Below are 144,179 nucleotides of genomic sequence, written 5' to 3'. Positions count from 1 at the left end.
GGATAAGAAGAATTTAGGAGAAATGGCCTTGTTGGAAGAAGTGTGTCATGAGGGGAGGGCTCTGAGGTTTCAAAAGGGCATACTGAGCCCACAGTCTCTCTCAGTCTGCAGATCAGGACGCAGCTCCCAGCTACTGATCTAGTCCTGCCTGCATGCCACCATGCTCTCTGCCATGACGACAATGGACTAAGCTCTGAAACTGTAAGCAAGCGCCAATTAAATTCTTTCTGTTATAGTATTTGTCTTGGTCATGGTGTCTCTTCACAGCAATAGGACAGTGACTGATTAAGACAGAGCCCTAACAGAATGGTACTGGCGTTTGAAACCTCAAAGCCCACCACCAGTGACACACCTCCTTATACAAAGTCACACCTTCTAATCCTCCCCAAATAATTCCATCACGCAGAAGAGTGGGGAGGCATTCTTATTCAAACCACCGTGCACACTCCCAAAATCCTAGGATATACGCATGAACCAGTATGCCCAAGTCTCCAGAAGTTTTGGTGCTGATTTAGCCTGCATATGATTTACACATGGTTTTAAAAGATAAATATAATTAAAGAAAACATATTGTTCTGTACCTTGCTTTTCTCCAATTCACAATATATCCTGACAGCTTTTTGTTGCAGAAAGCAGAGGAATTGCCTCTTTCTTTGCCAAGGTTTCTTATTTTATTTAGCCAGTTCATAAGGAATGTTTACACAGATTTCAATTTACTGCTATGGCAATCAGTACCAAAATTAATATCCTTACATTTGTGTGTCTAAGCACTTATTTGAATGTATGTATAGGATAAAAATTTCTAGAACTATCATGACACATTTAAAAAATAATTCTATTTACTTCTCTTATTTTATGTAATAGGTGTTTTTGCTTGCCTGTATGTCTGTGTGGGGTATCAGATCTCCTGGAACTAGACTTGAAGAACAGTTTGAGCTGTCATGTGTCTGTCTGGAACTGAACCCAGGTCCTCTGGAAGAGCAGGTAAGCAGGTAGTATCCTTTAACCTCTGAGCTATCTCTCCAGCCCTAAAAATGTTTAAATTCCCTTGTATATTCTTCATGAACTAACAAGAATGTTGGTATGTAGCCAATAAGGAGGCAACTGTAATTGTATTCTGACAATACAGTTGTTTTGCTTCAAAAAAGTTATTATAAGTCCAGGCATTGTGGGGCACGCCTTTAATCCCAGCACTCAGGAGGCAGAGGCAGACGGAGCTCTGTGAGTTCGAAGACAACCTTATCTACATAAGGAGTTCCAGGTCAACAAGGGGCTACATAGTGAAACCCTTTGGTGAGGCCCTATCTATCTATCTATCTATCTATCTATCTATCTATCTATCTATCTATCTATCTAAAGATATATTAAGACACACACACACACACACACTCAGTTTCCTCAGCCTCAAACGGATACAGCATAGCTTGTCTCTGAGTTATCCACAGAACAAGCAGCACATGCATTTTGAAAGACTAGCAGTTCACATACCCCCGCCCCTTTCTTTCTCATTCATTTCCAGTCCCCTAACGTCCATTTTAGTTTTGCAAAGATTTGACAAAAATGCCATTCCGTATCAACCAATACTTGTGGAGCTCTAATCTGCCATTCCGTGTCACCAATACTTGTGGAGCTCTAATCTGCCATTCCGTGTCACCAATACTTGTGGAGCTCTAATCTGCCATTCCGTGTCACCAATACTTGTGGAGCTCTAATCTGTAGGCTTTACTGACAGCTGGAGGAACTCTCTTGCTTTGCTTTTTTTACTGCAGGTGGCAGGTCCGGCATGGTGGTGCACACCATTTTTTTAATGGTTTATTTATTTTATGTGCATTGATATTTTGTCTGCATGGACGTCTGTGTGAAGATGTCACGTCCCCTGGAACTGGAATTACAGACAGTTGTGAGCTGCCATGTGGACACTGAGAATTGAACTCAGGTCCTCTTGGAGGAGCAACCAGTGCTCTTAACTGCTGAGCCGTCTCTTCAGCCAGGATGCTTTGTTTTCCAAAACTGTCTGTTTTGGAGTTTTCTGTACTGAACAGGAGAGGATTCTCCAGATTCCGATCGAAGGTCATCCCAAGGCAGTGAGGTTGAAAGAGTAACCGCCTACGGGCTAGAAAAGATCTACGTGGTGGTGCAGCAACTTTGGAGTCAGGGAAAGGGAATTCATTACATGGCACCTCCACCTTGGACCTTCTGGAAGGGAGAGACTATAGCAGAAAGACAAAGCATTTGTCTGGAGATGAGCTTGAAGTCTTGTGCATGCTCTTGAATCTTCCATACAGCTGGCATGCTCCTCCAGGACACATTGATTGCTTCCAGATAAATGGCATCTTTCTCCCTGCTCCCGGGGGCCGGGGATATGCCAACAAGGTGTGACACTTCATCACCGTGGCTCTCCTTTCCTTTGGAACACTTTCAGCGATGCTGCTGTCTGCATCTGAAAAATGAGAATAAACTTGAGATTAAAAAAAATGAGAATGAAATCTCGCTTCTGCTTTTGTCTGGGTGTGCTATGTATTCATCTTACTTCCTCTTTCTTCCCAACTTTCTGCTAAAATTATTCGTCTTTCCCATCCTAGCTTTGTCTTACTTTTAGCTACTCTAAATCTTATATTGAAACTCTACTACTCAAGAAAGGCTTAGGAAAAATAACTGCAAAACCTTTCTACTGACATTTAAGGCCACAAAGGTCCTGGCTTCTTGGCCTGTTTTCTCCTCACTGCCTGTGACAATAGACTCTTCGAGCTTTGTGGTTCGCTTCCTTTTCTTCTTGAAAAGGCCTCAAACTAACGCTGTGGTCAGCTAGTGCGGCTCAGAGTCCGTGTGTCCACAGAGCCTTTGGGGTCTGGATGCAGCTGAAGGCGGGACATGTTTGGAATCGCTTCTCCAGAGCTCTGATTTGTCCACGTCCTGTCTATCAGCCCCTCTGTGCTGTGGGACAATGGTCTTGTACCCTGGTAAGGTTTGTCAGCTGTGCTGGTTTAATTAAGTGCTGATTGGCCAGTGACCAGGCAGGAAGTATAGGCAGGGCAACAAGAATAAGCGAATTCTGGGAAGAGGAAAGACTAAGTCTGTAATGGTTCAGATAAAACAGCTCAGTTCCCCCGAAGGGTGGCAGCAGGCCATGAGGGGCAGCCCCGTCCTACCACCCAAGTCCTCTGTGGGACCCAGGAAGGTGGGAGGCAGAGGGTGAGAGACCTTGGTAGGTCCTACGAGGAGCTGAGGAGGGTGAGAGACAGAGATGGATAGGCCTGCCATGCAGAGTGAGTTTGGATATTTTTATTGGGTAAAAAAGAAAGGAGAGAGAGAGAGAGAGAGAGAGAGAGAGAGAGAGAGAGAGAGAACAGAGAAAGAGAGACAGGGAGAGAGAGGGGAGGGGAGGAGAGGCCTCAGCACCTCTTCTGAAGAAGAGAGAGGTTAGAGAGAGAGCATGCAGGCTGAAAGAGGGAGGAAGATCCACTTGCCTCAGCAGAAGGGAGGGAGTGGGTGGGGCTTGTCTCTTAAAGGGACAGGACAGATCATTACAGAGTCTGCAGTCATCATCCAGACACAGAGGAAGTAAGATGAGAATATCTTGCTGATAAAAGGTACCAAGCCACGTGGCTGACACAGACAAGAATTATGGGTTAATGTAAGTTGTGAGAGTTAATCAGAAGCCTGAGCTAATAGGCCAACCAGTTTATGATTAATGTAGTCCTCTGTGTGTTTCTTTGGACCTGAACAGCTGCAGGACCCGGTGGGACAGAAAACTCTGTTAACACCTCTGCTAGGACTCAGGGTTAAGGTCTTATGTTCTTTCATATAGGTGATTTCTCTATCTACTCCCATGAGTCTCTTTCCCTCCTCAGACTTAGATGGCCACAGTTCCCAACTGCATTCAGCAAATCATGCTGTTTGCCTAGACACATGAGAGAAGACAGCTACCAAAAATAAGTAAGTTAATTTAAAAAGGAGAGCACACATTGAATAAAACTCAAAGCCCAGTAAAACCAATGTATGGAGTAGCACACTGGCTGCTCTTGCTGAAAACATGGGTTGGGTTCCCCGTACCCACATGTCAGCTTACAGCTCGCTATAATTCCAGTTCTAGGGGATCCGAAACCCTCTTATGACCACTACAGACACTAGGCACACACGGGGCACACTTTTATATATACAGGCAAAGCAAACATTTTAAAAATAAATAATAAATAAGTAAATGAATAAATAAATAAATCTTTTCTTGGACAGTAAACCATCTTGATTTCTAAACTCAGAAACGATTTTTAAAGGTCTCTTTTTAAACATGTTATCAGTTGGATTATGGAGTGTGTTCCCTGTTGTGTCTAGTTTCTTTGTTCAACCTTAAGACTGAGATTCCCCCATGTTTCTGAATGTAGCAATTGTCTATTCATTCCCATCTCTGGGTGACATTTCATTGTATCATCCCAGCACTGTTGGTCTCTTCATTCTTTCATGATGAAGATTTAGCTCGCTTTCATTTTCTGGTCTCATGAATAGGGCTGTTATGAGCATCCACACACATGTAGCACACATAGGAACTTATTCCAGAAGACCTTGTGGATGTCTAAAATCATAGACACTGTGGCACAAAAATCTTGACTTAGAGCTTTCAAAATAAAAGGCAAGATTGGAGATATAGCTGCATTTGAACTTCTGTGCTAATCCAAGTACAGCAGGGGGTCTAACAATAAATATGTATTTCAAAATGGTAACGTGCACAAGGGAAACCTCAATCAAGCTATAACTTGCTGTAAAAGGTGAAAGCGTTTTTGATTTCTATTAATTATGAAGTCATATACACTAGAATGCTTTTATGATGCATTGAATACAATTATAATTGATGGAAATGTTACACTTTAATTATAGGGTTTTATTTTGTTGCTTTGTTTGTTTGCTTCCTTGTGGTTTTGGGTTTGTTTGTTTTAGTTTTTGAGGCAGGATGTCAGTATGTAGCCAAGGTTGGCCTCAAATGCAGGACAATCCTCCTTTAGTCTCCAGACAGAATATTAGATATCTTTTTTAGTTTTTTGAGACAGGGTCTTGCAATCTAACACAGGTTGGCCTCAACTCATCATTCGCCTGCCTTAGTCTCCAAAGTGCTGGTATAGGCACAGAGGTTACTGAAAAATAATTGATTTTCCCTTCCTTCACCCAAGTTCATGAAGCCCCTTAATTCTATTATATTGAGAAACTCTGATCTACATCCACGTTTTAAGGAGAAATCCCTCCTTAAATCAGGGAACACAATCTAAACAATTTGTCTTAGTCTTTTTTCTGTGGCTGTGGTAAAACATCATGACCAGGGTAACTCATAAAAGAAAATCTGTTTAATTTAGCTGTGGGTTCAGAGGGTTGGAGTCCGTGAACAGCTGACAGTTCACATGAGGTGTGTGTGTGTGTGTGTGTGTGTGTGTGGCGAGGGGGCAGTTACAGGAATCAATGCCTTAATGCCTTCCCTCAGTGACATACCTCCTCCTACAAGACCATAACTCCTAATATTTTCCAAATGGTTCCACCAAGAAGGGACCAAGTATTCAAATCTATGAGCCTATGGGGCCATTCTTAATTCAAACCACCACAGTAATCAAATTCAGAATATGGCATAAAATTTGACATACAATCCTAAACTCTGTGCAATAATTCATATTCTCACCAACTCGTGTGTGTGTGTGTGTGTGTGTGTGTGTGTGTGCCTATTCCTGTTTATGCAGGTGTACATACTTGTGTACATGCACACACATGGAGAGGCCAGAACACAGCCTACAGTGCTGATCCTCAGGTACCACTCAGAGTTTCCTCACTGGTCTCAAACTTGCCAAGTAGGCGGGGCCTGCTGGCCCTGAACCCCAGGGGTCCTCTTGTCTGGACCTCTCTAGCACTGAGATTGCAAGCATGCTCTTTACAGTACTTGGTTTCTTTGCTTAGGTGCTGGAACTTGAACTCAGGCCCTCATGCTTGAGAAGTAAAGTACTTTAGCAACTGAACCTTAGTCACTAAATAAATATTTTTGAATGATAAACTTGTGACAATAGTCAGCCTTTATTGAACTTGTCATATGTGCCAAGTGCTGTGCTGACACATTTTAAATATTTTGCTTTTGTATTTATTGTATCCTTTGTTTCTTGCTTGCTTGCTTGTTTATCTGTTTGTTTGTTTGGTTTTTTTTTGTGACAGGACCTTTCTTTGTAGTTCTGGCTGTTCTGCAACTCTCAGATTTCTCTTGTCTCTGCCTCCCAAGTGCTTGGATTAAAGGCAAGCCACTCTTTTGTTTATTTGTTCGTTTCTTTTGAAGAGGATCTCCCCACATAACTCTGGCTGGCCTTGAACTCACAGATATCAGCTTGCTTCTACCTCACCAGTGCAAGGATTAAAGGAATTTGCTACCACACCTAACTACTCCAAACAGCTAATAATAATGTCTTAAATATTCTTTACAAGTTATTGGTTACTGTCAGCAGTTTACTGATGAGGAATCAGAGACTTGGGTAGGTTATATAACTTGTCAAGACCTTGTAGGCGATGAATGTTTGCCTAGGAGTTCAAACTCACACATTTTAATCCCTAAACCTTTAGTTGACTGCTGATTTCTATGCCCTATTGCTGACAATCAAATGAAGGCACAAATGAGTTTAACAAACTGTACTCAGCAACTAACAAAGCAAATTTCAAGAAACAATCGTCTGGAGTCAATGACACAGTAGCAGTCATTAAAGGATATTTCTTTGCGTAAGGCAGCTTCCCCTTTAAAAAGGAAGTTGCGCCCAGGTGCTCATTATCACTGCTTTTTAATCGACTGAACAAGCACATGTTTGAAGACGTGTGTCCACAGTGTCAGACTGAAATGGGTAAATTCCTGGGCCCAGAGTAACCAGTGCTTGGCCTTTAGTCTATACAGGCTGCTCGGGGGAAATTATCTGATGCCCAGATCTTCCCTTCTTCAAGAACAGCACTCATCAGAGTCACACTCCAGTCAGGACATTTTGTTTTATTCAAGATACAGAGGAAGAGGTGAAAAGGTAAAAAGAAGCCCCCGGGGACTCAGGAATTCCAGATAAATCCCTTTTCCCGAGGGCTTGGATAGTGAGTTGTTTTTATAGAGGGCTAAACCAGACTGTTTTTCAGTTCTGAGATTCTTCTTATTCAGAGGAAATAGATTAAGTCTGTTCTCTTTAAAATAGGTTTTCTCAGGCCAGCAAGATGGCTCAGCAGGTAGGGGTGCTCAGGCGGTAGGGGTCGTCAAGGAGTATGGGTGCTCAGAGGGTAGGGGTGCCCAGAGGGTAGGGGTGCTCAGAGGGTAGGGGTGCCCAGAGGGTAGGGGTGCTCAGAGGGTAGGGGTGCCCAGAGGGTAGGGGTGCTCAGGGCGTTTGGGTGCTCAGGGGGTAGAGGTGCTCAGGGGGTAGGGGTGCTCAGGGCGTTTGGGTGCTCAGGGGGTAGGGGTGCTCAGGATGTTTGGGTGCTCAGGGGGTAGGGTTGCTCAGGGTGTAGGGGTTCTCTGGAGGGAGGGGTGCTCAGGGGGTAGGGGTGGTCAGGAGCTAGGGGGTGGTCGAGGGGCAGGGGTGCTTGCCTTTGACAAGCACAGTGATTCCTGGACCCCACGTGGTAGAAAGCAAGAACCAACTCCCACAAGTTCTTCTCTGATCTCCACTCAATTGCATTTCAGTCATGACCCTCAATTAACTAATTAAATGTAAGGAAAATTAAAGATAACTTTAATTTTTGTGCAAGGAAAGTCTCCTCATATTTAGGAAAAGATAGCCAAATGTTTAATCATATTTCTGAATTTAGTTATTCTCATCTATTCACTTAAAAAATTACACAAAGAGTACTCACATGTGTAAGTATATAAAACACTAAAGTTGGGATGAAGCCGGGCTTGGTGGTGTTCGCTGTCAATCTCAGCACGTGGAGGCAGTGGCAGGTGGATCTCTGTGAGTTCAAGGCAGCCTGGTTTATGGAGTGAGTTCCAGGATTGCCTGGGCTAGGTAAAGAGAGACCCTGTCTCAAAAACCCCTTAAGACATGAAAATTGGAAGAAAATGACAACCACTCCCCAGATTCCATCTGTGGAATTAGCTAATGCTAACGTTAACAGTTTTCGATGATTTTTCTAAAAATACACATGCTACATTGTATCTATTTGTGCACATAAGTGCACACAAGCAAATGCAGTTAGATATGCAGATGCAGCATCTTTCTGTAGCATTTCTTTTTTCCTTAGCCACATGTCCTGGACATTGCACAGGCCGACACCATGTACTAGTATATAGAATTCCACTTGGGGGTCACTAGTCTCTGAAAGCTCCATATTATGTCTTTAGTTTGCTCTTGGAAACCACAAAACAACCAACAACCTTGTGGCTGTCTTTACAAACAAATGCTCGTGCTTGGATTTCTGCAGCCGAGCTCCTTTCCACAGATTTACTAGGTCAAAAAGCCCCACGTTTTGATGGTCAATAGTTACGGACAAATTCCAGAGCAGTCACTTTGCAGCTTTTGTCCTGAGGACATTTTCCATGAAGTTTCAACTGACAGAGGCCCAGACTTCTGGGTTAGCTCACTCCCAACCTCACAAATTTCCTGCCCAGAAAATCAGATGTCTTTGTCCTTCAAGGGATGTTTTATCTTCTACCCAGCCTTCCTTTATTTCAGGAGAATATTATCTATTTGCAGCAAAATTTTAAAAACCTCTTACGCCCAAAGTAAGAGATGAAATGTCACCTGCACTATACATGTTTTGTCCTTGAGCATATACCTGAATATAACCTCACTGAGTTCAAGCCCACGTTTCCATCAGACCGTTTTCAACTGTGCAAGCAGAAATAACATTGGACTGAAAAGGACGGGAAGCACTAGGAAATATATAGGAAGTAGTTATTTGTATAAGACTGGGGCAAGGGAAAGGTTGAAAAAAAAATTCCTGGACAAGAGCCTGAAACCACCTCTTGTGGTGGCACACACCTTTAATTCCAGCAGTCTGGAGGCAGAGGCAGGAGGATCTCTGTTCTAGAGTGTGAGTTCCAGGACAGTCAGAGCTACACATTGAGACCACATCTCAAAGAACAAAACAAAACAAAACAAAACAAAACAAAAGAATTTGAAACCACGCCATAAACTTCAAGCTTTATAAACACTGATTTTGTGGTATGCTACAAAAAAGAGTCTTCATAATTTTATGAAGCATCCTTTATGTCAAGACATTTTTATAGAAATTACTTCTAATCTTCCCACTGAACTTTCTACATGGCTTGCAATTTCTCCACAGGTTATAATGTTTCCACCGAACAGACAGGAAACCGAGGCTTAGAACTCTCATGCAATTTACTCAAGGTTTTGCAACGAGTGAAGTGTTCGAGTTGACGCAAGTTCAAGTTGATTTTCTTTCTTACAAGTACACTGTCTTTCTTGACACCCAAGTAAGTGACTCCAACTTTCATGCAAAGGGCTATGCTGAGAGGCCAAGCTTGACACAGTCAGAGGGACAGGCTGAGGCAAGTGAGTTTTTTCCATGGGAAAGTGGTTAATAGGCCACCTGTCAAAGAAGATTGTAAATGAGGTGCTAAGGATGTAGCTCAGTTGGAAGAGCACTTGCCTAGCACGCACCCAGGCCTGGGTTCTATTCCCAGCACGTCATAAAACTAGATTAGATATGGTAGTGCAAGTAATCTCAAGCTTAGAAGGTGGCAGGAGGGTCAGAAGTTCAAGGTCATTCTCAGCCAACAGGGAGTTCAAGATCAATCTGGTTTTTATAAGAGTATCTCAAAAAAAAAAAAAAAGGAGCCAGATAAACTGTCAAAAAAAAACAGAGGAAGAAAAGAATATTATAGATGAAATTCTGCAATTGATCAGATACTGGATCAATAAATTTCCAAACCCTCTTCCTCCAACATCCGTTTTCTACAGAAAGAGACTTGCAGAACCATGAGGGATTTGCTCAAGCCCACAGCTGACTGCACAGGACGTGGTGACTCTTCTACCTCTTCTACCCCCTAGCCACCAGCAGACCCAAGCTTCCAAATCTGCAGACACACTTTTAACATCTGTGTAACCATGCATACATGCTTACATGACGATAAAAAGCTGACTCCCTCCATTAATTTGAGTGTGACTTTGTAACCTGGACTCCACACTTTCTTCTGCTCCGGTCTCTCACAGCAACAAAGGTACAAGGAAGGGTCAGAGGCAAGACCATTTGGAGTCATCTTACTTTTTCAGTGTTCTGAATTCCCAATCCATTACAATAATGAAAGTCCTGATATACTTAAAGCTGCAGCATAGGAAAAAGGAGAGCTGAAATAGTCCCAGAAAACAGAAAAGCTGAGACCAACCGCAGGTGTATCCTGTCAGAATTCTGTGGCCCTCAGACAAGCTCTCGGGGCTGTGTCAATCCCACAGCACCTCAGAAAAGCAGGGAAAGAAACCCTGATCCCTGGAAGGTGCCAGAGGGGTGTGGGGCTGTGCATGCCCTTAATCCCAGCACTCGGAAGGCAGAGGTGGGTCTAGGGTTTTAGGCTAGCCTGGTCTACATAGTAAGTTCAGTTCCAGAACAGCCAGGGCTACATAAAGAATCTGTCTCAAAAAAAAAGGAGAGAGCGGGGGGGGGGGGGGGGGGGGGGGAGGCAGGGAGGGAGGGAGGGAGCCAGCGCTAGACTGCAGTGAGTTGAGACTTGAGTCGACTTCAAGGGGACCGGCTGAGAAGCCCCGCCATGTTGCTGAAGTAGCCCTGTGTGTTGGAGAGTAGGCTGCTCACTATGTGCACCACACTTATCCCATCCCAGGGACACACCAGATGACAGAGGCCCAGCTGTTCTCTACATTACCTCCCTGACAGAGAAATGAAACCACCTCTCAGAAAAAAGGAACCTGCCTTTTGAAGGAAAAAAAAAACTGCACCTATCCCCCATCCCAAAATCTTTGTAAACAAGAGATAAACCAAATTCAAAAGCTGAGGGCCTTGCTCTTGCATCTGGAGCCTGACATAGGTTAGACACTTAAGTTCTTACTGATCAATTTAATGTAAAACCCGGTGAGCACACTGCTTCAAGGCTGTTGTTAAAGCTTTACCGTTGAGTTAACCATTAACATCCAAGCAACCTGAATCTCAGAAAGTCTATTTATTTTGATTACCTAGTTCAGGGAGTGTTTTTATTTATTTTTTTTTAATGTAGCTTTAAATAGAAAGAACCCTGAGTAAAGGTAGATGGAAGGGTCAGGCAGGTTCTGACTCACTCAGTGGTCAAGCCTTGTTAGATGGTGGAATGAAAGGGGTTGAAATGCGGCATTCTGGAGCCACTGTGTTTCAGGAATTCAGAATCCAACATCTGCTATTCCGTGACTCTTTGATCTCAGGCAAATCACTCCAGGCCTCCATTGCTTTGTGTCTAAGTGGGTATAGCAGGGTAATTCCTGATGGAGGGCTCAGGGTTCAATGAGTAATAAAATAAAGAGCTTGCAATAGCTCCCGTCCAGGGCAGGTCCTCAGCAAAGGTTAGCAACAGTACTTCGTTTCAGTGGCAAGAATGACGACCTTCAATTGCTCACGTTCTCAATGAGGCAACTGGCCATACAGAACCCACCTAGCTTTGTATCTGGATATTATTGTCATGTTTAGTTTTCACAGCTAGCAACCGCTGCTAAAAATATAAAGTAAAAAGTTCATTAGACCGGCTTTACCAGTTGATCTCTGTCAATGCTGTGCGCAATCTGCAAGTGATTAGCATTCATTTTTATTACTCCTGTTAAATTGTAACAGGCTTGTTATCTCACCCTGGGTGTGGCTTCCACTCAGAATGCTGTCAGCTCTGTTCAGCATCCTATTTCAGTTATGCTGAGAAGTGAGATGGTAAGAAACTCGCCTTGCTCTCTCGCTCGTAAGACAGGAGTTACTAATTTCTTAGAGTCTTACGGGTCTTTAAAAATATGGGGGGAGAAGGTCAGCAAAGAAGTAGGCTTTAACCCAAGTGACTAAAAGGACAGGATGTTCTTTGTTCCCTTGGGGGGCACAGAAGGAAACGAGACTAAATTTGATGTTATGAGTTCTCATGTTCACAAATTGATGTCTTAGGTTTATGTGTCCTAGTAATCATGCCCTGCTTTGGATAAGTTCGCTCTGAACGTTCAGTCTAAAGGTAGAGATTCAGTAGTTGAGACAGCGACATAGAAACTGTACGGGTTGAGAGAGTTTCCAGGGAGGTACCTATCTTAGGCATAAACACAGGGCGGTTGTGAAATGGGATCCAAGGGTCACACCCGGCACTTCTCTCCCTTCCCTTTTAGGGGTGTGACTGATGGCAGGTCCCTAGAGCTGTCACTGTGCCTGATAGCAGACAGTTGCACTTCAGGGAAACTTTAGGTGTTACTGCTCCCAGGAAGGACTTGTTATGAAGTCTCTGCCTCTAATTGTAGAGATTTGTGTCACCAGGTCTTAGTGTATAGGACAAGGAACTGAGGCCACTTTAAGGAAGACAAGAATTCCCTGCAGGAGTAAGACTCACAGCTTATTCTGAAGGAGAAACTGAATAGTCTGGCCTGGGAAAGGACAGGGTGCCGAGCCAGGACAGATGATCTTTGAAGTCTTATCTGTTCAGATTCTCTACAGGGACCTCCCCTGAGCAGGACTCTGATCTCCGAAGTCTTTGTGTCGTTCTGCCTCACACTCCCATGCCAGGGAGGGAACATCTGGTTGGTCAAGCTTGGGACCCACCCCTGTCACAGGAAAGGGCAGGAATGGTGTGGAAAGGGGGTTCCTTGAAAGATATTGGGGCGCCCTTCCCAAGAAAGGAATGAATGTTGTGCAAGCAAAAATACATTTGCTGCCACCATCAAGAGAATTTCACAGACCTATACACACAAGGACATCTAGAATAGTCCAGCACTTGGGCAGCCAGTTTTCTTCATACGCCAGAACCTTCTAAAAGACTCTATTCTGCTCTCCAAGGATCATTTATAAGTCAAATGAAATAGGAGAGACTTCAGGATTCCTTCCCTAGTTTTCTCTCTAAAGCTGTTAAACAATATGCTATAACTTCACAGCATTGAAGAATATCATATGTGTGTATATGTGTATGTATGCATGTATGCATGCACATATGTAATCCAGGGCAGCCTTTAATTCATGATCTTTCCACCCACTGAACTGTGATTTCTAAAGTGAACATTTGTGTGAACACAGATAGAGCTAAACTACTGTACTGGCCTGCAGTCCCCAGCTATCTGCAGCGCTGGTCCTACGGTTTCCTAAGTGCAGCCCAGGCCACAAAGAGCAGAGCTTGGTAGGGATGGCTTAAGGTAAATGAGCTGGCCAGATTTTGATGTCACTTAACTTTGAGACCTACTGAACCAGATCAAAAGGAATTTCCAAGTGTTTACTGAGCTCCTTCCGTGCTCTAGACTCTAAGAATACAGCAGCGAGCAAGATAAACCAGGCGCCCACTCTTCCTAGACTTAAGGAGAGGAAATGACTTGTGAATAAGTGTTACAAAACAACAGCAATAACTTTAGGGTGGAGCAGAAGAGAAGATGGAAATCTCAAGTCTAACAGAATGTTCACTTTGCTTGATAAACTTCAAACTTCAAACTTGTTACTTCTCAAGTCTTCTTCATCTCAGGTCTTAGTGCGTAAATTCTCCCAGGTCCTTGGACCAAAGGCCTGGAGCCTGAAACTCCTCTTCCTCTCCCTTCCCTCACTTACGCTGTACACAGCATCAGCAAGTCCTGTGGGCTCTGCCTCCAACAACAACGCTGAAGCATCTGCCTCCTGCTTCTTGCCAAAGCTACTCCATGCAAGACCCCAGTTACTCCTCCTAATGTGATGTCAATGGTTTCCTACCTGGCTTTCCAGCTTCTAACCATATGTATGTAGCCTTTATTCTCTGTACAGCATCAAGACAGAGATTTCAAACAGACATGAGACTCCTTCCTTGGCCTGAAGCCTTCTGAAAGGCAAACACATCCCTCCTGGGATCTACCAAGTTTACATGATCCAGCCCTTGCTTAGCTCTCCAGCCTCATGGCCAGCCTCCCTCCCCTCCATCACGGTGTTCAACTGCCCTGCCTTTCAAGCACGCCAAGCTGATCCAGTTTTACGAACTATAAACCTACCTGTCCATTCGGCTGCCTGACTCCAGACCATTTGGGTCTCATCTCATCCTAACAGCAGCCACGCCCACCCCTCCCTCACCCCTCCCCCGCCCTGTCCAGAGTGTTTCATTTCCATCATCTCTTTATCTGTGACATTTCTCCCCACTTACTTCCACTCGAACGTCTGTGCTTTCTCAATGCAAGAAAGTGTTTTGAGCGAAGAGATCTTTGTTTTGTTCATTGCTCTGTCCCTAGCACCAGAAAAGCTCATAGCAGGAGGTCAACCTCTGTTGCTGCCTTGGGAAGTGAAGGTAGATTAATAGAAAGTATTGGAGGCGGGCCACCTAGGCTGTCAGGGAAGGAAGCTCTTTCAGGGTTATGTGTCTCATGCTTCTGGGCCTCTTGGCTAGATAAGGGCAGGGTTGTGGGTTTGTAGACCACAGAAATTCTAACTTCGTTTTCACTAACTCTACACTCCAGACAAACAGGTTTATTGCTGTCCGACTGACATACTCCCTTCCCCCTCTTCTTCTGTCCCTCTTGAGTGAAGAGACTGAGCCATGAATTCACCCTGCCTACATTCCTGAGCATAGTTCTGGGTGACCTGACCTTCAAAACGTACAGGCACCCCTGTGCCCTACTTACCCCACCATCAAAAGACCATTCTTGAGACAGACATTTACATTTTGGTGAAATTTAGGTCAAGGCTTTACTGCCCCCACGAAAGTCCTGCTTCAGAGACTTTATCTCTAGCTGTAGATTGCTGGGTTTGTAGCACCCAGTGGACTCTTCCCACTCAGAGACCCCTTTTTGTTTTCTCCAGCAGAATTGATTCCCCTTCCTCCCCCTCCACACACTGGGGGTTGATCTCAGGGCCTTCCACATGCGGACCAAGTATTCCACCACTGAACTCTTTACCCCTTTTAAGAAATTTTATTTTAGCTGGGCGGTGGTGGCACACGCCTTTAATCTCAGCACAGGCAGAGGCAAGTGGATCTCTGTGAGTTCGAGGCCAGACTGCCCTACAAGAGCTAGTTCCAGGCCAGGCTCCAAAGCTACAGAGAAACCCTGTCTTGAAAAACAAAAACAAAACAAAAACAAAAAAAAAAAGAAGAAAAAAGGAAAAAAATTTTATTTTGAGACAGAATATCAGCAAGCTGCCCCAGATGGCCTTGGAGTCACTCTGTACTTCAGGCTGGCCTTGAACTTGCCATCTTCTTGTCTCAGCCTCTAGAGTAGCTGAGGAGACAGTCCAGTGCCACCATGGCCTGCTCCTCACTCCTTGACTCCATTTGTACATTCCACAGTTGAGCGTGTGTTGGGGGGAGTTCTTTATCTTCTCTGGGCCTCAGTTTCTTCATGTGAACAAGAGGATTCATGATACTGACTTAGCAGAACTGCTATCATGTCTGCATATACAGAACTCCCAGCACAGTGCTTAGCACAGAATCATTCATTACATGGTGGCTATAGCAGCTATTATTTCTTCTTCTCGTTAATAAAACTACAGCTGGACCATAATAATTATTAGCATAGAAAATACTATCCTTAATGTGACGGCACTTTATTACATGTTTATCACTTGCTAGGAGCTTCACATTTGTTATCTCATAGGAGGTGATTTTGCAATCTAGTTACTTCATACATTTGTGTTTTATTTTCAAACCAGACAGGCTGGATATTTAAAAAAAATAATAATCCTCTTGGTGCCAGAGAAGTATATTACTCAAATTAAGGATGCAAGAACTATTTGTAATTATGGGTAGGTCTGAGATTGAGAGGCTTGAATTATGTCAGAGCATAAGCTGCTTTGGAAAACCAGTTTCCTTCCAGAGCATGGGTTTGGTTATGCGAGATGCTGGTCAAGACCTGCCTTTCACTCCTTCCACACATGCATCTGAGCACCTACTATGTGTTTAGCTGTGTGCCAGGTAATTAGTATAATCTCCTAAAGCTAGGAAACCCAGGGGTCTGGAGGCACAGCCCTGTGGTGAACATGTGCTCAGCATGTGAGAGGCCCTGGATTCAATCCTCTGCACTCCCCTCTCAAATACAAAAACGAATGAAGAAGGAAATTATGGCCTTAGCTTGTCAGCATTTCTGGCTTGTTTATAAACGATACCTTCGCAGTTGCATTCTCCCAAGAGATGGGTGTATTTGTTAGAATCTAAATGCTCAGAGGACTCATAGAACACACAGTATAAAGAACAGTGAGGTTCCGGAGTCAGAAAACCTAGGTCTGAATCCCGGCTCTGCCAATTATTTATTTTGAGGCCCTAGGCAGGTTGCAAAAGTAACTATAAAGCTCTGGTCTCAGTTTCTTCACCTAGAAATAAAAACACTAGTATCTACCTTTAATGCTTATTTGGAGCATGAAATTAAGCATATGAAACATTTAGTATTGGCATGCTTTATTTTGGTAGAGACAGAGATCAAGCCTCAGGGCCTGGTGCATGCTAACTAGTTTGCCCTATCAACATCTTCAGCCCAGGAGTGACATGTTTTAAAAACTCAAAATATGGTCGGGTGGTGGTGGCACATGCCTTTCATCTCAGCACTCAGGAGGCAGAAGAGGGTGGATCTCTGTGAGTTTGAGACCAGCCTGGGCTACAGAGTGAGTTCCAGGACAGGCTCCAAAGCTACACAGAGAAACCCTGTCTCAAAAAACCCTAACAACAACAAAAACCCCACAGCCTAACCCTAACGATGACAACAACAAAAACCCACAACCTAATCCTAACCCTAACAACAACAACAAAAAAAAAAAAACCACACACAAAACCAAAAAAACCCTCAAAATATGAAGTAGGGATACGGTTCAGCCACCAAGATCACTGGCTGCTCTTTCAGAGAACCCAGGTTCAGTTCCCAGCTTCCACATGGCTGTTAACAACTGTCTTTAACTCCAGTTCCAAGAGGATCTGATACCTTCTTCTGGATTTTGCAAGCACCAGGTATACATGTGGTTCACAGACATATGTGCAGTCCAGAAACCCATACACATAAACTAAATCTTAAGAAGAAACTCAGAATATCAGCTCTATTTCCATTGCTGGCTTGTATTTACCTTACAGATAACAACAAGAACAGAGAACAGAGAGAACGCAAACCAAAGCCTATTTCTGGACATGGGAGAAGGGAATGGACAGTTAGTCAGACACTGGAACAGAAGTGCTACATAAACTGAGTCATTGAGTCTCACTGGTCAAGCAGGTATTATTTTAAGAGTATCAGGAAGTATCTTGGACAAGTTTACAGAGTAGAGAAGGTGTGGCCAGATTAGTTTCTGTCTGAATCTCTTTCACCTAATGGAGAAAGAGCTGAGCTGCCTTGTGAGTGTTTTACTTAATCACGTCTCTGAGACAGCATACACATTGCATAGATTATATAAGGCCGACCGCAGTGCTCAAACTGGGCTCCTATATATTCGAAACTCACCTGGGGTGATTCAGGTGATTCAGGGCTACCGTCCTGAATTCAGGGCTAAAATTCCTCATTCAGTTTATTCGAGGTAGAGCCTAGGAATCAGTACGTTAGGAAACACCAGACGAGTGATTCCACAGCAGGTGGGGTCTGGTCACATCCTGTAAATACAGCCAGGGTTGGTAAGATGAAAGTTCAGCAGGTGAACACCATCCGACAAGCCCGAAGAGCCGAGTTCAATCCCTGGGATCCACATAGCAGAAGGAGAGAGTGAACTCCTGAATTTTCCTCTGACCTCCATGTGCAAACCATGAGGTGTACACACTCACACCCATACACACACAAAAACCCAAACAAATAAAAACGTAATAGAAGGGGCTGTCAAGATGTCTCATTTCACATATGTATTTGAGATTAACAAGTTATGACCTTATGATGAAAAGATATCTGCATGACTGATATATTTTAGATTTTTATGCCACATAATTACATCCTTTTGCATCCACTTGCTGGCTTCTCTGTACATAAACTGATGACTTCTCAATTTTATTTTTTCTTTTTCTTAAAGGGAAGTCAGATCTTTCCACGTTTCCCGAGTGAAGCTGGCAGAGTGGGTTGTTCTGAGGACTCGGGTAGCCATCAAATCCAGATTCCTAAATCCTCATCTGACTTCTCTGACTCTTCCTTGGGGCCTCAGCAGCAGTGGTGGCGGCAGCAGAGTCAGCAGCAGTGACAGTGGCTACAGTGGCAGCAGCCACAGAAGTTGATGGACAACTCGGAACTTTCCAGCAAGTGGGAAGGTGGACTCAGTCTCCACAGACAAAGACAGGACCCACCTGTACTCACTGATGACAGGCTATAGATGGCAGCATTTAGACAAAGGTCTGAGACAAATGGGCAACACTGTGGTGGGCACCTGTCTTAGCGTTTCTATTGCCGGAAGACACGCCATGATCACGACAGCTCTTATTTAGGAAAATGTTTAACTGGGTCTGGTTTACAGTTTCAGAGGTTTAGTCCGTTGTCTTCGTGGCAGCATACAGGCAGACATGGTACTGAAGAAGAAGCTGAGAGTTCTACATCTTGGTCCACCCTTAGCAGAAGCAACTATGTGCGGTTTGAGCGTGTATGAGACCTCAAAGTCCACCTCCACCCACAGTGACACACGACCTCCAACAAGGCCACACCTGCTCCAACAAGGACACACCTCCTAATAGTGCTGTTCCCTATGGGCCAAGCACTCAAAGGCATGAGTTTTGGGGGGCAGCATATTTACTCAAACCACCACAGCACCCCCCAATGAAGGAAATGAGAATGCAGTTTCCTCTATGACATCTAGTGTTCAGTTGTCAAACGCCTGCTGGATGATCAACCCATAGAAGAAGAGGGAAGCGGTCTGCATCTGCAAAGATACGCTTTGCTAACTCCCATTCCATCTGCAATCATAACCATCAGCACACCATTGGAGTTTCAAATGTGCCTCTGGAGAGGTCAGTGGTGAGGTCTGAAGTCTGGAAGAAGGCTCCGGACCACTGTTCTGGGATGGCAGAGTGACTTCACAAGAAACAATAGCCTTAGCCCCAGAAGCGGCAGGTACCTCATTGGCCAGCAGCATGCCCTTGATCTCAGTGAGGTCGTCCGTGGTGAACACAAAGCCCCCATGCCCTGCATATGAGGCAATAGTTTCTTCAGAGTCAGCTTGCATTCCAGGTGCCCTGGAATGGCCTTGCACACCCCAGTGTCCCTGTCCATCAACACCACAGCCTTCCCTCCAAGGGCCATGCAGATATGCTGCATTTGATCAGAGCCTATGTTCTCTGTTTCCACAAAGAAACATTTTGGGTAAACCTCAGATTTTGGATGATCTCTTTTCCAAAGCCACCCCTATCTTCTTGGGGCATCATAGTGGTGGGGGTACCAGGGATTGCTACACAAGATTTAAAGACCATGTCTCTCCAATGGGAATGCCTGATGAGAGGGCTGATGACTCCTTTCTTTCTCTTTTTTTAAATCGGTGTTTTTCAATCTTCCTAATGCTGCAACCCTTTAATACAATTCCTCATGTTGTGGTAACTATCCAGTCATAAAATTTTATCTATTGCTATTTCGTAACTGTTTTAAACAATGATGTCATTTATTTAAAGTGTTTACTCAAAGAAACATATATAAACTCTCTCTCTCTCTCTCTCTCTCTCTCTCTCTCTCTCTATATATATATATATATATATATATATTCTATCTATCTATCTATCTGTCTATCTATCTATATACACCCAGGGAGTCCCACCTTTCTCCTGTTCTATAGGTATTTTCCTGTGAGAAAATTTTCACCGAAGCAGGCACAGGGTCCAGACCTGATGACTCTTAAATCAATTTCATAGGAGTTTGTATTGTTCTCTATGGATGGACTGATTTTTTGTTTTGTTTTGTTTTGTTTTTTTGTTTTTCAAGACAAGTTTTCTCTGTATAACAGTTCTGGCTGCCCTGTAGACCAGGCTGGCCTTGAACTCACTGAGATCTGCCTGCCTCTGCCTCTCAAGTTCTAGGAGTAAAGGCCTGCTCCACCACTGCCCAGCTCATTAGCTAATTCTTATTTGTAGCAGCTGTTTATTTACTTACTTGGTGATGATGATTTTTAAGCCACCACATATAAAATAAATACTTTTAAAAGAGAGAGAGAGAGAGAGAACGCTGAGGGTGGTGGTTCTCTAAACCCACAGAGATTTATCAAGCCTGATTTAAACAGTTGTCTGTCAGATGTTAGCTAAGGTAATTCCTTTAAAACAAACCATATAGGTCACATAGTGCTAATAAAATATGCTGATGAACCCTTGAGTATTTGCCCTGATTATGTCTCCTTGGAGAATAGAAAACTCATTAGCATGAGCTCCTTGTCAGTCCTCTCTGCCTTGTTCCTCAATTGCTCCCAGACAGGTCTGGCACAGAGGGGTGATCAGGATGTGCGCAGTGTGGGTCAAGTTGCAAGCGACGGCTTTTCCACCTCACCAATGGCATGTGACATTACATAGTTCACGAAGGTTGTTAGGCTTCGGTATGTCTAACTGTCTATCTAAGCACTTAAAAAAGCAAATTTGGATGACTGGGCTATGGAGAGAGCTCTCTGTACGTGTTTAATACTACGAATTCAACAATAGATTCCACACAGGGGAAAATCCTCGAAGCCGAGAAAGTTATAAATTGGAAACAGCAGGAGTGTGTATGTATCTGTGCGTGTGTGTGTGTGTGTGTGTCTCTGTCTCTGTGTGTGGTGTGTGTTTGTGTTTGAGAGAGAGCTATTTTCTTTCTGAAGCCGTAGGCAACAGAACAGGTTGTTTAGGGAAAGTCTCTTGAACTAGATAATTGATTTAAAAAGCATCTTCTTATAATAACACCTTATATTTTTATAGTGCTTTGAGAAGTTCAAAGCATTTTCACATTTGCGTATTTCATTTAAACTTCACATGCCTATAAAGCAGTCAGTGCAAGCATTTCAAGCCTCCTCCAGCACTTGGCTCACCTGAAGCCCAGGATATCGAGAAACTTGTTTGAGGTCATATAACCAGCTGTTGTCACGAAACCAGAACACCAAGATTTGGAAACATAGGCCTATGTTTTCTTGGCAGAAAGCGTCTCTGTCACAGCTTGATCTTACCAGAGCTCACGTGGAGGTTTGTGGCTACAATTTAATTGGGGAATACAAATCAGGCATGGTGAAAGCACTCTGTAGAAAGAAGGCTGTGTGTCCCTTAGATCATGACTGTGTCAGAAAAGGGCGGGGGGGGGGGGGGAGAGAGAGAATAGACTCGGTTCTTTCAGACAATGCAAACTAAAACAGAAACAAAACCACTCTGTCATTAGCTCCAGGGCATTTGAGAGGCAATTCATTCACTAAATTGTGCATTCATTTTTTTAAAAAGTAGCTATTAAGTACCTTTCTAGAAGATCCTGTGCTCAGCATTTTGGAAAGATACAAAGGCAAGTGTTTAATTTGGGGGCTGTGGATGCTTTGAATCATACAGATAATCACTGTTTTATCCGTTGTTCACTGTCAGCTCCTGGATGAAAAGACTTCCAGGCAGAAAAGAAGTATCAACAAAAATAGATGAAAGAAACTGGGAAACTAATTTCTTCAATTCCCTTCTGGTAAGGGACTTTTATTTTCCCATTTTCTTTTTGGTGTCAGTGTGATGAGAAGTCTCTTGCTAGGTGCACCAGCAAGAGCTGGTATGTCATCTAACATGCGATATATGATAACACTAACACTTCCTCGGAGCACAGGGACTGCTCTTAGAGTGATGGCAGGTTCTTCACCAGGAACACTGGGGCACCATTGGAATACACCAGTCTTCTGCCCAAGACCTTCGGTGTTCCAAAAGCTTTTCCGAAGACCAAAAATACGTTTATATAATGCTTTACTTTATGAACAAAAACCGCCTTTCCTTATGGCAGGCATGTTTGAGAATGCAGACAAAAGCAAAGGCACCAATATGTGCTTAGAAACAGCCTGATGGCTAGGGAAAGGCTCTACAAGATAAACAAGAGTGGGGGGGGGCTGGAGAGATGGCTAAGAGGTTAACAGCACTGCCTGCTCTTCCAGAGGACCCAGGTTCAATTCCCAGCAACCACATGACAGTTCACAACTGTCTGTAACTCCGACTTCAGGGAATCTGACACCTTCACATAGACATAAACACAGGCCAAAAAAAAAATCCACATAAAGTAAAAATAAATATGCTCTTTTTTTTTTTCTGAGACAAGGTTTCTTTGTGTAACAGTCCTATCTATCCTGAAACTAGCTCTTGTAGCCCAGGCTGGCCTCAAACTCACAGAGATCCACCTGCCTCTGCCTCCTGAGTTCTGGGATTAAAAGCATGCATTGCCACTGCCCAGCTAAATAAGTTCATTTTTGAAGAGATAAAAAAGAGTTTGTTAATGGGAGATTGTGAGTTTCCCCCTTGCTGACTCTATACACACACATTCTTCTTGACAATTGTCTTGACTTTCTGGCACAAACGTGTCCAAACCTGAAGGTGAAATTTGTGTTGATACTATAAATACTAGCTAATACATGCCGTTAGGGTGTCCTAGGTATGCACAGATAGTGTCCTTGAGTGTAACTACTTTGTTTTTGTTGACAAGTCTTGGTAAGCCCCCAAAGTGAAGGAATGGAACTGCATTTTCATGGGTATCATCTGCTCACCTTGCTTGTGTGTGAAGGAGGGGCACTCGGCCTTAATCCCAGCTCTGCCCCTAACTCTGTCCCAATTTAGCTTCTCTGGATTTCCATATTTCCCACGTCTGAAAATGTCAAGTGAGCCTAACATCGGTTCTGACTCACCAGACGATGCTCCATCTTTTACATAAACGTCAGGTACGTTTTGCAGATGTCAGCAGGGTGAGGTGGTGTTCACCTGTATGCCCAGCTCCTCCGTCCACAGAGGCAGGAGGACCATCTAGCAGACTCTGAGTATTGCTTTCTGTGGGAGAATGCTCACCAAGCACACAGAAGGTCCTGGATTCAGTGCCCAGCATGGGAAAGACACTATTGATAATGATCCAGATCACAGAGAAATGCAAAGAACAAGGAGACATTAACATGTGTGATAGTGCCCGCCAACCGAGATCTGTAAAATAAGGGGTCTGCTACGGGAAGATTGGTCATACGCGGGCCTACGATCCTAATTCAGGCAAACTGGTTATTCACTTTACAAAATGGTTATTTGACTTGAAAAATAATTTGGGGATAGTGAATAAACCTGGGTTACATTGAAAACAAAAATTTACTACCCACCCTTCCAGCCCTGGAGATCAAACCCAGGATGTGTGCATAGTAGGCCAGCACTCTACCCCGAATCATATTCCCAGATCCTAAGCTTTATTTCAATGCATACTTTAAGGAAAAATAATTTCAATGGGACTCAGTTGCATTAAACAACAAAAATACTGGAATGACATAAAGTTCCTGTATTTGGAGTAGGGAATGGCTCTTTAGAATTTTTGTTTGTTTGGTTGGTTTTTGCTTTTTCAAGACTTGAGTTCTCTGTGTAACCACCCTAGCAGTGCTGAAACTCTACCTGTAGATCAGACTGGCCTTGAACTCACAGAGGCCTGCCTGCCTCTGCCTCCTGAGTGCTGGGATAAAGGCGTGTGCCGCCACCACCACCACCATCCTGCTGAGAATTCTTTCAGTAGAAAATTCAACCCCCCCAAATTTTCATATTTTACAAAATGGACACCTAACAGCCAAATGATATTTTTTAGTTTTGTACTTGTTCAGCACCATATATGCTATTACCAAAAACTGTGGAAAGAAAAATCAATGGCAGGATATTTTCTGGAATTTTTTATCTGTTCTTATTTGGAGACCACACCTCCATATTCAATATGATGAAAAGGTTAATAAATGTTCAGTGCTTAAATGAAGAAATATTAAAAACAAAATTTGAGGCTATAATACAGACTCCTGACAGTCAGGGCACATTTTAATTATATAAATAGTAGATTTACAAGCACTTAAACAAAACTACTTGAGTTTCTTAATGCTGCTAACTTGTGAATTTTCACTCAATAACATAGTATACCCTGAGATCATTTTCTAAAACTATTTTAGATATATTTTATTTTGTATATAATATTGTGATTTTATAACATGGAAGTATACATTGAAACCTGGCAATAATATATTTTCTGGTACCAAATGCCAGGATCAAAAAGTATATTAGGACTGGGTGGAGTGGTGCATACATGTTATCACAGCAGTTGATAGGCAGAAGCAGGCAGATATCTGTGAGTCTGAGCTAGCCTGGTAGCCTGGACTACATAGGAAGTTCCAGGCCAGTCAAGGCTGCCTGGTAAGACCCTGTCTCCAAAAACAACAGAGTACCCCCTCAAGGTGTGTGTGTGTGCATGCATGTGTGCGTGTGTGCGTGCGTGCGTGCGTGTGTGTGTGTGTGTGTGTGTGTGTGTTAGACGTTTCAGGTATATTTATAGGTGTCAGCAGTCACATGAAATTTACATTATTCTTTCCATGCTTGTTATAAATACTACATAGCCTCTCTCTGGTTGTTTAGTACAGTGGTCGGAAATTAAATATTAGCACAAGAAGTTGACCCATTTCAAGGCACACAACTTTATTTTGGCAATTAACCTCAATATTGAAGATGAGAGGACTCTTTAAAATTTGTGCTTCTAGCAGTTCCCATTGCTCACTCTTGTCGCTCCCTTCTCTTGGTTAATTTTAACCTTGACCTCCCACGGCTGTATTGCTTTGCTCAGTCTAAAAAAAAAAAAAAGAAAAGAAAAGGAAAAAAAAAAAAACTCCGATTCCACCTTTTTTTTTTTTTCATCTGATGAAGCAACAGTGGAGAGGAAAACCAAACCCATTCCTTTAAGAAAGATTCCGCCTCCTCTCTTCTAAGCAAGCGCCTCACGGCAACCGTGGAGTCTCTAAGTCACACACTTTACTACTCAGCATTGGGAGAAGCAGCCGCCGCCGCCGCTGCTCCGCGGCTGCAGTGGGATCCCGTGTAGCACTGCAGAATCCACACCTAGCCAGGGAAGACAGACACACGTCGGCTTGCCTGCACCGAAAAGGGCTGTGGATCGTCTGCAGGTAAGCACATCTCTTAGCCATTTTGTTCAGGAGCCGTGGGAAAAGGGAATGGTCGTGGAATGCGCTCTTCACCAGCCATGCTTAAAACGTTGTGTGGATCTGTCGTCCTTTGGAGGTGGGCTGGGGTCTACAGTTCTGTCTGGCACACGTCCTGTGTGGTGGAGATTATTACATGATATATGCTCCTACACAGTACTTTTGGGGGGACTATGTATAGAAAGGCTAACCTTGATTCAGGCAAAGCATTTTTTTTCTTTTTAAATGAAGAAAACACAGCCACTCCCAATCTCTCTCAAACACTGCAGATATTTTTAAACGGCAAATAAAATGACAGGCTGAGCGTTTCCTAAATATCGTTTTCTCCTTGAGCCTTAGCAAGACTTCCCCCACGATGGTTGAGGAGCACTTAAAATTAATAAGGCATGGTAAGGGATCTTTCTTTCTTTCTTTCTTTTTTGGAAAGAAAATGGGTGATTCTGGCAGACTAAAATTTCTATAGCTTTAGTCCAGTGGAGAGAGAAAAGGAGGATAAATGAATTGCAGTGTATGCCAAGAATGGGATTCGTTTGCCACACTTCATATGTGGGCAGAGGAAACTACATTTTAATTAGCACATTTTTAGAGGAAGAGGGGATGAAGATGAGGGGGCTGACGTGAAGTATTTGAGGGGGAAGAGAGTCTGCAGATGAGGAAGGAAATGAAGTGGCCTGTCGCCAGTGCCTTGAAAAGGACAGGAGATAAGGGTGGAGAATGAAGTTTGCTGTGTGTTGGGGCGGGGTTAACCCTAGGGACCAGGAATCACTCGAATGGCGCTGGGAGGAGTGTGCTTGAGGCTGAATTCGTGCAGTGGAGGGCATGTGTGCAGGAGGAGTGTGCAAGTCGTGGGTGGCGGAGGAGAGTGTGTGCCTGGAGGGCTATTTCGAGAATTGGTTGGAGTGAGAAAGACGTCTGGGAGGCGGGGGTGGCAGCCCAGTGTCACCTGTGGAGGGATCCCCAGCTCTGCAAATGAGTGTTTCAAAGTTTGCCTGGCCTCATGGCCGAGCCTAGACTTCTCATCTCCCAAGAGGTCAGCTCTCAGAAGGTTTAAGAGGCAAGAGGCCAAAGGAGGAGTGCAGACTTTGGGCTGCTCCAAATGAATTAAGAGCCCTTGCCCTGTCCCTCTGTGGAACTGAGTGGGGGCAGGAGACTCCCCCAGACGCCAGTGTGCTGAGGAGAAAATCAAGGCCCTTCCTGCGGGGGACATGCGGAGGTCCAACCGTGTAGTGCCGCCCCGGCCAAGCCCAGCAGCCTCTGTGGGCGTCAAAGGCTCAATCTGAAAGCCGAGGCTCAGCCTCATTGGGTGGGGGAAGCATGTTCGGACTGGGGGAGGCAGATGTTTCCGAGGCGTAACCCTCCCGCTTTCAGTCGGGTTTCTGTCGGGGTCGTTTCCCTCTCCAGCAGCGGATCGGAGATGCACCGAGGCAGGAAGACCTTGCAGAGGCGCCAGGCAGCCGCCCCGCAGTAGGCCCTTGGCCTGCGGAGCGCGCAGTCTCCCCCACTGCACGACCCTGAGCTCGCAGCCCTAAGGGGGCCTCGAGGGGCGGGGCCAGGGATCGCAAGGGGCACCGGGGGCGTGGCCTGGGAGCGCGAGAGCTTGTTGTGGGCGTGGCCTCCTGGAAGCGGCGCCCGAACGCTCGGGGGCGGAGCGGAAGAAAGAAGGGCGGAGCCAAGGGCACGCTCGTAAGGTTCGAGGGCCGAGCCCGCACGGGGCGGAGTGAAGGGCTCTGGGGGCGTGGCCTATAAGAGGCGGGGCTAGGGCTTTCGGATCCCCCTGTGGGGCGGGGCGTGGAAGTGGCGTGCTATTAGGGTCAAAACTGTAGGGGGCGGAGTGTGAAAAACTGTGGCGCTTGGGCGTGGCCTACAGCAGGCGGGGCCAAGGCGCTCGGACCTGTGGGACCGGGCCTTTGGGGCGCTAAAGGGCTAAGAGAACCGAGTCTCTAGGGGGCGGAGTCACAGGCCCTGTGGAGGCGGGGCCCGAGGGGGCGGGACCGAGGACGTTCGGGGGTAGTTCGGCTAGTCCCGCCAGAGCGTGAGGCGCCCGCCGGTAACGGTCGCCCGGGTGAGGGGCGGGAGGGAGAGGAAAGGGTTTAAATGATCTGTTTTGAAACACTGAGAAGTAGACGCGCCGGCGACCAGGTGTCGCCGCTTCCTGCGTCCGGGGGAACGGCGTCCAGGTCCCTCTCCACGCCCCCTCCCTTCCCGGCCCTCTCCTCGGGAGCTGAGCGACGCTTAGGAGGAGGCTGCGGTTGACCCGGCGGCCGCTGCAGACCGGTGGGGGCACAAAGCCGGCTGCGCTGCGAGGTAATACTGCTGGAGCTGGGGTTCGGAGGTCCCGCCGCGCTTGCCACGCGAGGGGACTTCTTGCTACCGTGTCTGGGGCGGGAAGGCGAGCCCCGCGCGAGCCCAGGGGCGCAGACGTGGGGGCGAGGGGTCCGAGTGCTGCGGTGCAAGCGAGGTCGGGTCTCGGGGTCCGCAGCGTGGGCCGCGATTCTCCCCGGTGACCCTCAGCTTCCCCCACGCGAGGGCGTGGGGTTGTAAAAGCCTGTTCTGCCTTCCGAAGCCTTGCTGACCCCGAAGGTACGCGCGAGGACGGTGGGAGGTTCACGCGCTTGATGAAGGTGGAAAGAGACGGTGTTGGTTTGTTGGTTTTTTTTTTTTCCTCCTGGTTCAAGAAACTTCCGTCACAAGTTGAAATTGTTCAAACACTTTAATCAGAGCGACCCTCCCCAGCACACATAGTAGGCACACGCACGCACACACACACACACACACGCTCGCTCATACACACGCTCGCGCACACACACATGCTCGCATACACTCACGCTTTACCCCTTCAAGCATACATGTTACGTATTCTTTGTGGTGTGACAGCCGAGCTGGCAGCAGGTTTGGTTTCCTGCTGTTTGGGGCACTTCCAACCTCTTTGGAAGTATGTAATAGTTGAGGCAAGGCCACGACAGGTAGTATAAACCAGGCCTCTATTAAAATGGTAAGAATGGCCTCAGGTGAACTTTTTTGTTGCAGAGATTTAATTGCAAGTAGGTGCCCGTTTAAACTGGGAGTGTAAGCAAAACCACTAAAGATCCTTGGCACATGTGCTCTTGGAATTGACTTTGCTGGAGTGGTGTGGGATTTAACTCAGCCAAGAGGCTTTGGGCTAGGATTAGGAGCAAGGCTCGTGAAGGAATCGATAAGACTCAGGCTTGGGATGAACTACCTTAACATGTGTGAGCTCTTTATGATGAATGATGAAAATTTATAGTGAGCAATGAGGTTGCCTTTTCTTGGAATGGACTCGCATCTGTAGCGTGCTGAAAATGTACTGATGTGGGTCTTAGGAGATTCTAGGGAGAGGACAGGGTAATGTCTCTTTTTGAAATGACATTACCTGACCTGTGTATTTAAGGTACAGGGCTGACGCTTTGGTAGAATTGTTTCTTTTCGAACACTTCTGGAAAGATTTTATAGCTAAATCTCATTTGCGTTGTCCTTACTTGCATGATAACTCAGTTTTTCCTAAAGTTGATCAGATTAACTGTACTGAGGAGTAATGTGCCACTTTTCTACAGTTCTTCCACCTCCTTAAAGATAGAGTTCAACTTCTGCTAACTTAAAATTGGCCAGGACTGTTGGCGTGTTGGCAATAGTTGCTAAGAAAAAAAACCCAGCAATTTATTATCTACTTAGAATGTTAAACATAATTTAAGGAGTTCTTTGGGTACTTGGTTATGAGACTTTAATACAGTGCAGCTTTTTGCATGTATGATACCAGGAAATGTTTGGTAAAGTTTTGGCATATGATATAGATGATCACATGACCTCTGAAAATATTTATTTTGCATGATAAGAGGGTATATACAGAATGTAAAATTTAGTCAGTGATTAAAGATGAATGAGAAATTAAATTGTACTTTACTCCTTACCTTTTTATCAATAATATTTTTCTGGAATGAATGTGAGTTTTGCTCAAGGATGTGCAACAGTTTTTATAGTTTGCTTCACCATTGTGATTGATATATCAAACAGATTAATTGTAAATTAGGAGATACCCAAGCTGTGCTTGGAATTATTAAAGAGAGCTGATATGCCTGCCCCTTGCTGATAACTTCATGCAGCATAAAGTTAGGGGAAAATGCTAAAAGAAATCCTTAGGTAGAGTAAGTGTAGACTGTTCAAAAGACATGCACAAGTTACTGATCTGTTTCTCACCTTGAACACTTTTTGCTATAATTAATAGTTAGCACTACTTTACATTCCTTTGGGGAAATTAGCCATGTAGAATAGGAAATCTTAACATGTCTAACCAACAGTGCTGTCTTTCCTTTTAATGTAAGCTTAAGTGAAACTAGTCAAATCCAATTTGACAGTTGCTGAATCACAGACTGAATCCTGCAACTGAGATTCTAAATGAGCAAGCACTTTGATACTTTATTTCATGTTTCTTACATTAATGTGCTATGGTCTGAACTCAGGGTCCATACCAAGTATTTATAGTTGGGATTGTTAGAGGTCTTTGGGTTTTGTCATTGGTTTAATTCCCTTGGCTGAAAGCCAAGACAGTTTGAGATTTACTGTAATGTTTGCCTGTACTAAATCTTCTCTGAAGTACACACGTTAGAATACTCACCCTGACTGTGATTTGGAAGAAGGTTTGTTATCTGCTAGATGCATATAGAAGAGTTCTCAGTTATCTGCAGTTTTGCTTTCCAGAATTTCAGTGACTGTTAGTCAAATATAGTTTTAAAATATTAAATGGAAAATTTCAGAAATGAACAATCATTCATAAACAAAAGTTTTAATTACTATAACAGTACAGTATATTAGTTATTGTTATTCCTGTTGTATCTAATTTATATATAAAACTTTATCTAAAAATAACCATAGAATACATATACCTGTGATTTCAGATTTTTACTAGGGTCTTGGAATGTATTCCTCTAAATTAAGTAAGATATGCTGTAATTATTTCATTTAGAGATGGTAAATTATATGGGTTCTCTCTCTCTCTCTCTCTCTCTCTCTCTCTCTCTCTCTCTCTCTCTGTGTGTGTGTGTGTGTACTTGGGACTCTATTATTTTCAAGTAAAATTAATGTATTTGCTTCGTTTTTATTCAGTAAATGTTTACTGAGTACCAACAATTAAAAAAATATTAAGCAATAGAGGTTTGCAGTTTATGTGGTTTTTTTGTTGGTTGGTTGGTTTTTTGATTCTTTTGTTGTTGTTTTTGTTTGTTTTGTTTTTGTTTTTTGTTTTTGTTCTTTTAGAGGCAGGGTTTTTCTGTGTAGCCTGTCCTGGAACTAGCTCTTATAGACCAGTCTGACCTCTAACTTACAGAGATCCACCTGCCTCTGCCTCCTGAGTGCTGGGATTAAAGGTGTGCATGACCATTGTCTAGCACCATTTTTTTGGTTTTTTTTTTGTTTGTTTGTTTTTTGTTTTGTTTTGTTTTGTTTTGGTTTGGTTTGGTTTTCCGAGACAGGGTTTCTCTGTAGCTTTGGACCCTGTCCTGGAACTAGCTCTTGTAGACCAAGCTGGCCTCGAACTCACAGAGATCTGCCTGCCTCTGCCTCCCGAGTGCTGGTTTAAAGGCGTAGCACCATGTGTTTTAAAAGAATGTTGGTCTTCATCCTGTCCTGAAAAATCAAAAATAGAAAAGAATGTTGGTCTTCATACCTAGACAAGTCTCAAAGTTCAAGATTTATTTAATTGCGTCGCTGAAGCACATTTGAATATTAAAAAAATACTATTTAGCCTACTCTAAAGCCTTGGTGTAAGCACAGATAATGAAACTTAGAGTCTCTTTTTCCGTCAACTCTTTTGGTTGAATGTCTCAGCAAGAAGAACCACCTTTGCTCCTTCTAGGACACTGCCTTACACTTAGTGAAGAGCATCCTAGATGAAGAATTCTTCATCCGTGAAGAATGATTCTGGCTTTCAGAATTGCCTGATGGTCCCTAATGATCATGATCAACAGAGAGTATAAAGTGTACATACTTAGTCTTTTTGAGACACAGTCTCATGTAGCACTGACTGGCCTCGAATCCACTGTGTAGCTGAGGATGATATTCCTGCCTCTGTCTCTGCAGTGCTGGGGTTAGAGGTACAGGCCACCACACACACTTTTACTTGATGCTGAGATTCATACCCAAGGGCTTGTACCTATTAGGCACGCACTCCACCAGCTGAGTCCTGTCTCTAGCCCTAATCTTTGATTTTAAAGGGCAGTTCTTGAAAGTTTGCGTCTTGAAAGGGTAGCCTAATAGTTGAATCTTAACCGTGCTAAAATAAACGGAATAGGCTCAGCATACAGCTTTATACAGAGGCTGGGTCTAAATTGAGCCTCTTTAAAGGACCCACATCATTTCCTTATACTTTCACACCTTTTCCAAAGTCGGCTTTAGTTAAAGCCTAGCTGGAAGTGTGAAGACTTACTGATAGAAAATGAGCTTTGAAATCTGCGTTTCAGATTCCCCGAAACTGGTTATGAAGATACTGGTGTGTAAGAAGCACACTGGCTAACATTTAGGAATGTTACTTCCTCAAGCAAGACTGTAACTTGAATATCAGGTAAAAAACTTATTGTTTTGAGGGGCAATGGACATACCTGATATTTCCTGTAACCAACTGAAGGTTAAAAAATATATTTGAGAAACGTAGGGAGGTAACATAATATCCTTAAAACCAGTGTCTCAAGTGTGTACATATATGTTTATGTGTTGATAAAATTTATTTTGCCTGTTTTGTGTGTGTGTGTGTGTGTGTGTGCATGTATGCACACATGCTCTGAGGATTTGGGTGCACTGCACATGTGTGCATGTGGAGATTAGAGATCAACTTTGGCATTTCTCAGAAGCTACCACCTTGTTTTATTTGTTTTTGCTCTGTTTTGTTTGTTTTGAGACAAATCTCACTGTGTATCCCTGGCTAGAACTCCCTCTGTAGACCAAGTTTGCCTTAAAATCAAAGATTGCCTGCCTTTGTCTCTTAATTGCTGCCATTGAAGGTATGCACTAGCTTACCTGGCCTCCTCATGTGTAGGACTTGAGGCTTGTGCATTAGGTTAAGCTGGCTAGCACGCCCCAGGCAGCAATCTTGCACTACCTTGCCAGCACAGGAATTATAGGCACATACCAATTCTTGGCTTTTTCTTTTTTCTTTTTTAGTGTTTTTAAATTGTACATATTTTTTATTTGTATGTACTTGTGTGGTCATGTTTGTTCCATGGAGTACAATGTGGAGGTTGGAAGACAACTGGGTTGTTAATTTTCTCCTTCACCATGTGGGTTCCAGGAATCAGTCTCAGGTTGTCAGGCTTGAAGGCAGGTACCTTTACCCACTGAATCATCTGGCTGGGTCTAACACCTGGCTTTTTACATGCGTGCAAAGGATCAAGCACAGGTTCTTGTACTTGATGGCAAACACTTCACTGAGTGATCTCCTTAGCCTCTAAAGTAATTTTAATGCCTACATGATACATTAAAGGCAAATATCAGGCAAGCACTGAATTACAAACAGAACTTACTCTGAGTAATATGCTTGAGCTCATTATTGCTTCAGCCATCTCCTTTAAATTCATTTTGTGATATTTTACTCCCCATACACCAAGAAATGCTGTCCTTATATAAAAATGCAGAGGGCTTCACAGTTGCGAGTAGGCGTATTCAGCTCAACTCTTGAGGCTAGTGGCTGATTACCTGCTATTAGAATGGAATTCCAACAGTATAGAAATCAGTCAGCTTGGAGCAGTTAGTTCCCTTGACCTTGGGGATTTGGTTTACATCTGTAATTGGTCATCAGAGTTAGTGTGGAGTCTTCCACAGTGGCTCCACTCACTCTGTGCAAGGATGGTGTTTTTTTTTTTCCATACAGTATTCTCAACTTCTGCTCTAATGGGATGACTGAGTGCCACAGCTGAAAGATGATGGAGAAGACAGCTTTACTTGGTATGTCTAAAGAAATATACATGGGGTTCCTTACCCCATGGAACTTTGAAAAACACTACTTTTAATCCTTTAGAAATGAGATCCACGACTGTTAGCTGTATGATTCTTCTATTTTCACTGTCTAATTACTCATGGAAAAAAGATTCTACAGGGCCAGTCTTGTAATAGCCAAGGAGTGGTTGGGAAAAGGCAATAGTGGGACCTTAAGTGGAGTTGTGATTGGGCACTAGAGCTTGATGGATGGGACATCATTGCTGCTCATTGGTCTGGGGCAGGTTGATGATGGAGAGGGAAAGGGATTGGCCATGACACTGTCAGTCCATTGCTAGTCTGCCATACACTTGGCTCTTTTCTTAAGCGTTAGAGCAGTGTCTTGCCCCTAGCTTGCCTTTTGCTTATGACTGTCGTTGTCAGGGCAGTATTCTTTCTCCTAGGGAAAGGAAACTTTTCCTATCAGGTTGGTTCCTACATAACTGCTGAGATGACACGAGTTTCTTCCATGTCCACAGTTGATTTGATTTTTAGATCTCCCAGAAGGATCTCTGAAACCAAAAGTGTGAAAGCCTCTCTCTTCATCTAATAGTTGGGGGCAGTTTTTTGGGTGTATTCACATACCTGCATGTTTGCACACATGTTCATATGCACATATGTGTGTATGCATATGGAAGCCAGAAGTCAACTTTGGGTGTCATTCCTCAAGAACTGTCTACCTTGCTTGCTTGTTTGTTTGCAGGCAAGGTCTCACACTAGGAACTAAATGGGCTTTGCCAAATAAGTTAGCCTGTGAGCCCCCAAGGATCTTTCTGTTTCCATCTTCAGGACTGGGACTACACACACACACACACACACACACACACACTTTTCCTGTGGGCACTAGGAATTGAACTCAGATTCTCATGCTTGTATGCGAGCCTTGCCTACTGAGCCATCTTCCTGGCCCCCTGAGCCATTTGTTACCAAATGGATGACCTCTCAAAGTTATTAATTTAAAGGATTGTTTCTTCACTATACCTTTACAAGAAAAAGAGAGAAAAAATTGCTTTCACGGTGCCTACTTATAATAATTCTCAGCCTACTGGGAGATATCAGTGGGCCATTCAGCGCTGCTATAAGACTGGTTTTGGGGGTACCAGCTGCTAAAATGGTGCACCTTCTCATCACATTCTGGCCAATCAGCATTTTATTAAAAATAATACAAGTGGCAGGATAAAAGACCATTGTCCCACAGCAGCCATTCTTTATTAAAGTAAAATATCACCAGTGAATGAGAAATTCGCATTGCTTTAAACATTTTTACAAAACTAGATCTGTAACAATTTTGTATCAAAATGTTTGGTCTATTTAGTTGGATACCAGGCTTATTTTGTTTTTTGTTTTGTTTTTTTTTAATGGTTTATTTTTATTTTATGTGCATTGATGTTTTGCCTACATATTTGTCTGTGTGAAGTATTGGATCCCTTGGAACTGGAGTTAGAGACAATTATGAGTTGCCATGTGGGCACTGGGAATTGAACCTGGGTCCTTTGGAAGAGCAGTGAGTGCTCTTAACCGCTGTGCTATCTCTTTAGCCCCTAAAGCTGATTTTCAATCAGTGTTTCTTTGTCCTAATAAATATTGATAGTGATAAAATCATAGTTCCCTAAGTACTCTGCAATCATTAGTTACCCTAATGAAAAATGCATCATAGACAAGGACCTAGTCACCAGCCATGTATATACATACTATCGCCACTATCCCTAAATGCAATAGGGATGGGGCATTTTATGCCCAAATAAGAAAATCGTACTTGCTTGCCATAGTAAAGGCTCTGAGAAACTGATTACTTAGTAGTCACTTAAGTTAGTGATTGTATATTGCATTTGATGTACATAATAATCTCAATTTCCTGGGCTCTTTATAGGGCAGGGACTCAAACCCCAGGCTTTACACATGCGAGGAAAGCATGCTTAGGCTATTTTAAAGTTTCTGGCTTGGGCCCCTTGCTTTGATGAACACATTACATCAGTGAAGTGCTTTGAAGAAGGAGCCCCTGTTTTGTATCTGTCATACCTGAATGTCACAGCACATGCCTCCCGGAGCTTGTTTAATTTGACCCCGAAGAGAAGAGTGCCATCTACTGCATGACCAGCACTAAGCTGAGCAGCTCCTGAGCTTTCCTGCAGAACTCAGGCCGTTTCTGGAGAAACCAGGCCTTGCCTCATTTGGAGAGTGTGGAAAGCTCTGAGTACTAAGAGGAATTGTTGCCTGCTTCAATTTAATTATGTTCCCCAGCAGGAGGTCTGAACACACAATGAAGAACTAACTCAGCACTTGTCGGAATGCATGGGAAAGAAGAAACCCTAAGAAGTTGTTGGATCGATATTAAAAACAGTCTAGCCATGAAATTAATAAACTAGGTGGTAAACAAAATTATTTTTTGAGGTATTTTTATTAGTAGGTCTGGTTATTGACGGCCCCAGCAAATAGTAACGAAGTTTGTTCTTTATGTCAACTCACCGATTCCAAGAGGATTTTTGTTGTTGTTGTTGTTTAGTTTTTTGTTTTTAAGGTATCCTAGCTGTCTTCTGGGTTTGGTTTGGTTTTCCTGTCTTCCTGAAACTAGTAGCAGGAGTGGAGACAGCTAGAGTTAGAAAAAGCTGCCATAGGTCAGCGGGGCCACCTGGAGCAAACCTGTCCTGGCCAGATGAGAAGGGCTCTGACAGCCACTGTGAAATTGTCACACTGAGAATACCCTTGATTGTTCTGTATTCATTATGTAACCAGTTGTTACTGTAAGAATACCCTCGATTGTTCTATATTCGTTATGTAACTAATTAGGGAGCCATTTTTATCAGCCCTTAACAACCACCAGAATCATGTTAAAAGTATTACATTTATCTGAAGTCTAGTAAGGCTTTCATACAAGATTACAGCCAGGAGTTGTTCAGGGACTCAAAGCTGTCCCTAAATGCCATGCTGTGGTGTTCCTAGGTTTACACATGTCCTTGTAGCGACTGCACAGAAGGTTTGAACCAGGATTAGAATATTTCTGTCTTCACTGGAAAAGATTTTCTTTTAAAAGGGTGAACAGATGGGTAAACAGTTGAATTTTCACTAGAATCAGGAAGTATTCATGAAGTAGGTTTAGAAGTATTCTCTGTTTGTTTTTTTCTGTACTGTTTGTTTGTTTGTTCCTTTTGCTCTTTTACTCTAAGCCAACATGAAGAGTTTATTTAGCCATGAAGTAAGTTGTTTCACATGCCTTAGCCACTGTGCCTAAAACATATGACTTCCTGGCGAAGGGAAGCTGAGTTACTTTACAGGTTTCTGCTGGGCTTATTTTATGGCAAGGAAGAGAAAATTAGGGGTTTATTAGTTGTCTTTATTTTATGTATCATTTATTTTAATCTCTAGTTGTATGAATCTATGTAAATCCAGATGTCTGAGACCAGAGGCATCAGATCCCCTCTCCCCCCAGAACTGGAGTTAAAGGCAGATACAGATAGTTGCCTGATGCAGCTACTGGGAATTGAACCTGGGGTCTTCAAGAAGAATATACTCTCTTAAATGCTGAGCCATCTCTCCAGCCCCACATTTTTCTTCCTCCTAAATATTTTTAGGTGTTTGTACTTGCAGTAGGACCAAGATAGCTCATGTCTACAGCACAGTAACAATTCAACTATGTGCAAATCTGAGATTCTGAGGGAAACCTCAACATCTCATGCATACGAAGTACACTTTGCCCACCATTAAGTATGATACACTGCATGTCATCTATAAAGTAATATTTTATTAAATTCATGGAGTCATTCAATTAGGAGATTCATATTGTGTGTAAGTGGTGGCTCAAGCCTGTAAAACCAGGATGTGGAAAGTTGAGATTCAGAAACAGAATTGTGACAGGTTGGACCCTGGTCTACATCTAGAGTTCTGGCTAGACAGGACTATACTGCATAGGACTGGTCTCAAAAACAAGCAAATGACTTGCTTACTCTTTTGTGCTATTTTTGTTTATTTTCTATAATTTACCCTTAGAAGACATTCTTATTAGTTTAGAAAGTTGGAGATCATTGTTTTGATAGAACTAAAAGCTTCTTTTTTTAAAAAAAAATGTGTGTGTGTGTGTGTGTATTTGTACATGCCCATGTGGTGTCTACAGGTGCCAGAAGAGGGTGTCAGATCCTCAGGAGCTGGAGTTACAGGCGGTTATGAGCTATCCTATGTGGCAACTGAACCTGGGTCCTCTGCAAGATCAGTTTTCTTGACCACTGAGCCATTTCTCCAGCCCTAACTAAAACTTCTGACATTGTAATTCAGCAACAGTCATGCTGTATGTAACTCAGTCACCATTTTAGAGCTGCTGACTTCCCTTTCGTATATAAGGGCTGACACTGTACCATATAAGCAGCTGGAAAACTGTAGATTGTGAAAAGCATAACTCCTTGAGATTCTGATTTCTGCTGTTAAAAATAGGAAAAGCAGCTACGGAAACAGTACAAAAGATGTTACTTACTAGTATGTATTAGATGCTGGGTGGCAGGCACAGAAAACAAACTTCATAGGAAAGAAAACTTCATAGAGTATTTAGAAAGGGGGTAAGAGTGGGCCTAAAAGGAAGTTAGAATTTTACTAGTTAGAAACACCAGAAGGATTCTGGGGAGAGATTCCTGTCCATGACTTTTTCCTGTAGCATGATGGAAATTATTTTTAACTGTACCTTACAATCTCTGTATAAAGGTTAGGAGGTCACAACACACAGTGGTGCTGGGGACTTTTCTTTCTAGGTGGTGGTTGAATATGGTCATGTGGTGCTGGTGTAATGAAGATCGCGTAGACATTAGCAGTGCTTTCACAGACCCTACATGAAAATAGCAGCTCAGAGGAGCATTCTTACAAAACAGCTGAGAGTCATATTACTTAGCAAAGTTGGCATTGGCAGAAGACTTTAGGAATCCTTATTATTCCCAACACTGAATAAGCAGTGTTTCTTTGGGGAAGAGGCATGTATTTTTTTTAAAAAAGAATTTCTATTCATTAACTCTTACTTGTTGAACACTAGAGAACTGTTCTGTCCGTGTCTACTGTTCTTAGGGAGGGTGGATACATGGATGGAATGAGTTGGTGATATCATGAGATACAGCTATTTAAAAATGTTTGTAGAATAACATCTGGTTTTAGAGTTTAAGTTATCTGTTCTAGAATGTCTCAGTTGTGTCACTTGGACTTGGTCATACTTAAAATTTACTACTTGAAAAAGAGTCTTAACTTTTGGAGGCATATTTGGTGTTCTATGTGTTAAAATATGTGAAGGGTTGTGGTACATCCTCTAAGGTTCTTGAAAGTGATATGCTTGTCAACGCAAAGAACACAGATCTCACTAGTTAGTAGTTTTGGTTGCAAGGTAGTGGAGACACCTCTCTGTGGGGTGAAGATCATGGAAGTGGGTCAAATAGAAGGCAGATACCATGCAAATCCTTGGCTTCATGTCTTTGTGTCAACTGAGGATATCATCATTTTAGGAGCTTGTCTACTCTGAGAGCCTGAATTTCTCAGGAGCTGAGGGTCTTTAGCAGCAGCAGATCCTTTCCAATAACAATGAGACAGCCAAGAGAGCAACTTTTCCCAAAACACATTGCACAAACACTGGTGTGTTTTTACAGAAATGCTGCTTTCAGCTCCCATCCTGATTGTATTATGCTTACTTGTGTTTTTCCTTTAACGTGTTGCTGTGGCCCCTGTTTAGGTTTTCATTTTTTTTACCAGCTTGATGCTTCCTTCCAGTCATTCCTTTATTCATTCAGCAAGTATTTATTATGCAGTTAGTAATGTGCTGGCTTTCTTCTAAGTGCTGAAGATTTAGTCAATAGCAAACCCTTCTGGTCTAATGGGGTTTGTGTTTGTGGGAACAAATAGAAATGAATGGATGAATACATTATATGTCATGTTGTAGAGAAATGTTGAACAGGGAAGAGAAGCAGAACTTTGTGGGGTAAACGTCAGTTTAAATAGAATGACCAGGTCAAGCCCTCACTCAGAAGGTGACACATGAACAGAGATGTGAAGGCAGAGGATAGTGTGTGTGTGTGTGTGTGTGTGTGTGTGTGTGTGTGTGTGTGTAAGAACATTGCAGAGGGAGCAAGCCCAGTGCCCTCCAGATCCACATAGCAGGCCTGGACAAAACAGAATGAGAGAAGGGGGAAACAGGAAGCCTTGGGATGGTTTTGAGCAGAGATATGACAGTCTAACATGTTTTTTGTTTTATTTGTTTTTTCGAGACAGGGTTTTTGTTTTTTTTTTGTGTAACCTTGGCTGCCCTGGAACTTGCTTTGTAGACCAGGCTGGCCTCAAATTCAAAGATGCCTGCCTCTGCCTCCCAAGTGTTGGGATTAAAGGTGTGCACCACCACCACCCGGCTGACATTTTTTTCTATTTATTTTTGTTGCGCTCTACATCTTTCTCTGCTCCCCCTCTTGCTCCCCTCTCCTCTTCTCCCTTCTCCTGTGACCCCCACGCTCCCAGTTTACTCAGGAGACCTTGTCTTTTTCTCTTTCCTATGTAGATTTATGTATGTCTCTCTAAGAATCCCTTTGTTGTCTGAGTTCTTTGGGCTGACTTGTATTTTTTAAAGATAATTTGGCTATGTTTTGAGAGTAGCCCACAGCAAGCAAGTGTGGCTGCAGGGAGACTGCTTAAGAGGCCGATTCAGTGAACTAGGCGAGGAATTATCAGGTAGAAGGGGTGAGATTGGGTTTTTTGTTCATTTTACATACCAACTATAGTTCCCTCTTCCTTCTCTCCTCCCATCTTCCCTCCCCCACAACAATTCTGGGTATATTTTAAAGATAGCACGAACAAAAATTTAAAACTAGCTTGTGGGGTGTAAATAAGAGAGAAGAATCAAGCTTGATCCTGAAGTTTGAAGGAGGAAGGGTGACAACAGGACCCTGATCTGAGAGCATTCTGGCAGACAGACAGGACTCATTAGCAGTTTGGAAGCTGCTGTGAGTGGAGGTCCCTGCCTAGCTATAGACTGAGTGTAAGTTTGGTTCCCACGTCCTTTTTTTTTTTTTTTTTTTTTTTTTTTTTTTTTTTTTTTTTTTTTTTTAGAATACATACTCACTGGGTGGTAGTAGCATACACCTTTAATCCCAGCACTTGAGAGGCAGAGGCAGGTGAATCTCAGTGAGTTCGAGGCCAGCCTGGTCTACAGACAGCTGTAGTCCTGAGTTCCAGGACAGCCGGGACTATTCCAACCAAGAAACCCTGTCTCAGAAAAAAACAAAAACAAAACAAAACAAAAAACCAGAATGCATACTCAATCCCTTTAATGACCAGAAGAAAAATTTTGCTGTAGTAAGGCTTGAAATACTATTATACATCTTTATGCTATTATGCTTTCCTGTTTTCAAGGCCTTTAATTTATCTTTACCCGAACTTTACATTTATCTTAACTTCTAATGACACTTAGTACCCAAGGGTATCTTTTTGTCTATAAGTAAAATACTTTACTTTTAATTAAAATTAAAAACAAAGAAATCATTGTTATTCTCAATTGTGATTGCAAGTGGAGTAGCCTGGCTATTTCTCAGTTAACGTGGTTAAAAATAGGAACAGTTATCATTATGACCCAATAGTTCTGATAGCTATACACTCAAAAGAACACAAACGTGTTTCCACAAAAAGCAAATGTACAGTAGCGTTCATAGAAGCATGACTCATCATAGCCAAAAAGTGGTAGCGGAGCATACATCTAACAATTGAGAAGCAGATAAGTAAGGGCAGTATATCCCCACAGTAGAACGCTAATTGGTCATAAAATAGAGTGGTGTATGTGTAAAATGGAACACTGTTCATCGTAAGATAAAATGAAGTAGCGAGACAGACAAACCTATGCAAGAGAAGCAGCAGGCAATGAAAGACACGTGCTCTATGGGTCCACTTACAAGACGAATTTGGTGCAGAGGAAGGTGAAGGAATGAGTGTGGTACATGCCAGACTTCCTTTAGAGTGATGAGGTTTGGAACTATATAGTGGTGAGAGCTGCAATGTCGTGACTGTATTCAGAAGTCACTGAAATAGACAGTTTGAAAGAACAAACTCAATGCTACCTGGGTTATACCTCAGTATATAAGAAAGTATCAGGAGAATGTATTGCATGTCTTCATATGCCCATAAAGAACAACTAACAATTGTTGTGACCCGGATTTCTGAAAAAGCACTGCTCTCCCAGAAAAATGCTGGATGAAACAAAAATTGTCACATCCAACCTGGTTTTGCTCCTTTTGCTTAAAGAAGTTAAGTTCATTCAAATAGAAATCAAGAGGTGTTCTTGGGAAGTCATGAGTGAATCTCTTTAATGCCTCTTTTCTAGGGATGAGCTAGCTGAGCAATAGCAGACTCTATGGTTATTAGTTCTGTGGGTTTTGGGGAGCAGAGCCAGCTTATAAGTAAGTTTGTGAGGTCTTAAATCAATAAAGATGATCTATGTTTTTCATGCCTGTAATTAAAGAATATGGAGCACTCAATTTACAATATTTCTGGCCCAGGATGATATTTAGCTACTGAAAAATGTCACCATTGAAGATTTTCCTGTTTAGAAAGTACATGAAATAATTCTTTTAATTTGTTGTATACCATCTATCTTAATATTTTAATTTTTATTATTATATTACCACCACCACTACTACAACTACAACCACTACTACAGTTTTGGGGTCTTTTCAGGTGTCATGTAGTCCAAGATGGCCTCCCAACTTATTATTGAGTTGAGAATGACCTTGAATCTAGATTACAGAGGTGTGCAACCAAACACAGTTCTGTGTGTTGTCATCCTCAGCAAGTACTCTACTGCTGAGCTACATCTCAGAACTACCACCCCTTTTTGAGACAGGATCTCACTGTGTAGCCTGGGCTGGCCTCATTCTCAGTCCCCGTGTCCTAATCTCCCAAATATTGGAATTAGATTTGTATGCCACCATGCCATTTAGTGATTTTTTTCTTTTCTTTTTTTTGTGGCCAAAATGTAATTCATATAACATAAAATTAACTCCTTAAATTTTAGAAAAAAATATCTTGATTAGAATTAAATTTTTTAGAAAAAGGATATGTTATTTGATGACTGTGACTCCACTGCAGACTTGAGAATTATGCCGTGCCAAGACTATAAAGGAAGTGCACCCAGGCATGATGGCTCACTACTGTCATCCTCGTACTTGGGATGCTGAGGCAGGGGACTGCCACAAGTTGCAGGCTGTGTGACTGCATTGTGAGTTCCAGGCAAGCCTATGCTACAACGTCATATCCAAATAAAGGAAAGAGAGAAAGGAATGGCAGATGGGGAAGGGCTGTTTATCCTGCTGACGAGAAACTGTTGAGGGAGGACGTGGCATTCGATTTTAATCTTATAGGTCCCTTAGGATTCACGCTCTAGGGAGGAAGGTGAATTATCAGCCAAGGCAGTGGGATCCCAAAGCCACATGAAACTCTGGGTGGGTGTGTGGGGGAGAAGGACAGTGAGGTTGAGAGCACTCTGGTATAGAGGGCTTTGGGTGATATTTTAGGAAATTTAGATTTTACTCTAATAAAGCCTGTTTTTGTTGGTGAAAACCATCATTGGATGTGTCAGATTGGTGTGATGATGTCGTGGCAGTGAAGGGAATGGGTGCTGGTAGAGTCGAGTTTAGAAGCATTTAGAGGTGAGCAGTGAACTGGAGCCGTGACTTTGGTAATAGAAAGGAGTGCTGAACTGTTTGTTTTCACCCCAACTTGTATTGAAACTAATCTTTAATGGGGTACTGTTTTCAGGTGGAGTTTTTGGATGAGTCCACAAGAATGGGACTAATGCCGTACAAAAGGGACTGCAGGGAGCTTGGCCTTCTTGCACGGGGTGTAGCTGTTAAAGCTGTGAGCACAAAGTTGGCCCTCACCAAACACCAGATCGTTCAACTTCTGGGTCTTGATTTATCCAGCCTGTAGAACTCCAAGAAATAAAAATCTACAAACATCTTTTCTGTGGTGTTGCAAAGATTTTGAAGAAAGAAATTCATGCAACTTGCTGAAGATCCCTATAGATAGAAAATTAATGATTTTACCCCATTTTCACTTCTCTTAACTTGTGATAGATAGCAGTACTTGGAATTAGGTAGATTGAGCAAGTTTTGATGATATCTTCCTTCTGGTACATAGTTTAGAAACGGACTATTAATCTGTGTGACTACCTTTCAGCTCTTCCTCCCCAACCGTCTTTGAACTTGTTCTCATTTGTGCATTTAGAAATAGATGAACAGTCATTTTGCCAAGGAGTAATCTTTTTGTTTCCAAATGAACCTGCATCCCCATGTTAGGCTTTTGTGTTTCATTTTAGACTTTTGGGAAGTGGAATAATAAAAAGGAAATAATTGAGGCGTTAGGTGTTGCAGTGTGCCATGTCTGTCACATCAGAACTGTAGAAAGTCATTGTGTCATTTGGAAGGTTTTCTTTGATTGCAGTTAGTGGTTCCTCTTAAAAGTTTAGGAGTAAACAGATGGTGACACACAAAAGCAGCTAACTAGAAAAGTCACATGCAGAATCATTTTATTTTGTTTTGTAAATTTAATGGATGCTCTAACCCAATAAAATGACATGATTTATAAAGTGAAACAATTAGTATAAGATTTGGTTCCTCTGATGTTTCTGATAGCTTTGTTATAGATTGGGCATTTTTTATGTATTTCTTTATACTAAGACATGTAAAGGACATTGTGGTTTTACAACTGAGTTTCACAAAATTAAATTGTAAATTATTTTTAAAAGTTTTAAGTATTAAATAATGTTGTGGGGGTGGGAGCTGGAGAGATGGCTCAATGGTTAAGAGCACTTGCAGAAGACCTGAGTCCAATTCTTGGCACTCACATGGCCCTCAGAACCACCTGTTATTTCAGTTCCAAGGAGTCTGATGCCCTCTTCTGGCCTCCATAGGCACTACACACGTGATGCTTAGACTTACATACATAATATAAATCTTAAAAAAGTTCAAAATAACTTGTTTATCCAAAAACATCCTTCATAAAACTTAAAATATTTTATGAGCATAAAGTATAATAAAATAAGTCAGAAGTATAAAAGGTACCCCAACTGTTTCTAAAACAAGATTGAAGTTTGATTTAAACTTAGTATTTTAACTAAACGTTTGTAGAATTAATTTCATTTTAAAGTATTTAAAATTACTTTTGAGTAAAAAATAGGGAACAAAGTCTGTAAGGCACAAGTGTTAAAACAGTGAACAGTTGTTACTCCCTCACCAAATGACTCCAATACCCCATGTACATTTTTCTAGAGGTGTTTTCCTTTAAGGTTTCTGTCTGAATCAAGACTTTTCCGGCTTAAACCTGTCGAATATATTGCTCCATAAGAAACAAATCTATCTGGGCAGTGGTGGCACACGTCTTTAAATAGCTGGGCAGTGATGGCACATGTCTTTAATCCCAGCACTCGGGAGGTAGAAGAGCTAGTTCCAGGACAGGCTCCAAAGCTATAGCAAAACCCTGTCTCGAAAAATCAAAAAAAAAAAAAAAAAAAAGAAAAGAAAAAAAGAAAGAAAGCAAAAAAGAAAATGTATGGGAAGGCTGTCGACAGGATGCCCCGTCTTTACCTCTTCCTACTGAAACCCTCTCTCCCCCCTTCCTTCCTCTTGAGGCAGAGTAACGGAGGGCTTCGTTGCAGTTACTTTCCACTCATGCTCTAAATCATACCCTGTATTTGGTGGATTAAAAAAGGTTTTAGCCGACGGTGGTGGCACAAACCTTTAATCTCAGCACTCAAGAGGAAGAGGCTAAGGAGATCTCTTGTGAGTTCCAGGTCTATGAAGTGAGTTCCAGGACAGCGAGGACTGCTACATAGAGAAACCCTGTCTCAAAAGAACAAACAAATAAATAAAAAGTTTAAGGTCTATGTTTTGCAGCATTAATTATGTTTAATCTTCAAGTGTCTAGAGTTGAGGCAGGGGCACAGAATCTCTGGCCATTATTTTAGAGCAAGGACTCCTGGGCCCCCCACCCCAGTGGGCAGACACTTGGTGGATGGAAGGGAGTTTGAGAATTAAGGAGGGGAGGGATCTGCAGAGGGTGCTGGCCAATTGATGGTCACCTCTATGACTCGCTTTCTGGACTTGCAAGTCTCTTTGTCTGCTAAAGGTTTACCTTTTACTTGGGGTTTATAGCGACAGGAGCAAGACTTCTTTCTTTCTTTCTTTCTTTCTTAAAAATTTCCACCTCCTCCCCACCTCCCTTTTCCCTCCCCCTCCCCACCTACCTCTCCCTCTCTAGTCCTAAGAGCAGTCAGGGTTCCCTGCCCCATGGGAAGTCCAAGGTCCTCCCCTCTCCATACAGGTCTATAAAGGTGAGCATCCAAACAAACCAGGTTCCCACAAAGTCAGTCCATGCAGTAGAATAAAAACCCAGTGCCATTGTCCTTGGCTTCTCAGTCAGCCTTCATTGCAAGCCACATTCAGAGTGTCCATTTTGATGACATGCTCCATCACTCCCAGTCCAGCTGGCCTTGGTGAGCTCCCATTAGATCCGTCCCATCGTCTCGGTGGGTGAACGCACCCCTCGTGATCCTGACTTCCTTCTCATGTTCTCCCTCCTTCTACTCCTTATTTGGACCTTGGGAGCTAAGTCCAGTGCTCCAATGTGGGTCTCTGTCTCTATCTCCATCCATCGCCAGATGAAGGTTTGAAACTTTCAGAGTTGGGGAAAGGGAAGTAAGGAACAGGAGTGTCTAGAGTCCCAGGGCTCTCTCTCTCTCCTCTGTGTGCACAGGCAAAGGACTCAGTGATTATGAAGTGACCTTGGCACCGTGCGGCTCACTGCTGGATGCCCTTTGTAGTCCAGTGCTCTTGCTGTATTGAGAAGGGAACCCCTTGGTGCAGTTCTGAGCTGGGGGCTTCCTCTACCATTGACCTTCCCTAGAGCAGGGTTTGTACTGTGCGAGACTCAGTTTCTTGGGCTTAGAGGTTCCTTTTCAAGAAATAGTATCTAGCTTTTTCTTCAGCTTTTAAGACTTTCATTGAATTGAATAATTGTGTGTGTGTGTGTGTGTGTGTGTGTGTGTGTGTGTATCTGGAATTTGTCATGAACTTTCTTGTTTTCTTAACAAAAAGCCATGCTGATCTTCTGTGTATTGTTCCAATTTAGTATGCTCACCACTGAAGCAAGTCATGTATATGGTAAATGTTTCTGACATGTTTAGGAACATTATATTGAAAATTCAAAATTCAAACTGGGTGAATTTGGCTGCCTTGACTTTTTTTTTGTAAGGAACGTATTTAAATAAGAAACAGTTGCACTCCTCCAAAGCAAAAGAAATGTTTTAGGTCATTTGTTTGAGTGAAATAGATTATAGAACTTTTGACCCCAATTTTCCATTATTTTCTGCTAAGTGAGCTATTACATAAGGCACAGTAAAGAAAGAAATCTGTCATGTTAGAAATGTTAGTGTTTTAAAGTCTAGTTTTGTGATTAAGCTTATTTATCAGAGAGAATTTTAGCTACTAAAATTTATTTTGAGGCTTGAGAGATGGCTCGGTATATGACGTACATTCTCTATAAGCGCGAACACCTAAGTACAGACCTTGGTCCCTGTGTTTTCAGATGGGGTCTCACTCTGCAGCTCAGACTGGTCTAGAGCCTGCTTCAGCTTCCCCTTTGCCATGACAGGCGGGAGCCGTCATGTGTGTCTAAAAGGACTACTGTTGACATTAGATTTGATTTCCATTGCTGCTGGCCTTCAGCAAGCTAGACATCTATGAGCCTTCCCATCGTCTTCAAATGAAGACCTGGAATCAAGAAAGCCTCTCCCATTGCTTGGAAGGTGGCGTGAGTGTAAAGTGTGAAGTATAAGTATAGTAACAGTACATAGTTGACCAATAAATGTATTGACCAAATGTTTCCTGCTTGCTAGCATAACCCTACTGAGGACGGGAGAAGGAGGAAGCAAGCATGAAATGAATGTAGTGTATATAAGAATATTGACCCGTTCATAAGCTGACTGGCAGTCAGTAGTTGTAAGCTGTATTGTGGGTGAGGTGGGGTTTTTTGTTTTTATTTATTTGTTTGTTTGAGACAGCTTTGGCTGGTCTGGCACTTATTATGTGAACCATAGAACTTTGCCTACCTCTGACCCAACTGCTAAGATTAACGGTGCGCACCACCGCACCTGGCAATATTGAGATTTTAAGTCAGTATTATTAAAGGACAAGCTCAGAAAGTAATGATATGAAATTGTTCATATTCTGTTTTGCATATAATAAGACACTGATTTTAATTTAATTTCAGTGCATTTATCCCATTAGCCAATAGTATTTGTTTGCTGCTAAATTTGTTTCAAATGCTTAAGACAAAAGGCATCAGTTTTCAAGACTTTATTTTTTTCTTAGATAAGATACAGTCCATTGTATTCTACTCCTTGTGAAGTTTTTTTCGAAGGGACTGTTGTGTGTTTGGCACAGTGTGTTTTCCTTTAGGTTAGTTTACAGAATAGCAGATTGTTCTGATGACTCCAAGTGTAGAAATTTGAATGGAGGAAAACTTTTCTAAAAGAGAGAAAAACAGCCTCTTGGTGACATTGGATTAACATTAATTTACTGTTTTGCTTTCTGTAGACTTTTAATGTTAGCTCACATTTTTAGACAGAATGGTGACTTTTTATTACTTTAGCTGTATAATGTGTTCTGAATCTGTTTAACAAGTAGGGTATTTTCAGTCACTTATATTTATGACTTGTCATGCACCTTGGAAAATTTATTTAAAAATCCAAAATATTGAAATGTGGGTAAGAGAGTTCCAAGTAGATGATTGTTGAATCAGATATGAACTCTTCGAAAACTTTGCCCTCACCAGTGTGTAGACCTAATCTCTGGTATTGTTCCTGGTGATCAGTCATGCTTGATAATCCAGTTGTTTGCCAACAACATCTGGTTATACTTTACAAAATTTGAACACATTCTTGAATTGAAGACAAGCAGGCCGTGTGAACAGTTTGCTTCACTCATGGAAAGCTGTCTGCATTTTGGTTGAGCTTTAATAAACGTAGCATAACTAAGGTAGAGCATCCAAATGTATGGGGTACTGCTGAACTCTGTAGATGAGTTTCCTGCAATTAATGTACTTCATTTTCCAAAACATTTCAATGAAGTTGCTTAAGGAGGGCTTCTTTCTAAAAGCGTACCTTTGCACTAAGGGTGAACCTAATTGGAGGAACGTGCTCCACTAGTGAGCAGTTAAAACTGACATTGAGTGATGTGATCAGCATCCCCTTCCTCAGTCTGCAGTTCTGGCAGCTTTTGGATGTAAAGTCTTTCCATGACAGTACTCAGGTAGTTGGTCTTGTGACGATACAAAGAGATCTGTGAAATGCTTATAAATTGCCAGAAGTGGTCTAACTGAAACTTACCAGATAGGAGAGATTCTTTGGAGTAGGCTCATGCTTGCTGCCAAATTACAGTACTCTCCTGTCCAAATGCAGCCACTAGCCACATCCGTGTGACTGTTGAACTCTTGAAATGTTGTAAAGTACACAGTAGATTTTTAAAGACTGATTATAGAAAAGGGATGTAAAATACCTTAATTTTAAAATATTGATTATTTGTTGAAGTGAACTTTTGATGTTTCTTTGAAATTAATACATTTTATTAAAATTAATACATTTATGCAATGTTTAATATATTAAAATTAAGCTGTGAACTTGTAATCCCAATGCTGGGGTAGGAAGTGCAATGTTGGAGACTGTTCCCCAGGTCTCATCAGTCAGCCCATCTAGGCAAAGCAGTAAGTCCCAGGTTCAATTAGAGACCTTGCCTCAAAAATGAATAAATAGGGAAGTAGGAGGCCCCATTGAGGAAAAACATCCTCTTGCCTCAGCATGTACCTCAGTGGGCAGGCATACCTGCACACAGGTTACAGAGTGAGCCCCCAAGCCCCCCATACAAATTAAGTGATTACTTTTTTTTGGATGGGATTCTCACAGATTATCCTTGACTGACGGCGCCTGCCTCACTACTGCTGCCTGCTTTTGCTGTTTACTTTCTTTTTTTTAAAATTTATTTATTATGTATATAATATTCTGTCTGTGTGTATGCCTGCTGGCCAGAAGAGGGCACCAGACCCCATTACAGATGGTTGTGAGCCACCATGTGGTTGCTGGGAATTGAACTCAGGACCTTTGGAAGAGCAGGTAATGCTCTTAACCTCTGAGCCATCTCTCCAGCCCCTGCTGTTTACTTTCTAATGTACCTACTAGAAGGTTAGAAGCATGCATACGCCTCTGTGACTCATGTCTCTTTCTGTTGAACAATGCCGCCATGAAAGAAAGAGTTCATGCTGTGCTCCTTACAAATGGGAGCTGGGGAAATGTGGGAAATGCGGGCTCAGGATTTTCAGGCTTGCAGAGTATTCCAGTCGACATGTTTGACCAGCTTGTATACCAAGTGCTCCTTTGGGGACTGTTACCTACATACAGCTACTGCCTCTCTGTTCTGTAACCTTCCCAGGATAAGGTTCAAAACGGGAAATGGTTGTGCCACTCAGATGGGTTCTTGCTGCTGACCAGCCTTCTTGAAGACAGGTGACAAAAATGAATTTATTCTGTTCTTTGAGCACTTTTCATATAGGTACATTACATAAAATCTTCAATCCTAGTGTTCTCTGATCCAATATTATGTTCTATGCATTATATTTTTAATTTTCTCTATGGTTTGCTATGAAACATGGTGCAATAGGTAAAGGAATGAAAATATCATTGCCAAATGATATGATCACCACTTAGGATCATTAACTTATTTTCCTCCAGGCCACCCTCTACCCCCTACTTGTTACCTGATGAGTGGCTCAAATGTTAATGAAATTTTCATGTTAAAAATTTGAAGAAAATTGTATATGTTACCTTGTACAACATGTTTTGAAATAGTATTACACAGTGGCTAAATTAGCTATTTACATGTGCCTTACCTGTTTTATATACTTATTTCTTGTGGCAAGAACACCTCAGATGTTTTCAAGAGGGTCTTGAGGTTACTGACAGCCTTGTGAGCAGGGTGCAGCATCAGAAGCTGTGAGAAAACGTCCTTCTCACCATGGGATCATCACTGAGAGTTCTTCAGGAGACTGCTACATCCAGCAATATCAAATCCTGGACTCCAGAGACCGACCACATGAGGAAGGGCCTTTTATAGACAGAATGTAGGAGTGAAACAGTGGGATAAAGTAAGCGTATTGAGCTGGATAAGCCTTGTGTAATCCTAGGTCATCTCTAAATGGCCGTGTCCCTGACACTGTTGCGCTAAGAATGAGGAGACGGAAATGTCAGCGTACTGGCATGTTAGCTGCTGTGTTAGAATCGCTGTGATTATGCTCTGAGTGCTGAGCAGGACTGGATGCTGCATTTGCTCAACCCCTGCTGCCTACACTCAGGTTCAAGTCTGTGTTGCTGACTTTGGAAAGATAAAAGGAAAAAAAAAAGCGATATTAAAAATGTAAAGAGAACTTGGGGACGAGAGCAATGGTGATGATGTCTGCACAAGTTCCAGTAGTGAAACACAGCCAGACATAGTGCCGTACGCCTGCAGTGTGTCTTGAATAGCCGGGGCAGGAGGAATTTGAGTGTTCAAGGCCTGCATGGGTTTCGGAGTGAGTTTGAGGGAAGAGAGAGAAATGGAGAGGCACAAAGTGCAAAGCATATTACACTGTATATTCAATAATATTATAATATAGAGAGCTTTGTAAACCATGGCTATTGTTATTTCAGAAAAGAAACTGGTGTCTTAGAAACAAAATAGCATTTCTGACTAGGTAGAGTGGTTTTCTAAGTCTTCTAGTATCCTAACTGTAGCTTTAGGAAATTGTAGCATATGAGATGATCAGATTCTGTAATTGTTTTCCCTATTCTTCCTTTCCTTCCTGACTGAGATAATGTTCATACTCTTATGCTATACATGTTGGTATTGTTCTTATATCACTTACTATTTATCTGAAGTATCGTCTACCTGAAATTTTGTCCAGAGAAAAGGAACATGCATCAAAGAACATTCACATTATGATTAAGAGAAGTGAGAGTTAAACTGAATGGCCAACTTAAATAGGGCTAATTTGGCTTCCATCCCTAGTCTTTATAAAAGAGACAGTGGCCGCCTTGTGGGTGAGGGGAATGTGAACCTAATGACTTAATTCAGTCATTCATCCCGTAACCCCTTTACAACTTGATTTTTTTCTGGTAGGTCAATTACATGTTTGTATGCATGATGCTTCTCTGAGTGAAAAACCCTATTTGAATGGCTATTATTGAAAAAAAAGATTTCAATATATTCATAGTAATAATAAGCTTGGTTTTCATTTCTGAGTGACTCATGATCTTCAGCTTCTAACCAAGTTAGTGAAGGGTTGCTATAACTACCAGATGGCAGGCTTTCCCAATCCAGTGTTAGGTGCCAACAGACTAGTAACAGAATAGATGTATGCAGAGTTAAAGCACAATATTAGAGTATATTGAAACTGCTCATGTAGTTTCAACTGCAAATTTAAAGAAGATACATTCAATACATTTGTGTTGTGATATTATTATTTAGTTTTCGGGACAGTCTTAGAATGCATCTTTAATGCGTATTCTATGTAAAATGCTCTGTGTGTAAGGAGTATTTGCCAAGTACTGATCAAAATTTACTTGGGATCCATCCAGCTGGCAGGTCAGATGGGCTCATTTCTGGAGAATAGGATTCATAGTGGAAGCAGTGTTCCTGCAATGTAATTACTTTAAAATTAGTTTGTTTATAATTAAAAATTCACAAATGCTATATTAAAAGATACACAGTGCAAACATTAAATATCTAGCAGAAATACTTCATGCTCATGTTGTCTTCTTACTGCTAGAAGCTTACAGAAAAAGATAGGAAAATAAATTATGTACTACCCTCAGGTGCTTTTAATTTCTATTTTGAGTTCCTAGGAGACTCAGCAAACAAGATGCTGAAGTGCAGGTGGCTTAACCTAGTAAATAGTACAAGTTGCTGTATCTGTGTGGAGAAAGTTGTAGTCATGTTAAGGTGAGCAGGTGGTTGGTACAAGTGAAAAAGCCCACAGATGAGGACTGGAACTTAAGAATTACTGTGGACCTTTTTGTGCCTTGACGAGCTTTACGTAAGTATAGTAATACACCACTTTTTCGCACCTTATGTCCAGAGGGTCACTTCCCATTGTATGTTCTGTACCTCATTAGTTTTAAGATTCCTCATCAAAGTAGTTCCAAGCATGTTAGGAGCTACTTTCTTGCACTTTCTCTAAAAGGTTCACAGTGCACCTTAGCATAGCAAAGAAGTGCTGCTGGTGGGCAGACCTCTTTGTTAGAATCCAGTGTTTTCTCCAGGTGACTAGAGCACAAACCAGCGTCTCCAGTACAATCAGTCTCTGTGGTGGAACTCGTGGTCTTGGAGCGTGTGTTGGAGAAGCAGTGCTATTCAGGTTACAGGTTTGCACAGTTAGGGTTTATTGTGCTTGCTTTGTTCCTTGAAAATTCACACAAAACATGTAGTTATTGCATTAGTATTTCTAAGGCCATTTTACATACAAATATTTATTTTCTGTGAAATATTAATTTCTACAGGGAGTGCTCTTGAATTACTATTGACATATCCTTATTTGGAAGTATTTTGATGCTTTTTTGTAAATGTAGTTTTCCTTTTACTTAAAAATACCATTTACTTCTGCTAATTTATTTTCTTATGCTAATTTATTAAAGTATGTGTATCAAAGGATAAATTAAAATTTATCTATTTTAAACTTGATGATTACATTAAGACATGTTAATGATATTTAAAGTAGACTATTTTATTTTGAATTGAAAAGAAAATTAAAGATTTCAGTGTTCCAGAATGCTGCTTTATAATCAGTTGTATTAAGTGAGGTTTTGAAGTTCATCCTATACAAAAACTTAAAATGATATTCAAATTACATGGATATTTATATACACATATGTATATATTACATATATACATACACATATATATGCATGCATACACAAACACACATACACCAAAGCTTATTATTTAGGGTTGTTGAGTATATACATCAAAAATTTTAAGCAACATTTTGCTTTACATGAATTCCTTAAAAATGATATACGAGGGTTTTTGTTGATTGGTTGGTTAGTTGGTTGGTTGGTTGGTTGGTTGGTTTTAATTTAATAGCTAAATGTGGATCCTGAGTCATTCCAGGGTTGGAACTTGTGTCTTTTTGTGAGTAATAGAAAATCCTAAGTATTGATAAGCTAAATTGAAGCCAAAGTATAAATTAAGTAAATTAAACAAAGACGCTTAATTTACTGTATGTCATGTTTTGAGATGTGTGGTTTATAACCAACTTCCAACCAAAAGAAATCATTTTCTTTTCATTATCCACCATACCAAATACTGAGATGGTGTCTTAAATTCATTGTATTTAGGAAATTGTGTGTGTGTAACTTTGGCTTATGTTGTGGAATATTACTTAAACTATGTAAAGATGTGTTACATTTGTATATGCTGTATTTGTTTAATTATGTAAGAATGTGTTGCATTTGTTTGACCTTGCCTGCCTCAGGCACTAAACTGATGTAATAAAAAGCTGAATGTCCAGTAGCTAGGCAGGAAAAGTATAGGAAGGGCTGAGAGGGAGAGAGAATAAATAGGAGGAGAAATCTAGGCTGTAGGGGAACCAGAGGAGGAGAGAATGAGAGAGAGGCCCAGGGCTAGAAGCCAGGCAGCCTCCAGCCAGCTGGAGACTAGAGCAGTGAAAGTAAGATACACAGAAGGAAAAAAAGTTAAAAAGCCCTGAGGCAACAGGTAGATAAAGAGAAACAGGTTAAGTTAAAAGAACTAGCCAGAAAATAGCCTAAACTAGGCCAAACATTCAAAACTAATAGTAAGTCTCCGTGACATGAATTGGGAGCTGTTTGGTGGCAAAAAAACAAAACAAAACAAAACAAAAACAGGTACAGACTTACATTTGCTGAATAACTGAAATTGATGTTTTGATGTAAGGCCATACTTAGGACTAAGCTACATCAGATTTTGGGTTGAACATTGAGACATAATTTCTTACAGAGACATAAGGTGTTTTCTCTATATTATGGTGGAGATTTCTTTGTGGATTTTGCCGTAGTTTTCTTTCTCCATGCCTGAACCAGAACTAAAGTGGTAGGTGATTATCCATACTTTTTAATTTGTTCAGTCCATTCATCTTTCCCCTCAGCAGCCCAAGCTGCTGTATCTTCACTAATACTGCCGGCATCCTGTATCTCCAACCCCACCCATCAGCAGTCTATGTTTTTAGGGAATTGTAGGTTATAAGGGAGTTAGTTTGCTTGCTGGCCATTTATAGATACCTTGAGACCTGTCTGTTTAGATCTGGTACACCCTCCCCCCCTTTTGTTTAGCCAAATTATTTCCTTTGTGCTGTTCTTTATGGATTCTGCATATTCAGTCCTGTCAATACTAACTTTCAAATCTCCCTCCCCAAGTTCCCTCATTACACAGACCTGTTTCCTTATTGTGCCAGAGCTCTCAGTGTGCTCATTTTTGCTTTTGTTCCTGTGATTTTGTGTTTTACCTCCTCCCCTTTTATCTGTTACAAAGTCAGAAAGTGTTTTTCTTGTTTTCTTGTAGTAGTTTCATAGTTTCCAGCCTTAGAGTCTTTAATCTGTTTTTAGTTGATTGTTTAATTTTTTGAAGTGGTGTAGCAGGGTTTGAGTTACCTTCATTTTGCAGGTGAAAGATGTGATCTCTCTTCCCTTGGAATATTGAAGGATGAGAGAGGATGGGATCCATAGGTCGGTCTTCCCTTCCCTTCCCTTCCCTTCTCTCCCCTCCCCTCCCCTCCCCTTCCCTCCCCTCTCCTCCCCTCCCTCTCCCTTCCTCCTTCCTTCTTTCCCACCTCCCCTCACTTTCCCTCCCTCCCTCCCTCCCTCCCTCTCTCCCTCCCTCCCTCCCTCCCTCCCTTCCTTCCTCCCTCCTTCCTTCTGTCTGTAATCCTGCACATATACTATCTCTTCTGTCATATGCTGTCTGTCATGGTAAGGTGTGAAAAAGGGCTACCCAGAGTGTCAGTAGTGGAGAATGGAGTCACCAGGGCCATCTTTGAACTTTCTAACCTCAGATGTTGATGCTGTCGGTGATGGCTAATCTTCAGTGTCAACCTATTGAACTTTGAGTCACCATGGAAACGTGCCTCTGAGTGTGTCTCTGAAGGTGTTTCTATAAAAGTTTAGTTGAGGAGGGAGTACCCACCCTGGTCAGTATCATCCTTGGAGCTAGGCTCTCAGACTAGATAAAAGAAGAGTGCTTTGAGTAGGATTTTATCTTTCTCTGCTTCGTGACTGGACACAGTGTGACTGCCTTTCCCACACGAGAGAGCGCAGGTAGTCCCCCTCTCCCTTCAGTTGCTTTTGTCAAGTATTTAGTCACAGAAATGAGGAATGTAATCAATATACTGCCTTTAAGCAAACCATTAGGGAAATTAAATTTTTTTATAGATATTCAATTCTGTCATATTAAAGAAAAGGAATAAGGTAGGTGAGAATATATAGAGTATTTAGTGGGATTATGTAAAACTTTGTAATTTTTTATGCAGCATCTTAGCCTGCAGCTCTAACTGGCTTGGAGCTTGCTATACAGACCAGGCTATCCTAGAAGTCACACAAATCTGTCTGCTTTTGCTTTCTAAGTACTGGGATTAAAGGGGTGCACCTCCACTTCCAGCTTGATAGTGTAAAGCTTTTGTTGAGATGAAAAGGTAGTTTAATGGGCTAGTTTACCTGAAACATGAGTGAACAAATGGACAATGTTAGGATCACAAGGCACACATGTAATAGAATCTGTTAGTTTATGTGTAATTGTATAGTTGTATAGTCATTTTTATGGTTATCACCTGTTATAAGTACTACTTAGTTCCTTATCTAACTATGCACTGTTCTGTTATAATATAAAGCAGATAATAGGTTTATAACAAAGATTATGCCACAGATATTTATATGCCATGTTCTTTGGATTATATTCTGTATGAAATGGAAAGGCATTGAAAGATTTCTAGGAAGTGGAGAGATGTGGTCAGGTTTGTGTTTTAATATCTTATTTTGGCAGTGATATTGAGAGTAGCTGGAGAGGTATAAGGCTGAGGTAAAAAGATTTCTGTAGTATTCCAGAGAGACAGAATTAAGGCATGAAATAAATCAGTAGTGTCCAAGAATGGGGAAGGAAAAGCTTGCTTACGAGGAAAAATAATAAAGTCAAAAGAACATGAGAGGTGAAGGTTAGGTTGAAGGTCAAGTTGAAGTCCTGTTCAGGCATGGAGAAGAAAACTAGGGCAAAAGTTCCTACTTCTCTCATTCTCTCTCCCACCCTCCATCCTGCTTCCCTGCCCGCCTGTCTTCCCATCTCCCATCTGTGGATAGTAGTTTATTTGTTTAACACTAAACTAAACTTGTGAAGGTCAAGACACTGGGGCAGGAGTGGGAACTCTTAACAGGCAGCTGGAAACACAGATCTGTGAAACAATGGCAGGAGAGGTGGTGGCTGGAGTTTGGCAGACAGGTGAGGCTCTTCAAGGTGAGTGTGCAGAAGGACCCCAAGAACGGATCTTGAACACGTACCTTTAAAACCACAACCCAGACTTAGGGCAGTGCTTCATGAAGGTCCGCTTCATCTACAGCCCTGACTGAGTCGCAGAAATGAAGTTCTTTCTTAAGCCTGTGCGTCTTTGTCTGTAGAATGGAGTGAGGGCATCCATTTTCTGCTGGACTAATTTCCCATAGGTTATCCTGTGCATGGCACGTTTCCACAGATGCCCTGCTGCTCTGGCACTGTTGTATAAGAAAAGCAGCAAACGAGTGTTGTTGTTTTATCATATACCTCCAGAAGCAGTCATGTCACAAATAAGTACCTAATCAGCAGCAAGGTACTTACCACCAGTATTACCAACCTGAGAGGCGTGCCAGTGAAATCATCGTGTGAACATTTAAAAATTCTTTGACACTTTTATGCTAATGTATAATGGATTAGTTTATACATTATAATGTATAATGGATTTTCACTCCACATTCCTCTCTCCTCCATCCCACACCAGATGAAATCCTTCTTCCTAAGTCTACCACTTATGTCTTTTTATGTATGACCCACTAAATCTATTAGAATTGTTTGCATGGTGGTGGTGGTGGTGGTGCTTATCTTTAATCCCAGCACTCGAGAGGCGGAGGCAGGTGAATTTCTGTGAGTTTGAGGCCAGCCTGGGCTACAAGAGCAAGTTCCAGGACAGCTAGGGCTACACAGAGAAACCCTGTCTATAGAAACTAACTTTGGGGGGGGGTGTATTACTAGAACATGGGCAGCGTTATCAGTGACTGCACCAGGAAGAAATTGACACCTCGTTTAGCAACCATTAGCTGCAAATCATCCTGTGGGCAAGGGTGGAGCCTAGTGAGCCCCTTCCCCAGTCTTGATAGCCAGTCTTGGGAATAGTATCACACCTGCAGTGAGTTCAAGCGTGACAGCTATCCCATGTCTTCTGTTTCTCATTCTTCCTGCCCCCTCTTCTGTATTATTATTCCCTGGGTCTTACAGGGGGTGATATCGACACCCTACTTAGGGCTAACACCCCATGGTCAAGTACTCACAGTTGTACTTTCTCTTCACCTAACTTCTTGAATTCTTGAAACTACAGATACCCTTTGAGAATTGGTGAAAACTACAGATGCTCCTCAGGAAAGTCCATGGATAATGTTCCTTCTCTTTGAGAGAATTCAAGTTGAATTTTCTGAAGTTTATCCATGGAATTTAGGGGCTCCAATGGACTCTGCATAAAGAAATTCCTTATTCTCAGCAGTGGTTACAAAAGTCTACAGTTCCAGCCCTTGGAAGGCTAGGTAGAAAGATGATGAGTTCAGAGATGGCCTGGCCTATCCGGCAAGACCTTTTCTCAAAAATATTGAAAACACAGGGCTGGAGAGATGATGGTCAGAGCTCTGACTGCTTTCCAGAGAACTAGGGCTTGATTGTCAGCACCCACATGGTAACTCATAAGCATCGTGACTCTAGTTCCAGGGGACCCAGTGTCTGCTTCTGGCCTCTCCGAACACCGGATACACATGTAGAACATAGTCATGCATGTAGGCAGAATACTCACACACATAAAATAAAATAAAAAAAGAAATAAATCTTTGTAAATATTGAAAACAAAACCTTACATATTGGTAAGTCCACTTCTCTTAAAACTTTATCACTTTCTTTGTTGCAAAAGAAGTTTTTGAAATAGACTTACTTGATTGTCATAAGTGAGAAATTCTAACTAGAAGGTAGTTGTCTGCTCTGAGCAATTATTTCAAGAGAAACTTCCTATGTGCACACATCAGGGAAAGTGTTCATTGGTTTTAATCTAATCTGAGTAATGATAAAATGCATATTTTCTATGTTAGAGCTTTGACAAACGTTTATGTGGATCTTCACACATGCTGTGGAGGTGGCGGTCTCCCTCCCCCCCCCCCCCCCACACACACTGTCTGAGGAACAGGAGCTGAACTCTGGAGGTTGGGTTAGGTGGCAAGTGTCTTTAAATGACTGAGTAATCTTGATGCACCCTACTAGAGTTTTAATGGATTACTTTATAATTTGCTCTTTGTGAATTATTATTTATTTCTGCGTTTCTGCTACTCAGCAAATTGTATATACTAGGCCAATAATGATTAATCTGGATTCACTGGTCAATAACATTGACTTTGAAAAACTCACTTTCAGAGTATAAAATAGTATATAGAGCAAACAGCAATTTTGTTTTTTTGAGCAATTTTGTCATTGTGTAGCCCTGGCTGGCCTGGAAAAAGCCACTCTTTTCTAATGTACACTGGGTATTTTCACACATAGCTAACAGCAAAAGCATAAAAATCTAATGAATGAATAAATTGATGTTTTATCAATCCCAAGGGCAATTCCAGGGGTGATACAGACACACTGGATAGTAAAGAAATTGACTTGATGGATGGAAAGGTCTTTGGCCCTGTGGAGGTAGGGTTGGTAGAGAAATTGGAGTAGAAAGGGAGGAAGAACTTCCTTAGAGCTTCAAGAAGCCATTGTTGAAATGAGTACAGGAACAGTTATGTTGTAAATATATTGTAAATATTGTAAATAGATAACATTCGGTTGACTCAAGATGTTAATGAGGCCTTTAAAATTTGTTCTGAAATGGGCAAAACAAAGCATATAGAATAACTGAAGAGGAAAAATAGTGCTTTAAGTTTTGTTAGTGACTAAAAACAGCTTCCTAGTAGTATAATAAATATAAACCAGATGGCTGAGAGCATTAAGATCATAGCAGAAGAGGGAAAAATAGCCCTGGCAGTTTACCATGGTGATCTTCCTACATTTTTTTTGCATTTAGCTCAATAATAAAAAGAATGGTTTTGATTCACTTTCTGGTCTCTGTATGGCTATAGTGTAGACACATTGCTTTTTGTGGCAGATGGTAGCGAAGTCACTTTTCAGTTTTTTAGTGAGCATTTTTGTTTAGCATATGTTTGGTTATTACTATTAGAATTGTCTGTTTGGATTCTACAAGGTCATGTAGGTGTTAAATTTTGTCTGCATTTCTAGAAACCCTCCATTAGAATATAGTGCATGCACTCTCCTACCTGACTTTCTTTATGTATAAAGTTAAAATAACAAAATTCGTAGTATACTGTTGTCCTAGTCAGTGTTCTGTTGGTGTGAAAAGGCACCATGACTATGGCACCTCTGATAAAAGGAAGCATTTAATTGGGGCTTGCTTGCAGTTTCAGGGGGTTAGTCCTTTATCATCATGGCAGGGAGCATGGCAGTACACAGGCAGACTTGGTGTTGAAAAAGTAGCTGAGAGTTCTACATCCAGATCCTCAGGCAGCAGGAAGAGAGAGACACTGGACCTAACTTGCTTGGGCTTTTGAAACCTCAGAGCCCATCCCCTGCCACACACTTTCTCCAAGAAGGCCACACCTACCCCAACAAGGTTACACTTCCCAACCCTTCGCAAGTAGGACCACTCCCTGATGAGTAAGTGTTCACATATATGAGCCTATAGGGGCCATTCGTATTCAAACCACCACAACTACGTACTAAGATTATTGCTCTAATCAATGCACCAAGAAAAAAAAAAAACCCAAGTGAAATAACCCAGAATAGAGATGTTAAACGAAGCCTTGATTCTGATGTATGTGTTTTCAGAAGTTTGACTGCCTTATGAGGCAGTTTGTCAGTATTTCTCAGGTAGTTAAATACTCCTATCTCTTGCTTCATCACTACATTTATAATAATTTACATATTATTATCCAAAAAACAGCCACATTGCATGTACAAAGATATGCATTGTAACAGTTGATAGTGGGACTCAGCTGGCTGTGAAGGAAAGCCAGCTTCCTGGTGAAATCTGTTAGAAGGACTTGGCACAGCATTACAGCATTTAGCATCTGGTAGGTGCCCAATGATATCAGCCGTTATTATAATGCTGCTAAAATCTTCTCTTGACTGACATGGAAAACTAGAAAATATTCCAGCATGAGAAATAGCTATGCTGATGAAACATCCAGGCAGATGTTTTCACAATATTTGACTGAACTGTTGAACTTTTTACCCAGGTGTTCTGACTTATGTTGTATAAACATAGAATATGGTAGTAAATTAAGGCCTTCCATGAACTGCTCAGCTGCTTATCACTAAAATCCTTAATTTAAAAATATTAAATGTTAATTTTAAAAATATTGAATGTTGGGGCTGGGGATATGGCTCAGTAGATAAGAGCACTGGCTGCTCTTCCAGAGGACCCAGGTTCAATTCCCAGCACCCACATGACAGCTCACAACCTTCTGTAACTCCAGTTCCAGGAGATCTGATGCTCTCATATAAACATACATGGAGGCAAAACACCTCCATGTATGAAGGTGAAATAAAAATAAATATTTTAAAAAAAGAAAAAATATTGAATTTTATATTTCCTGAATATTCAAAATATGCATATTTTGGACTAAGGACACTAAGGACAAGAACTGTATTTGGCAGAATTGATGGAGAGACACGCTGCTGGATTTCACAGACTAAGTTATTAGAGGGTTGGTATTTTCTTTTTTTTTTTAAAGATTTATTTATTTGTTGTATATACAGCATGTTTGCCTGCACACCAGAAGATTGCATCAGATCTCATTACAGATGGTTGTGAGGCACCATGTGGTTGCTGGGATTTGAACTCAGGACCTCCAGAAAAGCAGTGAATGCTCTCATCTCTCCAGCTCCAGGGTTGGTATTTTCTAAGGTTAAAAACTGTTCATGAACTTTACAGTGTTAGTAATTATTTTCTCATGAGTCTTTATATTATTTAACTTAGAAACACACAGATTTAAAAAAAAAAAGATTAAAGGTAGATTTACCAGAGAAGCAGACCTCAAAAGTATAGGTTTTTGTCTTAACTCTGTTATTTCCTAGCTTGATGTTCCTCTATCCATAAATGATCTTAGTCCATGAAAATGCTGCTGTAATTATACAAAGTTGACTTGAACATAAAATGAAATAATGGCTATGAAAGTCTTTGTAGACTGGGGGCTCCATGCAGATAGGAGCCATGTAATCCTTTGTTAATTTAGACTTTCTTTGTACTGTGTGTGGTATTTTGTTAGATGACATAAAAGTCCATCATGTCAATTTTTTTTTTTTAAAAAAGAAAGAAACAGTGATGGTCAAAGTGGAATTAATTGTAAATCCATGCTAACCACTTTGTAAAATGTAATAAGAACTAAGGATGCAAACTGATATATAACAATTGCGGTAGCATATATATATACACACACACACACGTGTGTGTGTGTGTGTGTGTGTATGAGTTTATAACCTAAAGGTTATTTAGATGAGAAAGGTCCTACCCACCTTTGTTTTTATTAGATAATATCTCTCTATGTAGACTAGGCTGGCCTCAAACTCAGATCATGTGCCTCAGCTTCCCAAGTGTTGGGATTAAAGGTGTTACGCTGTGCAAGCAGATTCTTATACATTACCACAATTCTAAGTGTTATTTATGAGATGACTGGCTGCATCACTGCCATCCTTGCTCAGGTTCAAAGTTTAGGGAAGTCTTAATACTCAAGCCAGCACAATTAACAAAGGGTTTGATGATCTACAAACATATATATCTTTATTTCTGTGAATAAACTGCATATGGATTGCTCACTTCTAATTTGTATGTGCAAACATTTTGTTTCTGTATTGAATAGCGCAGCTTCCTGTGGTGCTTTGAGATGAACCTGACTGTGAGGATAGAGAACAAAGAGAACATGCAGAGAAAAGCAAGGATTGGGGGTGTAGGACAGTCTCAGTAGGGAGTCTCTGTAGGGGAGCAGTTTCAGCCTACATCCAAATGCAGAAGCTGTGATTGATACTTTCTATACTATCAACATCTGTACTAGGACCAGGGGGAGATGGGGTCTGAAGCACTGGAGTCCTTGGCATGACTGTGCTCATGTTAGCAATATACATTCACTCAGGGTTTCATGCACTCCCACAGAATGGTCTATTTTCTAATAAGTTGGTCCCTTTATTGAACAATTTTGGTCATAACTACTAATACTTAGAAAAAACAGTAAAGTAAGAGTGAGAACCAGCTAAGATGGAAAATTAACAATACTGAAGATTAATATTAGACATATTGAAGAGTAAGATAGGGCATTAATACTACCTGGAGATGACCGCCCAGTTAAAATGAGCATGCCCCACAGGGCGGTGATAATGCACGCCTTTTAGTCTTAGCACTCGAGAGGTGGAGGTCAGCCTGGTCTACAAAGCAAGTTCCAAAGACAGCTGAGGCTAAACAGAGAAACCCTGTCTTGAAAAAACAACAGCAAAAAAAAGCCCTGAATTTCTGAGGCAACAGTGACTATACATTTTAGAAGTAAATGAATATTTTTCCTTACGCTTAAGGCAAAAATAGATTTTTTTTCTTTTTTTTTTTTTTGCAAAAGATTTGGAATGGAACATGAAAAGTTAGCTTCATTGATTCACTCTGGTCAGGAGTTAGCAGACCAGGAAACACATAAATCAGGTATTTTGGATCAACATGAGTAAAATTTCAAGAATGTAGAGTTTGAAACCTTTAGAACAATTCTCATTCCAAGATCCCAAACCCCAGCCTCTGTCAAATACAAGATGCTGTTCTGTGTAGCATGCCTTCCTCAGGATCTTCACCATGTACCTAGAGCCATAAGAGAATTTTGTCTCTCTTAATTGGTTTTGGTATTTTCAGGGTTTTTTTTTTTTTTTTTTTTTTCAGACAGTGGCCATCCTAGTGCAGAGATGGTAATCCTGTCTTGGTTCCTGTGGGCAGTGGTGTAAGGAAGCACTGGGCCGCTATTAACAATTTCCATCTTTCCCTCAAGAATTCCTTTGGTTGTTGAAATCTTTTGACACATTTGTTGATAGAGGTGGAGTGTGGGGTAGTGATTGCATTTATGAAGTTTATGATAACACAGTCCTTCATAGTCTCAGAGCTCCCTTTAGCCCCTTCTGTAGCCCGCTCCATACTTTTCTAGTTGGGTATTCTGCATCCGCCAACCTGTCTGCATGGAATGTATTGCATTGTTGGAATGGTTGCCAGTAATTTTCCTTAATAGCTGCTTCAGAAAACTCTCTTTTTTAAGAAAATGGAAGAAAGCATTTTTACTACTGAAGAGGTGTCCTTTTTTTTTCTACCAGATCTTTAATCACTGGGTTCATAGATTAGATAAATATATTAACCAAATTCAGAAGAAGATATGCCTTAATAACATGAATTGAATACATATAACATGTTTTAAAACTTGGAGTGTATTGTTTGATAACCGGTATGTTATAATGAAGACTCTTGACTGTCTTAGAGTTGGGGATTTTGTAGTTCTTTTCATTTGTTTGTTTGCATATGATGTTAACCTTTTTATTAGGTTGGTTTTTCTTAAAAGGAAAATTCATCTGTGTGATGGTGGTGAACAATTTTAATCCTAGCCAGGAGGAAGAAGCAGATGGATCCTGATCTACAGAGTGAGTTTTAGGACAGCCAGTACTACACAGAGAAACTGTTTCAAAAAAAAAAAATTAATACATGTGTCCTGTATTTGCAACATCCCCCCCCCCCAACTCTTGTGTTCCTTCTCACTCACTCCCCCACAAATTTGAGGCTTCTTTTTCTTTATTATATAAACGTGTAAGTACAGCCTACTGAGTTCATTTAGTGCTAGCTGTCATTAGGTTGTTTTCTAAACTCTTTTCTAAGAACATGCTGTTGCCAATTGCATTCTTTAGACTTGTAAATGAGACAAAGTATTTAGAATATTCTCCTTGACAAAAAAATACATACTAGAAACAGTATAATGAATATTGCTGTGCATGGGGTGTCTGTAGCCTGAGATAAAAAGATGAAGAAAGAGCCTGGGGAAGCATTTGCAGGGCTGTCAGCAGCATCTGACAGGAGAAAGCTTAGTATGTAGTGAGCCGGGTAAGCACAGGGTTTGTGCACCAGGGATGGCCTGTTTTCCAGGTAACACATAGGATGTCAGACATAGGAACTCTAAAGAATTATGTTAATTTATAGATTGTTTTACTTAAAGGAGGTATTTAATAAGAGCACGCTCTTTTATAGAGAAAAGTTAGTTCTATTGCCTGTTGATTTAGATAGCTTTTTAGGGACTAGAGAGATGGCTCAGCAGTTACAAGCCCTGACTATTCTTCCGAAGGACCAGGGCTTGTTTCCCAGCATGCACATGGTAACTCAACAACTGTCTGTAACTCCAGTTCCAGGGCGTCCCCTCTTTTGGCCTCTTTTTGAATCAGGCACATGTGTGATACTCAGCAATACTTGTATACAAACGCCCACACACATTAATAATAATAAAATCAAATTGCTTTTTAAACACATCTATGGAAATACAGAAATTAAAGAAATAGAAATAATTTTGCTTTATAAAAGACTTATTTTTTTGTTTTTGTATTAATACTAGCTACTTTGGGACTGAAAGCTTCCTAATGATTTAAAAAGAATTTTAAAATTACAGTTGTGTTTGCATGCATGTGCCCATGGGCATGTGTGGGCACCCATATGCCTCGGTGTGTGTTTGGGGGACAGAACACAACTTGAAGTCTTCCTCTGCCATGTGGGCCCTAGGGAATAGACTGAGGTGTTTTAGTTTGGTGGTAAGCGCCTTTACCCACTGAACCACCTTGCCAAGCCCCTATTTTTGCCTGCTTTCTTCCCATTACAACAAAAGCATCTTGATTTGGGGTTCGTTTTTTTTTTTCCTACCTAAGGCTAAAAAGTAAATTTAAAAAGTAGAAATTTGAAAACTTTTATGCCCTAATATCCCTATTATGGAAGTACCCTTGTGTCATTCTTTTGAGTACCCCTGACGCTCCAAGCAAGATGCAAAGGGGCAAGCTTGCTAGGCCCTTCCCAGAGATTGTTCTCCAGCTAGAGCAGGGGACAGCAGTAGTTGCTGCTGTGACTAGCAGGTGACTCACCAAAGCACCAAGAACAGTGTTCTGTATCAATGAACCTCCTCTCCTCCTTTTGTGTGAGATCAGAAGAATGTGGAGGATGTTTTCGTTGTTTGTTTCCTAAAGTTGGGTGGGCACTGTGCTCTGGGACTGAGCATCATTTTTCTTTTGTGTAGCTGGAAGCTTAAAAACCGGTGCCTGCCGTTAATTCCAGAATGTGGGAGGCAGAGGCAGGCAGATCTATAAATTCGATGCTAACCTGGTGTGCAGAGTGAGTTCCAGGACAGCCAGGCCTACACAGAGAAACCCTGTCTTGAAAAATCAAAAAATTTAAAATAAATAAGTAAATAAAACTACGGTCTGTGTTCATCCCTAAGCTTCTCGTTTAAATGGTGACGACAGCAAGGGAATTTTTTTTAAAGTTTGCTATCCACATTTTCATTAAAGTTTGGAAACTGTTCTGATAAGTAAAACAGTGAGCACATGAAAGAGAACAGCTCATTTCTAAGATCTGTGAAGGCAGAGCGCTTGTTCCCCAGTATGCCTCCAACACAAAATGATATTAGAGGCACTCCAAAGAAAACTGGCAGAATAAAGAAATATACTTACTAAAAATATATAACTTAAATAATGAACCATTTAAATTGTTTTTTTTAATAAATCTGAACTAAAGCTTAAGTAGTGATGAAATTTTATATGCATGTGTAGAAAAATTGAACCTATATTTTAAAGGGTTACAGATTGGGCTGGAAATATGACTCATCTAAGAGCACACAGGCCTGCTCTTCCAGATGATCTGGGTTCAAGTCCCGATACCCACAGGGCAGCTCCCAACTGTTTGTAACTCCAGTTCTAGAGTATTCAAGGTTCTCTCTGGTCTGCACAGGTACCAGGCACACACAGCCATACATGCAGACAAACACCCATATATATTAAATAAATGTAAAATATAAGGTGTTTAATGTTTTTAAAAAATATAAAGGGAGTAGGTTGGCGATAAGAGGACAATTGGTGTTTTATCTGATTAAAAATATATACATGCATGAAATTATCAAAGACTTTAAAAAATACAGATAAAAATCCTTGCAGAATATAAAGGGGAATTAATGGTATTCCTTTTAAGAATATTGGTACTTGAGATAGACAACCCACTGAGATGAAAATGATTCTTCTAACTCTGCATTTCCTTGAGTTATTTTTCCTATTACCTCCTGAAGAGACTTTTTCTGCTTGGTTGGTGTGTGTAGGTTAAGGTTTTGTGTAAAGACGGTGAGTGTGTCTTTTCCTTCAGAAAGCCCCCCCTTTCTTTTTAAATATACAATATCCTTGTTCTCTTTCTCTCTCCCCCCCTCCTTTTGTGTCATTTCCGCTTCAGTTTAAATGAAGAAGTTACCCTTTTCCTGTGAGAAGGAAGTGTCCCAGCTGTTGATAGATTCTGGTCGTTGCTGTGAAAGGGAGAACCTTGGAGCGGAGTGCCTGTGTGCTGCTGCCGCCCCTCTCCTACATGTGTGCTGTCTGTCAGGCTGGCTTCCTGTTTCAGAGAGTTAGCTGTTTTGTGGATCAGACCCATGGTGCTGGGGCTTCCTGTGGGGACCAAAGCAGCACTGTTCTGTTGCCCTCCGAGGTACAAAGTAAATTGGGAAATTAAGACATTGAAGTATTGTTTTAAAAATAATTCTATGGCATTTTCTTTAAAATGCTCACCCCTTTCCATCTTCTAAGCACAGCCATGGAGCACAGAGCTGTTTCTTTCTTCGGGGTGTGCCTTGTTTATGTATAATCATCACTTGGAGCATCCACTCCTGCGTGCACCAGAGGACCTCTGATCAGCATGGACGCATCCAAGTAGGCTGTTCTCAGTGCTCTAAGTTTATTCTACAGTAGGGCTGGGGGAGCGCTCCTCCATATTCCTGTTAGCTATCATTGGCCCCCAATTGGACCACTTTTTGTGCGTGTTGCTCTGGTGCTTGGAACACTGTCTCAGTGTCTTTTTGCTTCACTAACTTTTCTTTTTAATTTGCATTTTGTAGGACACATTTATAAATTACATTTTAATGCCTTGTATTCTTTTTCGGCCTCTGCAGCTTGGGGTCTGGATTAAGTGCCTTGTCTGTGGCTCACATCATATTCTGTGAAGAGCAAAAGGGAAATTCTTATTTCTAAGTTATACTTGTTGCCACAAAAACAACCTATAAAGGGAGAGATTATGTATTGTGTGTTCAAGTATGGATTCAAGAGCTAACGCTAGTTTGCCAATCTTGTTCCAACCTGTTTATTCAAATAGTACTGCAAACACAGTAGTCCCTTGGGCTTCTGTTTTTGTGAACATGGTAACTAAAGGCTACTGCATGTGGACTCCCCAAATCCTAGTCATTCCTAGACTGCTGATGCTTCATCGGAGAGGCTTGGGTGGGCATGTTCCACAGCCCGGGTCAGCGGGTGAATGTGTGCGGGAAGTGGGAAATGAGAGCAGGAGAACTGGAGCTTGGGAACATTTGTATTTCCAGATTGCTGCTTCCTGTTCAGCTGAGGAGACAGTCATGTGACCTTGATGTTAGCTAAAGAAAGTCCTGTAAGCTTGACAGATCACAGCTGTATCCTGTACTTGGTGTGAAAATATATTTGCTTCCCCACCCCCTCCCATCCATTTAGTTTTTCTGATTTCCTAATACATTAACTTTATTTCAGTGTTTGATGGAACAAGAGGCTGGATATATGCCCAGATGAGAATATGAACAACATGAATTAAACATGGAGTTTGTGTGTTGTTGAACTTGAATGACAAGGAGAAAGCCCCCAGAATAATTTTTTTGTTTGTTTGGTTGGTTTGGGCCTTCTCTGTATAGCTCTGGCTGCCCTGCAACTCACTATGTAGACCAGGCATGCCTGGATCACAGAGATCCTCCTGCCTCTGTCTGAGGAGTGCTGGGATTAAAGGTGTGTGCCACCCACCACTCTAGGCTACTCCAGGTTTATAACAAAGTCTCAGTAGTACAGGATGTTTTAGGCTAGATGCATCATGTACACACCTCCTTGTCTGGACTGTCTCTGCTGTTTTATGAGGGCTTTTTGTTTTCTTTTTAATAAGTATGGGGTTTTGCCTGCATGTATATCTGTACCACGTTTGTGCCTGGTACCCAGAAAGGACGAAGAGGGCATTCGATTCCCTGGGACTGGAGTTACAGACAATTGTAAGCTGTCGTGCGGATGCTGGGAAATGAAGCCAGGTCCTCTGGAAGAGCAGCCAGTGCTCTTGACTGCTAAACCATCTCTCCAGCCCCTTTATGTAGTATTTTTAACGTTGTGTATTTACCAGTTAATTTGCTCTTCATCTCAACTCTTCTTCATGGTTATCTTCTTCTTCATTCACTTAGCTTTGTTGGATACAGTTCTAAACTGACACTTATTTCTGCTACCAGTTGGAAAATTTTGTCTTTAGCTTTCTTTTGAAGTCTGCTGCAAGTCAGTCTCTCTCTCTCTCTCTCTCTCTCTCTCTCTCTCTCTCTCTCTCTCTCTCTCTCTTGGTTTTTTCATGACAGGGTTTCTCTGTGTTGCTTTGGAGCCAGTCCTGGAACTTGCTCGGTAGCCCAGGCTAGCCTCAACCCCACAGAGATCTGCCTGCCTCTGCCTTCTGAGTGCTGGGATTAAAGGTGTGTGCCACCACCGCCCGTGGTGTGTGTCAGTCTCTTGTAGGTGAGACCTGTCTCTGAACTACTTTCTATTTGCAGCCATGCTCTCTTTGACTCTGGCTTCTCCTCATCCCCTCTGTTAGTTCTTTAGGAGCTGCACTCCCTATTTTGTGTTGTTTAATTATTCCATTGTTTACATTTCTTAGGGGGTAGGATGTGGTTTTGTTCCCTGTTTTCCTCCTGGCTTTTGTTTAAGGAAGTATGTGTACTTGTGTGCTTTGTTATTCTGAGTTGTAAAGTTGACAGGGTTCTCTATCTGGGAGTTCTTAAGCCATCTATTTATATGTTACTAATTATTTATTAATTTTCTATACCAAGGGTGGAACCCAAGGCCTCCCATCTGCTATGCATGTGCTCTGCCCCTGAACCTCAGCTGGGACAAGGTAGTCTGGTCTGTTTTGAGCACCGCTCTTCTAGAAAGGTTTCTGGTGTCCTTCTCCAAGTGTGTCACAGTGCCATGGGCCCAAGACAACTTGGTGTTCTTCTCTTGACTTAGCCTTCTCTGGACCATCTGGTGTGTGAATTCCAGATGTAAAGTTGAAGAGATCCTATTGCAGGTTCTCAGCAAAGGGCTTCTATCTTCCACTCACCAGTCTGGGGAAGAACAAAAAGCGGAACGCCTTTTGATTTGTGGTTTGAGTGTTTAAAGTGTTTTGTTTGAACACAATTTTACTATTCTAACCGAAGGTGGCCTCACACTATCTTCTTACCTCAGCCCTGCCTCATCCCTGGGGCTGACAGGTATGAACTACCATTCCTGCCTGTTTGTTTGTTTGTTTGTTTGTTTGTTTTTATAGTTCCTTTGTTCCTGAGTTAGTGGACAGATGGCATATTGGTCTAACTTTCTGAGACAGGGTCTCACTTTGTAACTCAGGCCTACCTGGGACTTGATATCCTCCTGCCTCAGCTTTTTGGGGGCTTTGTTTGTTGTTAACTTGTGATGTAACCCTTTATAATTCAGACTTCCTGACGTCTTTTTTAACCCTTAATTATTAGTGAATTTTAAAAATTGTTTTTAGTTAGCATACGAAATGATCCGAAACACACACATAGGAAGTAGGAAAGAATTTCTGCTTTCCCTCCTCTACTTGTTGGTTAGAAAGATAAGGCTTCCAGTTCCTGACTAGGGCTGTCATAATCCTTTTGTAAGTTTTAGGCAGTTTATACTGAGACATAATTAAATGTCAAAGATTTTGAAAGTGGCTCTACAGTAAGACTTATTCTCAGGGCTGAGCTGTGCTCCGTGGTAGAGCATTTGCCTGGGTTCCACCGTAGCACTCCTCCACCAAGCCAAACAAAAACACTGTTGCATGACTTGACATCAGAAGAGGTTAGAGTCCTTTTTGAACCCTAACTGCACTTCTTGTTTTTAATCTGAGCCAGAATGTTAGCAAAAGAGCTGCTGCTTTTCTGTGTTCAAATGTTTGTCTAGGTGTACCAACTGTTTTCTGCTTTATCAGGTACATCTTGACTTTGGTGTCGCAGGAAAAGCAAACACTGTTAAATGGTTGGTGCCCTTTTTCCAATTTTGTAGGCGAATATTAATTAACACTTAGAAGAATGAACAGAGTTGATTAATGTAGTAAATCATCCACAAGAAATGCCTCACCGAAAGCTTGAAGTGCCTCCTTGTTGGGAAGGTTGCACAACGTTCCAGTCACACGGAACCCAGTGTGCACTTTGATTGACTTTCCTTTCTGAGAGGGTAACAGAGAGAGCATTAAAGCTGAAGCTGAAAAAGATTGATTTTCTTCTCACAGAGGCCTTTCTAAAATCCATCCTATGGCTTCTAGCCACACAATTGAAATAAAGTACAGACATAATTGCTTCCCATGGTTGGTTTGGGATAGAAGGGATGGGGTGTGTGTGTGTGTGTGTGTGTGTGTGTGTGTGTGTGTGAGTGTACGATGTGTGTGTGCATGCATGTGCACTCACATGTGTGCATGTGGTGTGTGTGTGCGCATGCACGCACATACGTGTGTTCATTCCTGTTGTCAAGAATATGGCCTCAGACATACTAAGTAGAACCCTTTACCATTGAACTTAAAAACAGCTCCAAAGGTAATTGGGCCTTCTTTACCCACCCTCCTTCTTTAGTTAAAGCATCATATCACATGCTGTATTGGAGCTACAGGAATAAGTTTAAAGGAGTCTAGAGCTGTTACAGATTAACAGCTTGGCAACTCGGCATGAACCCAGCAGAGCCAAGTGAAATAAATTTTAAAAGTCCAGTCATTGAGAGTTGCTTCTATACACTGCCAAATTTTGAATCAGGACAACAAAAGACTGTGCTTATTCAAACACCTCACATTGTTGTCAGTGTAACTTTTGGGGCCTTGTTATTTCATGGTGGCATAGTCCATGGGAGTAAAAGGGCTACTATCACGAAATAATAGATAATCCCCTGAGTTAACATGAAGCTTCGTTTTTCCTCTAAGTTCTCAGTTTTTCATTTTCCTTTATAAGGTATACATATTGCCGTTATGTATACTACTAAACCTGCAGTTACTTTTGCTTTGACTCCCTTTATCCTATTTTTATGATTAGTCATTCATTCTTTAAAAATACTCTTAAAGATACATCTTAACTTGTTCTGTGTGAGAAACACCCTTCACTTTCCTCCTTCTACTTGGAGGATTGTGCAGCCTTTCAGCTAAACAAAACCAAAATTGTTCACTTGCTCAGTGTCCCACTCCTTGAAGTCAGCCGCACAGCTCTCTGTGGGTGTGGCCCGCCACGCTTGATCTTATCTGCTGCCACCACCCTGCTGCTTGCAGTCTCTTCTGTGCTTTCCTTGCCCCACCCAGCTTTTGGAAGCCTCAGAAACAGTTGTTTGTGCGACCTTCTCTTCTGTGTATTCTGAGGAAATTACTCAAGGTCTCTTAAAGATACAGGTTTCATCAAGAAATTACTACTCCAGAATTAAACTGTGTGAACATTTGAAAACACAAAATAGGTTTTTTCCCTTGTCAGAGCTTAAATATTACAGGTGTGAGCTCATAAATGGAAACCACAAGTGGCTTTTCTTATATAAACTGTTTGTTCCCCAAAGTTTGGCTGTACCCCAGTAAATGTAATTAAATGCAAGAGGTTACTATTTAAAAGAACCTGGCAAAGACTCTAAAGAATTCACGTAATACAAATACACTCCCTTAATTTCTCTTTTGTAGGTAGTTTTCTTTCTCATGATGGTATGTGCTGCAAATGATCATCATGGTCTTTGAATTGTTTAAAATGGGGGACTTGTGTGTACTTTCTTATCAAAAATAGTTTGATCACAAGATTTAATTGTCAGTAATCTGGCATAATTCCTTTCACCTTCATGGGCCCTTTTCATCATTTTAGCACCCACACCCCTCTTTTTCCAGAGCTCTGAGTCAAACTGAAGTCTTGCTAAGGCTGTGGCTCTCAGTTACTCAGCTACATTCCCAGCCTACTCCAGATTTTCTTTTTTCCAGTCCTCAAAAGTTCATCTCTTAAATGCCTTGTTAAACAGCTAGATCAACAGTGTCTTTCCATCTTCTCAGCCCCTCCTGTTAAATTGAGCATGCTCATGCTTGCTGCCTTTCAAGTCTTTAGCCCATTGGCTAGGGCTAGGCTTTTCCACATTGAGTGTGCCTTAGTCTCCTGACCTTGATGCCAACCTAGAACCTTCCTGTGCCTCTCTCTGTGGTTATGACTGTGTGGCAGAGTAGAATTTGACCATCTTGCATGATCATTGGCCTGAATTCTTTGTAAGATTGGTTAACTCAGGGTAAAAGCAAGTATTGTTCCCAGACAGCATGTAAATGGCTCTTGGATTTCTTTTCTTAGCATGTTAGTCAAAGATCAAAGTGGAAGTAAAGCATATGATACAAAGTTGTGTAGTTTTCTAATAGATTATAACTTCTTATAAATAAAATTATATAAATCACTATAAACCAGTGACAGTTTCTTTTATATCAATTATATCAATTGAAGTATCTCATATTTTAGTGTTAAGTAATGCTGTGTATAAAATACAAGTTTAAGAAGTATATTGTCAGCCGAGTGCCTCTTATCCCAGTATTCAGGAGGTAGAGGCAGGTGAATCTCTGAGTTCTAGGCTAGCCTGGTCTACAGAACTTGTTCCAGGACAACCAGGGCTATGCAAAGAAACCCTGTCTCAAAAAAAAAAAACAAACAAAAGCAAATTGTCTTTGCATGCCTTTTCCCTCCCCCTCAGATAACATTTATGCTTTTTAAATCAAGTCCCAAGGTAGCATCCTTGGAACCTTTCCCAGTGCTTTTTTCCCTCCAGATCTGTAATACATGGATGGTACCACAATAACACACTGCACTACCATTGTCTAAGAAGTTTTCTCCTCCTTATATACACTAAATTGCTAACATTTTAGGGTTGGACATTCTCTCATTATGTTTCTTGTAGTCTCTTCCATGCTACCTGCCCTATTGTGCATAATAGGTGTGAAATAATCTCTTGTTAGTAGAATAAGTGAATTCAAGAATAATGTAGAAAAGAAATACTTTATTGGTGAATTGATTTACCAATTTAGACTTTAAATGTAAGTTTTAAGCATTAAATTCAGAATGAGCATTTGATAAGTACAACATAGATTTAGTAGAACAAATTGAAACTTTAGTAATATTTCAGGTCAAAATTCAAATCAGATATTTATAAAACATTTTTGCTTTGGTTTGGTTTTGGTTAAATCTCCTATCATGCCACCAGTTTGCCAAGTAGTTGGCAAATCTACCATCTAAAGACTGGAAAAATACCTCAAGATACTTTTCACTGAAGGCAGAGAGCTGCATGGGCTGAAGAATGAGGGTGGAGATGGGAAGAGTGTCTAAACTTCTTCTCCGTCTCCTGGGAAACGCATATGATGGCATCTGAGGAGCAGTGTGACATCAGTGTCAGGATGAGTTGTGGCTGTGTGAGGAGCAATGTTTCCCTGCAGCTGAGCACCCACTAACATGGCTACTAACTTAGAGTCGTCATGTGTCAACCTAGCCGGTTCCGACAGCAGGGCTGGGTCTGCTTTCCAGGAGGACCTGTATAACCACTGTTTATAATGACACATTCCCTAAGATCAAAAGAAAAAAATAGAGCAAATTATTGAAAATGGGAAACATACCTTTTCAAAGTTATTTGTTTCATAGAAAAAGCAACAATATGAAAATTCTTCCATAGCCCCATACCCTTACATGCAATAGATCAAAGCAGGTGACATTTTAGTAAGAAACAGCAGGATGGATGCATCCTTAGCACTGCTAAACAAGTGTGCCCACCCTTCCAGTAGTGAAAACTAAGGACAAACCTCAAGAAGGTAACTTCCTCTTTGTGTTGTCACCATTAAAACTTGAGCAACATACCTCAGAAATGATTTAGAAAACGAAACATGGCAGGCAAGTGCACGTCTCATATTTATGGCTATAGTGCATTTATTTTATGGCTTTGTTTAGGGGGGGGTTGGGTTTTTTGTTGTTGTGTGGTTTGTTTTTTGTTGGTTTTTGTATTATCCCATCCCTTGGGAGACTTGAACAGAAGGATCGAGTTCATTGTTAGTCGAAAGTTCTACAGCAGTCAGGACTATGAACTGAGACCCTGTCCCAAAGCTGAAACATCACACCCTAAAATCAAAGCTCATTACATTGACATTTATAGAGGACTTTTTTGTTTTTCTATACATTTTAACACAATTACAGAGGTTTTTTTTTTTTCACAATTACAGTGTTTTGTTTGTTTTGTCTTATGGCATTAGGACTCAAACTCAGAGCCGAGGCAAGTTTTCTTTCACTGAGTACATCCCCAGTCTCTGTGTTTTTACTTTATTCATAAATTCACGTATTTTGTGGCAGTAGGAGTTGAATATAGAACTTTGTACAGAACATTCAAATCTCTAATACTAAGCTGCATCCATGATTCTTTTTTTCATGTTCTAAATTTTGAGACGAAGGACCATTAAGTTGCCTAGATTGGCCATGAACTCACTCTGTAGTCCAGACCTGGAACTTAAAAGTCTCCTACCTCAGCCTCCCAAGTAACTAAATTAAGATTTTTAGACCACCAGACCCATAGTTTTAGTTTTTTGGGGGTTTTGGGGGTTTTTTGGGGTTTTGTTGTTGTTGTTGTTGTTTTGTTTTGTCTTTGTTTTTATTTGGGGGATTCAAGACAGGGTTTCTCTGTGTAGCTTTGGAACCTGTCCTAGAACTTGCTCTGTAGTCCAGGATGGCCTTGAACTCACAGAGATCCATCCACCTGCCTCTGCCTCCCTAGTACTGGAATTAAAGATGCACGCCACCACCCAGATGTCTTTAGGTATTTCTAATAATAGTTTATTTTTTGTTCTTTGTCTTTTTAAATGTGTGTGTGTGTTTGTGTGTTTTGCTTCTCATTCTTCTGACTCTTTGCCTTCTTGGTGAGTGTTCCACCTTAGTTATTTGCTATGTGATTGAAACTGAATACCTGTTCTAAGATAATCACTCAGTATGCACTTACAGAGGACTCCCATGGTGAGACTCTGGCCTCGACTTGACAAGTGCTTCCAAATAAGTAGAGGAGTCCTTAGAAGCAGCTAGCCATCCTGAGGAGTTCTGTAATGTAAGCGTTTAGATCATTGGTTCTCAATATATGAATTATAACCCATTTGACAAAGTTCTAGCTCTAATAATATTTACATTACGATTTCTAACAGTAGAAAAATTACAGTTGAAGTAGCAATGAAAATAATTTTATGGTTGGGATCACCACAACATGAGGAACTGGTTTAAAGGATTGCAGCATTATGAAGGTTTGAGAACCACTGGTTTGGACAAAGCAACTTTAGAGACATTGATGAAGGATCTTTAACTTTGTTCAGTAGGCCAAAAAAGAGGCTAGATTTGTAATACAATTCAGAATGCTTCCTTGGTTCCTTGGTGAAGAAAAGGAAGACCACACTGGGCAAAATGAGCTTCTTATATAGACAGTTAAAGGGAAAAGTATTTACATAATAGCTAGTCACTGCACCATCACTAATCTGTGCCTCTCTTACTCCAGTTCTGGTAGCAAAGAGGAAATTCCTCTCCCCCTTTTTTTTCCTAGATAGCAATTTTGCCTCTATCTGCTCTAACAGTGAATAGAGGGTTCTAGCCAGGCCTGGGATGCAGAGGCAGGAAGATTGTGAGCTTAAGGCTTGCTTGAGCTACAAAACAATCTTATAGCCACCAAACTAATCTTACTGTCTCAAACCAGAAAGTTAAAGAAAAAAAGTGCTTGTGTGAGGGGTGTAGTTCAATGTTGGAACCCTGGCCTAACATATATGAGGACTTAGACTCAGTCTACTGTGCTGCGGGCAGTGTTCTGCTTTATGTATATACATTTTGCATGTAAAAATGAGAGCCAAACATGGGGCAGCAAGGAGCTTTGGAAGCATCATGTGATGTGCTGATTTTTGATGTGTAATTAGACTCCAGATGTTCTGTTTTTAACACATTCAGCTTTACAAATTAAGATTTCTCTTGTTTATAGCTGAGAAAACTGACTCTCAGTCAGTCAGGTTCTTCTTCTGAGCCAGGGTCTCTCCAGCTTTTGCCTTTGTTCTAGGGAGGAGCAAGAGCTGCTGCATGAGCTGTGTATTAGGTCTGTCCTCCCGGTAACAGCTGACCAGTCGTGTGCCCTACAGAGGTTTGAAGTCGTTGAGTCTGCCGTCACTTTTAACTTGTGATCTCTTCTTCAGTCTCTCCCATCTAGATGGTCCATACCTGCCAGTTGTCATGCATTGTGACCAAGTACAAGCTGGTAGCACAGAGGAGTAGTTGGATGAATTGGTTTCAAAGGCCTAGCTATCGAGATTGCTTCTGGGCAGCAGGGCAGAAACTGTCTGGAAAGAAGTGTGAGGGAACATTTGGGGATTCAGATAATATTACATACCTCTATAGGAATTAGGGTCATTGAGGTACACTTGCTTTTAAAATATCACTATGTAAATATTGCATTGGAAGAAAATACGGAACTGTAGTTTGTGACGTAACTTGAAGTATCTTGGAGAAATTCACTGATGCCTATAATGTACCTTAAACTGCACTGAAAATAAAATTAATAGACGGACAGAGGAGCAGTTAAAGAGCTCATGCAGCAGAACTGGCACACTACAGTGTTCTGAGGAGACCCTGAGCAGTATCTGTGTGATGCTTGGTGTAAGAGTTCTTGAAATTTGCTGTATGTTTAAACCTTTTATAATGAAATACTAAGTATATAGTTAAAATACAAGAGACCAGAGAAATGACTCAACAGTTAAGAGCATATCTTGCTCTTCCAGAGGACCTGAGTTTGGTTCCCAGCGACCAAATGGCAGCTCACAACCATCTGTAACTCCAGCTCCAGGGACTCATATACCTGGCCTTCACTGGCCTCTGCATACATGTGTACATGCACATGTACACACACATACATGTGTACATGCACATGTACACACACACATAATAGAAATAAAATAAAAATATAATAAACTATTTTTTGGATATTCTCTTTAAAATTTCCTTTCAATAGACTTAATGAAGATTCTTGCTAGTGTAGCCCCAACCCAGAGGCCATCATAAGTTGAGTCTAATAAAAACTTATCAGTTTATAAAGACGGGACCCCTTGTCTTAACTGTCTCATGGGTGAGGAAGTTCCGTCCCCTGGGTATTTTAAGCCAGACCGAAAATCTCACAGAGCTGGAACTTGCCAGACAAAGTTTTAGTCACTAGTGGTTATACCATACTTCTAGAGGTAATGTCACATGAGCAGAGATTAAATTCTCTTTCTCCCCTGAATGTTGTCACCTAGATGACATTACTGGGGAGGAGAAGCCCTGGTTTGGATGTGTGTTCTATTTTCAGTCTACCACATATTTAAAGTGCATTTATTTAACCAATGAAGCTTCAGGCAGTAGGACCTCAAATTGAGTTTCTTTTTCTAAAAAATGCTATCTTTTTTTTTTAACTTTGGTAACTAGTCATAACCATTTTATATACTGAAAATAGAATTTATTATATACAGGAAAATATAGTATAACAGTGGTATTTTATGAAGATTTAAATGACAAATATTTCAAAATAAAATTGGAGTTGAAGGGCGGAGAGAGAGCATAGATTAACTTTTTGAGTTACTTGATTCCATACTATGGTTGTTCAGCCTTCTGTCACTCAGTAGAGGGTTTATATTAAAATCCACATAGCTAATGAGTGAGAGGAAAGAAAATTTTCACTCGACCATTACCCTAGAAGATTGGATCTATAAATACATATGAATTTTTGAAATAGTCAGGTATACATGTATGTCAAATAACGTTTGAACTAACTAGAAAAACGTGCTCTACTGCATGATTGTGGTGTGGGTACCATTTCCTGATAGCTTCTGCATTAAACGTTTGGTTGTGTATGTGCTACACGCGCGTGCTCAAAAAAGAATTAACCTTATTTAACATCCTAGGGACATGTGGATTCCTAAGAATGTCACACCTTGTCTATGCCAATAAATCAGTGTGTCTATTCTTGTTACTAAATCTGATGTCATTGGCAGATTTTCCTCTCTATTGGAAGGGTAATACTCAGAAATGAGATTTTTTTTTTAAATGTATTTCTTCTCTCTGTGATTGGGATGTTTTTGAGTTTTTAAAACTGTGGAATAGTACTGACAGGCTCCACGAAAACTGAATCTGGATTTCATTTTGTCTCTTCAGCTCTGTGTGATCTTGTGCACATTCCTGACACGTTACAAACAGCTTGCGTCTCTGCATGTGCAGTATCAGTTTTCAGTGGAGAAAGCCCCAAAAGGAAGCAGATTGAGTCCTCCATGCACAAACAGCTGGGCAGCTGTGGATGGAATTAATTGCTGATATGTATTGGCTATGTTTTTCTTCTCCTGTCACTTCCTTTGCAGCTGTGAAAGTGAATTTTGACTGAAAACAGACATTTCCAGCAGTGCAAATCCAAAAAGTATCAAGATTCTTCTAATCAATACCCAGCTGGCACCTTCTGTTGTTCATTGTTGGGGTGAGGTGGAGAAGAGCAAAAGTTGGCAGCAGGTGATTCATAATTAATGTGGGGTGAAAATAATTAAACCAGGCACTTGCCCTGCAAAAGGAGTTTTGGGGATGATTACTTTTTCATTTGTTAGGAGTGACCTCATAATCCAAGAAAGACTAGATTAATGAGTACTCCCTCGTAAGGTCCTGAAGGAGGGTATTTCAGGCCGTCTCTCAGAATTGTAAGATGTTCAGTATTCCATCGTGATTTATTCTTTCAATAGGAGGGATAACAGTTGTTGAGAATAATGTGATGATATTTATCATTAAATATATCTTCCTGGTTTTCTCTCAAAATCTTTTCTGTTGTTTGTTTTATATTATATGTAGACAATCAATGACATGCTTAGCCAGGTGGTGGTGGAATAACCCATTTAATTCCAGCAGGTAGGAGGCAGAGGCCAGCTTAGTCTCGAGAGTGAGTTCCAGGGCAACTAGAGCTACAGAGAGAAATCCTTCTTGAAAGAGCAAACAAACAACAAACAAAAACATGCTTGGATATTTTACTCAGAGAAACCTATTCAATTGTATGATTATATAATTTGAATGAAAATTAACTTGCCTCTCTGAATGTACATATGCAAAAAGTGGTATTTGTTTAAAATAACTTTAAATAGTTATTGTATAGTGATAAATTTAATACTGATAAACTAAACATATTTTTATATAGTATTTGTATTTATATTCTATAGAATATCTTATTTGGAAATAAAGTCATACAAAAAAAACCCTTAAACTGAAATTCTTATAGAATTTGTAAGTGGATGATTATAAAAATTTTTGGAATATAATAAATATTAGTGATCTTCATCAAAATTATTTTTCCTCTTATGCATACATTTTAATGAGATAGCAAAGCAGTCCATATAGCGCATCCTTTTTCTTTTATATATTTGTGTGTCTGTGTGTTTGTGAACATGGGTTCGCACATGTGTGGAGGCCTGATGACAACTTGTGCGAGTCAGTTACCTCTTTCCACCATGTGTGTTCCAGGAACCAAACTAAGGTCATCGGGTTTATTAAGCAGCAAATGACTTCACCCACAGAGTCATCTACTCTGCCTTACATCCTTGTTTTGAAGGCAACTCTAGCTAATTGGAAATGTAATGCTTTTATTTTTTTCTGTGTTGCTAAAAGTAGAGGATTGATAAGGAAAAAAAATTGAATAGTTTGTGTTAGTGTTCAAGTCCCCTAAAGTAATATTATAAAGCAAGCTATGTTTCTGACACCTTGAGGTATGTAAAAACTGCAGTTGCTAAACTTAGAACTTAGCGTGTTGAACTTCCTTTCCAAGAGTCTACCTCCACCTTCCAGTGTGTGGGTTCAACTGCGTGTGCTATCTAGATTCTCTCTCTTCTCAAACAGAAATCAGCCTATAGTTCATGCTCTGCCAGGAAAACTGATCTCCAAACATAGACTTTTCCTCTGTTACTTTGAGAGGAATTAACCAATGAATTTTGACTCTGAGGCCCTGGAAAATGCTGTGGTAATATTAATGTGCAGTTTGCCCTGAGTGAAATCTGCCTGGGTGTGTTATTTCCCCAGAGTGGGCCCCACCCTGCCCTAACCACACCATGCAGATATCTTGCTGTTTAAAACAAAGATCATTTTTAGGGCAGCATTGCATCAGAATTGCCACATGAAAATGAGTTTAAGAAATGTGCAGAGGCTTCGGGGGTTTTGTAAGTAGTGGGTTATGTATTGTAATACCTGTAGCTACCAGCTTAGGTGGAAACAAAGCTGAGACAGATGGTTAGTTTTGTGCCAGTTTCTCACAGCATGCAGTGAACTTGTCTTTGGGAGTAAGCTGTGGCTTGTCACTCAACTGATTCTTTTCTTTTAGGTCATTTGTCTGCTTTTTATTTTCTTATACTATTATTTATTTCCTTGTTCTTATTTTTAACTGTCTGTGGGTGTCAACGACTGTGTAAAGGAAGGAAAATGCTAGTAGTCTGCAGGTGTGCTAGTTTTCTGACTTTAAAGTATTTAGAAAAGGGTTTTGTACTGAATTTATTAGTCACTTTTATAGCATAATTGAGCAATACTGCATTTCGAGACATCGTGGCATGAACTTTGTGTGTAAGAGTGGGTTCATTGAATTAAAAAAAAAAGCTGCCTCTAAAGGGCCTTTATTTCTGTCATAATGATGCTTTGTCCTGTTGCTGTTGGGTATTTGTTGAAAGAGTTGGGGCAGGCTGCAGCCCAAAGTTCTGTTCCATGCCTGGGCAGTTCCGTCGGTTCCATGCCTCTGTGTTCTCTAGACTTTGTGATGTGAATGATAAGTTGAACTGTAGGGAAATTATTGTTCAGTGAGGTCCATGCTGATCATTTTTCCCAACCTTTCTCTCCTCGGATGTCTGGATTTTATTTGTAGCTAGGCTTTAACTGTGCATGAAGTGTTCAGTGGTGCATTGACCAACATGGCATGCTGGGAAAGGCTGAGGTCGTGATTTGTCCTCTGCGCTGTTTATTCATTGTGTTCTCTTTCTGGGGTAGACACACCCATTCAGTGCAAGCAAGTTTAACAGCTTGCCTCAGTCGAAATCGTAACTGAATGTTGAAACTGGTGGATTTCTGTAAAGCTTTTGGGGTGGCATTGTGTCATCTTTTTTGTTCCTAAACTTCCTGGCCACCATCGACTCGCTTCCCCTTCCCCTTTGTTAATTGTTTTTAGGTCAGCCGTCTCTAACTGGACAAGAGGGGAAGAGTAAAGTTTGATATCACTGTAGGATGCAAGCAAGACAAGTTTGCTTTGGGTGTTACTTTCTTCACCTATAAAGTCAGGAATCTGAGTTAGCCCTCTTAGATATTTTCCAGAATAGAATACCCTAAATCTCTTTGTAGTGATGCATACTTGTCCAGAAACCTCAATAGCGAATGGATTAGAACTGAGCAAAGATTATTTAGCTCTCAGTCCATGCTTTCTTGTAAATGACAAGAAAATCAAAGTTGTGCTTTAGATGTATCTGCCAGAAATTTAAGACATTTGTTTTTTTAGTATCTGAGGTGTAGATCTTATCTGTATGGGCTTGGCTAAGCGACCTTCAAACTCCCAGCCCCCAATATGTTTTGCATGAAGACCTAATCCACACATGTATCATTCAACCTTGGAAATAAATTTCTCATGTAATTCAGAAAACAATCTACTGTTTTCTGTTTCATTTTGAAATCTGTCCTCTTCAGTCTACCGAAAACCAGGCTGTGCCTTTCCCTGTGGGTAAAGAGAACTGGACTTAGGCTTTTACAGCTGTGCCAGAGCAAAACTTGATACCCAGTTTGTTGTTAAATGTTTAATTAGTTATTTTAAGATTCATTTTTATTTGGAACTTTTATTTAAGATCAATAATTATTATCTCTATTCATACTCTTATTTTTCTTATAATTATGTAATATAAACAAGTAGTGAGTATTTTATCATGCCTTGTGGACCTGCTCCCTAAGCCCTTCCTGTTTGCCCTAGGAATGCTAAACAAATTTCTCCTCATTTACTCCATACCTCATTCATAAAAACTGATGTGCATACTATCATATGAAAAGGGTTGTTGGGCAGTGGTGGCGTACACCTTTAATCCCAGTACTTGGGAGACAGAGGCAGGCAGATCTATGAGTTCAAGGCCAGCCTGGTCTACAGAGTGAGTTCTTGGACAATCAGAGATACACAGAGAAACACTGTCTTGGAAAAGAAAGAAAGGGAAAAGTTGCAAGATCTTTTCTAGAGTAGTAGCTATAACGGTAAGCGTGACAAGGTATGAACTGTCAAGTTCCCTGTGAGAAATCCCTTTTAGTTTCCTTACTGAGAAGTTGCTCCCAGGGCTTTAGAATTCCCTTCTCTGCTTATGTGAGTGTGTTGTCTTTGTCGTTGTTGCTGTTTATCGTTGTCATTGCACACCTTCGGTGTTTTTATGCTGACCAAGTCTTTTTATTATAGTGTTTCTCTAAAAAGAATGCCATGTAAAAGAGTGAAGGAGTATAAAAGAGTGTATGATAAAGCGTCTCTTTACCACCCTAGTCCCCTTAACTCTGTTCCCAACAGGTAATTTCTCTTCTATATTTCCAGAAATTTCCAGTGACTATGTAACTGTCTGAATATGTCTGTATATATTTAAATACTTGGATGACTTCTTAAGTCCATGTAAAGTGAAGCTACACCTATATTGTGTGTTTAGCTCCTGCTTGGAAGGAGCTGTCTGGCAAGTGCTGTGCACTGCTTCAGTGTATGCTCAGATGGGCTCCCGAGTGATCGCTCTTATTCTGATGGTATCTGGATTATTTCCAGGGTGATTCCTGTATATTCCCTCTGTTGGATGTGCTTTGCTATCAGTTCCCTGCCTCCATTTTGGGACAAAGCCCATGGATGGTTGTGAAGGATGACAGTGTTTCGTGAAACAGAAATCTCTCAGCCACCTTTCCTCATCTCATTAGACAGTCAAGGGTAGGCCTTCTGCTCAGCCATGCAGAAGAGGAAAGAACTGCTCCAGAGGGAAATCCTTCTCAGCACAATAGTGAAGGAATGTTGGGTTTGATGTCGGGTAACTTGATCCTGAGATTATGGGATGGCAGGCAAGTGACTTCTTTCACTGTCTGTAAATGGAGAGGTTGGATGGGTGAACTTTAATGTACCTTCCAGCTTTATTGTATATGTAGGTTTTGTTGGAACAGGAACTTAACTTATGGGACCCAAATTATATAAGATTTTTGTTATTTAAATAGAAATCACACACACACACACACACACACACACACACACACACACACACACACACGGGCTATAATTTATTTGACATGCCATATGATCTAAACTACTTGAAAGTTTAAGGAGGTAAGAGAGAGCAGTTGACTATTCTACATATTTACAGAAAAATGTTCTTTTTTGACAGTTCTTTTTCAATAATATAAATCCATTCCAGAAGTAAAATCAAATCTTTTGATCAAGCTTTAATAGTTGAAAGAAAAAAACATATGGGATGGCATTTGCTTTTAAAGTGGGTCCTTCCTGCTTTAAAGGCTTTTGAATTCCAGCCTTTAAGAGATAACCCTAGGGCTTTTTAACTTTGTCTCCAAGGGCCAGTGAGATAGCACGTGCAGCAAAGCCTGATGGCCTGATCCAGTCTCCAGGACCCACATGGCGGAAAGAGAGAGCCACTTCCTGAGAGTTACCCCTGACCTCTTGACTTGCTGTAGTGTGCACACACAAATAAGTGTGATGTCTGACTTTACAAATCAGCTTCTAGAGTTTTGTCTAAAATTGTTTTAAGTTTTAGCCCCTCATTCTTGTCTCCTGGAATGCTGAAGCCGACTCTACTTGCCATGGTCAGTTTTATAACTTAGTGCTGAGGAAGGCGACTGAGAAGTGAACTATATAGGGTTATCCTGCCAGTGCCATTAAAAGGTAACAAGGGCTGGGGGAGTTCTGCTGCATCATGCATAAAGTGTTCAGCATTGCCTGTTTGAGCTTTGACCTCACTGAATCGGATGATAGCTGTTCTAACCCGTGACAAGGGCTGTGTCTGTAGCCACAGCTATGTGGTAAGACCTCTCTGAAGGCCTGGAAGTAAGGGAATGTGTGTGTGTGTGTGTGTGTGTGTGTGTGTGTGTGTGTGTGTGTGTGTGTGTTGCACTGGCTTCTCACCAGAAGACTTGGGATGCCTTAAATAAGTGTGCTTTAAAATCTGAGGGCGCCGTTTATCCAAGTAATGCTTAGTAACTACTGCTTTCTGTGTTGACTAGCTTATGAAAAGCAGGCATATGACTGTTGTAGAAGCCACACACTGTGTGCATGCATGGTGCGTGCCCTGATGACTGAGATGGCCCCACTGGGATCTCCTGGCCGTTCTTCTTCATTCTTGTTTTGAGAGAGGCCCTCACTGCATAGATCAGGCCTTCCTGAAACTCTAATCCTCCTGTCTCAGTCACAAATGCTGGGATCATAGGCATGTGGCACCATGCCTGACCCCTATCTCCTTGTTGTTTTCTGTTACCAACTGGCTTGTACAAGTTAGCAAAGAAGTTTGTTGCAATTTGAGTTTATGAAAACAAAGTACATTTTCAGGCTGAAGGCTGCTGGAGCAGTTTCAGTGCCATCACAGTGCTCGGCTGTTTCTTACTAATCAGACTCCAGATGAATTCAACAGTGTTGTAGTGCTTGGAAATGGTGATGCTGTGTTTTGAGAACGCATCCTGAGAGCTTCTTTGTCAATTACCCCATCTATTGTGGCATTTACAACTAAGGAAGTTCTCCGTGGTTGGGAATACACAGGATGCTGCTGTCTACAGGATGTTGAACAAATGTTGCTTAAACATTTGGAGCCATTTTAGGAAAACAGTTCAGCAATAACAAAATGGACAAATAGATTAGGGTTTGAGCTGAAGCAGAAATCCATTTTAGAGAGAGGGATAAAGAGGAGGAGGAGGAAGCAAAAGAAAGAGAGATAGGGAACAGAAACAGATTCATCACTGCTCTGGTCTGATGCAGCCCTCCCTGGGAGCCAAGTGTTTGCTTAGAGTCCTGTGACACACAGTGGGAATTCACTTCCTATCAGGAAATGCTGATTTTCAATGTATTATCTTGTTGAGACAACCACAGTGAACAATAGGCTATTAACATTTTAGAACAACAAGTGTCATAACTAAGCCAATATTTGCTTTGTTTTGAGTATTATTCTAAAAAAAGCTTTGGCTGGGCTTCAGAATACATCAGACCATCAGTAACTGCTGAACATAATAAAAGTCATGATGGCTAAAAGAGCAAAGCAGAAACAAGTATGGAAGCATCAGGAGGAATCTTGCAGGCTCACTCTCAATACTAACCTGTGCAGAGAAACAAGAGTAAATTATTTCAGATAAATCCTAGGGGACACGAAAAATGTTCATTTAAAAGCCTCCTTTAAATTTTAACACACACCCATGAAATTGGTGTAAAGCAAGGGAAAGCCACAAATTCAATTCTCTTTTGAAATGTCAAATCCTCATGTGCTGTCATTTTCAGTTTCAAATGTTTACAATTAAAACTTCATTTGCCAATACTACTTATTTTGGGAGTTATTTTTTTTAGATGTGTGTGTGTGTGTGTGTGAATACCTGCGTGTATGTGTGTGACCATGCATGTGTCTGGTGCACACAGAGTTCACACAAGAAGGTATCAGAGACCCTAGAACTGGAGTTACAGGTGGTTGTGAGCTACCTGGTGTGGGTCCTGGGAAGCCAGCCAGGACCCAGGATCCTCTGAAGGAACCACAGATGCTCTAACCACTGGGCCATCCATCTCTGCCACCCCAAGGCTTGGTGACATTTTAAAGCTGTTATTCATAAACTTAGAGAGAAGCAAACCTTATTCACTTCAGTGGCCAGTTCCTATCTAGTCACTACTCTACTTCTGTGATAAAAGCATGGTAAAACTTCAGAGCTAGGAAGGGTGTTGGTCATCAGGTCAAGCCTCTTCATTTTATATGTGAAGAAGTTTGGATCCTTACCTTTTCGAAAATTCAGGTCTTCCTGTGCTTTCTTACTCCCAAATTTCTTGGAAGTCTTCAGCTATTGAATATTTGGTGAATATCTTTCATTTGGCACCTGTGCTAAACTGTCTTTTGCTATCAGTTGTCTTTTTCCTATAGTAATCTTTTTTTCTCTCTGGGCTGGCAAGGTGGCACAGTGTGTGAAGGTGCTTGCCATGCAAACCTGGTAACCTGAGCTCCCCAGAAAGCACATAAAGTTGGAAGGAGAGAACTAACTCCACAACGTTGTCCTCTCACCACACACATGCCATGGTGTGCCCTTCCCGTGTACACACAATAATAAATACAAGTTAGGTGGTTGGAAGAGTAGCCACCTTATTCTATTGGGCTGTGGTACAGAGGCCAAGAGAAGCTGAGAGCTGACCTGGGTAGTGGATGGACACAAGGACCTTCAGACCAAACTGCCAGACTTTACAACCTCCAGCCTGTATCTCTGGACCCGAGTGGAGCTGGGACTCTCCCAGCATCTCATGCCTTGGAGGCTCCTCCCTAACCACAGGATCCGTGTGGCCCCTGGGCCTCTTGACTTGAGATTTGACTTTCTTGGACCTTTCCTCTTCCCTATCATTGTGCTGTCTGTTGCATTCTGGCTTCCTGCTTGGAGGGTTTGTCTCAACATCACCCACCCCTGTTCCACATCCCAGGAGCCAGATGCTGGTCCTACACTGATTTCTCATGTATCCTTGGTGGGAGGGGAGAGCTGGAGTAGGAAAAAGGATGAGTCCAAAATCCAGTCCCTTTCTTAAGAAGGGCAACAGCCCTCAACTTCTCCTTGTGACTCTCCTTCCCCAGGTGCCAAATAGCCATAGCCTCCTCCTGGAACTATCTTGAGGCCACTCTGGGGCTCAAGTTTCCTTGGTATAGCCTTGAAATGCCAGGAGGGGAGGGAGGTCAACTTAGGTGGTGTGGTTTTAGAGCTCTCACTGGGGAGCTAGGTCCTGCCCAAGGCCACACCTGGAAGCCTTGTTTTACCATCAAAGAGACTCACCCTCCCCTCCTCCCGTCCCCCATCATTTTCCAGTGTTTTCACTTGGAGGGCAAAATTTTACTAATCTTTTTGGACACCAGGGCTGCTTGCTGCCAGCCTGATTTCAAAGTGAAATTGTCTCAGTTTCCCTGCTTTAACCTCAGACTGGGGCTTGGACCAAGGGAAATGAGACCCCCCACTCAGGTCAAAATCCATCTCATTTTGCAACTTCCATAAACCCTGCCCCAAGCCTAGGTTTCTGGGGGTTTTGTTTGTTTGTTTGAACAACCCAGTTCTGCGCTTTTTGGCTTCTCCTAGATCCCTGTAAATAGACCATACCATCAATCAGTATTTCTTGCTCTTCTCTTCCACCCCGTGACGTCCCCTCACTCTACAGAAAGAGCTGGCTGTCGCAGTGCCAGGCCCCTGAATTTCACCTAGGCAGTTGGATGGTTTGGAGCCGGGTGGGAGAGTTCTTGATGTACTTCCAGTTTTGACCGGCAGCACTCTTGCCCTTGGTATATATATATACATAGCTCCTGGTTCTGTACTGACTTGATGCCAGAGTTTAGCATCAAGTCTCTTCCTTTGTCACTCTCCACCTTATTCGTTGAGACAGGGTCTCAGGGTCTCTCACTGAACCTGGAGCTCACTGATTGGGTGAGACTGACTGATCACAGAGTGCCAGGAATCTGCCTGTCCACGTACCTTTCCCCACTACAGTGTTTCAGTTACAGGTGTGTGTCTTACCTTCTGCATGGATGCTGGAGGCCCAAACTCAGGTCCTTAATTACTGGAAGTACTTTATCTAGTAAGCCATCTTCTCATTCCCTGCTTTCTTGTTTAAAGGATTATCTTTTTTACATTATTATTTGTATCTGGTCTCAAAATAAGCAATAAGTATAGCTTTTTAAAAATTTCTTTTTATACTCTCATACTTCTCTTTAATGACCTTGAAATCAAATTAATATATTTCAAATGCAAGTCATAGTCTTCATTACCTCAAACACCTTAGGTACCAGGTTCATTGGATTACCTCTAAAGTTTGTTCTCGATCTTTGTCCTGGTGTCTTCTTAGATAGGTAGAGTGTAGTATCATGAGTCAGTGGCCCTACTGAGTCACTTTTAAGTGCATAATAAAGTTAGTTGTTGACCCAATTTCTCCACAGACAAGACAAAATACTTTAGGAACGGTAGTAGAGTGCGGAAAAGGTTGATTTTGGTAGAAAGGGGGATGAGTTGACTTTGATAAGACTTTAGCGTAGGGGCTGATACTGGTAATAGAGAGGAGGAGGGAAACCAGTCTAGATGTGCAAGAGATGTGGCAAACCTGGGGCAGGGTGGGGATTAGAAAACCACTTCCCACTAACCCTAGGAGGGACTGACCTTTGAAGCCTCTTATACCTGTTTTTCAAAGCTTGCAACTTATTTTAGATCATACCACCACTACTGTGATTCCTAATGTTTTGTACATTTGTTTTGTTTTGTTTGAGACAGTTTCATTCAGCCTAGGCAGACCTGGGACTCACTCTGCCAAGAATAGCCTCAGACTTGTGATACTATCTCTACCTCCCAAGTGCTGCGATTACAAGCCACACCACCCTTCCTGTTTCATGCAGTGCTGAGGACTGAGGACAATGCTGCCGGGACATTGCCAGGCTCACACTCTGTGACTGAACTACATCCCTAGCCCCCTAAGTTTTCCTTATAGATGGGACTCCAAGAGGTTTTTCTACCTCAGTAGGGAGGAGGAGCTAGGGAAATAGTATTCTGAAAAAAGAATTGTAGTAGGTGGCTTTGTGCTTCTCAGTAGCAGCCAAGGACCCCAAGGATTATAGTGTTCATGCACCTTTAGATGTTTAAATAAAGTGTTGTAGCCTTTTACAAGAGCATCACATTTTTCCTTGACAATAAAAATAGGAAGTAGACAGAGCATGTCCGCCAAACTCTGGAGAACTACTTAAATTACTAAGCCATGAAGATGGCTTTTTATTTGACATTAAAGTATTTGATGTAGGTTTTAAGTCCAACTAAATAGAGACTAAAGAACTAAGTTGAGTCTAGTCTTTGTGAGTCTCAGAGAAATAAGAATCCCATTTCAAGCCTGACTTTTGACTATAGCCAGCAATATAAGTGGACCATTCAGACATGTGAGTGGCACCAAGAAAGGGGACTCAGTATTAAAAATATTATAAATTGATTAAAATTGTTATGAAAACAAACCCTCTAATTGTCCCATTTTTTAACATGAATGCATATTTATAAATCCCTTAAAAGAAGCCAGAACTTAAGGTATTATGTGATTGTTTTCAAAGACTTACTATTTGCTAATTTTTAAAAGTCTGTTATTAAAACCCTTTAAAGGAATTTCAAAAGTGTTATTCATATTTCAGAACTTTTTCATATTGATGGATCATGTGATCTCTAGTCTACATTCTGTGTATCTCCATAATATGAAAAGTATTTAGTAAAATTAAATTGAGGGATTTGGGCAAGTTTGGTTCTCTCTCTTAGGACTTGTTTCTTTGTAGGGAAATGGTAACTAAAACAAAACAGTAGCTAGCACCTCATGTTCTTTTCAAATTCAACACCAGGTTGTGTGCAGAATGGCAGTGTTTCCTGTAGGAATTACTTACATTATTAATGGTTGTTTCTCAATATCTTTAAAGATTCTTCATCTTCTAAAATCAGCAGTTCTGTTGCTGTTTTTAAAATAGACTCCCGTATTTTAAATGAGTTTTAATAATATCTCTTCCCTATGAGTTTGATATTGAATTTTAAAAATCCTCTTAGATTTTTTTATTTTCTATTAAAACTTGAGTTTTCAGAGAGTTTGGAAATGTGTCAGCTAGTCCTGCTTTTCGACGACGCTAAATCTTACTTCTGTACCAAATAGAACCTAGATCTCTCTAAATGAATCTACACTTCTAAACAACAGTTCATGTCTGGCGTGGTTGGGGTAAAATAATATGGCACATGTAATCTAGATACCAGGGTTCAGAAAAGGCCATTCTTTTGAAAGTTGAAAATTATAATTGTAGTCTATATTCTATTAGTGGTTCATTGAAATTTGTGAGTAACCAGGGATTTTGTTTGTTGGTTACTGATTTGATGAAAACTTCTGAGTGCCAAACCCTTTCATTCTTCTGGTATTCAAGAAACTTCATTTTGAAGATAACCAGTCCATGAAAATACATTTTATAAAAGAGTTCATATTTAAAAATAGGAACCTTGATTTGAGGATGGGATAGGAAAGAAGTTGAAAAATTTGCCTAAAGATCTTAACAACCTTTGCTCCAAAATGACTCAAACTTTAGAAACATCAATGGTGGTAAAGAGAATTCTGGGTCTAGAGCCAAACCCAAGAGTGTGACCTTGTTTAAGCAGTGTCTCAACTCTGCTTGTTTCCTGTGGTAGTTTGAATGGAGTGGCCCCATAGGCTCATATGTCTGAATGCTTAGTCCCCCGTTGGTAGAACTGTTGAGAAGAATTAAGAGATGTGGCCCTGGAGGCAGTCTGTCACTGGGAGTAGGCTTTGCGGTTTTAAAAGCCAGCACTATTCCAGTTGGCCTACTCTCTTGCCTTTTACTTGTGGATCAGATGTAAGCGCTCAGCTACTGCTCCAACACCAGGCCTGCCCACCTGCTGCCACACTCCCGCCATGCTGGTCAGAGACTTGCCCTTTGAAACCTTAAGGCCCTAATTAAATGCTTTCTTCTATAAGTCATGTTGATCATGTTGTTTCTTCACAGCAGTGGAAGGGAGCTAAGACATTTCCTTATCAGTACGTTGAGATAACAGCCCTCACCTCTCAGGGTTACTGTGAGGTTCAGTGAACTGAAACATGTGCCATCATTAAACCAGTTAAACAATAGGAGGAGCTCAAGAAATGTTGGCTATTTAGTGAACATTTCTCCCCTTGCTATATTTTTATTCCAATGTGGTTTAGTGAAAACACAGGCTAAAATAGGACAAGAGTGGCTGAATAAAGATTTAATAAATAAACCCTGGAGAAGAGGACAGCTTCTTAACTAGAAGCAATTGGAAAGAGCCCAGTCATGTGAACAGTGAACATGAGGGATTTGGCAGGCCCTGGTATGTAGGTAGGACACAGAGACAGACAGGGTACTTTTAGCAAACTGGGAGAAGTCCACATAGAGAAGCAATGGGAGAGTCTTATATTTGATTATTTCAAATTACCCAGTAGAAAAATAAGGAAAGGATTCAGGTCGCCCAGGAATGATTTAGTGGGTCTTAGAAATTAGTAATTCAGCAACACTTTTGTCTGTTTCTTAATAATTAAGTAAAGTCCGATATCAGTGTGGGATCCAATAGCAGCATGGACTTGATACTAGGCAGCTCCTTACAGTTTCTCATAACCTGAGGGACCAGAGACCAGCATGCTGTTAAAGCTGCAGACATGGTTTAGTGAAGGGGCGCGGTGTGATCAGTAATAAAAGATCCGCCAGACTAGCTTAATACAAAATATACAGCTTTAATAAACAGAAGGAAGACTTACACCAGAATCCCAACAGTCCGTCCTGATGCAGGAGACAGGCGAGAGAGAGAGAGAGAGAGAGAGAGAGAGAGAGAGAGAGAGAGAGAGAGAGAGAGAGAGAGGAAGCACACTCGCCAGATTTATAGGTAAACTTTTGCCTAAGGGCGACACGCCCCACGAACAGAATGTGATTGGCTGAACTGGCCTATCAGTTTAGTTTCTCATGTAGAGAAAAGTGCAGAAACGCATGCATCCATGGCAAGCATGTAAGCTAAACAAGTGCCTTCTGAAATGCACCCTTGCAGAAGCAAAAAGGACATTTCGTCAAACTAATAGTTTATGACCTGATTCCTGGGCTAATATTCCAGCTATGGCAGAAGTAGTAAAATCTGTTGCCACTTGCATTTATGATTGGAATTTGTTTTGAATCATCTTCACAGGGATTTACAAAGATATTTTTGTTCAGAATCTAACACGATAATGTTTTCTTGGTTCACATTTCCTTGGAAACTTTTCAGTCTAACGTGCTGAGCAAAGGTTACAGTCTGGTAGAAAAGCACACTGTCCTGACAGCAAATGTTTTGTTCGAATTACTGCTTCAGTGAATTTTGTTACTTCAGCAGAGCTTTGATTCTGCAGAAATGTGCCCTTCATACTGTCAGGAGAGTAAATGTTCGCAGAATACATATTAGGATGGAAAGTCCATTGAAATGGTTTAGTTTACTAGTGCTACCATAACACAGTACAAAACTAGATAGCTGGGAACAACAGCATTTTATTATTCTCTTAGAGTTCTGGTGGCCTGAAGTGCAAAGTGTCTACAGACTGTTTCCTTCTGGAACTCTGGTTCACAAGCTTTCCCAACACTGCGACCCTTTAATAGTATTCCTCGTGTTGTGGTGACCCCAACCATTACATTATTTTTGTTGTTATTTATAATTGTAATTTTGCTACTGTTATGAATTATAATGTAAAAATCGGACAAGAGAGAAATATCCCATAGGGTGGCTAAAGCACCAATATTATATGTTTATTGAGTATTGTTTTAATAAGATTTTAATTAACTTGAGAAGAAAAAGAAACTATGCCACTTTATAGTGCTAGGCCTATAAAAAAGATCAAAATTCCAATTACCATTTCTGCTGAATGTATATTGCTCTTACAATATAATGAAGTTTAAAAAAAAATGTGAGTCAAACCACCCTAGGTTGGAAATTATCTGTTTACTATGGAATATCAAACTTTAGCTTTACGGCTGGCAAGATGGCTGCAGATAAAAGCACCTGCTAAACAAACCTGCCAACCTGAGTTTGGCCCCAGAGCCCATTGTAGAAGGAGAGAACCAACTCCTGAGGTTGTGCTCCGTCCTCTACAGAAGTGCCTTGGCACACACATGTGCACACACAAATAAATAATGAAACAAAAATGGAAAGAAAAACTTGGTCTAAAGGAGGATTCTTTTGGCAAACAGAAATTTGAAAACTGCTTTAAAAATAAAAACACTTCTGGGGTTATTGAGAATCTCTTTTTGTGAACTTCGCTTAAAAAACCACCATCAGGTTTAACCAAAAACACTTGAAGTAATTTCTAGGCACCATTTTCTGAACTTAATGATTTGCACTTCTATGGCTCGGCACTAAGATTTCCAATTAATCAGATTGAGTTGTAGCTGTGTGGGCCCTTTGACCAGCCTGGATACAACGCTGGAAGGTCCTGTTCAAATCAGACCCCTTTGCAGTAAAAATATGCTGACTTTAGCAGCTGTGTTTTAGGAGTTAAGGTAAAGAAAGCCGAAAGTCTCTAGGAGAAATACCTGAAATAGATCAAAGTCTCTGTTAAGTTTTTTTTGTGTGTGTGTTTTCCTTCACTTTTGTTTTAAAGATTTATTTGTTTGTTTTACTTGTTTGATTGCTCTTTGAGACAGGGTTTTTCTGTTTAGTCCTGGCTGTCCTAGAACTCACTCTGTAGACCAGGCTGACCTTGAACTCACAGAGATCTGCCTGCCTCTGTCCTCAGTGCTGGGATTAAAGGCCTGAGCCACCCTACCCAGCTTATTTTTAATATTTTTAAATTATGTGTGTCTACACATGAATGTGCATGTCTGACTGTAGGTACCTACAGTGGTCAGAGGCAGTGAATCCCCTGGAGATGGAATTAATAAGCAGTTGTGAGCTTTGTGGTGCAGTGCTGGGAATGGAGTTTAGGTCCTCTGCAAGAACAGTACCTGTGTCGGGCTGGGCAGTGGTAGTTCATACTTTTTTTTAAATTTACTTATTTATTTATTTATAAAAATTTCCACTTCCTCCCCTCCTCCCAATACCCTCCCACTCCCTCTCCTCCTCCCTCTCCCAGCACTCAATCCCAGCACTCGGGAGACAGAGGCAGGTGGAGCTCTGTGAGCTCGAGGCCAGCCTGGTCTACAAGAGCTAGTTCCAGGACAGGCTTCAAAACTACAGAAAAACCCTGTCTCATAAAACAAACAAACAAAAGACATATTGGACATGTTCTTACCTGCTGAACCATTTCTCCGCCCCTTCTCTACTTCTTGAAGTAATGCACGCTGTCTCAGTTTCCCCCTGTCCTCTGTCCACTGACCACAGTAGCCAGCTTAGGAATGAAACTCACAAGTTCAGTGGGTGCTAACAACTCAGTTCTCTAGACTTTGTAAAAGTTTTCTTTTACAAGCCCAACTTGTATTCAGTAATGTGCCTTGTAAGATTTATTCCTTCTGATTGTACAGAGCTGGAATTTTTGTCAGTATACTTATAGTACCAGAGTTTGGGAGATGGAGACAGGAGAATTGAAAGTTCATCCCCCCCCCAAAAAAAAGCAAATCATCACAAAAAAAAACAACCAAAAAAATTTTTAACTTAAGAAATAGATGTGAGCTAGGTGGTGGTGGGGATAGTGGCGCTCACCTTTAATCCCGGCACTTGGGAGCAGGGCACAGAGGCAGGTGGATCTCTGTGAGTTTGAGATCAGCCTGATATACAGAGCTAGTTCTAGAGCTACATAGAGAAACTCTGTCTCAAAAAACCAAGAAAAAGAAAGAAATATGTAAAATGAGAGTTTGGGGAAGCTTTGTCTATCACTGTATTTTTAATATTAATTAAAAAATTATCTTAGCCATTCTGACAGGTGTAAGATGGTATCTCAGAGCTGTTTTGCATTTTCCTGATAACCAAAGATGTTGAACAGTTCTTTAAGTGTATCTTGGCCTTTCGAAATTCTTCTGTTAAGAATTCTCAATCGAAATCTATACCTCACTTTTTAATGGGATTATTTGGTATTTTGGTATCTGATTTCTTGAGTTCTGTATATATTTTGGATATCAGTCCTCTGTCAAATGTGGGCTTGGTAAAGTTCTTTTCCCATTCTGTAGCCTACCGTTTTGTTTTATTGACCACTGTGGACCAACAACTAGGGAGTCAACATGGGACTGACTTAGACCCTCTGCATATGGGTGACAGTTGTGTAGCTTGGTCTTTTGTGGGGACCCTAGCAGTCAGACCAGGACCTGTCCCTGCCTCCTGAGCTGACTCCTTGGAACCTATTTCCTATGGTGGGATACTTTGTTTAACCTTGATGCAAGGGGGAGAAGCTTGGTCCTGCCTCAACTTGATATGCCCTGCTTTATTGAATCCCATGCAAGGCCTTACGCCTTCTGAATGGAGATGGACGAGGAATAGATGGGGGGGAGTTGTAGAAAGGAGGTAGAGGGAGGGAACAGGAGAAGAAGGGAGAAGAGAAACTGGTTGATATGTAAAATAAGTAAATAAAAAATTGTTACCAACATCTGTGATTAAAGATGATGGAAGTTTTACTGGAAAAATTTTGTACTGAGTATGGTGGGTATTGCAGTAATACTTACTGCAGTGGTACTTAAGAGTGAGTTTTATACTGAGCATGGGCACTGCAGTAATAATGCAGTGATACTTAAGAGTGCATTTGACTTCACACATAACTGAAGAAAAAATGTCAAAAGCAAGGAGTTTTGATTTTTGAAACTTAATCCTGCACAAATAATTAAGTAGATGTAAGTCCATGAAGTATGTGGGAGTTGATTCTTAGTACCTGGGGTAGTGAGCCAAAGATCTGAGGTATTGCTAGAAATTGAGTGGTAAATCTTTTCTAAACCCTGAATCTCCAGTGATTTCTTTCCTTATAAACCCCTCATTTATCATGAGCTGCCAACATTCTGGATGGTTTCCTGGATCTCACTTTTTAAAATTTCTCTGATACTAGGGAATTCAGTAACAGAAACTAAATGCATGAGAGGCCACTCAAGTTACCAATCTGTTGGTCTCTGTCATCATGCTCACGGAAGGAAAAGCCTTTTCCCCGTCAACCATCTCTACTCCATGTTGAGAGCAAGTGATGACTAGAGAAACATGTATATATAAAATGTTCATCAGAATAAATGAGATTATTTATGTAGAGTACAATATCTGAAAGTGTATGGTTACAAAAAATGAACAACTGATTAGAGTTTCGGCATGTATGTGTATACATAAGTTTATATTTTATGCCCATCTTTAATTTTGTGGTTATAAATTTTTTATTGTTTATATATATGCAGAGTGTGTGTGTATGCCTGCATGTGTGCTTGTGTAGGTCAGAGGACAACTCTAGAGAGTTGGTTTTCTCCTAGCATCTTGTAGGATTCCAGGATAGGATCAGGGTGTTAGGCCCGTGGGAAAGCACCTCTGCCACGTGAGCCATGTTATCTCTCCTCCACTTTACTTATCTGACACAGTCACACACCATAAATCAGGCTTGTATGGAACTTACTGTGTGACCTAAACCGGCCTTGAACTCCAGTGCTGGGATTACAGTCGTGAGCCACCACACCAGACTCCATACTTTACCCATTATAAGCCAATTTTTCCTTCATTTTGTTGTTCTTGAGTCAGTGTTAACCCAGCTGGCCTTAAACTCCCCATCTCCCCTCCTTTACCTTCTGAACACTAGGAATCTATCACGTACCTGGCTTTTTTAATGTCCGTCACCCCCTCATTTGCTGTATTATACTCATTAGATCTCAAGATAATCTTTCACCAGCTCCTGTCATGATAAAGCCCTCAAGCTTTCCAACTGATGCTTGCTTAGTTTGAGAGATAAAGTGGAAATTTGCACATTTGGCTAATAGCCCATAAGTGATACGTAGCAGTTATCTGTAAGATTAACAGCTACAACTTCCAAAATACTGAGCAGGCTTGTGTGGTCGTCTGTACCTTTCAACTGAAGGCCCTTACCCTGCATGCTTTTTTGTTGTTGTTGTTTAAAATTCAGAATTGTGTGGAATACACTGCACTGTTTTATGATGCCATTTACCGTCACCTATGTTACACTTTCTAGTCTGCCCATCTCCTAATACTGTCTGTCCTCAGGAAGCTTATTCGCTTGTTTGTTTTTGGCATTAATGGGGGAAAATAGCAAGTATATACGGTGAAAGGCCATGAGGAATTGATACAGGGTGACGGGAGAGGCCTGTTCAGGAGGATGGAATATGCTCATGCTGAATGTGTGTATGTAAGCACATTTCTTTATTAATACATTTCATGTTATATAATCTGGAGAAAAACAAATTTGGGCTAATTCTCTAGTTGATTTTGCTTCCAAGTTTTTAAACACTAAGTGAAGGGTATAATATTAATAAAATGTTAGTAGACATTTCTTTTTCTTTAATAACTTGCACTTAAGGAAAAACATACTTAGATCAAACCATTATATAATTCTCTCACTCCTACATCTATTTGCACATGCTAAATTGATAGACCAATAAGGTCATTCGTGAATCATTGGACTTGAACTCTTTAGTGAATTATTTGTGTGCCAGTGGCATTTATTATGTATAAACAAGCATGGTGTGATGGGCCTGTTCACTTAAATTTCATTGAAGAAGTAAATTTAGACCAAGGAATAATCTGAAAGTGACATGTAACACTAATAAATGCCATTGCTATGATTTTGTACCAGTATATAATACCTTGAGCATCATACTTTAAAAAGAAAAAATCACCACCTTGAAATATAGTTTGGTCTCATCTGCAAAATGTGATCTTTAAATTCAACATAGTCCAAGAAAACTGGCATAGTATCAATAGCCATTGTCACAATAATATGTGGTGTGTTGTGGTGTGATTAAATCCTCCTCTTTGGGGAACATAGAAAGTGCCATCTGCATTGTCTGGTGCCAGGTTTGCTTGTTTCATTTTCTCAGTTACATGTCTTGATCATTTTTGTGTCAGTTGTATATAACACTCTGACTAGCAGATAAAAGCAACTCACGTCTTAAAACTTAAGTGGTTAAGACTATGATGTGTCACAGTTTGTACAGGGTTTAAGTTGTTTTCTAGAACTTTAAATGTCTTCACCATTCCATAGTAACGGTCAAAAGAACCAACACAATAAACAGTGCTTGTTTCTTAACCAGGTGCTGCTTTGAAGGCTTGAAATGCTTGATTCTGATTCCCAGTGTGGGACAGTAGGCTGAGGCTTGAAAGCACAGCATCTCTCCTTATAGGAAAACAGTTAAAACTACCAAGAATTTGAAGTTTGGAAGACTTTTTATGAGTAGTTCTTTGAATTGTTTATAATAGAGGTGTACTGTGACCAGGTTAGTTAGAAGGAGTTACAGATGCATGCAGCTCATATCCTGCTGTGTGGGGACTCCACATACAGGCCTTGCTCTAAATTTGCAAGATGTCAGAAGCTTCTCTAGTGAGATTTTTAAGGTAATAATCTTGTCGATATATAAATCACACAGCATATGCTTTTCCTATTTAAAGTATATTGTTGGAGTACAGAGGAGTTTCACAATAGCCCGGAATGTAGTATAACAAAGGTTTGTTTATCTGGAGATAAACTCACACAGAAAGGGTAGTGATCTGCAGTCCTCTGCGTGTGCTGGGAACTGGAACCGAATCCAGCAGCCAAGAGACCCGCACATGATTTTCATCCGCATTTGTAGTACAAAGACCACACCCAAGTGGGCTGGCGTCTTAAAGACTATTGGCTGAAGGAGTTCCCACAGCAGTATATGATTTTGTTCTTTGTTGTTGTTTTCAAGCAGGGTCTTAAGTAGCCCAGCCTAACCTGGAACTTGCTAGGTAGTCAAGCATGATCTTAAGCTTTTGATCCTCCTGCCTCCACCTCCCAAGTCCTAGGATTACAGGCTTTGCCACCACACTTAGTTTATATAATGCTGGAGATCAAACTCAGGGCTTCATGTAGTCTAGGCAAACACTGCCAGCTGAGTTACACCCCAGCCTAACTAGTCACAGAATTGTACACTTATAGTCAGAATTTTAAGATATTTTCATCATTCTTTAGAGGCAGTCTCACTAGAAGCTACCCCTTATTTTCTCCCAGCCTGTAACAACCAATAATCCAGATTCTGCCTCTACAGGCATGCCTGTTTGAACATTTCATGTAAATGTGTGGTTTGTGGTAGCTGGCTTCTTTCACTTTTCATGGTGTCTTGTGATTCAACCTGTTACAGAATATCAGTACTTTTTTTAGTGTTTGTTTTGTGAGCTGGGAATTGTACATTGACATCTGTGGATGTATGTGTGTGAATATGTGTGTGCATGCAGGAAACGGAGGACATTGAGTGACCTGTTCTTTTACTGTCTGCCTTATTCTTTTGAAGCAGGATTGCCTTCACCCTCTTTTCTAAGACAGGTTTTACTATGAAGCTCTGGCTGTCCTGGAACTCGCTGTGTAAACCAGGTTGGCCTAGAACTCAGAGATCTGCCTGCCTTTGTCTATGCTAGGATTAAAGATGTGTTGTACCACTGCTCAGTAGAGGCAGGGTCTATTACTGAACCTAGAGCTAGACTGGCAGCCAGCAAGCCCCAGTGATCAGCACAGAATGCATCTGATGTCACCTCTGACCTCCCCTTGCACACATGAATATGCAATAGCACACACTCACACTCACATGGACCTACCCATCCACACATCTACATAAAAAAAAAATCAAGGCATCACATCTTTCTCGTCTGTCTCATACACACTCATTCTTATACTCTGTGTGCCATACCGCACACTCTTTCCTTTTGGTTTTGGTATTTATGCTTCCAGTGATTAGTTTGGAACTGAGCGGAGACTCCACCACTACAGTATCCCGTTCTTGAGAGGCATGAGAACCAGAGGTGACTGATGCACAAGTTCCTTTCAAGAGAGGACAGTGTTTGTCTGTTTGTCTGTCTGTCTATCTGTTTGTTTTTGGATGGGGATCAAAGCTTTCCAACCCTGATAATGAACTGACATTGAAAAAGAAAAGAACCCACCTGCCAAGCTTGTTAATTAGGGTCATGGACTGCAGGCTTCAACAGACCTTGTCCCAAATTCCCATCAATCACTTGGTAGCTTTTCTACTTCATTTCCTCATCAGTACTGTGAAGGTGATGTAGTCACATAAACTTAGGAGTAGTGAGTACCCCATGTGCATTCCTTGGCCCAGTGGCTGATGTAAGAAAGTCTCTTTATCCGTAGTTCAGTTCTCTGTACTAGACTACTTTTTGGTTAGAACGAGCATATAAATGGAAACTTTCAGAACTTATTTTAATTTTGTTTTGTTTTTTGAGACAGGGTTTCTCTGTGTAATAGTCTTGACTGTCCTGAAACTCGCCTTGTAGGCCAAGGTGGCCTCGAACTCACAGAGACCCGCCTGCCTCTGCCTCCCAAATGTTGGGATGAAAGGTGTATACCACCACTGCCCAACAGAATTTATTTTAAACTTTTTGAGGCTAGTGATCAGCTGAAATTCCTAGACCATTTCATCAGCATTCAGCTGTGTGCGAGATCTCCTGGAGAGCGGTCGTATGTAAGCTGCTCTGACCGCAGGTTTCTGTCAAGAGCACGCTTGAGTTAGTATTTCCCCTGCTGTAGTTTTTGGTGTGTCTCCTGACTGGTGCTAAGATCTGAACACTAGCTACTAAATGCCTGTTCCTTCCAATGCTGCATTTCATTTAATGTTCCAGGGGCTTCATATTTTAACTGTGTGTGGCTTAGGGAAACTGTTATGTAACCACATTTGACGTCCCACGGCTCCTGGAGGCACCATGAGAAGTGTTTTCGGCAATGTATATACCCCAGCTACTGTTAACAGGATCCATGTGCTTTTATTCTGATTCAGTTTAGTTGTAATGGTTAAACTGGATCAAAATGCTTTCTGAAGATAGGTAGAGAATAGGCTTTACCGTACTGCAGAATTGATTGTACACTTACATCAATTGAAATGGCAACTCTTAATTTTGATTTTAACATTCTTATTGAATATTAATTTTATAAAAATTAAACTTTAATTTTAAAAAAGTCAGATAATTGTCGCTGCACACACAGTTGTAAGAATCAGCAGAGATCCTATGGACCCTTCATGTAGTTTCTGCCATTAGTGACATCTTATAAAATTGGTACACTTAAGTGGGATGGCGGACAGGAAGACAGGGTAGAGGAGGAAGTCTGGAAAGAGATTGCACTAAAGACCTTTGACAAAGGCACATGGGAAAGGCATATATCTACTATCTGCATACATAAAAAGTTTAAATGAGTCACCCTGTAATAGGGGTGGAAGGAAGTGCTTCATGCTAGGAATGGGTTCTGTCTCTGAGTTGTTGGTCCCATGGACTACCAAACTTTAGAGGCTGGTGTCATTTGCTTTGGTCCCTCCACAGCTTGATGTTGAGACCCTATTGCTGAAGACACAACTTTTTGAGTCATAGAACTTGGAGAAATCAGGCTGGTGCCAACTTGGAAGTGTCACACCTACTAGCTAGTTTTCTTTTTTTTAATTTTTATTTTTTATTTTTTTAAAATTTCCACCTCCTCCCATTTCCCTCCCCCTCCCCCTCCCCTCCTCCCACTCCCTTACTCCCTCTCTCTCTAGTCCAAAGAGCAGTCAGGGTTCCCTACCCTGTAGGAAGTCCAAGGTCCTCCCCACCTCCATCCAGGTCTAGGAAAATGAACTTCCAAACAGACTAGGCTCCCACAAAGGCAGTACATGCAGTAGAATCAAAACCCAGTGCCATTGTCCTTGGTTTCTCAGTCAGCCCTCATTGTCAGTCATGTTCAGAGAGTCCGGTTTGATCACATGCTCCATCAGTCCCAGTCCAGCTAGCCTTGGTGAGCTAGATCAGTCCCATTAGATCAGCCCTGCTATCTCAGTGGGTGGGCACACCCCTCACGTCCTGACTTCCTTGCTCATGTTCTCCCTCCATCTGCTCCTAATTTGAACCTTGGGAGCTCAGTCCAGTGCTCCAGTGTGGGTCTCTGTCTCTATCTCCATCCATTGCCAGATGAAGGTTCTATGGTGATGTGCAAGATATTCATCAGTGTGGCTATAGGATAGGGCCAGTTCAGACGCCCTCTCCTCAGCTGCCCAAGGAATAAGCTGGGGACATCGCCTTAGACACCTGGGAACTCCTCTAGAGGCAAGTCTCTTGCCAACCCTAAAATAGCTCCCTTAATTAAGATATATATTTCCCTGCTCCCATATCCACCCATCCTTCATCCCAACCATCCCATTCCCCCAAGCTCTTCCCATCCTCCCCTTCTCACTTCTCTCTCCCCCTCTCCCCTTCCCCCCATCCCACCCCCAATCTCCCAATTTTTGCCTGGCAATCTTGTCTACTTCCAATATCCAGGAGGATAACTATGTTTTTCTTTGAGTTCACCTTCTTATTTAGCTTCTCTAGGATCATGAAAGAAGTTCAAATGGCCAAAAGACACTAAAGGTCATGCTCAACCTCCTTAGCGATCAGGGAAATACAAATCAAAATAACTCTGAGATACCATCTAACACCTGTCAGAATAGCTAAAATCAAAAACACCAATGATAGCCTTTGCTGGAGAGGATGTGGAGTGAGGGGAACACGCATTCATTGTTGGTGGGAATGCAAACTTGTGCAACCACTTTGGAAATCAGTGTGGCGGTTTCTCAGGAAATTCGGATCAACCCACTCCAGGATCCAGCAATACCACTCTTGGGAATATACCCAAGAGATGCCCTATCATACTACAAAAGCATTTGTTCAACTATGTTCATAGCAGCTTTATTTGTAATAGCCAGAACCTGGAAACAACCTAGATGCCCCTCAATGGAAGAATGGATAAAAAAAGTATGACATATATGTGCATTAGAGTACTACTCAGCGGTAAAAATCAATGACATCTTGAATTTTGCATACAAATGATGGAAATAGAAAACACTATCCTGAGTGAGGTAACCCAGACCCAAAAAGAGGAATATGGTATGTACTCACTCATAAGTGGATTCTAGCCATAATTAAAGGACTTTGAGCCTATAATTCGTGATCCTGGCTAGTTTTCTTAGTGCTGGAAGATGCTGTGCATGCTAACAGAAGAGAAAAGCAATGATCGTATCCAGGTGTGAACCCTGAGAGCCGTGTGCCATGGGTGCAGTACTGACAAGTATGTTATGGATTGGATTTAAAGCCTCTTCTCATGCCTGGCAACATTGACAGGACCAAGAACTCAGACTGGGTAGGAATTGGCCCAAAGTGAGAGCCTACTACTATTTTTCTGGCAAATGGATATAGAAGTAAACTTTTTTCTATGTTGTTATCTTTATACCCATAGATTAACACATCTCTCAGCCCTCAGCAGAGAAGCTTGTTTTTGTAGATGATGGCAGTGAACACCAAGCCCACAACTGGTCAGTGTGCAAGGAATAAGAGCCTGTAGAGCAGTCAGCCCTCGATGGGACATTTATACCACATCTCCCTCCCAGGACTCAGGATCATTGCAGAAGAGGGATCAGAAAGATTCCAAGAGCCAGAAACAGTGGACGAGTACAGTGAAGCAGTGTTTTCTGGGCATAACAGAAAAGTTACACATAGGAGCTCACAGTGGCTATGACAGCATGCACAAGACGTGTGTAAGATCAGTGGATCGGGGAGGTAGTCACTAAGTCCTAGGTCTAGTCACTGAGAGAAAAAGAGTCAGTTTTCTACATAGTTGTGACCCCTTAAGAGGGTTCCCTTGCTCTAATAAATGACCCTAACACTCGCAAATACTGGTGTCATAAAAGTTGATTCAGTGGACTTTTAAACAAAAAGCATGAAATTTCAGGGAAATGGTGGAGGGGGAAGTGATAGGGAAGATTATTGGATTGGAGGGGACTTCATCAAAAACATATACATATATGAAATTCTTAATTAAAAATTTATTAAAAACTGTGCTTCAGTAGCCACTTAGGAGCATCTTTGACACTGACCCTCTTGGAGTTTCTCGTTGGCTCATGTTTACTGAATGCCTATATTGGGTCCTTCCTCCATCCTGAGCATCCCATCCTCTCCCACACACAGCAGCCTCTGGTCTGCTCTCCACTGGAACAGTGTTGTCATTTGAGGAATTTGATGTGAACACGCCATGCACCATGTAACCATTGGGATTAGTTTTTTTCACTCACTGAAAATTTACTCTATAACATATATAACTATATATATAACATATATAAGCAGTTCATTCCTATTTGCTAAGTAATCCATATTTTATATATCTTATCTTAGCTGTTGATATATTGAAGGACATGAGGCTTATTTCCTGTTCTGAACTGCTCCAAATAAAACTGCTCTCAAGATTTGTTTATAGATTTGTGTGACCTGTTCTTTCTCTGGGAATTTATCTCCCAGAATATAACTGTCGAGTTGTATGGTAGTTATTTTGTTTTTCAATAAAATATCACTTTTTCCCACAGTAACTACCATTTTCATCCTGACAGTGTATGAGGATCTGATTTCTCTACATCTTTCTAGCATTTAGAGTTGTCCATTTTTATTTTAATCATTCTGATAGTCTGTGTGGTGCTATATTATTACAACCTTATGTTTCTCCAGTGACCAGTGAGTGATGCTGAATGGTTCTGTGTGCATATTTGTTGTGTGTGTCTTCTTTGGTGAAGAATATTTGATTACTGTTAGCCTTTGAGTGTTCATATATATTCTTTTCATAGTCCTTTATTATTACATATGTAGTTTCCCTATGGGTTATATGTTGCCTTTTCATTCTCTTTCTTTTTTAACTTTTATTTAAATTGTGTGTGTGTGTGTGTGTGTGTGTGTGTGTGTGTAAGTCTATCTGTGTAGTGCTATAGGAGGATGAAGGACAGAGGCCTGGGATCTCCTAGAACTGAAGTTATAGACAGTTGTAAGCCACCATGTGGGATGTTGGAATTCAAACTGAGGTCCTGTGGAAGAGCAGCCAGAGCTCTTAACCCCTGAGCCAACTCACCAGCCCCGGTTTGTTTTCTTAACAGTATCTTTTGCAAACAAACTTTTTTTTCTCTTTCTGGAGCTGTTTAAAATTATGATAAATTTACTACTTTAGCTGATAGTGTTCAGTCCCAGCAGCATGAAGTGCATTTGTGGTTTGTGCAGCTGTCACACTGTCTCACCTGGACAACCCTGACCAATAACTCTATCCAGTTCAGGGCTGCCCTGAGTGTTTCCATTGTCCAGATCCTTTACCATTCAGTCTCTACTCCAGTCAGTGCGTCTCCAACCATCCCAGGAACTTTCAGACTCTCTGCAGTGACATTTTAGTAAAATCCAAAATAATGTACTTATGTATAAAATTTCAAGAAAAGCTTATAGATGTTTTTTGTTACATTGTGTACTTGCCACAGACTAGAGGAAGAAAGAAATGGAGTAAAACTCAAATACATTAGTGTTGGGGGAGACTGCTAGTTTGTTTCCTGACCACCCTGACTCTAAGTAATCACACAGAAACCATGTCATTTAAATCACTGCCTGGCCAATCACTTAAGCATATTGCTAGCTAGCTCTTATATCTTAAATTAACCCATTTCTATTATTTTATATTTTACCACGAGACTTGTGGGCTACCAGCAAGGTTCCAGCTGGCGGCTCCATGGCTTCTCACTGACTCCTCCTTCTTTCTCCCAGCATTCAGTTTAACTTTCCCACCCAGCTTTACCCTGCCAAAGAAGGGCCAAAGAAGCTCCTTTATCCATTAACCAGCTAAAGCAATACATATACAGAAGGACTACCCACATCACATTAGTCTTGATGGTGTAAAGTTATCCTCAGTATCAGAAACAATCATGATAACTGAGTCAATTGTTCATTTGACTTCTGAAGAGTTTTTGTTGTGTCTTCCTTGGAATATAAAGTGTCATCAGCTTAAGTGGGATTATGTGGCAACCTTCGAAAGTTATTGAATCATTTTTAAAAACTTAATCATTTATCTTTCCTACATCCGGAAACTATATACACACTAAGGAATGTAAGGATCCATTAATGGGGTAAAAGTTTGGTCTGACTAGACCGTGTGTTGGGCAGACCCACTAATGCCACCGTCAGTAAGCACGTTTACTTTGATGAATGCTTCCTTTAAAAACTCAGTTTGACAGTGCTTAGACTGTAAGCTTCCATTACTCTGAAAATAGTCATTTTCAGCTTAGCATTATAATCTGAGATAGCTTTTATTTTCTTTTGTTGTTGTTAAGAAATGTTTGTGGAGGGGGCTGGGGAGATGACTCAGAGGTTAAGAGCACTGGCTGCTCTTCCAAAGGTCCTGAGTTCAATTCCTAGCAACCACATGGTGGCTCACAACCATCTGTAATGAGATCTGGTGCCCTCTTCTGACCTGCAGACATCTATGTAGACAGAATGCTGTATACATAATAAATAAATAAATCTTTTTTAAAAAAAGAACTCTTAAAAAGAAATGTTTGTGGAGAAGTTGCCTTCTTAATTTTTTTAAGTGCTGGGAATCGGACCCAGGGCCATGACTGTACAAGGATTGTTCTCTCCTGCTGGTCTCCATCAAGCAACCTTTCTCCATGAAGGGCTTTTATTTATTTGTTTGTTATGTGTATGGGTGTTTTGCCTGCATGTATGCACCATGTATGTGCCTGATACAGAAACCAGAAGAGAGCATTGGGTCCTCTACGACTGAAGCCACCATGTGGGTGTGGGAATCGAGCCCGGTTCATTGTAAGATCAGCCAGTGCTCTTCACCACTGAAGCCACTTGAAGCGTTTAAGTGTTCCAAACGTTTTAAAGTTCTCCCTGGCTCCTCTAAAGTGTTAATAATGTGTCGTAATAAATGCCCTCCTGTCTTTGTGTTTATTACATAGAGAACAAGACTGGAAACATGAGTTCAGACTCCAGCCAAGCTGTAATCACTACTCCTCCCCTTCCCAGCATGCCTCACAAAGAGAGGTATTTTGACCGAATCAATGAAAGTGATCCAGAATACCTTCGAGAGAGGAACATGTCTCCTGATCTACGACAAGATTTCAATATGATGGAGCAGAGGAAGCGAGTTACTCAGATCCTGCAGAGTCCTGTGAGTTGAAATAATCATAAGGCTTTCTTCCTCTTGAGCCCATGTGTAATGTGATGAGATAGCTTAGACTCCCTTAGATGAAAGAAGGGGTGGAGAAAGAGTGAGCTTCCGCTTGAAGAAAGAATGGACTCATTTATAAACGTGTGCAAAGCAGTAATTTTAGTAGTGTGCACTGTGTGTTTCTGAGTGTAATCACTTCTAAAGGACAGGTGGCTCTACTGAATACTCGCGTATCCCCAACTAAGACCTTATCTGAGCAGAGAGACGAGTACACTCAAGTCACGGGAACAAGCCAGGTATTTTATGTGCGTGATTTTGTGTTCCTTTGGACACCTTACCTTCACACTCGTAGCAGAATGGAAAGACTTGAGGATTTTGAGAAGTTCTTCGCTTTGGGAGCCTACTGTTAATATGTGGACACACTCCACATTAACTAGGATAAAAGTGGATTATCACTGTAGCTTAAGCAGAAAATTTTGTCAACATAGCAGTTGACTTACATCATCTTGAAGCGATTCGTTCAATTTCTTCCATTGCTTTAGCGGAATTGCACAGATCACATAAAATGAAGGAAAATGGTAGAATTGCTTGATTTAAGAAACAAAATGGATTTATAACTTTATTCATAATGAAGGTCGTAGGACTCTTCAGGCAGTTAACACACATAGGCACAAGGTGTCTAGGTTAGGATTATATTAGGTTCCAGCTGCTAAAATAAGCACAGGCCGTCCAGCTGCCTGGTGTGGCCGGGTAAGCCATTTTGTTATGTGCCCTTGTGAATTTAATCACAGGAGCAGAGTCCAAAGCCAAAGCGGAATTTCGTTCTGAGTAATTTTCCCATACCAGTGGCCTTGATGGAAGCGCCGAGACATCACAGAGCAGTGCAAGCTTTGACAGATTTTCTAACTGTTGTGCTTCTTTACAAGAACCCTTTCATACGGGGAAGAGAGTAGCCGAGAGATGAAGATGATGGAGTGCTTGTTCAGTGCCTTACTGTACTTAAGCCTAAAGAACCCACTAACTATCCAAGTGATTAGTGCAACTTATACTGTGAAATCAAGATCAAATTTTGTTCAGGACTGTAAAATACTGACTTTTATTTTTTTAGTGTCAGTGTCCCAGAGAACAAACCAGTCAATGAAAATTTAAGCAGAAAAAGAACTTACTTCTATGCCAGATTTTTTGTTTTCTGGTATTCCTTCATTAAAGACAGCATAACTTTTAGAATATTTCACTTTTATACTTGTATTTCCACTTTTAACTGAAGTTAAAAACATTCATTTTATTTATACCTGGAGAGCTTAAATAACGGGAAAGAACAGGTATAGCGTGTCCTTTATCTCCTCAATTAAAGTGATTTCACACGAACCCACAACATTTTTATCATAATTATCCTGCACACCTCACTCTAACTCTTTCTGTTCTCTACTCCTTTCCAATTTCTTGCTGTGTGTGTGTGTGTGTGTGTGTGTGTGTGTGTGTGTGTGTGTGTGTGTGAGAGAGAGAGAGAGAGAGAGAGAGAGAGAGAGAGAGAGAGAGAGAGACAGTTTTGCTGCCTGTATACACACCAGTCAGTATGGGCCCATCCACTGGAGCAGTCTCTTCCCTCCTGGAGTAGCCCTGAATTGTCAGTTTCTTCTCGGCCTATGATGAGAGCTTGTCAGGCCCTTTCCCTCCACGCTGGAGCACTCATGCAGGCACCCATAGCTACTGTGAGTCCAGAAGACACTGTTTCCCTCAATCCTCTCCAGCCTCTGGCTCCTAACGGTCTTCCTCCTTCCTCCTCCTGGTGTTCTCTGTGCCTTAGGGCAGGAGGTGTGATAAATATGTCCTGCTATGACTGAGTACTCTACAGACATTTATTCTCTGTACTTCAACTGCTGTGAGTTTCTGCATTAACAGCCATCTATCGCACAAAGAAATGTCTCCGATGAGGACTGAGAGCTGTATTAATCTGTAGGTAGAGAGAAACACATTTATAGCATAGTTTGATATCATGTTCATTTAGCAAATCGTTAGGTTCATCCTTGGGACTATGAGTTTCATGGATGCTTAGTCAGGTTTACAGTACCAGACATGCATTTCCTTCGCAGCGCAGGCCTTACATACAAATGGAAAGAGCTTAGTTACTCACCTAACCAGTCTTGCCACTGTTGCACCCATGGCATGCCCTGATTTTTTATATAAGTGTTGGGGATTAAACTCAGGTCTTCATATTGGCATGACAGGCACTCTACCAACTGAGTTTTCTTTCTAGCCACTTTAGCTTTTGTTCCTAGCCTTTTTTTTTTGTCTATATTTTATGAAATTTAATTTTATGGTCTTTCTCAACAATGAAAGAAAATAAAAAGGATTCAAGATTCAGATAAGCTTAACTTCCTAACTTTAGCATTTTAATCCAAGCATTATATAGTATATTATTTTAGACTTGTATTTGATGAGAGTGCTGTTCAAAGTGTCATACTTTAGAGGCACACTAAGTTTTCAAGTAGGATTTTAAGTTGCAACATTAAATGACTTCTTGAAAATGTTAAACATCTAATGAAGTTGAAACTTGTTCTTAAAAAAATCATTTAGGGCTGGAGAGATGGCTCAGAGGTTAAGAGTACCGACTGCTCTTCCAGAGGTCTTGAGTTCAATTCCCAGCAACCACATGGTGACTCACAGCCATCTGTAATGAAATCTGGTGCCCTCTTCTGGCCTGCAAGCATACAGTCAGACAGAACACTGTATATATAATAATAAATCTTAAAAAACAATTTAAAAAAAATTATTTATCCTAGTAGATGATGGACAGTTGTATGCAGCTATTACACAGGAATCATTCCTCCATTCAAGGGACAGACTGACAAGACTGTTTTCTAAGTAATAACCCATGGGATAGGGGCTGGAGAGATGGCCCAGTGGTTAAGAGCATTGCCTACTCTTCCAAAGGTCCTGAGTTCAATTCCCGACAACCATATGGTGGCTCACAACCATCTGTAATGAGGTCTGGTGCCCTCTTCTGGCCTGCAGACATACACACAGACAGAATATAGTATACATAATAAATAGATAAATATTTTTTAAAAAATAACCCATGGGATAAATCTCTGCCTTCCTCTACTCATGTCAAGGTTCTTCACTTTTACCTAGGAAAATAGAAAAAAAAAACTGGTAACTGAGATAAACTAGACGCAGTGCATCTAGAAAAATGCAAGGCCCAGTGTCGTACCATGTGCCCTCATGTGTGGTAGCATAGGAGGTGTAAGACAGGCTGTGGACATGGTGGAAGGAACGGTAGAGAGTTCAGAATGCGCCATAAAGAGATGAAATCCTGAGAGTCCTCCTAGCTAGGAGGTTTAGAAGGGACTCCAAGAAGAAGGCTGCATTTAAGACAAGTGTTAGATCAAGGGCAAGAATTCCTTAGGAAGAGGAGCAGTGGATGCCAGCCCTTGCATCTGACACAGTAGAATGAGTAAGCACACGGAAATGCACAGTGTGAAGAGACCAGGGCTGGGGTTATAAGGGCAGGCAGATAAAACCAGGAAAGTTATAAAGCACTTGATTGTGCAACTCCTGAAGTCCCAAAGAGCCAACATATTTTCTCATTACTTCCAGTTTAAACCTTTTTTTAATGTAATACATAATGCATTTGTGTACAGTGTTGTTTAGAATTGGTGTTCAAATCTTATCTCATCCATTATTTATTAGGAAACTCACTTAGCTTGCACTTCAGTTTCCTCACTGGTAAATAAGGAAACTACGCATTTGCTGTGAAAACAAAATGAAGCAGCTATGATATGTAATAGGGTGCCTAGTACACTGTAGCCACATGTTTTGTGAGGCGTTTATCTAATTATTCTCTCAGTCTAAAATCGGGAGTCAGATATTGGGGTAAGACCATGATGATCAGAGAAGCTGAGAAGCCACCAACAACTTCCTATTTTTTCGTTCCTCCATCCTAAAGGACTGAGATCCTCTCTCAGCCCTCCCTTACCCCTCTAACTCAAAGCAAGCTTCATTGTCAAAATAAAATCAAAATGTCACACGACAGTTTTATAGAAATTGTATACATAAATTGCTAAGTTAAAGCACATGGCACTCTTGTGGCAATCCTTTGACGATTATAGGCATGGTGTCTTGCTGATAATCTGGTCTTTGAAGTTCTTAAACGATTCTGTCACTCTGATAGCATTCTGACTTAATTGTAGTGTTTATAGAATATCACAATCTCCAGTTCCTCCTTTGTTAATGCTCTTCTGAGGAAGAGGATACCATTTATACTGTGGGTTTGTGTGTAAATTTACATAACTGTTTGTATATATGTTGCTGTAGACTCAATAGTTGGCTGTCCCCTTTAGAAGCCTGCTTATAACCTAGTGTCTCACTGCTCTGATGAGTTCTTACTACACCAGGGCAGACATTTAGCTCAGTACTCCAGGATTGCTATAGTCCACTAAATAACTTCATTTGCTTTATCCACATCCAACCAAATGCTCCATGCAGCGGCTCACTCGGCATTTCTGCTCACAGCACGCTTGCTGCCTTATATTTGGTTTCGGCAGTGCTCCCCAGGCCAGCTATGGTAAGGTGGGGAAGAGCCTCTGCCCAAGTGAAAACTTGAGCTTCCGATTTTTATTGCCTTCACTTATTAGCTATGCAGCCTAGGGCAAGTCATTGCATTCTTGAAGAGTTTTTCATGTGTTCATGTCAACCAACTACAAATAATTACTTTATTGTCATTTGATTGTTGTAAGAATGTGGTTAATGATTCATCTTAAAGGCACAGTACTTTTATTGGTCTCTTTATTGTAATATTGGACCTTATTATGTTGCTCACACTGACTGGCCTGGAATTCAGTATGTACCCCAGGTTGTTCTCAAACTCAGCATCCTCCTGCCTCAGCCTTTTAAGTGCTTTTTTTAAGTGTATATCACCATGCCTGGCTCTTTGAATATTTGAAAGTTGAGTAAATCTAGTGAGTTTTCTAAAATGAACTGAAACCGTTTTTATCAGTAGTAATTGTCATAGTTACTGCTGTTTTATGATCTAAGTGGTTATCTGAGTAACCTTCCAAAAACACAGGAAACAGAAACTGAGTTGTGAATGTATGTGACCAAAACTTAAATCTTTAGCTGTAAAAAAATTATATTGATATACTGTCAACTATATGAAAAGGTTAGACTATGTTTATTTACATTAAAAATAGCTTTCTTTACAATACAGAGAAGCCATTTGGTCTTAAAGGGAACGCTCATCCTTAACTTCAGAAGGGCTTTTACCTCTCCCATGGCACCACAAATAATTCAGAACTTTAGGGTGGTGCTTACTACGTTATAGGTTCTACGGAAGTGAGAACCTTTTTATTTTATTTTTTATTATTTTATTATTATTGTTATTGTTATTTTGTTTTGTTTTGTTTTTCAAAGCTGGGTTTCTCTGTGTAGCCCTGGCTGTCCTGAAACTTGCTTTGTAAGACCAGGCTGGCCTTAAACTCAGAAATCTGCCTGCCTCTGCCTCCCAAGTACTGGAATTAAAGTTTTACACCACTACCAAAATGAGAACATTTTTACCAACAAAAGCCTTTGTCTATGTCCTTACCCTGCCATTTAATACCTGTGTGACTTTGGAAAACCTTGTGAAGCTGTACTGTCTCCACAGAAATTTTTATCAGTTTAACAGAAGTTAACTTGTAACTTCTTGAGCAGCAAGTTGCTCTTTAATCTTGAAGCTAATATATATATATATATATATATATATATATATATGTATGTATGTGTGTGTGTATACTGATATATACTGATTGTATATGTGTATATAATATATATGTGTGTGTATACTGATATATACTGGTTATATATATGTATATATTATATATATATTATGTGTGTGTGTGTGTGTGTGTGTGTGTGTGTATGTATCAGTACACTGAGCAGGTTTTCCTGACTCGTGTTTGTTCCTTGGAGGATTAGATAAATTTTAATCCAGTTTAGCAAATGTATGCAACTTTACCTTGTGCACGTAGTACCATAACCTCATTCCTGGTTCTTACCGTCCTCCCTGGGCTTATGTTTCTCATTAGGTTGACTTTCCTTGCCTATGTTTACACTATTTTATTTTTGTTCATTTTAATCTATTGGAAGCTACCTTAAAAGCTTCCCGGGAGAATATAAGACCAAGGACACTAAATAAAATTGGCTGTGTCCCTTCTCACATCTGATGTATAGAATGAGTGATATATATCGTAGGAGCTATTTTTTTTTAACTGAATTGAAGAATATTAATTATAGCTGCTTTAAGCTGAGGAATGTTTAAATGGTTTTATTTTAAAGGGAAGATACAATTTTACAAGAGCAGATTGGCCATGTGTTCAGGTTTGTTCTATAGTCTATAAAGATGAATGAGGCTGTCAGGAGCTGCTTTTCCTTGCAGCCGTCAGCATGGTAAAATACTTACTTTACTCATTTTTATAAGGGTATCAATTCGTCTTACATACAGCTCACATATATTTTATCAACAGGGTCATGGATGGAGTTTTCTAACAAATGTAGTATGTCTTAGAGGATTTTTATGGGATAATTGGTCTGGTTTCAGTCATATATTTAAATACAATTATGTGTTTTTACTTTTTAGTTTTTTTCGAGACAGGGTTTCTCTGTAGCTTTGGAGCCTGTATTGGAGTTCACTCTGTAGACCAGGTTGGCCTCGAACTCCCAGAGACCTGCCTGCTTCTGCCTCCTGAATGCTGTGATTAAAGGCGTGCACTACCACTACCTGACTGTGTTTTTACAATTTTTATAATTGTAAAATTATATTTAACAATTATAATTTATGATTTATATTTAACAAGCCTTAAATCTATAATGGAAAAAAACCTTTTCATGGATTTAGGATTATAATATAAACATAAACTGTTTCATGGCCTCAGGATTCTAATATGATCATTTTTAGCAGTTTTTTAATTAATAATGCAAATATCCACTTGCCTTTTTATCAGAAAGCATAGCTTCTTCCTTTTGGCTTTTGTATTTTCCCTAAATCATCCCAAGAACTTCAAACCGTCTACCATCCAGACGGTATCCATTAAGTGAGTGTGCCTGTGTGGGTGAGAAGCAGGGCTTCCTCACCACATCTCCTCTGCACACTCTGCCTGCCACTGCTGAGAGAGCGGGAAAATCGTTTCCCCTGAAAAGTGGGAGCTGCTGCAGGGTTGCCTCTAACTCAGATCCTGGTGTGTCCCCTGTGATACAGCAGGAAGGACTACCCTCTTCCTGGTGTGGCCCCGATGGTGCAGCAGGAAGAACAACCCTCCTCCTGGGCTGAGTTGTAGCTCAAGGTGACTCAACTTGTTCAGGCATGACTGAGATTAAGAATGTCCAATATTTTTCTTCCTTAAGAACTTCTTGATTTTTCTAGTGTCTTATTATTTTTTGTTTCATATTTGATTGTACATTGTATAGGAGAAAACCCTCAGAAGAGGTTTCGGAGAAAGTGTTTATACATATAAACAACAAGTTCCATGTGAGATGTCTGTGCTCAGGCGGTTGTTTTGTGTATTACAGGCCTTTCGGGAAGACCTGGAATGCCTCATCCAAGAACAAATGAAGAAAGGCCACAACCCAACTGGTTTACTAGCCTTACAGCAGATTGCCGATTACATCATGACCAACTCTTTCTCGGGCTTTTCTTCTCCTCCCCTGAGTATGTCAACTGTGATTTTGTTTTCTCTGCTGTGGAACACTACTGCTCTAGCTACTTATTCTGGTCAGATTCAGCCCTTAAGTGTATAGCATAGAGCTAGGTCTGGTGGTACAAGCCTACAGTGCCTTCTCTGGAGGGGAAGCAACGAGTCATAATATCAAGGCCAGCCTGGGTAAATTAATGAGGACCCTCAAAAGTAGGGGGGAAGGTCTGAGGATGTGGTTCAGTGGTCGTTGCACAGACACAAGGCCATAGGTTCAAGCCCCAATACTTCTAAACGTTAATAACATCTGACACTTAGAGCAGCAGCATATCATAGGACATGCCCTACCCCAGATGGATGTGTTGGGATAGCCCTGGAGACCACTGGAGTGGTTATATCGCTTTATTTGGTTCACAGTGTCAGAGCAGTTTCGGTCCATCATGGCAGGAAAAGAGAAACAGCTCTGATGGGGGCCTGAGTCAGAGCAGCTGCTCACAGCACAGGGATCAGAGAGAGCAGCGTGGGCCTGTCCGTGGTGGTCTGCTTCTCACCAGCCAGCCCCCTGCCAAAGGCTGGACAGTGTCCACAACAGGACACAAACTGGGGACCAGCCGTTCAACACATAATTCTGTAGTGGACATTTCAGATTCAAACCATAACAGTAACTGTTAAAAAGCCATTCACAAGAAATCATGTGTTACTCTTCCCTGTGTCCTCATGCTATGAGCTGAGAGTTGGAGTTGATTATTGCCTAAAGGAGAATGAAGGAAACCTTGACAAAAAGAAGATCAGTTAGCCAGGACTTGAAGGGTGTCTAGTGATCTAGAGAGAGCTTTGTGTAAAGCAGTGGGTGTTTCTTCATTGCGTAGCTCATCAGTAAGAGCGGCAGTTTGTGACCCTGAACTCCCTCGAGTACTATGACCCATCGGCCAAATACTCTGTCTCTATTGTGTTCAGAATTGCCGCAGTGCAGACCACAGAGAGCTAGCGGGCATTGCTTCATGGAAGACTGGAGATAGGGGCCTTCGTTTGCTCTTTCTTTTATTTGTCCCTTTTTTTCTCTTTCTTTTGTCAATAGAAGGCTCTAAGGATTTTTTGAATTCAGGTATTTTTCAAACACTTGAGACATTATAGCAGGAGAGTACCAGGCAGGGGTGTTTGCTGAACCAGATGCACCACTGCCTGGGGCCTGGGGGTTCTGGGATCGCAGTCTGGGGAAAGGAAGTGAGTCAGACTGAAAAGACCCTTCACTGTCAGACCCAAGACAGCTGCCAGCGCAGAAAGTGCAAACCCGTGTGAAGAAAGAATTCTGACTGATGGTCTGAGTGAGTGCCAGGGAAGGAAAAGAAACTGAAGTCAGATCATGTAAAGACCGTGAAGGAATCTCAATGAGAGATGTAAGTACCTGGATTAGATGTGTGGTTGCGGATATATAAGGGAGGAAAATGAGGAGAACAGAGCTGAGAACCAAAGGGAGTTTAGTGGCAGACCTGACATGCTGGGGAGGAACATGTGAGTCACCTAGTGGCTTCTGAGAAGCAGTCTCCCTGCAGAAACAGAAATGCACAGCTCGTGCTATTTTTAAGCACTCTGTAACAGTGGGCATTTGTACCAAGCCCTGTTTTAGGGACAAGGACTATACTAGCGAGATTTTTCTCTCTTGGACTGTGAAAATACAGTAAACAAAGATGATAAGACTGTAGGGAGTGCCATGCAGAGAGTTACAGTGTGATTACATGCTGGCGGTGTCTGCTCATACGAAGACAAGGTCATCAGAGACGACCTCTTAGAGGAAGTCACATTTAAACTGATGCTTGAAGAGTAAGGTGGATGGTATGTCTTAAGACGGAAAGAAAATATCCAAGCCTTGGAACCTGTTAAATGTGCCGAGTGGGAGAAAAAGAAAGGGAAAAAAAAAAACGGATAAGTTTGGGCTCTTCAATGAGTAGTAAAAAAATAGTAGCCTGCTTGTTCTCTTAGGAGACAAAGAGAACAAAATTAGATGATAGCACAGTCGGGGCAGTGTTACTTAAATGTGATGGTAAGATGGCTGGGCCTCAGTTATCATCGCCAGGTTTGAACATTCGAATCTTGTTCCCACTTGTGGGAAGACATTTTTAAACTGGAGAGTAATTTTCAAAGCCCCACTAGATTCTCTGAGCAAAAATGGACCTGAAGATTTCATAGGATTAGTAAGAAAAGTAGGAAGGGCCAAAATTTAGGATCCAGTTTGGCTTGAAAAGTGAAAGAAGTTCAACTTTGGCATGTTTGTTTTAAGTTGTTGAGTTGTGGCAGGTGAGAGCTCAGCAGAAAGTCTTGGCAGGTGGATCCAGAGAGCTGCCCAAGGAGCCTCTGCACATGGCTTCTCAGAAGACGGCAGAGGTGGAGTGGGAGTCCAAAGGGGAAATTTAGAAGTTCTAAAGAAGGCCAGCAGGAGACTCTCCGCTCTGAGCATCCTAGAGTCCACATCAGGAACACACATTTGGGGTTGTAGATGCCAAGCAGGGCAGCAGGGAGGCCATATGTAACCTGGTAGTGTCCAGAAGTTAGGAAGTGAAAATGATCAGTTTGGAAAATTTTTTTGTAATTGTGTGAAAACAAGTGAAGTTACTTTGGGAGTAGAAAAAGAGTAAAGAATAAAATAATGAGGACTATAAAATTTTATTAAAAATTAAAGTATTTTAGCTGGCTGTGGTGGAGCATCATTTATTCCCTGCACTTGGGACGCAGAAGCAGGCAATTCTCTTGAGTTCTAGGCTAGCCTGGTCTACATAGCAAGTTCCAGGCCATAGTAAGACCCTGTCGTCTAAGAAAAATAAAATAACTGGGTGGTGGTGACACATACCTTTAATCCAAGCACTTGGGAGGCAGAGGCAAGCGGATCTCTGTGAGTTCGAGGCCAGCCTGGTCTACAGAGCGAGTTCCAGGACAGGATCCAAAGCTACACAGAGACACCCTGTCTCAAAATCAAAGAAGGGAGGAGGAAGGAAGGGAGGGGGAGGGAAGGAGGAAGGGAGGGAGGGAGGGAGGGAGGGAGAAAATAACAAAAAGGAGTAAAGATTGCTAATAATTGAGCTTGTCCAAATTGTAATGTTGTCAACACTAGAGAAATAAAGAGAAGACAGGAAGAAAAGTGAGAGAAAGTAAAATCACTTTTGGACTTTAGAGTTTGTGTTCTGAGACTGAGTTACAAGTGACATGAGAGTAGAGAAGAGACTTCTGAAGGTGGGGGGATGGGGGAGAGGCTGGGCAGGAAGAAGGGGTAAAAAGAGAGCAAAAACCAATTCTGTTTGTATGTTACTCTGCCACGGGCCATTAGTAATAGCAGAATGGAGAAGGAGGGAGGTACCTGGTCAGAGATGAAGATGACCTTACAAAATAACACCAGAGAGGGTATAAAATGTTTTCACAGGGAGACATAAAGTAAGGCAGGAGCGTAACAGACACCTGAGCTCAGGGCACAATCACGCTGGAGGAAGGTGGGAGAAGAGAACTTAGACTAGGAGGAAAGGGAGCCAGGAGTCAGCACAGCATCCTGAGCCTGGGGACAGACTCTAGGGAGGAGGAGGGAGCCCTGAAAGGTTTCATTATAAGGTAAGAAATAGCTGTGTTTCTTAGTAGCATTTTTACCTTTGGGGTCATCTGCCCGCATCTTCTCCCAGCGATACAACTGGCAGGAACTAGGCGAAGTACCCTCACCACATCATCAGCGAAGATGACAGCCCTTGTTTTTGCTCTCAGTACCCTGCTCTGGAAGGAGGTTGAACTAATAAACTGTTGTGTGCGCTGATAAATTTCAGGCTGTTTGCAAAGCTGGAATCCCCAACATATGGGCTGCTTGCTGGGACCTAATTGCTAGGTTAAAGAATTTTTTGACTCAGATCTCTTGCACTGTTTCCACTTAGGTCTTGGCATGGTCACACCTATTAATGACCTTCCCGGTGCAGATACATCCTCATATGTGAAGGGAGAGAAACTTACTCGTTGCAAACTGGCCAGCCTGTACAGACTCACAGATTTGTTCGGATGGGCACACCTGGCAAATACATACATCTCAGTGAGTACTTTTGATTCCTTTTTCTGAAATGCAGCTAGATGCTCTGTGCTCTCATCTTTGCTGGGAAATCCACTCTTCAGACTTAATGATCCGGTAACCCTTAACTCCAAGGAAGAGACTAACCCCCAGCTTTCTCTTCCCCTCTCCCCTGTGAAGTTCCTTCATGGCCCAGCTGTAGAGCCTGCCCCAGAAGTGCAGGTCATCCCTTTCCAGGGTCTGCAGCTGAGCCTCGGTGGCACTAAGAAGCCCTTAGGGCAGGGAAAGCGGAGGACAGGAAGGGTTCCTCCCTGATGTTTGTAATCTTTAAGTACACTTTTCCTTATTTGCATAGAGACAAGCACTGGCGGTCAGGATGTGAGAGAGCATTAGATCCTTGTTTCCTAAGCTTGAGCTGGAAGTGAAGCGGAGTAGAAGAGGCTTCCGAAGGGGGTGGGGGCACAACGACAGCGACAACTGGGCAGGAAGAAGGGGAGAAGGGGAGCAATGGAATCTGATGTCCTGGAAGCTAATAAGCCCATGGATGAATAAATGAATCAAGGCAATTTTCCTGCTCACTGTCATCTGTTTTCACTTTGCCACACTGGGATGGATGGCACCATTGCAATAGAAACCACTGACCTACCGTGATGGAAACAGTAGATGGCCACTCCACAGGCCACCCCAGGCTTGTCTCTTGGCTTCCCCACGTCAGCTCTTACCTTGACTCCTTCACAGGAGGAGCTCTCCTTCCAGACCCCCGTGCGCTGGAAACCTAACCATAGCCATGCTCATGCTATGGTGCAGGTGCCTCAGAGTAAGTCCTCTGTTTTCTTTATTCCAGGTACGAATCAGTAAGGAGCAAGACCACATTATCATCATTCCCAGAGGCCTCTCTTTTTCTGAAGCTACAGCCTCCACTCTGGTATTGTTCTCATTCCTCTGTTACTTTTTCTGGGTACCCTTGTTTTTAAGAAAAATTTTAGAATTGAAGAAAAATTGGGTGGTTGAGAACATTAGTAGATTGAGTTCAAATTACCTTACCTGATTTTTCTTCCTTTTCTGAGACAGCAGTTTCACTAGGTAGTCCTGGTTGGCCTCAAATTCACAGAACCCTGCCTGCCTCTGCCTGCCAGGTGTGGGATTAAAGGTATGTACCACCACACCTGGCCCTGATTATATTTTAAATACTGTCTGACTTGTATACATAGAAAAAATTTTCCAAACAAAGTCAAAATATAGTCCACAGGTCAATTTAAACAGTTTAGTTGGTGTGAGGTTGGCCTCTACCCTGCATTCCCTTTTCTCTGTGATTGCATGCCCAGCTGCTGCCGTGGGCCTGGAGAACAACTGGAATCACGCTAGTTCCGGTGCTGCAGTGTAAACAAATGGCCGTTTCCAGCCAGTTACAGAAAATGCTAGACTTTGTTCAAACCTCCATGTCCTGGAATCTGTGCTTCTTGCTATCTAAATGCTAACTTTTGTTACATAGTACTTGTTTCAGAAATAAAATTTTGAAGGAACAAAGCTGTACCCTTTCTTTTACAAATTGTTTGTGGCTGCCTTTGTTCTGTGTGATGAGTTCAGTTGTTGAAATAGAGGACCCATAACATCTAAAACACTGGACAAATGTGCCACACCCTGGGTCAGCTCTGGAATATAGATGAAATTTTGTATAAATATACCAATTAAATATATCTTTCTGATTTTCTCAGGTGAAAGTCAATATAATAGGAGAAGTGGTTGACCAGGGAAGTACTAATTTGAAAATTGACCACACAGGATTCAGCCCCCATGCTGCAATCTATTCGACACGTCCTGATGTGAAGTGTGTGACTCACATTCACAGCCCTGCTACCGCAGCTGTAAGTCAGCCATGTGCCCAGCCGGAGTGACTACGGACAGGGCGGTTTTCCCGCCACCCTGCTAGCTCCTGTACATGTGCCCAGCCGGAGTGACTACGGACAGGGCGGTTTTCCCGCCACCCTGCTAGCTCCTGTACATGTGCCCAGCCGGAGTGACTACGGACAGGGCGGTTTTCCCGCCACCCTGCTAGCTCCTGTACATGTGCCCAGCCGGAGTGACTACGGAGAGGGCGGTTTTCACGTCACCCTGCTAGCTCCTGTACACTCCTAAAGCAACAGGTTCTTGGAACCAAATGCTGCTGCTCTAGGAAACACTGCAGAAATAAGTGTGGATTTTAAAACTAAGCAGTTCAGGACTGGAGAGATGGCTCAGTAGTTAAGAGCACTGGCTGCTCTTCCAGAGGACCTGGGTTTAGTTCCCAGCACCCACACAGCAGCTTACCACTGTCTGTAACTCCAGCTTCAGGAGTTCTGACACCTTCATGTAGATACACATGCCTATGCATGTAAAACATCTATGCATGTAAAACAAAAGTAAAAAAATAATAAAAATAATAAAAAAACTTAAAAACTAAGCAGTTTAATAATTGAGTCAATGTGGATTTGAGGGGAGAACATCTTCCATGATATTTGACATGCATTTGAAGTGTGTTCTGTCCCTTCAACTCGCCCCCTTCTCTTTCTAGAAGTTAAGAATTAGAGTGGGAGGTGGGCTGCACTGTAGTGGCAAGTACTGCATCACCCAGTGCTCTGCTTTCTGGGCAACTAAAGAACCAGGTTCCAGTCTGTGTGCAATAACTAAATGTGTATCTTGGGTCCAATCAATAGGTGTCCTCCATGAAGTGTGGAATCCTTCCAATTTCCCAAGAGTCTCTTATCCTGGGAGATGTAGCCTATTATGACTACCAGGGGTCCCTTGATGAAGAAGAGGAAAGAATTGAACTTCAGAAAGTTCTGGGTCCAAGCTGTAAGGTATGTAGTAGTCTGCATCTCAGGGGCTTTTGTTGTTAACAGTGCTGCTCTTGGTAAAGCACTGTGAGCCGTGCCGTTAAAGTGTGCTCTGGGCTTCCACTTTAGGTGCTGGTACTCAGGAACCACGGCGTGGTGGCTCTTGGAGAGACCCTTGAGGAGGCTTTCCATTACATTTTTAATGTGCAGATGGCCTGTGAAATTCAGGTAGGAGACGTCATTTCCTTTTATTGCTTTACATTTGCCAGTTGAGTTGGGTTTGGTGTTTATTTATTTTCAAAGCCCTATTGGCCAGTGGCTTCTTTTAATAGAAATTCTCCTCTATTTTGATAACGAAGCTTGTCAACTCAGTTATCCTTTGAAGTTAAAAAAAAAGGAAAAGACATTAAAATTCACATACTCGCAATCTAAGACCCTGGCAAACTTCATTTTGCCCACAGTTTTACTTTGTTTCCTCTCTAGTGATGGTGCTGGCTAAGGAACAGAGGTGCCTGCAAATGAAGAACTGGGTTATGAACTCATGCGGTTAGCAGCCATCTAACCTGTGTTGCAATAGCACACTGGATATTTATTGCCCGCTTTCCTCAGAGACACTGAGCATATGCAGAAGCTGTAATATCCCTCTTAAAGTCAAGCAGACTCACATGAAGTAAATAACAGTCAACACCTGTTTCTGCTAACTTGAGGAGACACAATCTCTGTGTACCTGATGCTAGCCTCAGACTTGACATCCTCCTGCCGTAGCCTCTAAAGTTAAAACCTCAGGAATGTGCTACCAGACTGAGTCTTTGTCTACTATCTCTAAGTTGTCTTGTCCAACCTCTTTTGCATTAAGGTCCTTCTCAAGTGGGCTGTGAGAAACTTAATCAAGTTAATGAGCATTGCCCTCTGCTTAACTGTCCTGAAGTGGGAACTGCAGTGTCTCCACATGCCTTCTCAGTGTACAGCTTTCAACAAAAGCCCTGGCTAGATAGCCATGGGAAAGTTTGCAAGAAAGGAGCTTTAAATTTAGCAAGCAAGCCCAGTTACTTGAAATCTGTTAAACATGTGGCTCCCAATGCTCTTCCCAGCTGAAGTGTGGAGTCCCGACAGGCATTGTTTCCGGTGGACGGGAAAGGCTCTGCCGCTGCTGACTGCACAAGAGCGTGAGCGTGGCTCTTATTTGTTAGTAGCAGCTGACGCATCTTATGAGCTGTTGCCCAAATGAAATTGTGGCTTTTAGACAGTAAGATCCTTGTCACTGTCTTCAATTTCCACATCCGTGTTTCACCACTGATTACAGGTGCGGGCCATAGCAGGAGCAGGGGGAGTAGACAATCTGCTCATACTGGATCTTCAGAAGTATAAAGCTTTCACCCATGGTGTAGCCACGTCTGGAGGAGGTGGTGTAAATATGGGTTCCCATCAGAAGTGGAAGACTGGCGAGATTGAGTTTGAAGGACTCATGAGGACCCTGGACAATTTGGTAGGTGAAATTTGAACCTAGACTTGAGTTTCATGTCTGAATTCAAGAACAGTGATTCCATCTCCCTTTGGTTTAGGACATCTAACTTCTTCAGGACCAGAGCTAGAGGCTGCAAAGGCACTGCAGTGTAATTTCACTGCATTTTTTAAGAATCAGGCAGTGAGATACACAGATATTTCCCTTTCCCCCATGAACATGCTGTGATTAATTATAGTCACCACATTATATAATATATTCCTTTTTAAAAAATTCTTTGTGTGAGTATTTTACCTGCATGCATGTCTGTGTGTGATGTGTGTGCCTGGTGCCTGTAGAGGTCAGAAGAGAGCACTGGATTCCCTGGTACTGAAGTTAGAGTTGTGAGCTATAACCTGTGGGTGCTGAGAAAGGAACCTGTGCCCTCTGGAAGAGCAGCCAGTACTCTTGACCACTGAGGCATCTCTCCAGCCCCTACAGCATATTCTTGAATAGAATCCCCCTACATAATTAAAGGTTGTAATTTTGGACCAGTGTCTTCTTACCTCTATCCTCTGGTAACCACCACTTATGAACTCAACTTTTTTAGATTTCAAATGTAGGTGTGCCCATATGGTATTTGTTTTTTGATGCCTGAGTTACTTCAGTTACCATAATGTCCTCTAAGTTCAAATTGCCACCAATGCCAAAATTTCCCTTCCTTTAGCAGGCTGTATAGCTTTCCACTATGCCTAGTCCACGGTTTCCTTTCTTTTACCCTACATTTTATGTGTGGTTTTGTTTGTTTTTAAAAGGAGCTCAGGTAAAGTTTTATTAAAGGAAAACTTTTCTGGTTTAATTATCACCAGTCTGTTCTGGCATCTAATACTATTAAATAATATCATAATCACGTGATAGCCAGTGTGCATATTCTGTAGTATTTTTCACACACTGTGCCCAATTCAGTTCTATTGCCACTGTAGTGACAGACAAAAGTTTTAGCCAACATAGCATAACATTTTATTTCAGATTTCCTCAAAGCTGGGCAGGTTGTTGGTGAGAATAACCAATTTCACTTTGCCCTATCTGGTCGTCTTTAGAGTCTGTTTGTATCCCAGCATGTACTTACCACTTCTTATAACAAGTTGGAGTCTAAAGTTGATAGACTCCAGAGACTTTCTCTTTGTCTTGCGGCCACCATTTTCCTGCCTTAGATGTGGGACAGCCCCCAACCAAGGTCAGCCACCAAGATGACTGGAGAGTGAGAAAGGCTGATGTGTGTTTTATTGAGACACAAATGAATTCACAAAGCTCAAAAATTTACAGAAGTTTACACAACAGAAAACTCGGTCCCTTTCCAAAGCAAACCCCTGTTAGCAAACTTGCTCACCACATTTTCTTCATCCCTCCCTGCCGCTTCCTTACGGATGTATGATTTACAGACCCACCAAACAGTACACAGCAGCGTCTGTCTCTAACTTGTCCTCCCCCAAGACTCGTCTCTTGTCTGCCTGATAATAAATAGACTCCCTGACAGGTGTGGGTTCATTTGCATTTTTCATAGACCTGTGCATTTGAGTGTCATCTTTTGCAGAGTATTTATTCAGGTTCTTTGTTTGTGTTTTAATAGGTTGTCCTTGTTACTTGGTTTATTTAGTTCCTTCGACACATTGGCTATTGACCCCTTTGAGATCCATGGCTTAGCAGATGTCACCTTAGATTGTTTACCATCTTCATGGAGGGTCAGGAGACAGGTTGTCTTTAGACCTACGAGCAAAGGCTCCCAGCTCTGGTTTCCCAAAATGTATTTCATAGCAGGAGTGTTTCTGAGTGTCAAGTGTAGACATTAGCTCTTTCAGGTACAGCTGAGTAGAAGTTGGGGTGCCAGCTGTAGTCAGTTTCACACACAACTTGAGATGCACGTCATCTCAGCTCCAGTGTTACACGGAGGCTGTGTGCAGCTTCTTCTCCCTCCTGTCTTTCAACAGGGACTCTTTGACCATTTGTTTAAAGATGGAAGAACAGGTTTGGTTGATTCAGTGTGGCATTTCCCTCCCACAGGGCTACCGAACAGGCTATGCATACAGGCATCCTCTCGTTCGAGAGAAGCCTCGGCACAAGAGTGATGTGGAGATCCCAGCGACTGTGACGGCTTTCTCCTTTGAGGATGATACTGTGCCTCTCTCTCCTCTCAAGTACATGGCGCAGAGACAGCAGCGTGAGAAAACAAGATGGCTGAACTCCCCAAATACGTACATGAAAGTGAATGTGCCAGAAGAGTCTCGGAATGGGGAAACTAGTCCCAGGACCAAAATCACAGTACGCCTCCATTCTGCATAGATGCTTACCTGATCTCATGAGTGTCCCCATCTGAGCTGTTAGGAAAATAGAATGTAAAATAATACCACTGTCATTTGTCAGGTATTAAATGTAAGGCTCTGTTCTAAGCTTCATACATGAATAATCTCACTTTGTGAGATTCTTTTTTTCTCCTTTTTTTTAGATGAGAAAACCAAAGTTAACTGTTTCTTTATGGTTGAACCAGAGTTTGAATGACAGCAGTGTCTTGAACCTTCTTCTTACCCACCACATGGCACTGCTGTGTGCCTGGCATTGCCCAGGGCATTAGAACATGAGCACTTGCAACACCAGATTGTGCCATAATTGCCTGAGTCAGTATACATTATATTATGGTTTTTTTATCATGGCCTTGTAGATGGAGGTTGAATTATTTTATCTGTTTTAAACTTTTTGGTAGATTTGACTTGTCTTACTGTGTGTCCCTGGCTGGCTGAACTCTCAGAGACCTGCCTCACCTCTGCTTTCTGAGTACTGGGACTAAAAGTGTGTATCCCAGCCCCAGCTCCACCAAATACTCCTTATCTATTTAAAATTAGTTCAGCCTTCATATAAGTAAATAACATTCAATATGGAATTATCTAATTCAATTATCTCCAGGGAAGAGACTTAATTAAACTCAAAGTTTCCCAGAATTCATTTAATAATTAGAGATTGCCAGTCAGCCACCACTGATCTTACTTAGCCTTCTCTCAGGATTAGATAGAGTATAGAGTGAGTGAGAGAAATTCCAGAAGGTTCTCTAAACACTGTGATTCCCATGGTGCTACATGCTTCCAATTATTCACCAAAGTATCCTGATTTAAGGCTTATCCTAATTTCAGCCAAAACTCAAAGACAAAAATCTAAAAAAATGTACCTTAAAGACAATCATTGAATCTTTCTATGACTTCTTGGCTGTTGTCACATAGTAAGTTTCATTTCAAGAGACAGAAGTCCAAATGCCAGTTAATGAACAGTCATGCTGTCTGTCTGTCTGGGGTAGTTTCTGTATCCTGTTTTCAGCTGTCAAAGGGGAGAGCTTTAGTTAGAAGTGTGATTAATTACTCATGTGCACTGTAATGGCGTCTGCTTGCTCTAAAGTAAGCTCTTTGAGAGGCTTCTCTAACAAGCATGAGATAGGAGCTGGCCACCATTACACAACTCAGTAACTATGCCCCCTCAGGACTACTCGGCCACTCAGTGTATGATAGTTCTTTAGTGCTGAGCTTCACTCTAGAAATGGTTTTATTCTTTATTCTTTAGTGGATGAAAGCAGAGGACTCCTCTAAAGTTAGCAGTGGAACACCTATCAAAATTGAAGATCCCAATCAGTTTGTTCCTTTAAACACGAACCCAACTGAGGTGCTAGAAAAGAGAAATAAGGTAAGACACGGCTCTTATATCTTTATCCTGTTTAGATTAAACCACTAAGGATGGAATCTGGTCACAATAGGAGATTGAAAATCTAAGAGTTAAATTCATTAATTTTAGCTTGATCAGCTCCCTCCAGCTCTGTGCTAGTCCTCAGCAGACAGGCTCTGTGAGAAAGAAGTAGTCAACCTGTGTTTGCTTTAAAGTCCTTTATGTTAGTGGGAAGTACAATTCTCTCACAGCATAAGACAGTGGGAAACTGAAAACCGAGAGAGTGGAGATTAGTAATAGCTAGTGTTCAGGTGGTGAAAACTTAAGAGACTCTTACTTGGGAATATCAAGCAGTGACCTTTAAGAAAAGAGAAGGCAGAGGTCGTCTGCATGGTGACCCCAAGAACTTATTATTTCTGCTCAGATTCGGGAGCAGAACCGCTACGACCTGAAAACTGCAGGACCACAGTCTCAGCTGCTCGCGGGAATTGTTGTGGACAAGCCTCCTTCTGTAAGTTAGAGCCAGTGTGTTTGGGTTTTGATCTGCACATAGATTCTTTGCTTTTTTTTTTTTAACTGAGGTTGCTGTAAGTAAAAATTTAAAAGTCAAAAGAATCTATATAACTTAAAATGCTACTACATCCCATCCCCAATTTCCAGAGGCAGAGACTGACTACTCCTTTAATTCCTCCATGCATTTGCCTTCATGTGTTTAATTAGCATCTTTCTGAGCCAGGCCCACACCTGTAATCCCAGCTGTGGAGGACAAAGGAGGAGCAAATGTGGGAGCCTGGGCAACACAGCATGACACATCTAAGAAACACTTATCTGCTTTTCCTTGCCTTATTAGTTTTAAACCTTGACTCATTTTATCAGTTATCAAATATTATTTATTTCTCACTCAAAGAGAAAAGGTACTACCATTTATATTGTAGGAATTTATAAATGATGGTTTCTAATTTTAGAGATTGGAAAATGTGCGTAAAAGTTCATCTTAAAGAAAAGAACAGTGATAACCCTTTTCTGAATGAACATTTAATTCAGCCTGTCTACAAAGTGCTTCCAATCCTTCCCCCATCCCTCTAGGAGTGTGTCATATTTGATTTTTGTTTGTTTGTTAATAAATCAGCTGTAACTGGAGTTTTCTCTCCCACCCACCAGTTCCCAAATAATCACTCTGAGGCTTAATATTAATTACAAACTGTTTAGCCTATTCGCTCAAGCTTATTATTAACTAGCTCTTACAACTCAAATTAACCCATTTCTGTTATTCTGTATTTTACCATGAGGCTCATGGCTTGTTATCTCACATCTTGCTTCTCTGGCGGCTACTAGTGTCTACCCCAATTAAGCCTTCTTTCTCCCTGTATTCAGTTTAACTTTTCTGCCTGGGTGTATTCTGCCCTGCCATTGGCCAAAGCAGCTTCTATATTAGCCAACAATAAAACATATCCACAGCTTACAGAAGGGCATCCCACATCAATTGTCTTTCAGGGTTTATCATCTCATGTGTTTGCCATTGACCACATGGGTCTCCCATATCACATTTCTTCCCTTTCTCACACAGCTCCCAGCCTTAAGGTAATAATTGCACTTCTTTCACGTCAGGGTACATTGCCACAGCTCTCCCCAGACCTTTTCGCTTGACCTTCAAAACCACACACAAGAGATTGCAAATAAATAACCTTAGTGATGTAGCTCAAAATGAAAACAAGACAACTCCAACTGTAGTAAGAGAAAAGAATAAAGATCAGAATGGGAACTGTACATATATATACATAGCTGCTAGAGGCCATGCTAAACAAATGAGAAAGAAGACCCCAAATAATGAAATTAGAGCTGAAAAGTAGGATATCAAAATTCAGAAAATCATTAGGGAATACTCTGAAAAATTACATTTTTGTTAAATCTAAAACAAATTGATAAATTTCTATATACCTATGGCTTACCAAAATTGGGCCAAGAGGTTTAAAAAACAAAACAAAACCTCAGCAGGTCAATAACAAGAAATTGTTAAAGCTGTGCTCCTTTGCGACACGAGGAAGGAGTGAGACCACACTTACTGTTCTGGAGTCTTTAATAAATCACACACAAGCAGGGTCACCAGTCAACCAGGGCTGCAGGACGAGGGCTCAGGAGGGGCAGAAGCAGGGTTTATAAGCACAGAACCCTAACCGAACCTTTGCCAAGTTACAGCTACGTTTTTCACCAATCAGGATTCAGGAGTAGAGGCTTTCATTATCTGTTCCATCATTGTTAACCAACACAGAATGCCCAAGCGGTTAGATTCATCTGTTTTCTTGTTGTTAGGAACAGGCATTCTGTTTTAGTTGCTTAGCTTCCAGACAGTCCCCACAGGAACATGGAATTTTTTTTACCCTACAGGTAAAATGGAGTCTGAAGTCAAAATGGCTATGCTTAGGCCAAGGTGCTTTTGCTCGCTCCCTTCAAAACAAAGCAGTAACAGTTTCTCAACAAAGAAAGCCCTTACTGGACAGAGTCACTATTGAATTCTGTCGTACTTTTGAAGAACAATTGTAGGAGGAAACCACTAGTTAGTTCCCTGCCGCTTAGCCCCAAAATAATCACACAGAAACCATATTATTTAAAACATTGCTTGGCCCATTAGCTCTAGCTTCGTATTGGCTAACTCTTACATCTTAATTTAACCCATCTCCATTGATCTGTGTATCACCATGAGGGTGTGGCTTACCAGATAAAGTTCCAGCGTCTGTCTCCAGCAGAGTTACATGACTTCTCTCTGACTCCACTTTCCTTTCTCCCAGCATATAGCTTAGCTTTCCCCACCTATTTCTGTTCTTCCCTGCCATAGGCTCAAAACAGTTCTTCATTCATTAACCAATAAAAACAACACATAGACAGAAGGACCTCCCACAAACAATACCATTGTTCCTTATACTACTAGCTCATAAAATAGGAAAGGAACACTTTTACTCATTCTACATAAGCAATGCCACCTTGATTTCAGATACAGTGGGGGAAAACTGTAGTCCAATTTTCTTAATGAACATAGATGCAGAAATACTCAATAAAATACTTGCAGATCAAATTCAAGAACACATTGGAAAGATCACACTCCATGTTCAAGTTGGTTTCATTCCAGGAATGCAAGGATGGTTCAACATCTGCAGGTCAATAGACACACAACACATAAATAAAAACAAGGACAAATCACATGCTCATTACAATAGATGCAAAAACAGCCTTTGAGAGAATTCAACATACTTCCATGATAAAAATCCTCAAGAAGCCAGCAACATGCCTTTAATCCCAGCACTTGGGAGGCAAGGGCAGGTAGATCTCTGAGTTCTGCAGCAAGGAGAGCACAGTTACACAGAGAAACTGTCAGTGGGGGAAAAGTCCTGAAGAAATTAGAAATAGACTTGTCATACCTTACTGTGATGAAGACTGTAGGCACTAGAACTATAATTAACATAATTCTGAATGGGGAAAGACTGAAGACAGGAACAAGATAAAGACTTACACTCTTGATCAGTAAAGCAAGAGAAGAAAAACAAAAGGAAATAGGAAAAGAAATAGGAAAGAAATGAAAATAGCTATACTACTAAAAGCCATCTACAGATTCAATGCAATGCCCATCAATTATCCAGTCACATTCTTCACAGAAGTAGAAAAAAAAGTCAGAAACTCAAATTGAAGCATAGAAGACTCCAAATAGACAAATTATCTTTAGCAGTCACTTGCACATGAACCACACAGAGAGAAAAAAGGTTGGAAGTATAACAGTACTTTTGACTCCAGATTATTCTACAGAGCCATAATAAGAAAAAGTTGGTACTGACACAAAATCCCACATGTAAAATCAGGATACAATAGAGAACCCAGAAATAAGCCCACAAGACTATATCTGCATAACTCAAACATATCGAGAAAAGGTGGGGAAACTGCCACTCCACTTGTAGAGTGCGAAAACGAGGTCCCTTCTTCTCACCCTGCATAGATCTCAGTGCAGAATGTATCAAGACCTTAATTAGGACCTGGAGTCCTGACGCAGCTGTGGAAAACATATGCTGTGGGAACTTGGAGAGATAGCAGCAGCTATGAAAGGGACTCCAGCAGGAATTGACAAATGAGAAATGACTAAGTTCAAAGTATCTGCACAGCCGTGGGAGCAACAGAGCAAAGGAAAGACAGGAGGGAATCTTTCCTAGCTATTCTGACAAGTGATTAATACTGAGAAGATTAAAGAACTCAAACAGCCAAGCACCCAAACAAAAGATAAGCTGATTATTAATGGAACAGATTAACTACATGAAAAAAATGTTCAGTATCTTTAGTCATCAAAAAAATGCAAACAAGCCAGATGATGGTGACACACGCCTTTAATCCCAGCACTCAGGAGGCAGAGACAGGCACTTGTCTGAGTTCGAGGCCAGCCTGGTCTACAGAGTGAGTTTTAGGTCGGTCTCCAAAGCCACAGAGAAACCCTGTCTCCAGAAACAAAACAGAAAAATGCAAACAAAACTCAAATTCACTTGGAAGTACAGAAGACCCCAAATAGCCCAGTAACCCTGAGTGAACCCTACACACACACACACACACACACACACACACACAGAGAGAGAGAGAGAGAGAAAGAGAGAGAGAGAGAGAGAGAGAGAGAGAGAGAGAGAGAGAGAGATGACTGAAACTAGATCTCTGCCCTCATCTTGTTCAAAGTCACATCAAAATGGATCAGAGGCCTGGCAGTAAACTCTGAAACTTTGGGACTTATAGAACTTTTCAAAAATTCTAGCTTATTAAAATGGCTTTCTGGCAAAATTCCATGAGGTGAGAAACTTTCGTATCATGAGTAGAATTCCACCACTCCTCTGGACTTCCCCATAGACACGCTCATGCTCACGCCCCAGTGTTCTGGCTTATCCCCTCCCCAGCGCTGGTCCTTTCCTGTCCTTTTCCCAAATAGCCACCTTCGTTTTCATGATTCCTTTGCATTCCAGACTTCACATATGAAAGGTAATTTGGTGATATGCATACCTTTGGATCTGTTGTGTTTTTCACTTAACATGATCTCCAGTTGCAACCATTTTCCTGCAATAATCTTATTTTGTTGTTCTTTGTGGCTGAATAATAATACTCTTTTGTGTATATGTACATTTTCTTTGTCCACTCATCAGTTCCCATGTATCTCTGTTATATATTGACTGACCGCTTCAGATATATACTCAGGAATTGTATAGTTAGATCATATGGTAGTTCTGTTTGTAATCTGATAAGAGTATTTTAAAAGTTAAAAATCATACTGCTTTGTCATTTCTTACAATTGCTATGAAGTCAATAATGACAAATATTTATATGGGTATGTAACTCGTGTGTGTGTGTGTGTGTGTGTAAATAGGGAGATAACAGTATGAAAGATAATTAAAGCACTTGATAATGAATCTAAGTTGTTGGGTTTTTTTCTTTGTAAGACCATGCAGTTCGACGATGATGACGAGGGCCCCCCGGCTCCTCCTAACCCATTCAGTCATCTCACGGAAGGAGAACTTGAAGAATATACGAAGACAATCGAAAGGAAGCAGCGAGGCCTGGACGGTCAGTTCCTCTTGGATTAGGTCTGGGATCACCATGCTGATTACATAGAGCACCCCAGCTGGGTGCCAGAGGCAGTCAGAGCTTTTGCATTCTGTTCAGCTCATCCACTCTAGTCCTTTCCAGGTCCAGGTGAGGTTGACATGCAGAAAACCACCCCTACTTGCTAAGACAGAGAAACTGTTCTTCTCGAAAGCAATCCGAACGTGGGCTGTGTCATCTTAAATTTATAGCACCAAGGCCCAGATGAATTCAGGATTTCCTGAGTAAATACAGGTTTTGCTTTGAACTTTGCATGATGTATGGATTGTCAATCACAGATTCTCAAGTACTTGATTTTAATGCTTTGTAAAATGTCTGTTCCTGGTGTCAGGGTGCCAGTATAGTCATTTCAAAATCACCATTTAGCATAAACTGCTAGGAATTTAAAGTTACTTTCCTGCATAGGTGCTCTAATACATTGAGTTTCCCTGACTCTGGGTAGTTAAGAACTGGTCATGAAGAACAAGTATGGAGGCTTATGTCTGTAATCCCAGCACCAGAGGCTGGGGCGGGAGGGACTGCAGTTGAGACTAGCCTAGGCTCATTAGGGAGATCTTGTCTCAAAACAGTAAATAAATAATTAGTGAAAAAGTCCTAGCAGGTGAGTCCCAGCTCTCCTGGCTCTAGAGTGAGATGCTGATCTTAGCAGGGGTTCACAGGAGTGGGTTTTTAAGCCACCTGAAAAATAGGCAATGAATTATGTATAAAGACATCTGGGCAAGCAGAGTTCAGGGTGGAAAATTAGAAGTCTCTGATCCAGTAAGAACCTCTGTGTTGGCTCATCTACAGTGCCCAGTTAGCATTTCTACCAAAGCAAAACAGAAACCAATAATAAAAGAATTGTCTGTGTGACCGAGTTCTAGAACAGCCAGGGCTGCAGCGGATGTGTGGTAAGGTTAAGTACCATGGTGTTACCTGCTAGCTAATGGCTAATGATATCTGGACCATCCAAGAATCCATTTTATCAGTTATTCACTTGATCACAAGAGCAACTTGCCCTGCTCATTAATGTACTTACAGCAAATATTTAACTTGATTGTTCTAACATAAGATGCAAGAATTTGCAATGTTTTTTTATATTTTATAAAATGTTCCTATTTAATCTTTTATTTTTGAAAGCCTAAAGATGTCAGGTAATAAACATACTCTAGACATCACTTTTTATATATAACTTTGTAAGTAATTTCATTTACATTCCTGCATTAGATCACTAATACTGCTCTAACAGGAACCACTGGCTGGAGAGTGTTAGAAACTCTGTGAGCCATTTTGCCTCATTAACGCGGCACCACTGCTGAGGCTGTGTTACCCTTTTCATCTGGCTTTGGAGATTTTGTGTCCTATACTAGCAAAAGCTAAATGCATATATACATATATATATTCTTTATCTGGGCTGCCAATATCCTTGCTTCTTTCCACCCAGTATGAAAAATTACAATTCATGGGCCAAAAGGTTTAACACATTAATCTTAGAATCATAATTACTGACATGTGGGATAGTTCTTAGCATGCTCAGCTCGTTGCTGATGAACTTGCCGCCTCTGTGAGCGGACGTTGGATGTGCACACTAACCTCTCTGCAGCCTTACACTTCCTTGTTTTGTTTGCATGGCTTCTAACTGACGATCTTATTCACAGACGCTGAGCAGGAGGCACTCTCAGATGATGCTGCATCTGTTTCACAAATTCAGTCTCAAACTCAATCACCGCAAAATGTCCCTGAACAATTAGAAGGTATTCAGTGTCGTTTCCCATAGCCTTCGCCCCGTAAGAGTCTTGTCAGCTATGCTCATGTAAGAAATCGAATGCTCGTTCACAGTAATTCTGTCAGAGTGTTACCGAATTCTCCCCAAAATGTCACACATTTATGAAATGGGATGCTGCTTTTAATCATCATTTATTTGATTCACTTCTCCCTGGCTTGGGCTAACCCATAATTTTTAAGAATTTGTGGAATTAAAATTGACTTGCCATGTCGTACATCTTCTAATCAATAGCATGAAGTTCTGTACAGTTTAATGTCAGATGACCCTCAAACTATGTCTTGTCATTTCATTTGTAATGATTTGTTTTACAATGGAATGACATATCAGACTACAATTATCTTTGACTCTTTTAATACCTGTGTTCTCTTCCCCTTTGTATCATTTTAGATTAGCTTCATGCTAATTGATACATGGGTTATTAAAATAAAAATCTATTCTCATTAAAATTAAAGCAGTACGTCAGTACACTACTAAAACTTCTCAGTTTTGAGAACTAAACATAAATGTTGACTGTGTAAAGTAACAAGCTCCCCAAACTTCCCCCTTTTGTAGAAAACCACGAGCTATTTTCCAAGAGCTTCACCTCCATGGACGTACCTGTCATGATTGTGAATGGCAAGGATGAGATGCATGACGCTGAGGATGAGCTTGCTCAGCGGGTCAGTAGGCTGACTACAAGCACGACCATAGAGAACATCGAGATCACCATTCAGTCTCCAGAAAGAACTGAAGAGGTCCTATCACCTGATGGCTCGCCTTCAAAGTCACCATCCAAGAAAAAGAAGAAATTTCGCACACCTTCTTTTCTCAAAAAGAGCAAAAAAAAGGAGAAAGTTGAGGCCTAAGTAATCTTTTTGTATTTGAATATTACAATGTGACATTGCACAATTAAGTACCACATTTTAGTTCATTGTTACTATACAGTGGTAGGTCGGATTGGGGGTGTGTAGCAAACTGGACTTTCAAAACTGGAAAGAGGTTTTACTAAAAGAAAAACATTATGGAAAACTTTTAAATTCATCTCTTTTTATATGTCCAAAATGGCTTTGAATTTTTAAACAGTTGCTAGTTTTACTCAGCTCTACCCTCATGAAGTATTGTTGTTGGTCACTGACAGACACCAGTCTGTTACTTCAGGCCTTTTCCATCGTACCTGTTGGGAAGAAATTGCCAGTGAACAAGTGAGGATTTTTACTTCTCACCAGCTGCTTCACTTGCTATCAGACTGTAGTTTTATCTTGGTTGTTGCCTATACCTGTGGGTCCCCATTGTCCCAGTGGGTGCTGGTGGGTGCTTGGGAAGCTCCCCCCGCAGGAACCTGTAACATTAGTGTACACTGGCACATCATTTTAAAATATTTTAAGAAAAGATTTGTTCAGAATTTTATTCATAGTATGAAATTCCCTCACCTGAAGTAACTGTTTGCCAAAAAAAAGTCATTTTAATAAACTATAATTTTTGAAGAACTTCCTTTTTTATTAGTTAGAAATGCCCCTTATTTTTCATAGAGGGGATTTTGTACACATAACATGAGTTATTTAGTTTAACTCTAGCAAAAACAATTTTTGTATGTTGAAACGTTTGTATACCTTCAGTACAAGGTGCCATGAGCATCTAGCCAATCAGTTAGCAGTAGAGCATACCTGAGGCTTCTTGGTACCGAGTACAGTTCAGGAAGCCAGGGACATGGCATCCGAAGGGCATCCAAAGTCTAGATTCATATCTGAACCATATAATGTATTTTTCTCTTAGTATTGCTGAAGATGAAGAGTATCTCATAAGGTAACCGTTGAAAAGGGTGAAAGGGAAGGGAGGAAGGGAAAAGACAGGAAAGAAGGGTCTGTTTGGTAATGATGCGTATCCACAGGGAAGTGTATAGTTTAATTTACTGAAAACAAGTCCCAGGTTTTCTCAAATTCTGTTTCTCTGCCAAAATCAATGTCTTGGTTAATATTTGAGTTTTAAAGAGATTAAGACATACATATTTAGAAGACAGCACTGTATCAAATGAGCAGACCTAATCCAACAGTGAGAGAACTACCACTTCATGATTTTTGAGAACTTAAAAATTCTTTTAACTTTCTTTCTACTGTAAATACAAATTTAAACCTAGATTTAATATAGTTTTCTCCATTCTCCCAAGTGATGTCACAGATCAGTGTAAATGGGTGATCCGAAGTGCTCAGTGAGAAAACGTAGGGAAGGCGTCCCGGAGGGTGAGTGGGCATGCAGACATTCCCTGGGCACAGTGCTCTCTGACTGTGGTGATTCGAGGCGAACTTGAACCCGAGCCTGCCAATGTCATTTTAGATCTCACTAACTACTGGAGTCTGTTCATCTCGTGGTGGAAACTTTGAGTTGCTGGACTGTGTCTGAGGATTGTTTATGTTCTACATCTCTTTGTTGTACTACAACACGTGTAGACACAGTAACCTGTGAACTGCCCTTTCCATAACTTTTAAAGGATGCATATATATATATATATATAAATGAATGCAGTGTGCATAAATATTTTTTAAACACAGCAGTAAACTATTGCACCTTTTGCTAAGCTTCTATTTACTTGCTTTGGCATAATGAATGAGCCAGTAAACTCAGTGTCCTGTGGAGAAATGTGTAAAAGTTATCTGATATTGCTCTTAGATGTTATGCTAATTAATGTTAAATCACAAATAAACAGTATTTTAAATATATGCATTTGGTATAATGAAGTTTCCATGCAGAAGTGATTTCTTGGTTTATACATTGTGTTTGCCAAGTATTATGTAAAACTGGATACTAAGATTGCCTCTGAGTAAGGAAGTCTCTGATAACTCCCTTTTCAATTTAGTTTAAATTTTGTGTATATATATATGAATTAAAGGTGCACACCTTTAATCCCAGTGCTCAGGGCAAAGGCAAGTGGCTCTCTGAGTCCCAGGACAGCCAAGCCTCCAATAGTGAGACCTTCTCTTGTAAAAAAACAAAACAGAAAAAATTTGCATGTATATGTATCAAGTAACACACATATTTACATATATATGTATCTGAGTGTGTGAGTATGTGTAGTGTGTATATGTGTATGTGTGTGTATATATGGAAAACTTCCTTTGTCCTGGTCGGATGTGGATGCCTACGGATGCTGATAAGATGGAAGATGTAAGCTGTGTACTAGCTCAAAGCATTAAAATCATACGAACAATAGTGTAAGAAAAGGAAAAGAGTGGGGAAAAGAGAAAATTGACTATTTTCCCCATTACAGTTTTTATTTTTAATTTCCTTCTAGTTCTTGCCCAATTATATATGTCTTTCCTGTATGTTGATAATCATAGCGTGAATATCACTTCTATCCTGTTTTTTTTTTTCTACTTAAAAATAGCCCACTCTAGAGACACTTCGGAGATGCAGGCAGGAAGGCTCAGGAGTTCAGGCCTTAGCTGTATAAGGTCCTGTCTACAAAGAGAGGGAAACACTCTTGGAGATTTTCAACCAAATTCTTCACACGAGTAATTTCATTTGAATTCTCCCTACTTTGTCCTAGAAATGGAGTGCAAGAGGAAGAAATCGTGTCCATTGAAAGTTCTGGTTAATCAAAGCTTTTACTGGAATAACCTATTACAAGAAGGAAGGATTTCACAAAGAATAGATTGATAGTCTTCTTGGGCATAGTAACTTGTTACGTCGACTTGTAAATAACTCAGTGATGAAAAACAATGTTTCACATCAAAAGTCTCCTTACCTTGGTCTTACCTGAGTGAGCATAGAAAGTGGTTGCTTGTGTCTATGTTAATATTTCATTGTGTCTTGTAACATTATCTTTTTTTAATGGGCAGAAAACCCATAAAAGTAAATGAGCTGGTTTTTTAGTTGTTTTTTTTTAATTGAGCTATGCATTTTTCTCTGCTTCCCGTCTTCCTCTCCCCTCCCCTTCTACCCTTTCCCATGGTCCCCACACTCCCAGTTTACTCAGGAGATCTTATCTTTTTCTACTTCCCATGTAGATTAGATCTATGTATGTCTCTCTTAGGGTCCTCATTGTTGTCTAGGTTCTCTGGGATTGTGAATAGTAGGCTGGTTTTCTTTGCTTTATGTCTAAAGGCCACTTATGAGTGCATGCATATGATATTTGTCTTTCTGGATCTGGACTACCTCACTCAATATGACATTTTCTAGATCCATCCATTTGCCTGCAAATTTCAAGATGTCATTTTTTTCTGCTGTGTAGTTCTCCATTTTGTAAATGTACCACGTTTTCCTTATCCATTCTGTGGTCGAGGGACATTTAGGTTGTTTCCAGGTTCTGGCTATGACAAACAATGCTGCTATGAACAGAGTTGATCATATGTCCTTGTGATACGATTGAGCATCCTTTGGGTATATACCCAAAAGTGGTATTGCTGGGTCTTGAGAAAAATTGTTTCTTAATTTTCTGAGAAATCACCAGACTAATTTCCAAAGCAGCAGTACCAGTTTGCGCTCCCACCAGCAATGCAAGAGTGTTCCCTTTACTCTACATCCTCTCCAGCGTAAGTTGTCATCAGTATTTTTGATCTTGGCCAATCTTACAGGTGTAAGGTAGAATTTCAGAGTTATTTTAATTTGCATTTCTCTGATGGCTAAGAATGCTGAACATTTCCTTAAGTGTCTTTCAGCCATTTGATATTCCTCTATTGAGAGTTCTCTGTTTAGGTCTGTACCCCATTTTTTTGTTAAATTATTTGTTTTTTTGATGACCAATATCTTGAGTTCTCTGTATATTTTGGAGATAAGCCCTCTGTCCGATGTGGGGTTGGTGAAGATCTTTTCCCATTCTATAGGCTGCCGTTTTGTCTTGTTGACCGTGTCCTTTGCTTTACAGAAGCTTTTTAGTTTCAGGAGGTACCATTTATTAATTGTTTCTCTCAGTGTCTGTTCTACTGGGATTATATTTAAGAAGTGGTCTCCTATGCTTATACATTCAAGTGTACTTCTCACTTTCTCTCCTATGAGGTTCAGTGTGGCTGTTTTTGTTGTTGTTGTTGTTGAGGTCTTTGATCCATTTTCATTCTTCTACATGTTGATATCCAGTTAATGGCAGTACCATTTGTTGAATATGTTTTCTTTTTTCCATTCGATAGTTTTTGCTTCTTTGTCAAAAATCAGGTGTTCATAGGTGTGTAGATTGATATCTGGGTCTTCAATTTGGTTCCATTGGTCCTCCTGTCTGTTCTTCTGCCAAAACCAGGCTGTTTTCAGTACTTTAGCTCTGTAGTAGAGTTTGAAGTCAGGGGTTGTGATGCTTCCAGAAGTTCCTTAATTGTACAGGATTGTTTTGGCTGTCCTGGGTTGTTTTTTTATATATGAAGTTGAATATTGTTCTTTCAAGATCTGTGAAGAATTTTTGCTGGGATTTTGATGGGCATTGCAATTGAATCTATAGATTGGTTTTGGTAAGATTGCTATTTTTACTATGTAAATTCTTCCACCCAAGAGCATGGGAGGTCTTTCCACTTTCTGGTGTTCGTCTTCAATTTCTTTCTTCAAAGATTTAAAGTTCTTGTCATACAAGTCTTCCACTTGTTTGGTTAGAATTACTCTAAGATACTTTATGTTATTTGTGACTGTTGTGAAGGGTGATGTTTCTCTAAGTTTTTTTCTCAGCCCATTTATCATCTGTGTAAAGGAGGGATACTGGTTTTCTGAGTTAATCTTGTATCCTGCTACATTACTGAAAGTGTCTATGAGTTGTAGAAGTTTCTTGGTAGAATTTTTGGGATCGCTTATGTAAACTATCATGTCATCAGCAAATAGTGAGAGTTCGACTTCTTTTCCAATTTGTATGCCCTTGATCTCCTTTTGTTGTCTTATTGCTCTAGCTAGGACCTCAAGAACTATATTGAATAGATATGGAGAGAGTGGACAACCTTGTCTTTTCCTGATTCCAGTGGAATCGATGAGCTGTTTTTTAAACTCACATACACAAATGATCTTGGCCAAACTATCGGTTTAAAGAGCCATTTTCTTTGTGGCCACTAGGGGGTGTGAGTAACCTAACAATCCAATTTCTAGTTCTGGCACTTCGTACTTTTTTCTTAGACTGTAAATACAATGTTGGTTGTGAGGAACTTGGATGGCATTTCTTTTGTTACTTATTCTCGCGAGACTGTCCCTCAGCTCGTTCTTAGCAGGTCCTAGTTCACCAAGACAGGTGGTGGTTATGTCTGCGGAAATAGAGAACACATAGACCATAAAAGGAGTGAGTGCCTGCAGGTTTCATGCTTGTGACAATGTAATAACTTCCCTTTTTTTTTTAAACTAAGGAAGTAGTTGATACTGCCTGCCCTTTTTATGTCTCTGTATATACCAAAGATTATGCTAAGTGCTTTTCACATATTAGTAGAAGGTATTACCCCCACTTTGTAGGTGATGAAACTGAGGTTTGTGGAAGACGGACCTGGTGTTTTGAGCATAGATTCAGACCCCAGAATTACTAGTGCCAACTTTGTGTTTATGTCTGTGAAGCTCTAGTGTATTTGTTCTGTTTTTGCAGAGCGCCAGGTCCCCATAGCTTGGTCCAGCCACAGTGAACCAATTTTTGTTTAACATTGACTTTTGATTTGAAAGAATTTTTCCTCCCCCGAGCACCTCAGAATGAAGAACTGGAGAGGAGCTGTAGTGGCGGTGACTGCAGTGAGAATCCGCTCTTGAAGGCCTTTGTCCTTTGGATTGAGGAGTCAGGAGACATTCAAGCTCAGTTTTAAAAACCGGCAGAGGTAGCTTGGTCCAGAGATAGATAAATAGATAGATAGATAGATAGATAGATAGATAGATAGATAGATACATACATACATACATACATACATACATACATACATACATACATACATACATAGATTTCAAGATGAAGTGAGCTACTTTACTAAAGTGAATATTGAGATAATCTTTCTTAGGGAGAAAAAAATGATAAAATGATGCTGGAGTTGAAAATGGTTGAGTTTTGCCGGGCAGTGGTGGCACACGCCTTTAATCCCAGCACTCGGGAGGCAGAGGTAGGTGGATCTCTCTGAGTTTGAGGCCAGCCTGGTCTACAAGAGCTAGTTCCAGGACAGTCTCTAAAGCTACAGAGAAACCCTGTCTCAAAAAACCAAAAAGAAAGAAAAAAAGAAAAAAATGGTTGAGTTTGAAGAGGTTTTAATAGGAAAAAAGTGATGAACTTGGTTTCCAGCAGGATTCATTGCTGGAGACTGACTGTAAGGAGGCGATACTGAATCTAATTCACAGTCGAGAGAACTCCCTGCTTTTTAATTTTTGCTTAGAACTTGATGAGTGTGCCTCACTGGGTACAGTTTAAAGTTGAAAACAGTTTATGGACATCAGGTTGCATCTTGTGGTCCTTAGAGCAGAGCTATCAATTCTTCAGAGAGATTGTACTTGCCCAGCATGCCACAGACCAGGGACTAAGTCAGAATCGAAGCAGAGGTCTTCCACATTTGTGTCTCTTGCTTTGCTACCATAGCATGGGCTCTCTTGGACCTCCAGTGGACCATAACTCAGATAAATACCAATGTTCCTGCAAGCCAGTATTTAGAATGAGGACCAAGCTTGAATTGCAAGACCAAGCTTGAATGTTATTTATCAATCACTGTTTTCTTAAAACGAGATGGCTCCACGGTTTGGAGTACCAGGGGCCTGGGTCCCATGGCTTCGATCTATGATTCTGGAGACGCAGTGCCCTCTTCTGGCCTTCAAAGGTACCAGGTACTTGTGCTACACAAACATACATGCAAGCAAAACATTCATACAAATAAAAAATTTTAAGTGTAAAGAAAGAACGTTGAGGTTTCTAAGCTGTTAGATTCTCCTTGAGAGCTGTTTAAATATTCTCTCAAGTTAATCATGGCGCTGTTTTCTTCCCACACGAAACTTAGAATTTCTAAATGTCATTTGTGACTTAAGTCACAAATACACATTTTGTTATTCCTTATGCCTTGCAGGGAAAAATGAGAGAGAGATGTAGCTACTTCACAGAAACAGTTTTGTTTCTAAAACCTGAAGAATCTGCTGGGAAGGGCTGAACACCAAAGCTGTGCCAGCGACACTGAAATGAGCAGCTCTACTTGCAGGGTTTCTTCCTACACACTTTAGGTTTTCCTCGCCCTCCAGAGCCACCCTTGACCTTGTTCTGAGGATACGGAAATCCCATCTTTTCGGGCTCCCATAGCTTCTGTCACTAGGCAAAATACCAGTTTCCTGCTGAATTAGGATGTGCACTGAAAAGAGTTGGGTTTCTAAGAAATCATTCTAAGTTTTGTTTTGTGGGGAGGTTGTTTGTTGCTTGGTTTGGTTTGGTTTTGGTTATTTCGAGACAGGGTTTCTGTGTAACCTTGACTGTCCTAGTACTGGATTTGTAGACTAGGCTGACCTTGAACCCAGAAACCCTCCAAAGTATTAGAATTAAAAGCATGCACCGCCCTACCACAGTCTCTAAGGTTTTTTTTTTCTTAAATGTGATTTTGAAATGGCAACTAAGGATCAATATGTCATAGGATAAGTATCATCGGGAGGCAGATGTACGGACACTTCCTCTTCAGTATTAGACTCTTCTCAACAAGCCAGCAAGCCTAGCTCGATGTTCACATCTGCAGTTCCAGCACGCGGAGACCAAGACAAAGGGATCTGAGCTATAGTGAGGCTTCCCATGGGTGGGGGCACTGGGCTGTAGCTAGGACAAGGCCTGTTCCTAAAATGTACAAGGCTCTAGGTTCAATCGCCAACACTGCAAAAAAGGTAGTAAGTCAGTGAGCCCTGTAGAAAAGCCACTTCAGAGTGGAAACTTCTTTAATGTCATGGACCAAACAAACAGTGTGCTTCAAGTTGATAATTTAGCTGTGAAGGTGTTGGGGTTTCTTACTTGGTTGCTGCTGCTGCTGTTAGTTTTGGATTTTCTGAGATAAGGTCTCACCATAGGCCAGACTGGACTAGAGCTCTTTGTGTAGCCCATGTCCGTCTCTTACTAGAGGCAATTCACTTGCCTCAGGTGAACGACCTGCCCAGTTATGGGTATATTTTCAAGAGGACAGAAGTACTTCCAAAGCAGTATTCAAGATACTTGACCAGTTGGGGTGAAAATGAGGAAGAGGTATGTTATATTAAGTAGGAGTTAGGAAGTAGCCTGTCCAAATTTCCCTGGGGTAGCCTTGACTTAAATTGTAGTTTTCTGAGATACATATATTTTTAAAAGGTAGCACAGAAAATGATATGAAGATGCCATTTGAGTTCATTGTGTGTAGATCTGTGCTCCTGGGCACGGGACCTGTGTGAGTTTAACCCGTGCAGGCCTCGTGCGTGCCGCCAGTCCTGCTATGTCTGGACATGTTTGCTCTTACTGGCCTCTTTTGTTTGTTACTTTGCTTTCTGGCTTTCTTGGGGAAGGGGTTTGTGTGTGTGTTTCTTTTTGCTTGTTTTTGTTTTGTTTTATTTTTTAAGAGAGACAAAAAAGAACAAAGTTAGATTGTTAAGTAAATGGGGGGGAGGGTCCTGAAGGAACT

General features: G+C 41.2%; 1 protein-coding gene, 1 long non-coding RNA gene and 1 pseudogene across 6 annotated transcripts; 2 read left to right on the top strand and 1 right to left on the bottom strand.

The window, feature by feature from the left end:
* The first annotated feature begins 6,806 nt into the window (after nucleotides 1–6,806).
* LOC125393486 (uncharacterized) lies at nucleotides 6,807–10,085 on the top strand. Its single transcript, XR_007229815.3, has 3 exons — nucleotides 6,807–7,022; nucleotides 9,268–9,418; nucleotides 9,906–10,085. It is a non-coding gene; the product is annotated as an uncharacterized LOC125393486 (long non-coding RNA).
* A 14,852-nt stretch (nucleotides 10,086–24,937) lies between these two features.
* On the top strand, nucleotides 24,938–137,366 carry Add3 (adducin 3). Of its 5 annotated transcripts, none has more exons than XM_048423205.3 (15): nucleotides 24,938–25,116; nucleotides 107,425–107,636; nucleotides 115,182–115,320; nucleotides 119,209–119,360; nucleotides 120,181–120,261; nucleotides 121,052–121,201; nucleotides 122,030–122,173; nucleotides 122,279–122,377; nucleotides 123,453–123,635; nucleotides 125,652–125,909; nucleotides 127,194–127,313; nucleotides 127,717–127,803; nucleotides 132,746–132,869; nucleotides 134,546–134,641; nucleotides 135,226–137,366. In XM_048423205.3, exons 2-15 carry the CDS (start codon nucleotides 107,442–107,444, stop codon nucleotides 135,516–135,518), a joined length of 2,121 nt encoding a protein of 706 aa, XP_048279162.3. In that variant the 5' UTR covers nucleotides 24,938–25,116; nucleotides 107,425–107,441; the 3' UTR covers nucleotides 135,519–137,366. The 5 variants fall into 5 exon arrangements, with proteins under 5 accessions (XP_048279162.3, XP_048279161.3, XP_048279163.3 ...); XM_048423204.3 differs by lacking the exon at nucleotides 24,938–25,116 and adding an exon at nucleotides 27,185–27,456; XM_048423206.3 differs by lacking the exon at nucleotides 24,938–25,116 and adding an exon at nucleotides 70,009–70,027.
* Nucleotides 124,446–124,994, bottom strand: LOC125393443 (large ribosomal subunit protein eL30 pseudogene; annotated as a pseudogene).
* Nucleotides 137,367–144,179: the final 6,813 nt, after the last annotated feature.

This window comes from Myodes glareolus, chromosome 7 (genome assembly GCF_982192425.1).
Source record: "Myodes glareolus chromosome 7, mMyoGla1.1, whole genome shotgun sequence".
In the NCBI taxonomy this organism is placed as follows: domain Eukaryota; kingdom Metazoa; phylum Chordata; class Mammalia; order Rodentia; family Cricetidae; genus Myodes; species Myodes glareolus.
This window is presented reverse-complemented; position numbering and strand designations above follow the sequence as displayed.

Bases quoted from the DNA above. Each gene is read 5' to 3' on its own strand.
- Add3 (XM_048423205.3), top strand. From the start codon at position 107,442: ATGAGTTCAGACTCCAGCCAAGCTGTAATCACTACTCCTCCCCTTCCC. The intron at 120,262-121,051 runs GTATTGTTCTCA...TGATTTTCTCAG, and splicing joins AAGCTACAGCCTCCACTCTG to GTGAAAGTCAATATAATAGG. The intron at 123,636-125,651 runs GTAGGTGAAATT...TCCCTCCCACAG, and splicing joins TGAGGACCCTGGACAATTTG to GGCTACCGAACAGGCTATGC.